Source organism: Cimex lectularius, unplaced genomic scaffold (assembly GCF_000648675.2).
Source record: "Cimex lectularius strain Harlan isolate CLEC.00 unplaced genomic scaffold, Clec_2.1 scaffold134, whole genome shotgun sequence".
Taxonomy (NCBI): Eukaryota; Metazoa; Arthropoda; class Insecta; order Hemiptera; family Cimicidae; genus Cimex; species Cimex lectularius.
Genome location: NW_019392747.1, coordinates 1,244,575 through 1,388,753, shown reverse-complemented (window position 1 = coordinate 1,388,753; position 144,179 = coordinate 1,244,575). Strand labels below are relative to the sequence as shown.

Genomic DNA, 144,179 nt, shown 5'->3' with positions numbered 1-144,179 from the left:
TATTGAAGTCCGCTTTTGCTCACACCAGAAACGATTGAATTTTTTTTTTTTTTTCAATTTTATTAGTGAAAGCTATTGGCCACAATGGCCGGTCGTTTCTCAATAGCGCTCAAGGCTGATATTCGGGAAGCACAGATCTTCGAAATTTATTGCCTATTTATTTTCATTTTATTCTAATGATACGGCGTGCTTGTGACGAATTATACGCAGAGGCTGGCTATAAAATAAAAGACACGTGGGGTGATTGCATTCGGCTGGCCGAAAGAATACAAGTCAATAAATGTTGAAAATTAAACTTTTAACAATATGTGCAATATTCAAACCTCACTTTGAACTGGGGAGATAGACTGATAAAATGTAGGCAGTTAAATAAAAATCACACTTTACTACAAGCGTTTGTTTAAGGTTTTTACTTGGGAAATGCTTATAAACTGCACTTACATTAATAATTTCCATATTAAAGCTGAGAAATTACGAGTATGCTCTAAAGCATAAGTACCCTCCTGTAAAACACTTGATTTTTGAAAAAAAAAAAAAATCACTCATGATCTTTTAGTTTCTAGCCGTTGAAACCTGTACTTGTGTAAATATTGTTTAGCAGTTCCCACATAGTCAATCAGAAAATGTATCTCCACACACTGTGTTCGCCCAAGAACTGAACTGAACTGAGAGAACCGCAGACCAGATTTTTTTTTTTTACATACTAGCAGCTATGACAATTGCCGGCTCCCTCACGTTTTACATATCTTTGTTTTATTTCCCCTATCTTTCATGTTTAACCTTTCCACTCGTGATTAAGACATTTAAAATGCACATTCATGCTATTTAAAGATTACCTAACCTAAAGTAACTTAAATTAGGCGGGTCCCAAGAATTTTCGATTATTGCTGAGACCTCACCCCTACATCTATACTAAAATTAAGTGCAGCTTAACCTATGGTTTAACGACAAGGAGATTTTTACCTTGATGCCCTACCTTCAATCACGCCAATAAAGTCATTCATACAGTAAAAATCACGTTCACAATTTTTTTCACGATATAGACTAAAATCCGACACGTGCTTGACTGACAAAAATGATCACAAAAGTTAAAGTATTAATATGTATATAAAAAATATATAAACCAGTCCTGTAATGTTATTGATGATTTTTATGAGAACTAAAAGGAGTGTCATATTTGAGAAGAATAAATGAAATGGGTTATGTTCAGTACTCCGTTATTTTCTTTAATTCTCCCAATGCTAAAAATCTTTGTTTGTACCAATGGTTTGGCTTATAAAAACCCAATGTTTCATAATTAGGTTAACAGTTTTAAAGTAGAGTTTAAAAAAAAAACGTATAAAAGATATAAAGAACGATTGGTTTACAGGTGATATTTCCGTCGTTAGTTCATTTTATTCTTTATATTTAAAAATTATGCTCCGGCCTAGTATAATGCAACGGGTGAGATTATTGCTGCCCTGAGGTCGATCTCTCCGGACCCTGGAGATGGATTTATCTCCATCCCGGCCAGCCGTCGGGATGAAGTTTTTTTTCTGTCTCGTAAATATGGGAGAAGAGTTACTCACTCCCTGTTTAGCCTTTTTCAATGGGAGCCGACTTTGGGGAGGTAGGACTAATCTACACCGTGGATAAACATCTTATGATGCACCGATTTGTAAGTATTGGATTTAAGATATTCTTCTTGTTTTCCCCCTCGGAGATATTGTTGGAGTTTAGGAATATTTGATAGGGAGGCTTAATTTCCTTTTGAGCTTGACAACCATGGAATGTCTTAACATTGCTACTTTTTTCAGTAAAATAAGATACTTAAGCAGACGGGCGTCATTTTCGTTTCTCTGTCCTTTCTCGCCACCATTTTTGCAGAATTATAACAAATTGCCACTTGGAGATGTAAGCAGTTTACTGTCTTTAAGAGGTTTCCTTCACGATACCTCTGACAAATGATTAATTATCAACAACAGAAAACGAGAAAGAAAAGAAAAGAAAGTTCATGAAAATAATCATTTCTTAACCTAGTACACTAAAACTGATAATTTAAAAATAACTTTTCCACATGAGTTTTCTAAAATAGGATGCAGATTTTAGTATTTCCACAAACGGTCTTATTCTAATCTGTGAAAAGAAAAACATCACAATACTCGTACTAGTTTAAGAAGAAAAAAATCAAAAAGTGCCTTATTAAGTAAAAGTCTATCTACATGTACAAACACCTTTCAGCTCAGTGGGGGAACACCAAACATAACATATAAATGTTTTCTTATATTTCGACCTCAAGAATTTAACTTATGATTTTTCCTCCTCGAAGGCGGGGTCATCTCAAAAAAACAACAACTAGTTTTTCTTTCAATCCACACGTTTCGGTTTTATTTTAATCCTTCCTCAGGTGAGTTAACGCAGTGGTTAAAACAGTGGTCGTCAGTCATTAATATTTAGTAACAGTTTATTTTAAAAAAGAGCCAGTGTGGTACATATTTTCAAAATACCACACTGGCTCTTTTTTTAAATAAACTGTTGCAAAATATTAATGACTGACGACCACTGTTTTAATCACTGCGTTAACCCACCTGAGGAAGGATTAAAATAAATCCGAAACGTTGTGGATTGAAAGAAAAACTGGTTTTTTTTTTTTTTTGTTAGATGTCCTATTATCCCACTTTCGAGAAGGAAAAATCTAAGATAACATATAAATTTGAGTTACAACAATTCAATAATAGAAGATATTGTCGAAATTAACAAAAGAAAATTCCCTGGTTCGGACGCAAGGGACAATCTAACTTATAAATGTATATTTACAAACTAAAAAAAGAATGTATTTGATTCAATTGTTAAGCATGGAATATATCCTGAACAGTTAAAAACGTCAGCAATTAAGCCTATTCATGCAAAAGGAGGGAAAACATGACTGCGGTAATTATAGACCAATTTCAATTCTTTCGTTAGTGGAAAAAATTATAGATAAAATCATTGCAACACACCAATAACATTGTTAATTGTGTACTTAGATAGTTACAGAATCATTAATAAACAACAATATGAATTGCAAATAGATAAAAAGTTCCGAGAAAGTACTGCTGAATTTTGAATATCTTTCAAAGTTATCTTGAAGTGAAAAGAGCATAATTAAAGTGGGGCACTCTTTCGGTGAGATGCCGTCGATAGAGTAGTGCCTCAAGGGAATGTACTTGAGCCAATTCTTTATAACATTTGTAAAAATTATTGTTACGATATGGTTGTCAGTCAAGGGCAAGTTTCATTCGCTGACGACTCAACGTTTCTACTAACCGATAAGGAAGTTGGATACGGCATTTTCAAAGCTCAGAAAACTCTTGACGATTTTTCTAAATGGGCACATAAAAAGAGAATTAATATTTAATCACAAAAAACTTTTGTGGTGGGATTCAGATTAATACGTTAATATAGTTTTCTTTTTATTAGGTTTTGTGGTCCGCTTGACTAAATAAATTCTTTTCAATTAATTACGGTTTTGGTTGAGATAAAAAAGTCAGTGTCACAAGCGGGATTCGAACCCACGACCTTCGGCTTGATACGCCGCTGCTCTACCATTTGAGCTAGTGTCATGATAGTTCAAGTGGTAGAGCAGCGGCGTATCAAGCCGAAGGTCGTGGGTTCGAATCCCGCTTGTGACACTGACTTCTTTATCTCAACCAAAACCTTAGTTAATATAGTTGTTAATAATATTATATCTACACTCTTGCGACTGCCTGATTAATAATAAAAAGGATGCATATCATTATCCAAAATTAAATCTGGTTTTGGGAATAATACTGGTTGAATGCTCATCTTGGGAACCACACTGTTTGAATTTACAAGAAAAAAAAAGAAAAACCAAGAGTGCAGACTACCATTCAAGTTACTGCCTTAATCAGGGTACTATTATAATGGTATATAAAGCCATTTTTAAACCGTTAATTCTGTGGTCATTTAAATGAAATAAATACTTTACAAAAAGGTACACTTGTGAATATTTTCATGAAAATAGCGATATAAAACCCTGAAAATATGTCAGACTCTTACTCCCGAACTATATCATGTTTCCAAAAAATTAATACTGTTTGATCTATTATATTCTGCACAAATTAGAATCAGCACTATTGTACAAATTCAAAATGCAAATTAATAAGCCGATAGATTTTTTAAATTTGGCTGGACATGTATCACTTATAAGGAATGTATTGATTGTTTAATAATAAAAAAATTAGAAAAATAAATAGTCTGACATCAAAGCATGGGCGAAGAGAGCGTTAAATTTCTTAGTAGATTTTTATGATTTTTACATATTTAAAAATGACAAGCAATTTTTAACAAGATAAAAAAAGTTTTTTAACAATCAAAAAAACAAAAATATGTGCATTTAAACTGGAGATATAGGGATTTTAAGAAAGGGACTTTAGCAGAATATAAGCTTTATATTCACTTGGGTGAAAAAGAACGAAATTACTGTTAACAATGTTTTATCAAATTTCATCTGTAATTTAACTTAAAATTTTAATTTACAATTTAAGCAAATGGTACAAAGTTCCTCTGTTTTATGATTCCAAGTTAGCTTATTTTTATTTTTGGGTAGTACAGAAATAGAGATACTTTTCCTTATTTCCTATTAAACCAAAATAGTCAAGAAAGTTTTTTTTAATTTATAGAGAAAAAAAAACATACCTGTTATATCTTCTAGCTAAAACAGTATGAAGGAAAGTAGAAATGACAGGAGTTCGCCACAGTCTTACTCAATCGTAGGTTAATGCACGTTGCTTATTTTGGATTTTGCAAAGTTACTCCATTGTACTGTACTCAGAGTGTTTTCAAAAAGGGCATCTTTACTCTTATGGTATGCTCACTTGGGCATGTACAAGAATCACAAAATATTTTACCAACTAAGTCCGAGCGAACCCAGCGGGCAGAGAGGCGGCGAAGTCGACTGCGTCACACGGCACAAGTTAGCATAAGTCAACAGAAAATTACCATAATGATCTTGAAAAAAGAATGCGTTTCCGGTAACCCTTTTACCGTCTGGACGGTTTTGCCCCATATCGTTTCTTATTTCGCCAGCTGAGCAGGGAACAAAACAACCCTAGAGGGAGAATGCGATCGAAACTGTCGGTTGAAAATGCAAATTTCGCTCAATTGCAAGCGTGTAAACTAAACAAAATAAATCCTAAGATCCGTCTCGATGGTACCGATATAAAGTCCTTGCTTAGACCGGAATTTTCGGCACTTGGCGTTTATTTGCCAGACTAATGAATTTCCCCCTCTAATGAGTAACCAAAGTTAGAAACTCAGTGATTAGACCAAACAATGTACACTTGGAAACGATATGTATTAATCTATAAACACAGGTTTATATATGCCAGTATGTTAGACATCACATTTCTTGGGAGAATATTCAGTTTTGATGGCTTTCCTGTGCCCTAGGTGACAGTCTTCCGTTTCCATTTATTGAAGTAATGTGGAGTCGGTTCATCGGTTCAGGATTATTACAACCTTCAACATGAATTAGATTTATTCCATTAATGGTGCTTAAGGAATAGGTTTCCGTTGAACTGCAACAAGTGTAAAGTTATTAAAATAACCAAATTAATAATTCCTCATGATTATGACTCCTTTACATACTAGATTGATGGGCAAGCATTAGATGAAGTTGATGCTATTTCTGGCCTTGGCTAAGTCCTTCATAACCTTGGCTTTATTAATAGGATGACGGTGGTGCTAACGTCTGCTGTGAAAATTTTGTTTTAGACATTAGTCAGAAGTCGTATTGAGTACTGTTTTGTCTCCTTTTCAAGTTGGAGAAATTCAATTCGTAGAAGGGGTTTAAAGGAAAGCTACACGAATTATAATCTAGAGGTTTGGTTGTGCTGGACTAAGTTATAAGATTAGAGGTTGGATTGGTCGAATCTGGTCTCTTTGGAATCGAGTCGCATTTGCATGGATCTTGTTCTTGATCTTGCTTGAAAGATAATGGAGTGGTGTGTGTGCTGACCTACAAAATAAAGTATCTTCTGGTGCTACAGAGGCACTTGAGGAGCCATGATTTATTTTGTGTTCAAAGAGCTAGAATTGTGAACTAAATTCTCCGATGCCTGGGGTTGTTCAATCGATTTTCGGGTGAGACAGATGTTTTTCACGACAATGTCAATACATTTAAGGTAAAAGTAATAATTCGTTTCGATTGCTCATTAACCTAAGTTGTCTTGTTATATTTGGTAAAATGATTACTTCTGATTTGGATTCAATCTGTTCAAATTATAAATAAATAACATTAAAACTTAATACTAGAAAAATTTTGTCATCGAGGAAGCCAGAGTAGCATAAAAGAAATTAAAATAGCCATTGGCTGTCGTGATTTTGATATGCTTTATTTCTTCAGGTCCAGAGGTGCTCAGGGCATCTTTTGTTGATCATTGTTTCCTTTTTATACAAAAAAGTATTTAAAAAATAACATAAAAACTTACACTTATTGAAGAAGGTGTCGCATTTTACAATTCTTGCGAGGTTTAATTTAATTGATTTATTTGATTCTAGGATAGCCAAGTACACAAAAGGTCGTGGGCGTGACTTAACTGCGTGTCGAGTTAGTACTTAATTAAAAAAGACCAAAACCTTTAAGTTACGATTACACGGTCATCCCGAGTATTCGGTAAACTTGGAAATAGTCGCCCTACACGAGCTTTATATCACCGTAATTGCATTGGATTGTGGGGGTTTTACCGTTTCGTCCTTGATTTACTCTTTTGGGCCTTATCCGAGGGATCTTTCTATCCGATTTACCAACGATCCGACACTAAAACGAACTTAAATTTCAGTTTTAGGACAGACACGTGCCGGTCACCGAGTGAATACCCTTGTCGCCGCATCTATCCCGGGCTGTGTATTAATACAAATCACCTTCCACCCCTCTTACGAAATTCACTAAGTCCCTACACCCTTTTCGATCGCACCCACGCACAGGAACATGCAAAAAGGCATCTTGCTCCGATTGGTAAATAAATTCTTGAAAAATTTGTTTGACCAGAAATCAGATATTTGTCAAAAGTAGCTCTATCCTTTCAGATTATTCCTTATACTAACAGTATGATTGCACTTCTTAAATCGAGTTTGTACTTAAACTTCCAAAGTGTATGAAGCAACCAAGTCATTGATTTACAAGAAAAGGAAAGCAACATTAAAATCAAATTTTTGCCCATTCGGGTAGCATTTTAAATTAATCGGTAAAAAATCGAAGTAACACTCGAAAGACTTTTTCAAAAATATATCTTACGTTGACCGAATCGCATACGAAATCCTTTTGCCGTGCTTCACCGGCAAGCATTCCCATTTCCGTGCTTGTTACTGTGCATTTGATTGCTTCCTCGGTAACCAAAGTTAATAAAGTGGCAGTTTCGTAATAAAAAAAAAAAGTTTACAAACTTATCTACACGTTGGATGAAAATAAAAAGCCGCCTTATTCCAGCTGCAACCGCTTTTCTTGGACAAATTAAACAAAGAAAATTCTCTCATATCGATGAGAAAACAATGAAAAAGCCATCAATGAAGATTTTTTCCCTTTTGGTCCGATTTCTGTTTGTAAAGGCCAATTTTTTTAGGATTAAAAACTCGTTCTAGTGTTATTAAATCCAAAGGTTTAGATTTAGAATTTGTAAATTGTATTTTAGCATTTTACAATTCCTCTTAATTGCCGAAAAGGGAAAGGTTTCCTCTTCTGTAATTAAGTATGTATTTATTTATTAAATATTTTTATATCTTTTTGTAAAAAACAGAAGGGACGTATTGTTAAAATACAAAAATAAGAAAAATTATGTTTAAGTTGTTTTTGTGTGAAAAATTGATGTCGTGCAGCTCGATGAATGTCGATATAATCAACATTCAAATTATCTTAATATTATAACATGCTGTATAAAGCTTCCTTAATTTTAGTCCTATTTTGATATTTTATGTTGTTAAGAAGTTTAGTTTTTAGATGTACCATTATCATTTTTTGGTTCATCATTTTTTGGCATAAAAAATCCCCTACTTCACTTTTTTTAACGAGGTCCCGCATTTTATATTTCGGGTCTCAAAACTAGACCATTTTTAAGAATTTTCAGCTGTAGAAATATCGCCCACATTTTCACTCATAAACACACACCATCAAGGTATGGTCCTGATTAAGAAAGCAAATTCAATTTCGACCTAGGGCAAAACAATGTTAAATATGTCCATTTATGTTTTTTACAGGGGAACTCAAATTTGCTTGAATACCGACTCACTCCCAACATTGCCAAGGACTGTACAGACTGTGATGACAAACAATTAGTATAAACATAACAAAACTGTTGTTTTTTGGCTGTTTTTCTCTAACCCTTAGTAGTAGTGATTGCTATTTATCTTTGTAAGCTTTTCTCAAATTGCCACAGCTCTTTAATCTCTTTGTGAAACACATTAAACGTTTAAAGACATTTACAAACTTTTTAATTGAAGTGTTAAATCGTTTGTACTAACTCCTGACTATTTTTTACATGCTGCAGTGGTACAGTCAATCTATAGCTATATTTTCTTTACTAAAAAAAAATATTAGACGTAAAACAGAAACTTGCATGACAACAACGATGTTTCTTCGATGCAAAGTTTGAATAAGTTATAATGTAAATGTTTGTTTCATATGAAAATGACAATTATTATGGCCAATAATGCCGTAACTTAACGTTAAAAGATAGTGAAAATAGATTTTTTTAATTTAAAATTTCTAGCATTGTATACATTCATTTTTTCACATCCGACATGTATTTGTAAATTTAAACAATGTTTATTAATCCCAGGCCCTGAAGATGATTTCAATAAAGATCCCAACGTTGGCACGATAAAGAAAATGTTTTTCTAAAACCTACACCGGGGGCGTCGGTGGCCGCAAGTGGTCTTTGACACGGCGCTCATCACTGTAAGGTAAAGGTCCCGGGTTCGAATCCAGCGGCCCTGCATTCGAACCTGACATACTTACAAATGGGCTTTTTTTCAAAAACACCGGCACCCTGAGTATTTATATGACCTCTGCTGTTGCGAACCCTCGTAAAAAAAGTAATAAAGAAAAACCTACACTAGAACGCATCTCACGATCTCCGAATAATTAAGTAGTGAAAATATAAAAATTAAAGGTATTTGAATTGATAATTTTAATACTGCTTACAAAAAACTTTTTATCTTGCGTGAGTAAAATAAAGTATTGGGTTGTTCAGAAAATAATGCAGGTTTATGGTTATAAAATAAAAACAATAAAATAAATGATTTTAAAGATTTTGTAATCATTAAAATACTCTCCATCACTCTCAATATACATTTCCCAATGTGATGGCAACTTCTCTGTACCCCCTGAATAGAATTTTGCGTCTTTATTATTAACAAATTCTGTAAACCCATTTTCTAACGACTTTTGATCAATAATTTTTTTTTATCTTGTAAAACGTTGGTGAGGGTCTGAAAAAAAGGGTAGTCAGTAGGCGAGAGGTCGGGAAAATAATGAGGGGTAGGCAGAACCTCAATAACCAAGATCCAACAGTTTTCGTGTTGTCACATGTGAGACAAGGGCCGAGCGTTGTCGTGTAACAAAATCAGCCTTTTCCGATTGACCAAAGATGACTTCAGTAATGCCAACTTCTGGTGCTTTGTTTCTATTTAAGATCAGAACATTTCGGTATTGATTATTTTGCCATAATTCAAGAAACTTTAGTAAACAGCCCAAATGAAGCACCAAAGAGTCACGATCATCTTTTTTTTGTATTTGAGGACTTTGGAAAATGTGATGCGCTTTATCTTTTTCGAGCCACAGTCCAGAATGTCTTCTGTTATCGTAGAGAATCCAATTTTCATCACAAGTATACAAGTTCTATCCAGAAAAGGTTTCTGCTTCGGCAAAGAAATATTGCGCAAACTTCATAATGATTTTTGTCGTTCGTTTATTCACGAGGAACCCAAGTTTCGAGCTTTTTCACCTTTCCAATTGCCTAATTGCCTTTAGGTGGACAGAATGGTCGATTTGCTAACTGAAAGATTCTCTGTAAGTTGTCGAACGATTTCGAAGTTTTGGAATCTTCGACCAAAGCTCGCAGAACATCATCATCTATTGAAGAAATCCTTCCACTACCTTCTTTGTCTTCAAGGCTAAAGTCTCCCTCTCGAAATTTTTTAAACTATCTCTGAACGGTGCTCTCGTTCACGCTGCCATCGCCCCAGAATTAATTAGTTTAGGCACGTTCCGACCGAATTTAAACTCGTAAAATGAAATTATTCGAAAATCACGTCCTTAGTAAAGACTGAATTATTGCCAAATAACGAAATGCTACTGAGGTAAGCAAACATTTTTGTTTGGAAGAGGTCTAAAAGTGTTGACATTCGTTCAAAAGAATAATTAATCAAATGCAAACAGTTTAGAGGAGTAATTAAAAGACAATAAGAAAACCTGCATTATTTTTCGGACAACCCAATATTTTTTATATTAATATTAAATTTTAATTGTAACTTAATTTCCATACTGTTTTTAAGTGCACAATTATTTTATATTTTTAAAAATCTCCAATGAAAAGCTGAATAATATTATATTTAATTGTACTTCATTTTCGATTTTAATTTCTTTCCACTAATTTCGTGGTCCGCTTGACCAATTAATACTTTACAATTAATTAAGGTTTTTAGTTGAGATGAAAAAAGTTAATGGCACGAGAGGGATTCGAACCCACGACCTTCGGCTAGATACGCCGCTGCTCTACCATCTGAGCTATCGTGACCTCGATCCACTCGGACATGGAAATGAAAAATGGCAAAAGGAGGGAAAACTCATAAGGTGGGGTTGAGATGGGGAGTTGATGTCCGAGTGGATCGAGGTCACGATAGCTCAGGTGGTAGAGCAGCGGCGTATCTAGCCGAAGGTCGTGGTTCGAATCCCTCTCGTGCCATTAACTTTTTTTCATCAAAACTAAAAACCTTAATTAATTGTTCAATTTTAATTATAATTAACTTTCATATAGATTTCTAAGAGCCAATGAGTTTATATTTTAAAAAAAAAATTACCAAATAGACAGGAATTTTACTTTAAACGTTTATATTTCATACCAAATCCTATGTTTTTCTAACTAAAGAAAGGGTTAATTTGAAATTAAAACGGGTCAATTGGAACATAAAAAAGTTAATTTCAAAATAAAAATGGTTGATTTAAAAAAAATGAATTTCAAATTTGGAAGTTAATTTGGTGAGAAAAAATGGTTAATTAGACGGAAAAAAGCGAAAAGAACTCAAGTTTTATTAAACTTTGATCAAATGAATTTAACGTACTTTTTTATATCTTATATTGTTTATTCTTTTTATAGACAGTTCCAATTTACTTAGAATTCCCATTAGAAGGCTCAGTTTCCTTGTGCTTCTGTATCTGGGATTATAGTGAAGAGTGATTTGTTTTAGATAGGAAGGGTGGCCGCCTTTAACACTTCGTTGGCGATACCATCATTTCCCGGAACCTTTTCATTTTTCATCCCGTGCACGCTGGCATGATTCCCTTTTTTCATTGTTGTGTGATTGTATCTCCCCTTTATCTTGTTTTTTATAAACTAGAACTGCCTATGGTATCGAGTTGCTGCACCAACAATAATACGGTCACTTTATTTTTAACTTTTGGATTCCAGTTACCGTCTAAAAGTAATGCTCGTTTTAATATATTTATCGCCCTTCATCAAAATTCATTAGTGTCCTTTTAAATTCGAATTGTTAGCGCTTTTGAATTGTACTTTTAAAATTCCTTGAGTTATTCTCACACGTGATATAGCTATAAAATACCTCAACTTATAATTTATTTTGTCATCACGAATAACAGTAAGTAGGTTAGCCATGTGATAAGCATTTTATTTACTAATATCTAACAAAATATTTTTCGTGATAAACAAAACGACACCGATGTCATTTTATAGCTATATCACGTGTAAAATGGAATCTTCATTGGGTTTAATCGTAATTTTTTGTTGACATGCAGCAGGCGATCGTTGTGATAGCAGTATCTTCTTCGTAGTTCGATTAAAAACAATGTGGTTTCCTAGCTTTATATATTTTCTGTTTGCAGGAAGGGTTTTTAAATTATTATTCACTTTAATTATTTTTATCGTTTCGGTATTGTTTGTATTGCTGCATATTTGTTGGTCAGTTATTTGAAATTTACTGTCCAAAGCTTCTTTTTTTCACTGGGTCTAATTTTACTTATTGAATCAAGATTCAAGAGCTAAAATGTGAGAAAGTGTCTGGCCAGATTTGTAGCGTGTTAACCCTTTTGTTAAGCTTGTACCTGAAAGCAAAAAAGCACCATTTGTAAAATAGTTCTTTATTTTTGTTTCCTCTTTCACGATTTGCTAAAAAAGAAATTTTAAATTAAACTTCCTTTTTTGTCCACTAATTTTGATTTATGATTGATTCTTTTCGTAGCTCCGATGATGCTGTAATAACTCGGAACTAGTTCACAAAAAATGTAGTTTTATCTAAAATTTCCTTTATAACGAATCGGTGGAAAGAAAAAACGATAATAAAAAAGAACTATTTTACTACATTCCACATCATCCAATGCTTCAAAGATGAATACATCACTTCTACTATTAAGTTTTTAGTAGTAATTAATTCAGTAGTAATTTAGTAATTTGTTGAAATAGTATGTGTATAGATAAGTCTCTATTAAAAATATATATTTTGATGTTTTTTTTTGTAGCCTATGCATATTAGTACAGATTACAAATGTGAACACAATATAGTTTTATGTATAACAGCACTAAGGGTTCATAAGAATACAGCCAATGCTGGCACTCAGTGGGAGGGATTAAGGGACAAGACTTATCAAAAAAATGTAGTACTAACATTTAGAAATTTACAATAATAAAAATAAATGGTTATTCGGAGATCGTGAGATGCGTTCTGGTGTGACGTAGGATTTAGAAAAACATTTTCTTTATCGTGCCAACGTTTCGATCTTTATTGATATCGTCTTCAGAGCTCAAAGTGTTTGTTTTCTGCGTAATTGTGTCATTCTTGTGTGTCGTGTTGAGAGTGCAGTACAAATAAATGTAATGACTTATAAGCTGTCTAAAGGTTTTTATCAATAACTTCCTATTGAAAGTTAGAGATTTTTCGATGTGATCTGCGGAGTGATGAACATGAAATTTGGTCCTTACCGTATATAAACTTTGTATATAAATGTGTGGTGATTAGTGACCGTTATTCGATAATTATTCAGAAATCGTGAGATGCGGTCTGGTGTGATGTAGGTTTCAGAAAAACATTTTCTTTATCGTGCCAACGTTTCGATCTTTATTGAGANTCTCATTGGATTTCTGAATAATTTGTATATAAACTGATTTTGACCATTTTCTCAAACACTTTAGACATTCTTAGGCGAAAAGTATAAATAGGCACAGCCTTGTTTTTTTAATTGCCTACGGAAAAATATAAATTTACAGAGGCGGGTTAGAAATTGCGTCCTTGACAGAAAATAGAAAAAAAATCGGTAAACTATTTGTCAATATTCCTTAGCGTTCTAAAAATCAGTTTTGTTCCGACAAAATGACTATAATCTAATAAAAACGTGTTACATTGCCTACCGATTAATGAAAGAGTGGCTCCTTAGTAACGCGATATCGCGTGATCCCGTTGACAATCATTAAAAAGAGGCCGGAGTGATGGATAAAAATGGATCATTTTGATTTTTATCCTGGCCGAAGGGGACTCAGCCCAAACTGAAACGACCCAGGCATAAATTAGATTGATGGATGTCGCCCTTTTTATTGTTTGAAAGTGTCTCCGTGCATGTGTCAACGTTGTCCAGATCACCGGATTGTCTGTTGACCGGGACGAACAATGATACCATACACGGTAGACATCTCGCATTACCATATTCGACCCACCCACACGGCCCTTGTATTATTTGTATCTTTTATTTATTTTCTTACGTTTACCTTCTTTTTTTATTTTTTTTAAGTTTTACCCCGAGGAAACAATTCATGGGGCAAATAAAAAATATTTCGAAATGTCAACATTAAATAGGAGTTAATTGTCAGAAATGTTATTTAACACTTTCTTTTCGGGGATTTTTGTCGTTTTTCACCCTTTCATTATAATGAATGCTTGTTATCTAAATGTTTTCCATTTGAATTATTCTGACTAGTGGCCAACGGGAAAGGAATTCAATGAAATCGGTTGTCCATAAATACAATATCGTCATATAATAAAGAATAGTTTTTGATGGGGCGTCGGTGGCCGCAACGGTTTAGGCGTTGACACGGCGCTCATCACTGTAAGGTAAAGGTCCCTGGTTCGAATCCATCGGGCCTGCGTTCGAATCCGACATACTTACAAATGGGCTTTTTTTTTCAAAAACACCGGCACCCCGAGGGTTGATATAACCTCTGCTGTTGCGAACCCTCGTTAAAAAAAAAGTTTTTGATCGCATGTAGCGATACAAACTTGCTGCTTAAAAGGCATTTGTAAAATCCTTATTTATGACTATTTTTCTTTTAAATTCGCTTTACTGGTATATTTTCTAAAGCCTCCGTTCAACTCATGATTTCAATGCGTGAGGCCTGTAGGTAAATCGGTTGATTTTGATTATATATTGTAAAAAAACATTATGTTCAACATACATTGAGAGGCAAAAAAGTGGTCACCCTCGAGGTAACGTTGATTTTTTCTGGTTCAGCACACTTTATAATAGATTTTTACCTTCAAAATCCCAATTACGCATGATCAATCACTGCTATGTTTGTTCCACATATAACACCCAATAATAGTATGATCCGTCATTTTAGAACCATGATTAAGTTAACTTTAACGCCTATACGAACAACCTACAACCGAACCCTATTACATGATTTTTTTTTTTAGCAGCAATAAAACATTTGTACAACAAACTACACTGAGAGGCAAAAAATAGCCACCCTCTGTTTTTTCTTTGTTTCGTTTTTTTAAGTAAATACTTGCAATCATCAAGATATTTATTTTTCTTGTTTACTGGAGATTTTTAAAGAAATATATAAGATATAGCCAATAGATATAGATATAGCCGTCGTGTGTCCGGATCAGCACACTTTACAATAAATCTTTACCTTCAAAATCCCAATTACGCAGGATCAATCACTGCTAATCAACACTCGCGATCCTCTGCAGGACCGTGGGTTTGTTCCACATTATAACACCCAATAATAGTATGATCCGTCATTTCAGAAGCATGATTAATTTAACTTTAATGCCTGTACGAAATACCTTCCTCGAAAAGGCCCCGTCATGCTAATTTAGATCGTTAACGGAATGCTCCGAACAGGCCATTTTCCAAACACATAGAAACCTGAATTCGGGATGACAAAAACCGAAAAATTAAAAACTTCACCCCTAACCTTCCAGTTTGTTGAAGCCTATTTTCTAAAATATTCGTCAATTCCTGGCATCCATTGATTCACAATTTGGATTTCGAGCATTGCATTCCTTTCCGCAACACCTCCACATGGTCATGGATACTACATTGGGGCTATGATTGACTAGAAGTTTTTTTATGGCACCATGGATTGCTCTAAAAAAAATTAAAGATAATTTACCGGACAGTTTTTATAGAATAATCTAATCTTACCTGCGTGAATATTTTCTGCCAAGTTCTAGCTGCGTCATTGTCGAGGCTCAACATATCAGAGATTCCCCAACGAAGCATCTTCGGTCCTTTTCTGTTCCTGAATTACACACATGACTTGTCAACGGCAAATAACGTCGTCATGCACGAATTGCAAATGATATTGCATTAGTGAACACAAGTCCCAACTCAAAACCTGGTCAACACACTTAACTCGTATAGTTTAGTTTAGACATAAGCGAGTTTAGACAAATGAAGAGCATCAATTTCGTGAAATTCAGCTGTAGAAAATACTTATTTTCGGAAAGTGTGACAACTCAAGTTATTAAGTTTAGCCAATCTCCAAACCTAGCAACAAAGACTGCACTATATGTTTCTAGGCCTATCGACGTCAAACTAACGTGAGCTGCGCACAAAAAATACCTGATGGGCCAGAGAATCTAAGTGCCAAAACACTAGTCTTGCCCTGCTCAAGAGACTCGTTTCTGAATAATCGCTAAAAACATTCCCCTTTTTATCAAGTAACAATTTTCTTTCAAGATGCTCTAATTACAAATTACTGTAAAGGCAGACAGCAGCAGTATAATAAAACAGGGTCCGGCGTCAACGTAAATATTTTAATTTCTTTTTGTTCTCCTCCTCCGGCGATTCGGGGGTTGGCTACGAGGGTGGCCGGGCATAATGGGGTAATAAAATATGCCTCCTTGTCTACCACAGCGATACACTCACCATCAAACAACAATATATCATTTATAATAGTACTAACACGAGGGTTTAATTGATGAGCGGTTTTTGGGCGGCACTGTCAAGGTAGGGTTTCCTGTTCCTGCCTATCCTCGCTGTTTTGGCCGATCAGACGTGGCCAGACTTCTTGCCATCTTCGGCGGCTGGTTTGCAGAACAAATGTAAAAAAAATGAGTCTTTATTGTTGAAAATATCGTTAATAAACAATCCCTTTTTTTGTTAAGTGCATAGTAATGAGACACCTATAATTTAAGGTTTAAGGAGTCGACGCTTTACGACCTTGAGAACCAATATTGGTCTATTTTGCCATCCCATTATTTTCTAGAACTCTTCGTTAACCTTAAGGCTTATTACGAGAACCTAAAGCAATATTAAAGGCTTCTTGCGTATCCTTCAGGCCATGGCTGTTCCTCTCCAAGGTGTAGGAACTTCAGCCGTACCTTCGCACCGACAGAGGACATGTTTCTGCTGACACGAGTCTACGTATGCCTCCAAAATCAGCAGTCATCCCTGTTCTAACTCGTCCTAGGCTTAGTAATTCTGCTGTTAGTTTCTTGTTGAACTCTTCCGCATGCCTCTGGCCTAAACTACAATCCCATTGAACCGAGGAGCTACTCTTAATCAATTATAATGCATCCAGCCCGATGGATCTACTTTTTCGGCACTTTGGTATGCTGTTAGTTTCTGCAATGGTCGTTTAACCAATGCATGCCTCTGAAAGCTATTTCATTAAATTTAGTCTTAGAGATCTATTTTTTTTTTTTTTTTTTCAATTAGTATGCCGGTTCTAGATCGATAGGTGATGGAATTTTCCTTGGCCAATTTCGGCATCTTAGTGCCCTTCTGCCCTGTATATCCTGGCACCCAAACAAAGGGTAATTTTGTCGTTTTCCGTATTTCTCACAGGACACCGCTGTAATTTAGCATGTAGTCTTTTATAGTTTTTCGTACTATCTATCTCTTCGTAATCTTTCCTCTTGATCTTTTGCTCCTTCGACCTACACCGACCTACCTCAGATGAATACGAAATGCTGAAACACATTTGTCTGATCGAACAAGTGAGGAAAGGCGCACCAATTCGATTAAAGCCACTGATTTGAATTAACGTCGAAAACAATGAAATAAGTCAATTGAATCGTCGTGACTATAGCATCATATTATTATACCTTTTGAAAACTTAATCCCCTGCTGGTTAGAAAACTTTTAATAGTGACAATTGTTTTCATACGATCTACTTCATTGTAAATACAAATCTTAATTGATCTTAAAAAATAAGTAGACTCCCTAGACGGTCGTAAGACCCCGATGTTAGTATTATTAAAGACTTTTTTCAGTTAATTAATCTTTATGAAAGGTTTTGGTTGAGATAAAAAAAGTCAATGTCACGAGCGGGATTCGAACTCACGATCTTCGGCTAAATACGCCGCTGCTCTACCACTTGAGCTATTATGACTTCGAAGTCGGATCGAATAAGAAAAAGTTCATTACAACTTATTAAAGATGTTAATTGCTCCAACTAGTTTATACGCCATTGATCCTCGAAAATTATTGACATTCCAAGGTTCTCAAGCCTACATTTAAAACAGTTAAAAATTGATTTTTTTCCTCTTATCTCGGTAGCTACTCATCTTAAGGAGTTATTTAACCAATTTCTTTCAAATCTGACGCAATAAAAGATATATTGTCTCATATTGTCTTGGGAATTGATAGCAGTGATTTCCGGACGAAATTTCAAATTCTGGGTGGGCTGTTTATAAGGATTTTTGTGTTTGGTTCCCAAAAAGAGAAAACTGGTGCTCAACACATCTAGTAAAATGTATCAACCAAAAAAAGGCCTACGTTTCATTTCCAGACGGCTATTAATCAAACTCTTACATATTATCGTAGGCATTAAAATTACCGCTCGTGTCGCAATCCCTACCGGTCCTCTTCTTCTCGGGCCACCCCGCCTGTCGAACTAAAAAGCTAGATCATAACAGATTCGATAAGGCTCCTCTTAATTCCATTACTTTTAATTGGATCGGATATGGTGATAAATAAGTCTGGTTTGGAAACCTTGAAAAACCCACATAAACCATTAGGTTTGACAAATTGCGTCTAGTCCTTCCTTCCAGAACAAGGGGCTGCTACACCGCGACAAGGAGGCTCCTTATCGTGAATAATTTATACGGCAGAAGTCGTCTGTGAAATAAAAGAAATCATATTTATTTCTTATCCACGCCTATAAATTTTATGAATAGTTTCAGACCTCAAAATTGAAATTATATCATGTGTTTCTTTTCCCAGAATGTCACAATGTTTGAGTGTTACTTCGATTATTATCCTTATTCTTTATTCAGTCCATCATTTTCTACATTGTTAAATTTAATTAATTTAATTACACTTAAAACAATAGGCTATTATAGAAAAAAAAATTTAATTACTTATTTATTGCTGTATGTACAAAAAATATACATTGAGTAATTAGTATATGTACATATATCTGTATATTATATATCATAAATCTGACACATATGTGTTCAGGAGAGAAGCCAGGCTGTGCTGGAACTTTCCTTGGTTTAATTAGGACTAGTAAAGGGTCATAGGAGGTCATGAGGCCATTGTCGTTTTAGACAGCATAGAACTTTGAGGAAAGAGTTCGGTCTAGTGGATTAGGAACTTAAGGTGGAGGGATTGCTTAGGATCGAAATTGTGGATTTTGATGAGATCCTTCACAGATTGGATGTCTAGGTCTTTGTGAATTGTTAGATTGGTGATGTAAAATGGAGTGTTGAAGATGCAACAGAGGAATTTTTATTAAAAAGATTCATTGGATATTGGAGGATTTGTCCAAGTTCCACAGTTTGTTTTCATAAATCCAAGTCAGTCTAATGAGAGTTTTGAAAGTGGTTAATTTGTTATGCTTAATGTAGATATCAGACAAAGCAGGCATCCGAGAGGTCCGTATATTTCTTGTCTGTTTTGTCTTGTATCTGGATTTTATGTGAAGCCGTAGTGAACTTAGTTGGATGGAGGGTTGCTCGTTGCTTATGTTCATTAGTGGGCAGGTCTGACATCTGAGCATAAACATCACATGAGTTAACACACGTCAGTAATGAGGTCCAGATATTCTTGGATTGCTTCTGTCAGGTTACAGTAGTGTCGAAGGGTGTGTTTATGTCAACAGTCATGTTCAATCATTTAGGGGGTTTGTCAGCAGTGTAGATTGTTTAGATGATTGGTCCTAGGATACTTCCTTGTGAAACTCAGCTTTGATTGTCTTGATGCATGAAAAATAAGGGCTGATTTTCACTTAAAACCAGGAGGATACTTTATAACCTGAAAAAGAGATCAGGGTACCAAACTCAGCTGAATACTTCTGAAATGTCCAAAGCAGTTATTGCTTGTCTTCTAAAAATATTGCATCTACTGTTCTAAAGCCCTCCTTGAGGGATTGGAAACCTAACTGATGGTCGGGGATTAGGTTCTGAGAGAATAATATTAGACTTTTAAGGAAGTCATTATTGAAGATTTTGGATAAAATAGGAAGGAAGTTTATTGGTCTATAAGAGGACGGTTTTTGCAATTGGGATTGTTAAAGACAGTTCCTCTGGATGGGAAAATTGATTGTGTGAATTATTGCATTATAAATAGATATAATGCACGGTATGTTTCAAAGGATTTTAAGAGTAATAGGATGGTGCCCAAATCATTTATAAAATAAATTTCTCTAATTGTCTATCCTATTGTAGAAAGAAGAAGAGCTTAAGGAGGTAAAGCTGACCTCAAGAGAAAGAAGATTTCTGAAATTCGCATCAGCAGAATATGACGGGCAGATTTACATGACACCCAGAGATTTTCTCGACTCCTTTATACACCAAGAGCCTGACTGTAAATTTAATTTATACTAAAGTACTTTCAGTGTTTTAATCGTTGTACGATTGCAGTCAGAGACAAGAGAAGAATTCTGTCGAGCAAAGATCTGGATTCGATTAAGAAAGCTACGCCTAAACTTTCAAAAGGGTCTTCCAAAATGTTCAGATCTATTAAGGATAAAGGTTAAAAAAAATATATATTTGATTTATTTTTTTTGTGTTTTATAATATGGAATTTTTTCAGGGATAATTTCATATACTGAATACCTTTTTCTTCTTTCAATTTTAACAAGTAAGCATGATAAATGTTTTGCCAATTTGTTAATTTTTCTTTTTTTTTATTTAATTTTCCACACAATGTTTAGTAATTTTTTTAGCAATAAATCTTATGTTTTAGAGCCATTGTCAGGATTCAGGATTGCCTTTAATATGTTTGATACAGATGGAAATGAAAGAATCGATAAAAATGAATTTCTTGTCGTAAGTGAGAAAATTCATCAATAGAATTTTTAGTAGAGTAATTGTAGTAATTATTTTTGATTTATTTATTATAATTTATTTTATATCATTTATTTTTAATCGAATAGTTTATATTTGCTTTTTTCAGCACAGTTTACTCATTTCTGACAACTAATTAGCCATTAAAATAACTTTTACTTCCCTCTTTGTTTCTTTGGCAGTATTTCATAAGAAGTATTTATTTGTTTTTGTTGTTTTTTTACTCAAACTGTAAATTATGGTCATTTTTATATTTAAAAAAAGACAAAACAGAATAATCAAGTTTTGATTGAATTTTTGACAGCTTAAGAAAATTTTTGCAAACCAGAAAGTAAACGACAGAGGTGATAAGAAAACAGTGAGTTGAGAATTCAGGTTATTAAAAAAATGTCTGTGGTGATCTTTAACTCAAATCTCTAATACTACTGCTGTTGTTTTTCTGCAACCTTTAACCAAAACATGAGTCATGCTCATCTGCTTGAAGAATTTATGCTTTGCTTACATTTTGTTACCTTGTATTCATCACATTTGAGCTAACTTTGTGTTTCAGTAACAGATTGGATTGGCCATGAAATCATCAAAATCATAGTTGTCACCAATTTCTAAGTTTAACATTAATCTATTTGCAACATTAGAATTTGTGTATCAATATTTTACTTCTTTTAATTCTATTTTCTTCTTTGCATTATGATATCCAGTAAATGATATTTGAATTTATTTAAACAATGCCATAAAGTATTTGACTTATGTAAAACTAATGTTTTAAAAGACTAAAAAGTATATCGTCCTTATTTCTCTCTGTACACTGGGGGGGGGGATGAACCTGAAATTTGGTTGTTACCAATCATCCCGATTTGATCTGCTTGCTGGCTTGGTCTATCAGATGTGTTTTGCATTTATCCATATTCAGCGTCTTTTTGTCGATCGGTCATTCACTTAATTTTAGTTGGCCTAAATAATTTGGTAGATCTGTAGGAAATATAAAAGGGACATGTCTGAAGAAACACACAGACCTACTAGTAAAGATGGTGAAATGCTGTCTGAAAGACCGACCCAGTGAGGATACCAAAATGATGTCTAATGACCAAATTACAAATTTAAAAATGATTCTATTAAAGGTTAAAATTTTAAAGGTCTATTAAAGTTAAAATTTTGATCAGTTAAAAACAAATTTTTGCTTCATCATTCCTTTCAAATTAATTGTGTAAATGTTTAATATTTAATTACATTTCCAGGCTACTTTTATCACTGCCATTCACGTACATGTTTACTCTTTCTCTTCTGCCGCTATTATTTGTCAGAAAAATGTTTTAATAATTAATATCTGACCCCAAAATGTCATCTATAATTTCTTATTGACATTTTTTTTTCATTTTTCATTAGTGTTGCTTTACCATTTCATGTTGCATAAGCACATTGTTTCCATTATCCTGATTTTATTGATTTTATTTTTTTTTAATTTTTTTTTTTACTATTTCAAATTTTCACAAAACTTGATGTAAACTTGCAGATGGAAAAAATATTCAGCCATGCCTGGAAGGACAAACGAGGCCTTGGAGACGAAGGTGACATGCTAACCGTGCAGGGTTCAGCAACTGAAGACTATGTTGACGATGAGCAAGGTCTTCAGAGAAGGCACAATGTCGATACTACTTTGACAATACATTTCTTTGGAGACAAAGGGAAAGACGAACTACGCTATGAGGGTTTCAGACAGTAAGGTTTTATTAAAATAACCCTAACTCTACATGTCCCTAATCCTAATTTTAACCCTTCTCCTAATATGTGGTGTTTAGTGGCCTTAGCCAATGAATGTTTGGAGATGGTGAGATGTAGTCTGGTTTGACGTAGGTTTTAAAAAATATTTTCTTTGTCGTGCCAACGTTTCGGTCTGTACTGAGATCATCTTCAGGGCTCAAAGTGTTTGTTTTCTGTGTAGATGTGTCATTCTTGTGTGTCGTGGGCACTCTCAACATGACACATCTAAACAGAAAACAACTGAATCTCAATATGATCTCAATAAAGATCGAAATGTTGGCACAATAAAGAAAATGTTTTTCTAAAACCTACATCACACCAGACCGCATCTCATGATCTCCAAATAACCTATTTCTAATCTTAATTCTACCTTACCTAACCTAATTTAACCCAATCCATGCTCACCCCCTGCAATGCAAAAATAGTCATGCAAAAAATTTCTGTTTCCAGATCAAAAACATTAATGTTCAAATGTGTAAACTGTGTAGTTATTAAAATTTAAGTTTTCTTTGTTCATAGGTTCATGGCAGACTTGCAAACAGAAGTTCTAGAGGTGGAATTTGATGAATATTCAAAAGGGAAAAATACAATAAGTGAAGTTGATTTTGCAAAAATTTTATTAAGATATACATATTTAGATGCAGAGTCGTAAGTACCTCAAGTTAAATGTGTAATAATCAATTACCATTATTTTATTTAAAAATGATAGTAAATATGAGGAAAATCAAAACTGAATAAATTTAGAAAATCCAAAAATAGTTTTATTGTACTCCAAATGTTATTTGTGTTGTAGTCATGAAATGCATTTAGAGCGATTGGTCACCCGTCTGAAATCAATGCCTGGCATATCATTTGAGGAGTTCAAAGTCTTTTTCCAGTTTCTCAACAACCTCGAGGATTTCGCCATAGCAATGAAGATGTACACACTCGCCGATCACCCTATCTCAAAAGGTGCGGACGTAGTTTATTGAATAGTGGGAAATTTTCTGAACAGATTGAATTTTCAGAGGAATTCCACAGAGCGGTGATGATCTGCACAGGAACAACCCTAAGCAAGCATTTGGTACATACTGTTTTTGCGATTTTCGACGAAGACGGTGACGGCCAACTCAGCTATCGAGAATTCATTGCTATAATGAAAGACCGACTGCACAGAGGATTTAAGGTTTTTTTTTGTTTTGTTTTTTTCATTGGACAATGTTTATTAATTGGTATTATTATTATTATTTCTTTTCAGCTTAATACAAAAAGTGAGGGATGGGATGCCTTTAAAGTTTGCTTGAAGCAAGAAATAAAAACACCTTCTTAAATAATTATTGCATTTCTTCTCTAGTCTATAAAATAAGTCCATTATTCTACCACAATATCTAATCGAGTAGCCTTAAAAGCTATAAAACCTAACTTTACAAAGAAATATAATTATACGCTTCTGAATTATCCTCCTAAAAATCCTCAGTTTGTTTAGATATGCTTACATTTCTAGGAATGTTATTATTATTATTATTATTATTATGTTTTGTATGTATGCATTTGTTGTTTATTGCATCAAATAATTACTATAATTAATTTTAATTGAATTGCTTTCTTTTTTATAAAGAAAGAATAAATGTTTGTGATATGAATTTTTACCATCTTGTCTTCGTTTTTGTTTTTTTGTTTTTTGTTTTTTTAATTATACCTGTAATAAACACATTTTCAATTTTTACCTTAATGTTCAATAAAATATAAAATCATATTATGTTTATTCCTACTTGCTTTCTTAAATGCCTTTTTACTTTGGTTAGACTTGAAAATACAAAATGCGTTTGGTAGACAAAGCCATCAAAAATTAAGTAAAAGGGCTGCTACACCGCTGATAAGTCATCAACCCTTTTGTGATATAAGGATTCATATTATCAACAAGCATCTTAGGCAAGAAGACATGTTGAACAATACAAAATCCTGGAAAGAAAGTAACAATAAAATGCACCAAATTAAAAAAGAAGAGAATTCAAATTCTAACGGGATTCTTAACAGGGCACTGCAGACTGACTGGGCACTTGTAGAGCATAGATTAACCCATACCATACATGCAGATTCTACAAAGAAGAAAATGGCACAACATCTACTAACAGTGTGAGGCTACACTTATCCACAGATGTATAACATAACTCTTAAAGAAATAAGAACTACTAAACAATAAAAACTACTAAAACTGGATCAAATGGTCATAAATTTGACCTGAGGAAGGCAAAATATATACGCCGAAAGCTTGGCAAATGTATAAAAGTTTGGGTAAACTTATGTATGTATATATATATGTGGGAAGAGAGCACTCGGACCAATCGGACCAATTACCCCCTGGGTATGACCGAAGAGAGTGCTAGTGAGGGTAAAAGGACAGTTGAGTTTTAACGGTTTTGGGGGAAAGAGTCGAGGAAGACATGTAAGTGCAAGCAGAGAAGACGAACAGTTGTGTAAGAAAATTTATTTTCGTACCAAAAATAATTTTAAAAATGGATTACAGGCTCTAACTCTCAGTTTGCGTTTGTTTTAATCTCCCGTGGAATTGGTGTCGCAAACTGCCTCCTCTTCCAAAACGGAAAAAAATCATCCTAACCCTTGTTGAAAGAATAAAAATTTTAGACATATTACATTTCTTATGCAGACCAAAGATTTTTTTTTTCAAAACAGCTCAAGGAAATTTTAACCCTGAGGGACCAACTTATTAAAAAAGCAATGTATTTCGACCCATCTTTAAATCAAAGTTTTAAGTTTAAAAGGGATGTCAAGGCTGCTTCAAATCGTTATCTGGAAATACCTAACAAAATTAACTATTCGGTGAAATAGCGAACAATTAATAGTTATCTCTTTCCTTGCACTTAAAAAAATACAAACAATTAACATGTTCAAACACAGCTGTTTTCTATTATATTTATTTTGCATGCCCCCCACCCATGCCTACAATTTACCAATGAAATCAAAAACATCAAAACAGGACAATTTTTAGATACCCTCGTAATAAAACAACCAGATGGCACAGATTGGTATCAAAAGCCAAGAACTAAGAGAAGAATATGTTATTTATACAATATTAACTGTATTGCTCAGCCTTACCAGGAAGGCTAATAAAAAGTTTAATTTTACTAATTATTTTGAATATTTATACTTTTAGATTTTTTTTCAAGTTGGAATATATAATGGCCACATTTTAAAAACAAACAAGTTTGATATTAATTGTATTTAATTAAAATTAGATATTTACCCATTATGTTTAGTGGTCTAATTGACCAAATTACCTCTTTTAATTAATTATTTTTATGTTAGTTCTTGGTTGAGATGAAATAGTTAGTGTCATGAGTGGGATTCGAACCCAACAAAGGCCTTAGGGAAATTAAATCAGAATCACAAATATATTTAATTATGTAGATGTTCAATTCATGGGTTCAAATCCTGCTCATGGCACTAACTTTTTCATCTCAACCAAGACCTTATATAAAAAGAATAATTACTTGATTAGATTAATAATTAATTACATTATACATTATTATTTTGAGTTTTGTATTACATAAATTGTAATTAGTGTTGTATTCAACTTTAAGTTTATTGCAATGCTATTGGTTGGACCACATCCCTGATCTACATCTAGAATTATCCAAGACTTCACGTGGTACTTCAATGACGTCATGGGAAGTATCACGGAGTCAGCGAGTGACATTGTTTACCTTTTGTTAACATATCAAAGGTTTTCTAGAATTAGAAATGATTAAAATTTCTTTCAAAAAGAAAATTTTTTGGTGTTTTAATTAGTTATTAGATTTATTAGTAACAGGTGTGCACCAAAGGTGTTTTCTTAGCGAAATGAGACGTCGAAGGGTAAAGGCAAAAGACGAGTTCTTTTTAAAATTAGACCAAAATAAGTTTTATTGACTTAAGTGCGTTTATAGAGGAGAAATAGAGTTAATAAACAATTGGATTAGTTGTAAAATGGTAATTTGGAATTCCTTTCACTTTCGTCTGGTGGGGACGTCGTCCAGCCGTGGAGGGGGTTTAGGATTTCTTCACGGCTCGTCTTCCCCGGCTAATGCAATCAGTTTTCATTTCACTTTCACATTTTCTCTTTCAGTTTCGTCCGTGAGGCCTTCGAGACACAAATGGCGTTCACGAGCTCTTTACTCAGTGTGGTCCGTTGGGTTTCGCCTTTTCTCGCGAGGCAGGATCGGCTCATCGTCAAATCCGCCTCGGCCCACTACTCGGCGGGCGGTCAGAGGCCGGACTGGAACCGGGCCGTCTCTGAGGCTGAGAAGATCGTCGGATACCCGACGTCCTTCCTCAGCCTCCGGTGGCTTCTCAGCGATGAGATCGCCAACGTGGCCCTACATCTGAGAAAACTCGTCGGTTCAAATCACCCACTTCTCAAAACTGCCAAGTAATTATCTCTTGAAAATTTAACTTAAAAAAAGAAAAATATATTTTTAAAAAATGTTCATAACATGGATAGAATATTTATTTACACACATTATTCCTGAGGTGCTTCGTAAAGCAAATATTTAATGAAAAACTTCAACTAAAACTCTAAAAAATTCGAAACCGTAGTTTAGAATTACAATTGTCACCTTGTCATATCATCTTCTATAATTATGTATTATTCAAGGATGATAGCAGAAGATGATCAATATATCAAATTCACATGACAAAATTAAACTACAATGTGTCCTCAAATTTGCTATTTGTATTGCAAACTTCTTTTGTTAGTACTGTTTGAATTTATAGTAATTATTTTAAAAGTTGATTGTCTTCTAAATATGTCATTTTGTATTTATCAAATGCTTTACCTATTGTTTTTTTTATTTTCTATCGACTAACTTAGTACAAATATTGTTTCGTTTCTAATTATCTGTGTGAAAGAGTTGCGTTATTTTTGTAGACAATAGGTCCCAAGGACGATATATTGGTATGTAGGTTATACGGACGCTTTCTCCTTAAATCATTCACTATCCCTCTCGCTCGATCATTCACAAGGACGAGATAAACATTTCCGTACTTACACGCACTCTCGAGCGCGCGAAAGTTACGAATGATGCCGTCAAGACGTCAATACGCTCGCTTTCTAAGTCATAGCACGCGCTCTCTCTCGCGTTTGCTCATTCACGGATTTTCGTGCGTGCATGCTCAATGCACAAACGCGTGTTTTCACCCCCTTAGCCCCAACATTCTTTCTCATTCAATAACAGACAATACACTCACAATTATACTCTGATGCACTCACTTTTCCCTGCACGCTCACTCATATAACACTCTATCACCCCACATTCTCTTTTCCTCCCTCCCTCCATTTTCGATTCATTTAAAACTAGGGACACGGGGCATGGCAATGGCAAATAGCGAAAAAATTATTTCCCTAGCCCCTGTCCTTTCTGTACAGCAACATAATCCAATGAAACTTGCCAATTTGGCAGACTTATTGCAAGCATGACAGTGTCATCAGGGTACTTTATGTAATTAACAAGAATTCCATTCACTTTCAGACTTTATTAATTTAATAATAAGTAATTTCCTCTAATAAACTAAGAAACTATAAATGTCTCTCTTATTCAAATTATTCCAAACAAAAACATGATATAATTCCAACTATGTTTTGTGTTGATAAATCTCCTTAAGAAAGGCTCTGTTCTTGCCATACCTAGACAGCATTTCCTCGACCTTATGTTTTATGCTTATTCAAACAACACATTTGAACAAAAATCTCTTTGTAGTATGTCATAATATCCAGATTAACTATTACCAATTTATTTATAAAATTGTTACTTGGTGTGGAAGATAATATGGACAAGTTTGTGTCTTGAGTTTCAAGTCTCACGTTACCCTTGACACCTAGACATATTCTTACAAGCTACTGTGACCTTGCCCTTTACCTGAACTGTTACCACATACAGTACTTCAAAATCACTCTGTGAAACCGTCTGGTACAGTTTATTTCAAAATCAAGATTAAACATCTATGTTTTTTTGTAATGAATGAAATAAAATCATAACTTGATTTTTTTTTTTATTATTATTGAAGAAACTTTATTTGTACAATGGTACATTATAGTTATTATCACAGTAGATACTACATAATATTATACATTGGATTTTCTTTATTTGTGTATCTGATGACGAGGACTATATTGAACAGCCGTACTGCCAAATCGGTCTTATTACTGTTACATAAATGAAGCGTCTGATATGCAGGGGTATATTTTGGCTGGTCAGGAGATGTTTTAAGGAGTACATCCGGTGTCTAGTTCGTGTTACAGCATTTTTAATGTGCACATCCCATACTAATTTATGATCCAGTTGGAGATAGTGAACAGATAATGCAAGTGGTACGGGTAGTCCCTGTAGCTGGATGACTTCATTTGTCACATTGCGGCGATAAGTGAATTGTACAGTCTGCAACTTGTTTGGATTACTTTTATCCTCCATTTTCTGCACCATCCGCGAAGTCCTGCAGCTCTGTACGGGCTTCCTGGCTGGTGCGGTGGGCATAACTTGTGAATAAAATTTTGGTTTTGGTCAGTTGTGTCTGTATCAGGTTTTTGGCCTATTTTGGAACGAATTGTTCCTTACAATCAATTCATACTGCCTATCCTTGCTGGGTTGACCTGTCAGACGCAACATTTTATCTTCGGTGTGTCTCTAGTTTTAAGTAATCGAGAATCTTTAATGTTGCGTTTATCCTTCCCCTATCTGTTTCTTTTTCTGCACCATTAAAATCATACAGGCCCTTCACACTCCAGCCAAATTTTTTTCATATTATATTTTCTGATTTTCTTCTTTGCGTAATTTTTAGGAGTCTAATCTACAATGGCAGAAACAATATGCAGGCATGGGGATTAATTGTTTTGCTTATTTCAAAAGCAGCGGGCCATAGGAAAGTTGAAGACATGGAAGAGGATAAAGCGGCAGGCGTCCTTTATAGGTAATTAATGTCATATATTCTAAATATAAAATGTAGATTGCTAAAGTTAAAAATGCTTAGAAATTACCTTCAAACCAATAATGTTTCATTCAAATGATGGATCTTTTAAAATGTATTTATTTTGGTAATTATTTGCCAAATGCACATTATCTTCTTCCTTCACATGATGTATTTACTGTTTTATAGTCAAAGAGCTCTTGCAGAAGTGACTGAAATGATCAGAACAAGTCATTTGGTCCATAAAGGGCTTGTGAACATTTATGAAAATGAATATTCCGAAGCTGGAGTTCTGAACGACATGACATTCGGAAATAAAATAGCCCTTCTCAGTGGGGATTATTTACTTTGTACATCCTGCGTTGAGCTCGCTGCGTTAAGAAACAACGATGTAAGTTTATAAAACGCTATTTACTTTTATTGATATTTAATCGGTTCAGAGGAAATGAAAGTAAAAATAACTTTATTTTGATTAACATAATTTTTAATTTTTTATTTATTAAATCACAGACTCTGCCCTAGTTACAGCACAATGCACTGACTACTATGTACAGTAGGGATAACACTTTCACTGCTTTTATGTGTTTATTTAACAATTGTAAATCATTATTTATTACAATGCAGCTAAAGGATGGTGATTTCTGTACAGAAAGACGGACAGACATGAGCTACGAGAGCTTTTGTTGTTACTGTAAGGTGGTGTCAAGCCTTTTGGAACTAACTAAAGACTAGTGACTCATTTATTATTTAAAAATTGAAAATTATTTTTTATATAAATATAATATTATTTACAATTAATAATTATTAGGTGGTACACTTGATGTCAAGTGCAGTACTAGATCAGGCTGTAAGTGAATTTATCGGAAGAAGGGATAAACAAAACAATCCGTTACCTGGATCGAGTGAAAGTGCTCTTTCCGATTGGACCCAGAGGAACGTCCTTTCAGCTGGAAGTCTCCTGGGAAAATCTTGTGAAGGAACTTTGAAATTAGCCGGTCATACGAAGCAGATACAAGAGCAGGGTTATAAATTCGGTAAACATCTAGCGTTGGCTTGGCAGGTAATTATTTTTAGTTAAAAATCTTAGCGGACAATTGTTAAGCCATCGTTTTTTTTTTAGGCTTGCTTAGAGTTAGAGCCCTTCATTTCTTCAAATTTCATCCCTGGATCTACTTTCAATCTGACCTCAGCCCCTGTCATGTTCCATTTGGAACACGATCCAAAACTTTATGACGAAATCGACAAAGGTTTGGACACAGTACACGCTGTAGACTATGGAAAAGTGAGTAAATTGATTAACTTTCAATGCAAAAATGTCGATCAAATTATGTTTTTAGGTGTACAGTGTAGTTTCAAAAGGACCAGGGATCGAGCTAACGAAACAACTCCAAAGGGAACATTCTCAAAAGGCGTTGGAAGTGTTGAGTGCCTTTCAAGACAGCGATGCCAGGACTGCTTTATCAAATATCATTTTTGCCATGGGCGAATTATGATCGATTGTATATATACTTTTTTAAACGATTTCATAAAAAGGTTAAAAATATTGCATAATATATTTTTGCAGTCATTTTAACTTAACAAATTTAACCATTGGATCTATTTATTCCAGTTTAATAAGGCCATCAGTATTGGAAATAAAACAATGCCATAGTCATCACACAGAGACTATAAATGTTTTCATATTTTATTTTGACTGATACTGATTGGAAAAATTGTGCACTTTGTAATTACTTTATCTTTGAGACAACAGTTACCTACTACTATACATTTTCTGTTTGAATTTTGACCAAAGAAGAAACTTTAGAATTAAACTAAACTTTTTTTTTTCATTTAACACGTTCATTACGGCACTAATTTGTAAGCACTCCCAAAACACGCTTCCCTTTTTTTTTTTTTTAAGTTTTGAAATCTTTTAGGTTTATAAATGACCCTTGATTAAAATTTTGCTTTAAAAAATCCTTTTCTAAATTTTTGGGCATGTTGTTCGGAAATGGCGTCCGTATATGGGGATTGTAAGGCAAACCAGCAATATCTATTATTTATCCTCTGAATATTTATGTATGCCCATATATTAAGAAAAAAAATTTACTGATTCTATAAATGAATAAAAAATAAATTCACATTGTATTTAGTAGAAATTGATTACTTATGAATCAAATTTATTTGTGATAATTATAAATATCTAAACACAAGTGTAAAATGATTACTTAATACATATTTATATATATAATAAAATATGTTTTTAAAGCATATAATTAAAATTGGTAAATAATTATAAAATCATATTTACAAATTCTATTTCTATATTTACTACTTATTTACAATTAATAAAAAAATATGTAAAACAATAAACTGCAAGGAGGCAAAAGGTCAAATAGATAAACAAAGAAAGTACTTTAACGTGCTGTCCTTAATTATCCCTTCAAATCATAGTATTTTTGAGAAAGAAAAAGATTTACCAACAAGAGAATTGTATTTCGCAATGGTATGATAAAAACTTACTTATCAAGGGGGAAATTTTTTTTCTTCAAAAAGCCGTTAAAAATAATGTACAAATCGTGAAATTGAACTGATACTAAAGTCGTATGAAATAGATTCAATTGGGGGGGGGGGAAACCAACGCCCTACAATAAGCTTTGAAAAACAACGGGGGTTTTCTAAAAGAAGTGCGTTTTTCTGGAACAATGTCCAAATATGGGAAAGGATATATTGCGTTATTGCATTGTTCCAAATCGACCTATGTAATGAATGTGTTAAACTACTATAATGTTATATCGTGCAATATTTTAGGTTGGATATGAAAGTTTGTATCATATGGAAAGTTAAAAACAATTTTAAGATTTATTAATTATTAGTGATTAATTAAGATTTATAAATTAAGAGGTATATTTTGTTAAAGCTGGTTGTGTTGATCTGTGCTGTGGTGTTGACAGAGCAATTATTGTATAAAATTATAGATAATTAAACGTATTATAGATACAAAACTATGAACCGTGTAGATTATTCTAGTTTAGTGGTATGTTAATTTTCAAATGTGAATTGTTTATTTTTCATATTTACTACAAAGTATTAACAATATTTTATCACAACCTGTTTAAAGTTGTGACCAAAACAATTGTATAAAATTTTAAATATTGATTTAATTGTGTATATAAAAGAAATACATTATATGTTTGTTAGAACAAAAATATTGTTTTCTCTTGTTTACCAGAACTTATAAGTAGCCTGTTGATGATAATATGATTTTTATATTGATCCAGTTTTAATGGATGAGGAATGGTCTTGGGTTTTTAGCCCAGGAGTGACTAAATATTAAATAATGAGGGCTGAGGGAGTACTCAATATTCTGCCATGAGCTCTCTCACATTGCACATTCATGCTAAAAAAATACGTTCAGTATCAGCATATACAAAGAAACATCTATAAAGTAAGATATACAGTAAAACAGGCTTGTTTCTTTTAAAAATCAAGCATAATTTTCATATCGGGTGTCATTTCTACATGCTCTCTATACAGAGTCAAGGATGGGCACCCTTCAATTTAGTGGGACACATTGATCAACATTTTACGCGTGCATTGGCAGAAAAATAAGTGTAATGTTCAAATCTGTAAAATATGACATATAAAATAAAAGAAAACTTAGACAGTCTTCAGAGATATTTGGAAGAATAAAAACCCTGAAACTAATAGAGAGAGATTTATGTTGGTACTGAGTAGAAAAACGTGATTATTCATAAGTAAAAGTAGCCAATTTATCAATCAACGTTATTATATTTGTACACAATTTTCTTCTCATAAAATAAATATAAATTTTTAAAAATTTCGATTTCGTATCGATGTTTGAAAAATGTATCGATTGTTATTTTCATCGTTGCATGTTGGAACCGCACGATCATGATCATTGCCTGATCGTTGAACGTTGAACGTTCTGATCGTGTAAACCTTTAACTTACCGTTTTTGTTATTGTTGATGGGAATTTAAGTTGCAGTATTATATGTGAAATATTTAACCGTGCGTCCTTTCAGTGGCTCCTTTGTTTGACAGTTTCTAGTTACATTTTTTTAACAAAGTCAATCGAGAGAGAAAAGCCAAGGGAGTGGAAAAGAAAACATGGGCAGTTTAATGGAATATTTGACTTCTTGCATCTGGTTCGAAGGAGGAGATAAAAGGAACGCTTTAGCTTCCTTCGTATCAGGAACATTGGTAATTACTTCACCATATTGTAAATATTTACGTGTTATGTAATTATATATTATTATGTTGTGTTGTACAGTGAAACAGTTCCACTTTTCCTGCATGAAAACAAAACATTCATGTTCAAGATTGAATGTCTTTCTCAGGAGATTTCTGTTACAATAATTAATTTAATAAGAATGTGCTTGATGAGAAAACCAAGAAGATTTTAGACATTCACTGGCTGACTTTAAGACATGATTAAACTATAACGTTTTATTTCACTAAAAGGGATTAAAGGTGTTGGCGTATAAATAAAATTAGCGTTAATGACCTTTTTTTCAATTGATTAATTATTTGCCATAAAAAGTCCATCTTTCTTTGTAAAGCGGTTACACATTTTTGTGAGATTACTTTTTGAAGACTGAATTTTGGTCAATTTCAATCATCCTGGTCAGGTTTGAAACGCATTTGACAGGCCCAAACCCAGACGATCAGAACTGGCTAAACTACATATGAAATATTGGGCTGTAAAATAAGTCCAAAGTATTTTTCAATAATTCGATTTTATCCTTCTTTTCATTATCCTTCTAGTTATTGTTTACACACTGAAAAGGGATTAGTTGAGGTGTATTTATTCGTTAGTTTCATTCGAGTTCTCCTATTTTCACATTATGTTTGGCTAATTAACCAAGTAATGAAAAAAGTTTGTGCATTTTTTCATCAACATTTCTGTTTACATAGTAGGATTAAGTGTTATCATATAATACCAAGAGGAATTCATCAGTTCGTTAAGAAAAAAATGTCTTGAACAATTCACTGTAAACTATAAAAAAAAAATTTCTCATGGCTTCAAATCCTAGAATTTATGTGCGTACTTATTGTATGAATTTAGGCTCGCTACTAGGGTGACCTGGGCAATAAAATTTGCAATGCATTGGATGATGAGACAATAAGCGCGTGCATTAGACATAAGTGGTGAAAATGAACCACTTTCTGGTAGACATTCTGTCTTGAATGACCACAAATTTAGGAAAGTTATCAAACTTGATTTGTGTTAAACGTGTCAGAAGGTTCGTGTTGAACCGGCACGTGGCCACTAGAAAGTTGTCTGTGTTTTGCTTTAGCTTACATAGACTTGGGAAGACCTATAAGCAGAGCAAATGGCTTCCCCTCATAAATTGACCATTGTTAAGCTCCAGCATCGAAACATTTGCCTTTCATTACTTTCACTGCACAAAGTATATTTCTACATAGCATACGATATACATAGAGCTAGTATAGCTGTGTAAAAGCTATTCGATAGCTCCATCAAATTGTCATCAGTCAAGACAGAAGGTCTTCCAGAAAATGGTTAATCTTCAAACCCCCCATTCCCACAAGGAAACTTGTTAAACCACTTTCGAGCAGTGGGCTCATTTATTGTTTCATCTCTGAAAACAGTGGATTTTATGAGCGGTCTTGGCCACCCTATTTTCATGCTTAAATTCACACCATAAGTAAGCATGAAATATGGATTTTTGAAGCCATGAGAAATAAAATATTTTATAATTTACAGTAAACTGCTCAAAACACTTTTTTTTATGAACCATTGCATTATCCTCTTGGTATTACATGATATAAACACCTAATCCAACTTTGTAAAAAGAAATGCTGATTAATGGTATTAAAACAATAAATGAAAAACCACACAAACTTTTGTGGTTCTGGGGGACCGCGGTAGCCGAGTGGTTAGCATGAGAGACTCTCACGCCGCGGTCGTGGGTTCGATTCCCACCGTCGCCTCTGGCCCTTTTTTCCTGATAACCCCCAATTTGAACACACAAGAATTCGTACTAAGGCTAATATGCAAGATCATAAGGCCAATTTAAAAAAAAAAAAAATTGTTACCTGGAAAACAGAGAAAAAAGGTTTAAAAATGTAATAAGGATTTTATTATTGCAAATGGAAAACAGCAGCTCAAACTTCTAAGAAAATTTGTAATGATTATGGTGATGGTGTTGTATGAGAAAGCGCTGGCCTTAAGTGATTTGCTCGATTCGGAAGATGCTTAGCGCCTTGGATTTTTCAGCAAAAGCACCTGAGGAGCTGAGAATTTCTAGTAGGAGGGAATTGCAAAATTACATGGAAGATGTAGTCATACATAGTAGAACAAAATGTTTCACATATTGTTTACAATTGCCTGAAATTTTAATTTAATTTATTGTCAAATTGTAAATTTGATTCATTAAGCTGATAAAAACTATGAAATTTGCGACTTACCATCTAATCCAAATTACACACTGAAAGGGTACCTGGATGGAAGGACCCTTCAGTACTCCTCACCATTCACCATAAGCAAGTTTTCCTCAATGGCAAACCCGTTGTACCTGTTGCACAGACTTAAGGGTTAAGAGCGATGCAACAACTTCAAAAAAATTGTCTGTGTACTTATTTAGTTGCCTGAGGTGTGTAAAGAACTCAATCATAGGCTTCCACAAGGTTGGCTGCATATTTGCTATGATTTTCCAGGTATCTGATGTCAGATTTGACTATCTTAACTGTGTGATGGCTAAATACTTTAAAAATTCTCCTGGCATAAATGAAAGATCTGTGGACTTCTGGACCTTAAGGCCAGTTGCACACTTCTAACTGGTAAGATTGTTTTATCTAGGCATCTGATGCTCAATATAATTTTATTATGTTATTATAATTAATGATGTGTGTTGATCTGCAAGTCAACATAAGTTAAACCTGCTCTGGGTCACCTACACTTATTTAGATATTACTCAAATACATATCGGCTTTGGGCCATTCTTGTCTAGGGCACTTTATTGAAGAAAATATCATCAATAAGTAGCATCAAAACCGGTGAGTGTAGATTCCTTCACCTTCCTTCTGAAGTATTTATGAATCTCAACTTGCTTCATACCTAGTGCTTTAGTTTTTCGTAAGCATTTTCCCAGCTTCAACGGTGTGCTTAGTTGTGGTTCGGGTCCCACGGGTGAAAAAGCAGCCCCTTCTTTGGCTAATTGTTCAGCCTTTTCATGTCCTATACCGTAATGGCCCAGAACCCACCTCACCATCTTACGTTCTTCTAGGGTCATTAGGCAGTCCAAAATTGAATGAAAATGTGCATTTAGTGCTTTTTATAGCTGCCTGCTTGTCCAAAAGTATGTAAATGCACGGTGCACCTTTCATTTTATTCTTTATCACTTCCTGAACATGGAGTTGGATTGCACGGATCTCAGCTTAGAATATAGTGAACCTGATGTTCAAAGGAGTTTGCCAAGGAGTAATTTGGAACATCACATGCGAGCTAGGATTTCAATTTTTCCTTTTTTTTATTTAGCTGCATCCATCCTGCAGATTGGACGTTAGCTATTGAACATGTTAACAATGTGAAATTTTTTCAGCTAAATATACCCATATTTTGTAACTTAGCTTTAAAACCCATTTGTTTTTATAGTTTTTTACAGGTTGGTGGTTAATCATTGATGCTAATGTTACTCATTCGGATGTTTTCCACGGAGCCTATCATATTTGTGGTGTTGCCGGTACAATATCATTATTCATGTAAGTAAACAGATTCACCTTTTACTTTTGGTTGAAAGTATGGATAAAACAAAACAACCCCGACTTTTTTAGGATTAACGTAGTCTCTAATTCCCAAACTCAAAATGAACTCTACTCTGGTGGATGTATGGGGCCGAGAGGCGCAAGGCTTTGGTTGTTCATCGGTTTTGTCTGCGGGTTCGCCGCTGTCATCGCATCTTGTTGGATATTTTTCAGCGATTTTGCCGGACACGTGACAAGTACTTATTTTGACAAGTGTATTAGTACCATGTATTTTATGTTGTTTTCTCTTGTTCCAGATCCCAAGTGGATAGGAGTTGCCCTTCTACTGCAAAATGTATTCATTCTCGTCGGGTCACTTATATTTAAATTTGGAAGAGTGGAAGACCCCTGGGGTTAAGCCTAACAAAAAGTCTCATTTTAATAAAACATAACATTGTACTGCACAGTCTGCTTAAAATTAATTTTACCTAAACATTTAAAAACTAATTTTTTATTTATTTAAATATTTATTTACAGTAGAGTGCATTGATTTTATTGTATTTTTTATTTTCTATGTAAATACATTTCTTCCTAAATGCCTATTGCAGCATTTTATGAACTGTCAATTATCACCAATATCAAAATGAATAACAGAAAAAGCAATACACCTATACATATTCTCCTTTATCCTGCTGGACATTTTCTGCATTGAAGTGTGACTTACAAAATCATTTTATGTGAGTTGTATCCCTATATATATTTGAAATTGTTGTAAGTTTTCTAACTTTCAGTACAATTGTTGAATGTTGGAAATAAAAAGCCCTTTAAAAAATATATAACATTAAACAATAAAAATTATAACAAAAAATAGTATATTTAAAGAAAATGGAAAATGTTTAAGTATAATTTATGAATTAACAATTGAACAAATATGCTTTTCTTCAAGTTACAAATCATTGGACTCTATTGAGCAATTACTGGAAACAAAAACTGAAAAATACTGTTTGCCAATAGGAAATTGAAAGGGTAATACATACATCATGAAGAATATATTTATATTCTTTATTAATTTTACTATTGTAAACGGGTAAATTAAGACTTGGGTGATCATTAAATAATCTTAATAATAATAATAATGAAATCCCTTTTGTTTTACAATACTTCCACAAAAATATTTTGTGGAAATAAATTAATTTTTGGTAAAAAAAAGAATACAGCAATAAATAGTTTTGAAATTTTGGATTATTCATTTAATACTGAACAATTCTGATCAAACCGGTTTAATTAAAAAAAAAAAAAAAAACTAACATCACAATACTCTTGATTCCCGTCTAAAGTAATCACAATACCCAAATATTATATACAAGACAAAGTTCAATAAATAGTTCAATAGAAAATAGACAGATGAACAACTTTAGCCACTGCATTGCACTTAAAAACAATTACACTTCTTCGGTAGCCAGTTCTTTTTTAAAAACAAACTTCTTCCTGAGAATTTAAATAAATTACATCGTAATAGTTCCTTGATAGATAGTATTCATATTAATTTGAAAGGCTATTTCTGGAATTTTTAAAATATCAGTGAGTTTAATACGCTGTTATGTTGAGAGTTTTATCGACATTTTCACAGTTCTGAATGTTTCTTCTTTTCACTTTCTACAAATAAAAACAAACAAAACAAAAAACATGATTAACTTTCAGTAGTGTAAGAATGAATCTAAAACAATCTAGGAAGGAAATAAGAACATGCAGCATGGTTAAAACAAAAGTGGTAACAAACGATAAAAAAACGACAATTGTCAGAATGCATTAGGAGCTTGGAAGAGGATGTGGATAATAGTAACAATTAAAGCTGTTGTGAACATAGATGGAACTTTAGTATCAACGTCTGAAACAACAAACAGCTGAATAAATAAATAAATTAATAACAGAACAGAGAAGCAAAACGAATATTGTGCAAATAGTTTTAGAAAACATGTAAAAAAGCGTGTTAAATAAAATTCATAGATTACCAGTTTCATCAGTCTTTTCAGTAGGCTTAGATGATTCTTCTTCGGACTTTTCTGGCTTATCGTCTAGAGGAACTTCTACAGGCTCTGGGACTACCTTCTCTGTCGTGTTCTGTGTTGTATTCGTACCCTGTGTCTCATTCACTTTTTCTACAAAACAAATATAATATATATGTACATAAATGTGAAAATATAGTATTAATTTAATTAAAATGATATTCTTACCCTTTGTTTTGTCATCAGGAAGTTTTGCTTTCCATATTTTTGCCTTATTTACGAGGTATTTTACCTGGAATTTTATTTATATATTAAATATTTATATGAAGTTTATTGCAACACATCTTACAAATGTACAACAATGTTACTGCTACAAATATCTATTTTGATTAATTTGACATCCAACAATATGATTATAATAAAATATAAAATTGAACTCATTAAAATTCATTAATTTCGTGGTCCGCTTGACAATTAATATATTACAAATAATTAAGGTTTTAAGTTGAGATAAAAAAGTCAATGGCACAAGCGGGATTCGAACCCACGATCTTCGGCTTGATACGCCGCTGCTCTACCACTTGAGCTGTCGTGACCTCGATCCACTCAGACACTAACTTCCCATCTCAACCTTTTGAATTTTTCCTCCTTTTTGCCATTTTTTTGCGGTTGAGATGGGAAGTTGGTGTCCGAGTGGATCGAGGTCATGATAGCTCAAGTGGTAGAGCAGCGGCGTATCAAGCCGAAGATCGAGGGTTCGAATCCCGCTCGTGCCATTGACTTTTTTTATCTCAACTAAAAACCTTAATTAATTGTAATAAAATTGAACTTTATTCCATAGGCTGAAGACAGTGAAAAGCTGGAAAAAAAAGTTGGGATTCCTTTGTCCTTTGATTTGTCATTGCCACGTGATTTTTTTTTTTTTTTTTTTTTGGGGGGGGGGAGGTCTTTCTCATTTTTGCCTTTGAAGACATGAGGCCTCACCACAAGCATTTGTTGGGCTCCATTTTCCACTTGGCCCTGGCAATCGTATAGTGCCCCTTTTCTCTCGAAGAAGGAATCACTCAACCCGATGACCACCAAATTTATTATCATTATAGTATTATTTATTATTAGAATCATCACCCATTGAGAAAAATAGCTAAACATACTTGACTGAAAAGACTTCTACAACTCTGAGATACTCAAAAACAAAAAACAATTATGCCCTTGTGGCTTAGGCTGACAATTACCCACGCCTTGAAAAATGAATTATCTAATTTTCAGTATAAATCGATTTACATACTTTTTCCAAGGACTAGAGATATAATGTGTGACGCCAATAACAATTTATTTGGTTTAATAAACATAATAAATACATTTAAAATTACCATTTGATCGAGTAGTGCCATCTTTTCACCAATAAGTTTGAGTGTAAGTTTTGGATGTTCAGACAGTGGCTGTGAATTTTGTTCTAGAACTGCCTTTTCCTTCCAGTCCTAGAAGATAAATGTGTCCAATATTAACCGATACAAAATTTTAAAAATATTGAGATAAATTATACAAATTAACTTACCAATGTTTCTTTTATCATTTTTTCAAGACCGTCAATTTCGACTTGTGTGAATACCGAGCCTTCCGGTGTATCTGCCTGTTGTGAAGTGACATTTTTTATCGTCATCAAGAATCCCTGACTTACATTCAGCATCGAATTCAGTGCAGTTAGCGCCTCGGGTCTTTCTTGATGCTCCTTGACACGGCTCCATATATTTTTTGTAACTTTCTTCAGCTCTGTCAATTTTGTCTCGAGCGTGTCAACATCTGCTGAGAAACCTTCTTCATCCAACCACTCGGACATCTTTAAAACATTAATTGCGATGCAATACATTGACCGATAAACTTAAAAAAACCTATTAAAGAAATAATTTTGGACAATAAAAATTATATTGGGTGTGCATACGTAGCAAAAAAAAGCGGTTTTTTTTTAAATTTCGACTTTCACCCATGTATAGGCAATCCTTTATTACCTGTTGGCCCCGTTAGCTCTAGGTTAGGAAAACCCCTATTAAAAGAGCAGGATTACACCCTCGTAAGGTCCTACTGTCTGTCTGGTGGTATATTCAAGGAATAATTAATTTAGAGGGATCTGTTACCACACAACCAGACCCTTACAATAGAGATATACTATGCCCAGCTACGGCGTCTCAGCGCAGCTTTGAAGGAAAAACATCCAGCCCCAGAGAATTGAAGCAACTTCTTGTTTCAGCCTAACACCCCACCCATCGTACATTCCAGACCTTGCCCCTTCCTATTCTTACTTGTTCTGCTCCCTAGAAAATCACTAGAAAGGTAAGGAAATGTTGAAAGTAAAGTCTAAGTCATCAGACTTTTACAAATCTGCTACCACAATATTGCTGGTATGTTTTGGAAAATGAAGGACATCATGTATTAGATTAAAGATAAAATAAATGTTTATTTTGAAAGTGACTTTTTTTGTGAAAATTGAAAAAACTTATGCACACATCCAACAGAAAGTAAAGGGATGTGACAAAATGTTAGGTACTAAATGGCAAATAAACATTCTTAAAAATAATTTTACACTTCTTACATTTATATAGTTAATTTCTATTAAAAAAATGTTTATTTTGAAAGTTTGACTTTTTTTTGTGAAAATTGAAAAAACTTATGCACACACCCAACAGAAAGTAAAGAGATGTGACATAAAATGTTAGGTACCACTAAATGGCAAATAAACATTCTTAAAAATAATTTTTCACTTCGTACATTTATATAGTTAATTTCTTTATAAAAAAAATAAAAAATAAAAATAAAAAAAACATTATTGTAAAATTTGATCAAAAACTTCCTCAATTTTATAAAACTAAAATTTACAATATGTGACTGTCTTGGTTTTATACAGAAAACTCAATAAAATAAAAATTAATTGTTTACCATTAATTAAGGCTTTCAGTTGAGATAAAAAAGTCAATGTCACGAGCGGGATTAACCCACGACCTTCGCCTAAATATGCCGCTGCTCGACCACTTGAGCTATCGTGACCTCGATCCACTTGGACACTAACCTCCCAACTCAACCACACCTTTTAAATTTTCCCTCCTTTTTGCCATGTTTCAAAAATTCAAAAGGTGTGGTTGAGATGGGAGGTTAGTGTCCGAGTGGATCAAGGTCACGATAGCTCAAGTGGTAGAGCAGCAGTGTATTAAGCCAAAGATCGTGGGTTCGAATCCCGCTCGTGCCATTGCCCCATTGACTTTTTTATCTCAACTGAATACCTTAATTAATTGTAAGATATTAATTGGTCAAGCGGACCACAAAACAAGTGAATAAAAATTAATTATATAATAATAAAATTTGTAAGTTAAGTATTAATAATATTATGTTATTTTTATCTTTTTGTTTCAAGGTTTACAAGAAACCACCGACTCAGATTTGTTCTCGAGTTCTCATCAGTTTATTGTTCGCATGAATAATCAGCAAAGAGAAGTCATTGGCAATAGTGCACAAGATCAATTTATACATACTAAGTATTACAAAATGACAAAAATAGCATAAATAAAATTATTTGTGTGAGATGTGGTCTGGTGTGACGTAGGTTTTAGAAAAACATATTCTTTGTCATGCCAACTTTTCGATCTTTATTGAGATTCAGGGCCAGTGTTGGTTTTTGATAGATGTGTCATTTTTGTGTGTCGTGTTGAGAGTGCCGCCCGAGTGAGTTCTAAACTGTTCCGTAAAAAGTTCCGAGTAATCATTGACTAACAGTCACTAAATACCACACATATATAAAAATTGTTCTGCTCATTATCTCTATTTCGTACCTTTGCTTTATAACATCAGACCGCCATCTTATACAAATACAAGTTTCAAGGTTCAAAGATCAATTGCCCTTTCTTGAAATGAGATGTACAAATGGAAAGCTTGTTAAATGAGGAAGCTTTTGTCAAACTCGACAATCTGAAGAATATGATTATTTATATATGAATTTCTTTTAGTTTCATGTGGAGGGAGGGATGTTAACAGTACTAAATATATAAACTGAATATTGGGTAAACTCGTTATTTAACTAGACTTAATATTTTAATTTTAGATACGACAAAAAATGCCAGCATATGAAGTATGTGGACTACTGAACAGTTCTAAAAATTTTAAGCGCCAAATATATTATTTTTAAACTTTGCTGTTTGTTAAATAACTTACTTTTTCACACAAATCATTAACGGCTTTGACTTCCTCAGGTGTAGACGCCTGTTGGTATTCTTCAGTTAACAACTTGTTCCGTGCTTCAAAAACAAAACTTTCAAGCGCATTCAATGCACCTTCATGCTTTCTTTTGGATTCATCTTTTTTGTTCAATTCTGCAATCCTACAAAAACAAAATTCATCTAAACAACTTAACAAGGGTTAGTCAAAAATTTACTTTTGTTTGTATAGAACTAAAACCAAAATTTTTTGAACGAATTATGCAAATAGGATATATGCGACTTACTTAGAATTTGATTGTTCTAATTGCTGTTTATCCAAGCTCGGCACAATGAGTAGTTCCTCCTTTGCTTCAATTGGTTCCCTGATGACAACCGGCTTGGGTTTAGCTTCTTCTTTTGCCTTTTTATCGTCTTTTTCAGTCTCTTCTTTGGTCTTATTGCTTTCCGGTCCCTTTTCCCCTTTTTTCTCAGTCTCGCCACTCTCTTCTTTCTCTTCAGGTTTATCTATATTCTCTTTCAAAGTTTCTTCCGGTCCAGTAAATAGTTTGCTTATTGTGCTTCCCAGTTTGGACAATGGTGACTCTTCAGGTTCTGTGCCGCCTTCGGGGATGGTTTTTTCAACGACAAGTTCAACATTCACAAGATGCAAAAGGCCACTTTCATCCATGTTCAAATGGACTTTTATGCCTTTAACATCTGTATTGGGACCAACATTCTTCTGTACAGCAGAAGCAACCCCCGATAGTGATACTTTACTCAAATGAGTCGTTCCAATTGTACTGAGCATAAAATAAAAAAAATTACTTTTAACATAACAAAAAATTGAATTTTTTTGTTGTTTTTTAATGCAATATAATAAATTAAAAGGATGTCAGTCTTTCAAATCCTATTTGGATACAATTACAAATCATCATAAACACAAAAAAATGGTAAAATACCTTATTTCTTTTTCCCCGAGATATTCAATATCACCATAGACGACATGAAACTCAAAGTCAGTCAAATTTTTGTTAAAAGTAAGTATTTTCTTTTGTGGGTAAGGATTCATTAATCCGAATAATGTTCTTTTCATTTGCTTGGGAGCTCCACTGTCCCCTTCTCTTTCAAAAGTAACCTGAACAAAATATTACCGTTTTAAAAATAGAGTATTAGTGCATAATAAAACATAACTGACCTGAACTGGAAATAATGTAGCATCTCTTGTGACAAATTTCTTAACTTTAAACCCGGCTGAAAGATCAGCGGCTTTGTACACGGCTCCAAAAACAGCAGCTTCATCCGTGTTCAGATTCTTTCCAAGCTCCATGCCGACTGATGCTGTAAGTCGTTCTTGAACAGCTGGGACTCGGGTTCCGGCTCCGACTAAGATTACTTGACTTATAACATCCATTGTAAGACCGGACGTTTTCAAAGCAGTCTCGATCGGCTGCTGAACCCGGTCAAAAAGATCTTTACAGAGGTTTTCAAACTCATCCCTTGTCACCTGTAGCTTAAAATCTACTTCGTCCAATAACCCTTCTACCTTAAAAGCAAAACAATTTTAAAATAAATAACTGAACCTTTGATACTTTACAGACTAATTAAAATTTTATAATTTGTCAGTTTACCTGGGCGAAATGTTCCATGTTGGCACTGAGTACATTTTTTAGCCTTCCGGCTTCTTTGAAAAGCTTAGCCAGAGAACGGGGATTTTTAAAGACATCATTTTTCGTCTTTTTCATTTCATTGAATTTCTTGCCCAAATAGTCTCTCAATCTCAATTGCATGTCAAGCCCACCTAATGTTCTGTCATAGCTAAAAACAAAACTCCCAAATTAATTGTTGACCACTTGGGTTTAAACCCATGTCACCTACCCGACACCGAGAATAGTAAGTTGAGGATTGCTTTCGACATATCCTTTTTCTTTTGTTTTTACGACTTGATAACCTACTACAGTAGCTGAAGTACTTGAAGAGCCCATATCGTATAGCATTATGTATTGAGTTGTTTCATTAAAATCTTTCCGTCTGAATATGCCATAATTCAAAGCCACTGGGTCAAATAATTAAGATGAGCAACTTTTATTTAAAAAAAAAAAAAAAAAAAGGACTAACAAGAAAAAATAAATTACCTGCTGTGTAATCATTAATCAGTTGTAAAACTTTAATACCGGCTAATTCTGCTGCCTGGATCATTGCACGTCTTTCAGCTTGGTTGAAAAACCCAGGCACTGTAATAACAGCTTCATTAATTACCTGTCCAGCAGAATTTTGTGCTATTTCCTGTGCTTTGCTAATCATCATTGCTACTAGTTCTTCAACACTAAATGTTGTTTCTCTACAAAACAATTTCATAATTAATAAACCAATCCCAAATCAAATGAAACAAAAACATACGAGTCATGTTGAAATACAACTGTCCCCCTATCAGGATCTGGCACTATGTCATAATAAGGAAACCTTTGCTGGAATAATTTAACTATAGGATTGTCGACTTTCTTTCCTAGAAGATCTAATAGATAAACATAGCAGTTTTTAGGAAAACGGACACAAACTCCCATTGCATCCTCGCCAAATGTTCTTTCTTCATCACGGAATGCAATTGCTATCGGTGTCTTTCGTTTAGACTCTTTATTTAAAGCTATTTCCATTGGCACGCCAGGCTGAAAAAATAAGGTAATGAGAATATTACAACTTTTGATTATTTTCTTAATAGTATTCGTACAAACTTACAGAAACTATTGCAATTTTCATCCATTCGCTGCCAAAGTCTATACTCATAACCGAAACAGCTCGAGTTTGTACTATACATTCTAATATAAAAACTATGCATAAAGCTAGATAGAAAGGTAGCCTTAAATTTCTGAAAATAAATAAAATAAAACAAATTAAAAGACAAATTCTGAAGTTTATCTGAAATTATATGTTTTGAAACTGGTGAAATTTTTGTTTCTACTCTGTACCTCCTAACAAATTATATAAAATAAATATTTAAAGTTTGTCATGAGGAATAATTTGTATCACTTTATAGAATAGATAGTTTACTAACAGAAGTTTTAGGCAGTTATCCAAATTTCACAAAAAATGCTCATCATCAGGTAGAAAAACCTGATATCTTGGGTGCCATGACACAATGGACTTTTGGGTAATGAAAAGACACTTACCAAGGGAGGATCTTCTGATCATATATAGGCCCTGAACCTATTCTTGGAGTAACAAAAAAAAAACATATTTCTTGGGTTTCTTTTCAGAAACTAGACAACCATCAAACTCATTTTCTTTTGATGGTTGTCTAGTCCCTAAAAAGAAACCTAAGAATACAAAAAGTCAACTACCAGAAAAGAAGAGTACAAAATAAAAAACCCAACATAGAATTCTCTATCACAGAATAGATCCAAAAAAGATTAAAGGAGAAGTGGATGAACTCTAGAGGTTCTATATACCTAAGCTTATCTTAAAACAATCCTCACCTAGACTAGCAAACTCACTACAGTTAGAGAGGGCTAAACTCAGAAAAGTGATAGAACTATATATCAGTCACTGAAATCTGAGAAAACATAAAATATGGTGGCACCATTTGTAGGTTATGCAATGAGGAGAAAGAAACAGTCACCCATATCTTCTTCGAATGCGAGGCAACTGCTCAATAATGAAGATTAACATGGATACGAAGAAAATCCAGGGAAAGGAACTGAAGCAATAACAGTCAAATAATTCTTAGAAGAAAGATCCGAGTCGATTGCACTGATCTAAGGAACTAGGAAAGTACAATAAGCCAGAAGTCGGAAGTGCTTGAGAAACGAAATCCCCAACTTCCTAGTATACGTATTCATCTTCAAACCAGAAGATCAAACTACAGGTCCACCTTGCAGACTTCAACGAACTATCCCAGAAGAAAGTTCACACAGTTTTGGTCAATTTTTCACAGCAAATGTTATACTTTTATGTATAGAGTTCAGTTCTGATATTCATCTATTATGCAGCTTACCAACACAACTGAATACGCATGTAATTTTGCCTTTATTTTGTTCTATATTTTGTAAGAATATTTCAGCAAATATAGTCCAAGAAGACCAGGATCAGTTATGATCAAGCTGTTTCATTACCTCACACAATTCTAGCATTTTGACCAATTAGCACAAATTAAAATGTTATGTTTATGTAACAACAAGTAAAACAGATTATTTTTTGTTTAAAGGTTTTATCTGTCGAGTTAAGCAACTGTAGAATATGTGAAAACATGGTCAGGTCATTTTAAAAAATGTACTATGCTAGAAGTGACAACATACTCAATTTATTTAACATTATTTAAATAAACTGAAATCGAAGGTTAAAACAAATGTGATGAGGTTAAAGTCTTGGAAAAAAAAATCTTTCGACCAGTACTTTCCAATTTCCATGCCTACTTTCCAACCGGGCCGATACTATCACTATCGGTGACCCAGGTTCTGTATAAAATCAGTCTTAAAAATATAAATCCAGTTTGGCGAAGAAATTCACTACGAGCGATAATCTTCAAAAATAAAATAAGATGATATTTGAAGGTGCATCTCTTGTAAATAAATGATAAAAAGTGTTTTATGGACAGCTGTCACGTCTAACCTTTTATCTAGAGTAGAGCCGTAAAAAGTTCTATATGAAAATCTCACTCACCCTCTAATCAACACCATTATTTATATAGTAATTAATCACAGTCCAGTCTCCTTGGGATTATGACGGACGAATATAAAATATCATAATCGCCGACTTATAACAAGAGGTATCTTAAATTTTAACCACGTAAATGCATGCGTGACTGTTACCAATCAGCTGCGAGCTTCTCCACCTCGACTGCTTTTGAAATGTGTGGCTCAATTTTATTGGTCCGGATCTGGGGTAAATGCCAGTTGCCACACAGAAACCTCACGTCCTCACCGGCAATGCAGCATTGCCTCCTCGCTTCTCTTTTCTATGGAGGCATGGGGCAAAACATCAATTTGTCGTTATCATCGCTATTATGTTGCTCTATTTTCATTAAAGTTAACGCGACAAAAATGTTGTAAAAAATATACACTTCCGGTTGGAGAAAAAAATAATTGGTCATTAGATATATAATTCAGGTATTCATCAATATCCGGCATTTTGATCATTAATTATTTAACCTAAGTGAATCATATTCACTACCTTAAAACAATCATCATAATCAAAACTTTTCAGCGGTGGATTTTTAGATGAAACATCAGCTTATATATAAGTATTATTATATTTACCTTTTTTTTAAAAAATAACTTTAAAATTATAGTGGGACAGTCAGAGAATGCATCCAATACCTGGGAAAACGCAACAACCTGATGACACCCAGACACCAATTCTTAGATTTGGTGTCTTCTACATGATCTTGGAAAAACTTTACCACATCCTATAAAATCTCGAGAGACTACAAAGGAAAAGAATTCTGGAGAAAAATCAGATAGAATGATATGGTAATAAAGATAGCTCTAAAACTGATCAGAGGTATTCTATACAAGCCCAAGATATAAGCGATCAAACTCATTAAGAAAGCACACCTCGGTCTTTAAATCTGAAGTAGATGGCTTGTGCCTTCAAAAATTTTAAAGTTCACACTTACAAAAAATTTTCAAAATATCAGATAGCCCAGCAACCATAAAGTTAATGTACTCAACATCTTCAAAACCTGAGGAAACAACTTGATGATATCTTGGGTACCAGGACACAAAGGAGGATTTTATGTAATGAAAAGCTAGACAAACTGACAAGAGACATACCTGCACGAATAAATATAAAGGCCCTGAACCTATTCTTGGGATAACATAAACAAACATAAAATCAAGGAATTTGTTTAAAGAAAAAAGGCTCCAGAGGAGTTACAACTTTACAAGTCTGCAAAAATCTTATAAAACAAGATTAATAAAATAATTTTTGTTTTCTTCAGCGAAGCGATCTGCCCCATTAACATGTGACCAATCAGTGGCTCAGTGGTTCCCAGTTTTATACCATTTATTACATCTTGCATTAACTGACCAATTCCTTAACAAGGAAGTGGATAAAAATCATTTATTTTATGAATACATGAAAGTACACATCCCCTGGGGGTCTGGGGCATTTTGCCCTGGGGACTACTGTGTCCCCCAGCAGGAGCAAGCCAATCCACTGACTCCCTCCGAGATGGTAGCCCCCTTATATCAGTTGTAGTAAAACTATTTGTTTTATATTTCAATCAAATCATGATTTTTTTATGTTTTGCCTGAAGTGGAATATTCGTACATTTTTATATCTGCCAAAATCAATAAAAATCTCAAGGTTGAATGGAAGGGTCAACATTTCAGTAGAATATATCTAATAAAGGAATTGCCTCCTCTCCATGTCGTACTTCAGACATTTCAAAATTATGTCCAGAGAGTCACATGTCTGGAAGTTAGGGCTTTTTTTCTTAAATAACAATTTTTAAAAACAAGTTTGTGAGTAGAAAAACCCTTGTCAACTATTGCTTAGGCAGTTTTTGAAAGGTCCGGTACTTTTGTACAAATATTGCACTTTATTTTATTATAAAGATCAAGTGCGATAGTTTTATAATTGTACTCTTGGTTTAGTAAAAGTTGATTTCTTAATTTACGTGTACATGCGGTACCACAGTTTTCTCCATTTGTGTACCACATTGATTTGAATCAGGCGCGTAGTTATCGCGATAAAAACAAACCAATTATATTAAACGATTGTTTGTTAAATTTTCTTGCTTGGTCAAAACGAGCCGATGTAAAAAAAAAAGAAAACGACCACGCAGAGTTGGGAACTTAGAACGTCAAAAGTTCTACTTCAATAAAGGTGTCGATTATCAAGATAGCCTTGTGCCTGGAATCAAATCGAAGATTGGCATCCATTGTACCTGATCGGCTGCTTTTCAGAAGGGAGTTCGTTAATTTTTGTATTTTGATGCCGACAAATATTAAAAAATAGTGACCCTCGAACGGTTTTAATTAAAGGCTCTTTTTATCGGAAACGTTATCATGGGACTGTAGTGTAAATTATTCCGAACCAGGGACTCTATACGATTCAGTTTGTGTGAAAACCGACGGCGTTTTTCTGAACGGGACATGTTTTTATTTTTATTTGTAAGTACAGCATTTCAGTTTTATTTTAATACTGTTTATTAGAAGAATTGCTAGCCTCGGTATGTTTGATTTATGAGTGATTTCTCTATTAGGCTACCAGTTTCCTAAATGTAAAGTATTATTAACTTTTTATGAGAGATTTTCACCAGTTTCTAATAGTATTATATATGTTTTAAGGGTATTACTCTATCCCTAATTATCTTGACTGTTATTAGTTTGTATTAGTTGTTTTTCGAATTAAGTTTCATATCTTTCTCTTTTGCTGTTTTTGAATGCTATTTTTGTTTATTTAGTCGATTTATTGCCGAATATTTTCATTTCAATAATTTCTTCCCAGAATTTAATAATTTATTTTGAAAGCAGGGTGAGAAATGTTTGATATTAACCCTTCACAGTTTTCATCGTTTGAAATATTGAATGAAATACTGCAAATTGTAGTAGAATATTTACACATTTTGTTTTTATACCTGTCCGTTGCATTTTACTGTCTTCAGTGGTTTGTTTGTGTTTTGTGTCTGTGTGAATGAATGAAAAAAGAACTCTATTTATAAAAATAAAGCACATTTTCCTAAGGAAGTATACCAAGTTAGAACAAAAACCGTCTACTGGAGGTGATAGCCAGATGAGTTTCACTTGAATAGAAGATATTCACCTGGATTAAATATCGCAAAAATCACTTGCAACTGTTTTGTGAAACTTTTCTTGCATTGTGGAAACCTAGCCGGGACTGCGAAACTTTTGGCACGAGGATGTTTTGGAGGAGTCGATGGCTGTTGGTTTTTTAGGTCGCATCAAATGGTTTGCTTTTATTTGTTTCCCTCTGTGTAAATACTCTTGTCTTGAATATGAGAGTGACGCAGGACGACTGCATTCAATTTATCCGAATGTATCACAGCTACTGATTTTTGAGGGATTCTAAAGATAAAACTCAAAATAACAAGAACAGGAGAGAGGATGTGAGGAAGGAAATGAGCATCAAAAAGTATCTCCATGATAGCAAATGCAGCAGTTGGTGTTATTATAATCAGCATGCTAGTCTTGTGCAAATTAATGGCGCATTCTTGTTTCACCTCTATGTTGCAAAATGTTTCACCTCGTGGAAATGGTTAAACCGAGACGGCGTGTGCAATAGAAACCCAGCTGTGATCAAAGCCCTCAAAACTCTAGTAGTTCCCAAAATGAGAACCCGAAACTCTGAAAGAATGGGACACTCACCCATAAAATGGAAGAGGTCTTCCCTCATGCAGGAGTTACAGTGAGCGGTAACATAATCTATCAGAGGGGAGTAATTAAGTAAGATAAGTTTGCATCTAAGTTTGAAGAAAACAAAAATTGATAGAAGATAAATTTAGATTATAATTGGTTAAGTAAAAAAATACCTTTGAATGATAAATTCTTTGTAGAGCATTAGCCTGAAAACAGTACAGTCTCATAAAAAGATATTAATGCCTAAAAAAATAAGTGAAGAGGGGAACCCTAGCTAACTAACTTAGGCTAGTGCACTTTTTGAGGTTTGTTAGTAAAGAAGGGAAGAACTTGTTTTTCGTTTTTCCTTGTTGGTCACTGTCAGAAGATTCATAATTATTGACATTAAGTGGTATGAGCTATTGTTTGATTTTATTCACACACTGTATGTTTGAATCTGAACATTTAAAAATCAAGAACCAAGAAGAATATACAAATATAGATGGTACCGCGCTGGCTTGGTAATTAGGGCATCTGACTCATGTTTGCTATGCTAGAGGTTCTGGGTTCAAATCTCTGCATAGAATTTTAATTAATAATAATACATATGTAAAAGGTGTAGTAAAGCAGTTTGAACCTGTTCTGTGGCACCCAATAATTAGTTGGATGTTAATCCTTCATTTATTACAGATAATTTCTTTATCTTACTACTATACAAATAAAAAAGTAATGACATTTATTGACTGCTTTAAATCTAATGCAATGTTTTATCATAAAAAGTACTGTTTTGTTAATGTAAATTTATGATAAAATATCATTCATTAACTGAATTTTTCATTCATAATTCAAGTGTTCTGTATAATGTGAGATTTCTCTGAGTGGTCTGCAGGGTGATGAACTTGTAATTTGGTCATTACTGATCATTTTGGTCTGTCTGTACTCCTGACCATTGGTAATGTTCAAATTATATTATATATTGTAAAGTACAGTATTTAACTTGTCCATTTAAATTATAGGTATACTGTGTGTACCTTATTGAAAATCTTGGCTAAAGCCTTCTATTTTTTCTTCATTCCAGTTGTAACTCCGTTTTCCTTTTCCCGGAAGAAAAATTTTGTATAAGACATGCAGCCATGGAACCAGTGGGGAGTTCAGGCCAATTCTTACTCCATGCCTGGCTATCCTTCGCCAATACAGTCTGCATTGGCCCAAGCTGGAAACGTGGGCGCTGCAGCATCGACCGTTCCTCAGTATTCTGTACCTTATCAATGGCCTAACTATACTCAGCCAGGCCCTGCCAGTGCTGTAAGTAGTTTAAATTAAGACTTAATCATTTGTTTTTTTGTTTCCCAATGGCTCTTTGTCCCTCCAAAAAACACATTTATTCAAATTATACTATAAAAATATAAAAATCAATAGGGTGTTAATGCTTGGCAGCAACAGCAGCAGCAATGGGATCAGTGGCAGCAGTGGCAACAACAATACCAACAGTGGCAGCAACAATACGGAAAAGAAGTGAGGCTAATTTCCTTAAAATTATATGAATTGAGTACAATTTCAATTTTTTCTATTTAGTACATGGCAGCAGTGCAAGCTGGACAAACAACAGGAGTACCTGCACCGCCCCCAGAACAGCCAAAAACTCCATCTACAACAGCGTAAGATTTAATTTCAAATAATATTTTTGTGATTGAAATAATTCAATTATTCTAATGTAACTGTGTATCTAGTAACTGACCATCGATGTTATAAACGCTTTTTTAGGTTTGTTAAATAAAATTATAAAAGGGAAGAATGGTTATCTGCTGCCATCATTTTTTTAAATAATAATAATAATTACAATTAATTAAGGTGTTTAGTTGAGATAAAAAAGTCAATGGCACGAGCGGGATTCGAACCCACGATCTTCTTCTAGATACGCCGCTCAACTAAAAACCTTAATTAATTGTAATATATTAATTGGTCAAGTGGACCACGAAATTAGTGAAAATAATAATAATAAAGAACTATTTTTATTATTCTTATGGGAGGGTAACACATAGACACTTTTTTGGCCAAATCTCTCGTATATCTCCGGCATGCAGAGAAAGGTTGCTCGATGTGTCCCACCTATTTGATATTCCATGGCACCATATAGAGAATGTATGGGAGAGCCACCCAATATGAGAATTGTGCTTTAGCACAGCAGCGAGTATCCCCTGTTCCGATTCATAGAGGAAAAAGGGATTGTTTTATTAGTTTCTAGTAGTGATAGTTTTGTATCTGTAGCGTGCATTGAGAGTGAATTTATTTATTAGCGTGAACACTTAGTGTGAGAGGGTCGATGGCGGAATATTGAGTACCCCATCTGGCCTCATTTGAATTAGGTATATAATATGAGAAAGAAAGTATTTAAAATTGAGATAGAATGAGAATGGATTTGGAGTTAGGAACTAATTGTGTTGGGGGTAAAAATGACTTAGCTGTTGGTGGCTGGGCGGATAAGATGAGGTTTGACTTGGACTGCCAACACCCATTGTGGGTTTCTCAAAGGCCAGCCAGTAATTTATTGTAAATTACAAAAGCTGGAATTGCCAATTTAATGCGAGAAACGATAGGCTCAACTCTGTACATGCTTGTACGCATTATAATAAATCAGTAATCAGTAATAAAAAAACATTTACTTATGACAAAGGATTTCAGGAAACAGTAGTTCACTGTGGTTTTCTTAACAAAACAAGATGACTGGCATAGGGAGAAAAAAAAATTAAACTGGCTTCAAGTTGCATGACAGCTTGATGCAACTTGTGACATAACATGACATGCTCGAACTGAGACACCAAAGCGAAATGTTGGCATCACTGTGAATGGGGAAGGGAGGTGGACTCCTGGCGCCTGAAATGCCATCTCATATACCAGGGAGTCCTTTTGAATTGGCCTCTTTAGCGCTTAGAACAACAAAATACAATAAAAAAGTATAAAATAAATAAATAGAACAATATAATTCAATAGAACATTTATGTGCCTAGTGATTAATACATGAAAAAAAATATAATACAATGCACGATTAAAAAAAAAAAAAAAAAAAAAAAAAAAAAAAAAAAAAAAAAAAATAATAATAATAATACAATAACACAACAATATTAATACTGAAAAGGACTGTAACCATAAATGAAAGGTGAAAAATGACTTATGAAGTTTGAATTCTGGTGGCTCCCACACCCACCATTTTAATTACTTATTTATCGTCCTCACATTAATAATTGATACTTTTGATAATTTTCCGAATAAATTTGATGTCAGGGTTTTCGTATAAGCCATCAAGAATGAAAATCCATGGAGTGGTTTGGCCGTAATTTTGATCAGCGTTTCGGGCATTCAAAATTATAAAGATGTTTGGTTATTTTATTGGTCTTAATAAGAAAAAATGAAAGCAAAAGTTCAGAACCAAGACTAATTTTTTAAGTGAGAATATCCACAATTGATAAGCTAACCAATGCTTTGTTTCAAAACTGAATATAAAATATTTTGCAATTTGTTCAGACATCACTTTATCCAGTTTCCAAGAGAATTTACCAGTATTTTAATGTTTGTTAACATTTTAGGCCACCACAGGTTGGTTCAAATAAGAGGCCGCCCGCAGATGTTGAAGCTAGTGCAGATAATAAAAAACAAAAAACTGATGACACTGCTTCTGCAATTCAATCTGTCAAGGTATTATAATTATTTATCTTAAACAAACCTCCATAAAAAACTAATTGTGCTTTGTGGAAAAAGAAATTATGTAGAAACCTAAATCACCTACATTGTAGGATAATTCTTTCATTTTTTTATTACACAGTTTAATTTTTTTTTTAAATTAAAAACTTATCAAGCATAGTAGTCTTGTGTCTTAGCGAATTCATATTTATTGATAATAAATTACTTGTAACAATTTTTAGTCAACATTAGAGGAAATGGCAGAAGCAGAGAAACAGTTTGATGAACAATTTAATAATTGGGAATCACAATTTAATTCCTGGAGGGAGGAAAATGCAAATCATCCTGACACGGTAAGAATACTGTAGAGAATAATTTTATTTCCTAATCCCACTGAAAGAAGTTTATTTTTAACATTTCCACATGTATTTATTTTTTTAAATGTGTTTTTAAGGAACAATACAAAGCTTATGAATCAAAATGGACTAGCTGGAGAACTCAGTTACTTCAGAGACGAGAGCAGATGAAAAAAAAGCGAGATGCTAAATTAGCAGAGCTAGAAAAAGTAATTTTAAACTATATAAAATTTGTGTTCATGACAAAAATTAATATCTATTTAATTTAAAACGATGTTCTAGCACTTGTTTAGTGTAAATCTGTATGGATGCGTTTTCTGGTATTAGTTGCAGGCTCAGCAGACTCAACATCCTGCTTCAACTGCTGGAACAGCAGCTAGCACAACTGTAACTTCATCAACTTCCACTGTACCTTCTTTGCCATCGGCCACTGTACATCCATCTGGGGCAAATCCATATCAACCGGGGCTCTATGGAAACATGTCTTTCCCTATGGGTTTTAACCAACAAGGTTATATGTTCGGGCAGGGAGGGCAGATGTTCCCACCTGTTCCACCTCCAGTAATGCCCCCTTCGGCATTACTCACTGGAGATTCAGCTGCCATTGGAATGAACATGTCTTCAATGCCACCCACTTCTGTTCCCCCTCCAACACAACATGAATCTTCAGCTTCTTTATCAGATCCTCAACAGGTACCTTCTATATTTCATTTCAGCAAGTACATGAAATATGTTTACTTTTATCCATACTTTTTAGTGTTTTCTTTACATTTACAATATTTGCATATTAAATCGTGTTAATAAGACAGGAGTTGTTATTGGTTTCTTCCTTTCAGGCGAAATCACTTCTTGGTGATGCCACAAAACTTTCAAGCGGAAGTAAAACAAACGATGGTGGAATTCCTGGGCTGGACCTTATTAATTCTGGTAATGATGGAAATGTATCTAATTACAATTTGCCACCTATGTCATTGACCAAGACAGGTCAAGAGACGATTCAAACTCCCGCTGACAGTAAACCATTTGACTTTCCACCTCCTGGAAAAATGCCTCAGGGTATGATGAATCAAAACAAACCACCTCAAATGAACATGCCGCCTCCGTCGTTCAGGAATCAGGGCAATCCTAATAAGATGTTCCACATGGGTGCAAATCTTAATCAACCTCCTCCCATGACACAAAATTCTGGATCAGACCATGGTCATATGGGGCAGTTTGATAAATTGGATACTGAAGGGTTACCCAATCTAATAGGAAGAAACATTCAAAAACCAGGATCTGGCAATATGCCGCAAGGGCAAGATTATAATTTCCACAATCCTCCACCAAATAGCTATATGAACAAAGAAGGTAAACAGGGTTTGAATTTCAACCAAGGAAATAATTACAACCAACGAGGAAATCAAACTCAAGGAGGTTTTAATCCTGATAATAAATATAGTCAGGGAAACAATTTCAGTCCGAATATACCAGGAGGGAATAACTTCAACAACCAGGGTGGAGGGAACAATTTCCCTCCTGGAGGAAATAATTACAATTCTAACAACTACGGTTCTGGAAATTTTAGTCAAGGGAACAACCAGTTCGGTATGGGGCCCAAGTATAACCAAATGAACAAGGGAGGCAACTTTGGTAATTCACAGGGAAGGCCAGATTGGGGCGGTCCGATGCAGAAACCAGCATTGCTTCCAACCCCACTTTCTAACCCATTGAATTTTAATTCAAATCAAAGAAATGACCAAAGCGGCAACTTTCCTGGCAATGATCGCTTGAGTTCACCTATGAGAGGCTCTACTTCTTTTGGAAATGATGAACCTGGGTACAATAAATATCAAAATTTCCAGGACAAACCACAAAACCAAAATGTCCAAGGTCTAAAACCGTTATTTCCACAGGTGAATACATTCTATTTTGAAATTCTACATTGATATTCTTATAACTTTCTCATTATTTTAAATTTCAGGATGGTCATAATTTCCCACCAAGTAACAGCAATCTAGGACCAAATTCTCTTACACCAGGGAAAGGTAATTTATTTTATATTTCATTGTTTACAATTTTTGTTTAAATCTTTGGTAACACGTAACGTGCCAGTGGTCCTAAACGAACCCTCACCCTCTTGCTACAGCAGTCCCTGGGAATGAATTGTGGTTGGGATCACATTCTAGCCACAGTACTGCTTTTCCCAAGCTTTCTTTTTGGACAGCTCTGGCCTAGAACAAAACCGAACTAGCCAGTGAGATTTCTCCCAAGACCATATTTTTTTATTTTAACGCTTTCAGTACTGTTTTTAGATGGTAAAATGCGTTTCTCTGCCTATATTCTCAGTCACTACGTGACTCCCAGCCTGATTAATTTTTCTCGTGCATCAAAATTCAAATTGTCTGCTTTCTCCTTTTGAGGTGCACTAATTCAATTCAAAATTTGAGGAGAAAGACTCAAAAGTGAAAAACAAACAAAGTTGAATTTAATTGAAAATTCATTTTTCACAAAAAGTATTCATTATGTAAGTTAAAATATAACAAAAAAAAATATATAAGGGCAACAAAAACAAAAATATATTCCAATAATCACTGTGAATGTAAGTGATATAAAACTAAACCTGAGAGTTTGTCAGATGCGGCAGAGGCGAAAAAACAGCATGACAATAGGGTAGGTATAGAAGGTTGGGTTGATATGGGTAGGGGGTAGATGAAAGTAGAATATTCCCAATGAGACAGAGATATTGTTGCCGAATGGTTTTCCAGAAAAACTATACTTACTTATAAAAACTAAATTATAAAAATAAATTATATTTTCTTTAAAAAAGTTTGAGAGAGAGGCCAGATTGTAAACAGAAGTATGGAAAAAAATGAAATGAGGCCCTCCATACAGGGTTGGTGCTCGGTCGACACATCATGAAAGTAATGCGACAGCAACGCAATCTCAGCACGACCTAAGTGTGAGGTATCTGTACATAGGGCGATTGTTTTTCAGTCTACTTGTCTTCTTGCCAGGATAGTTCTCATAGCATTCATGAAATGATTTTTTCTTCTCAATTTGAGTGTTTTATGGTGGTATAATGAGTAAGCAGAACACAAATGCTTACAGAGAATATTTATCCTATTATTTTGTGATTCCAATGACATCACTGCGTGTGCAATGGAACTGATTTTAAATTAGTGGCTACTCTGTAATGTGCTTTGCTAGTTGAAAAAAGAATTTTATCATGTACCTACTTATAAATTTTTTTAAATTTTTTTTTTAAATTTTATTTATTTTTTTATTTTTTGGTCGTTCAGAAGGTTCTACTATAACCAGTATTTACTTTTCAAGATATAAAAGGTTGTAATAATCCGTACAATTCATAAAAGTCAGAACGTGAAATGTTCAAATAACTTAACTGTAATTATACAGACAATTTATTAAAGGAGTTCTTACATGACATTTTAACTTTGTTGGCCACCTCAGTCCACACTTCGCCCTTTTCATTTCTGGATTAAATGAGGAGGGTGTATTGTACAGTTCAAGGTGCTTTCCAGTACCTGTACAGTTATATTCACCGCCAATTTTTGCAGTTGTATGTGCCAATAAGTTGTATCGCAAGCAAGTTGCAAATGGTGTCGACCCATGAGTGGTTGCCTGCCTGCTTGCAAAGGTAGTAGAATTGGAAATTGTGTCGACTTTGTGTCTAGCTATGTATAAAGGGCCATCATCACAAGGCCTGGAGATCATATCAGCTCGAATGACACAATTCGTCATTGGGCCTGGAGAGCCTCCATGCCAGAACGAAACAACTTGTCATGAGTCCCGAAAAGGTTAAGTCTGATTTATTTCAGTCCTATTTTGTAGTAATGCGTATTTAGCCACTAATAGGATTTCTGTATCTTGTTCATAAGACATGTGACCTACAACCATTTTGCCAGGTGGACTCCCCTTAGGTGGGACCACTTGATGCCAGGGGAAGAAACATTTAAAAATAAACCCCTCACACCATGTCGGTCCTATGACCAACTGCGTAATTGGTACATTTATAGTTGGGGAGGGGAAAAAAGATCAACGATCTTTTCATTTATACCTAAGGATTATAAAAAAATAATCTCATTTTAGCCTGAGGGTGAGGTATGCAGGAGCGCCATGGCGCTTTTAATATTTATTTCAGTTTGGAAGAATGAAAGTATGCTTTTATTTTTCAGATTTCAGATATCTCCCATCTTCATCGGACAGAGAAAGGTAAGAGATTTCTGAAAATGGATTACATTACTTAAGAAAAACTTATTAATGAAAAACAATTCAAAATTTATGAAAATGTGACTTTCAAGATAGAACGAGGCTTTTTAATATTTAAAATCCTTCATTATGAAGCCCTAATTATTTGTATTGCTTAGTATTACAATATGGTTTATCATGAAAAGTAGACCCCATTGATAACTTAACAATAAACCCTTTATGAATTGACAAATTTTTATTTATTTTATAATTACAGAGCTTTAGACAATTGTTTTGATATGGGGGGATAAAGTTTTTGAATGCAACAAAACAGTATTTTCTTGGGCTTGCAATATTTCCTTTGACAAGATCGAGTCTAGCGCTAAGTGGCAAAAAACTTGACACATCTAATATTATTATGATTAATTTGAATTATTATATAATTATTTTGACTTGCAGATATTTTGTCCTTTTTTTTAGATTCTTGTAAATGTTTATGCAAATTTTTGGGTTATCAATCCTATACAAAGTTTGTAAAAGCTATTAAATTTTATTGTAAGTAATTAAGAAGAATGAATGATGTTTTTTTAATTTAGATAATAGATAAATGAATCTTATAACATTAAAGTTATAAAAGGACTAAATTTTTCATGTAAATAATGTTATAAATAAATGATTATTTGGAGATTCTGAGGTGCAGTCTGGTGTATAAAACATTTTCTTTATTGTGCCTATGTTTCGATCTTTATTGAGATCATCTTCAGGGCCTGGGATTTATAAGCATTGTTTGAATTTTACAAATACATGTAGGATGTGGGAAAAAAAATTATGAAATTATATACTGCTAGAAAATTTAAACGAGACGTAATTTATAAAATCAATTGAAAAAACCCAAACAAAATCCTACAGGACTGGCTACCCACCATTTTGAACACCAATACAATTTCGACTTCAACAATCCAAAAATATTACACACAGAACAAAACAAACATAAACGTAACTTTTTAGAAATGGTTTACATCAATAGAGATAAACACAGCATCAATTACAGAACAGACACATGTAAACTCAGTCGCAGCAGAATATCATCAATCAAATTCAATATCGGTAACATACATGTATCGTCATCACATCACACAAAACACATATAACAATCCATTACATTCCACACATTAAAGATTTCTACATAGTCTAATTTTTCAACAATTTGGCTTTTCTTTCCCTAATTATCCCCATCTATATAATCCTGAAAGGATTATTAGAACGAACCATTACCCACGTTTTTTCTCATTGTCGGCTCCTTTCGCCTCAAAGAAGCCGACTCCTCATATAAAAATGTCTTTCTATCCTCTCTTCCTTCCCCACCCCTTCAAAATCCAACATATATATACATAAAACATCAATATCTCACTGGCACTCTCAACGCGACACACAAGAATGTCACATCTACATGGAAAACAAACATTTTGAGCCCTGAAGATGATCTCAATAAAGATCGAAACGTTGGCATGATACGAAAATGTTTTTCTAAAACCCACGTCACACCAGACTGCACCTCACGATCTCCGAATAATCATTCGCTAACGGTCACTAACACCACACGTTATAAATAAAATCCAGATTTGTATGTTTAAGCTATTTATTTAGGTATGGCTATTCAGTTAAATGGTACAGGATTTATTTTCATATATTGTTAATATTGGACTATTTCGTATAAGAAACTTGAACTTCCAATTTTAAAATACTGTGAACATAAAATTCATTTGGTACTATCGATTGACAAATTATCTGCTTTATTAGTAAAGCTTAGCGACAATTCTATGCACGAACATTTTTAATTAACAATATGCCATTAATGTTAAAATGTGGATCTTTGTTCTTATCATATGTGCGGTTCTTCACATATATGAGTGTCTTATTTATAGGGATGATTCTCTTAAAAAAGCCGACATGCCAACCCACATACCTGCTGTAATATATGATTACTACAATCAACCAGCAAATTTAGGTAAACCTACCCTTTCATACTGAATGTGTGGTTTTTATTTCTACTGTCTATGTGATTTTACAGGTGTACCTGAAATATATGAACCGTGCTCAATGATTGATTATGCTCATGCTCCCAGCACATTGCCTGATGAACATAATTTTGATGAGAAAGGTAGATAATGGCTTTTTTACTATAACACATATTTACATTTTGAAAAATAGCACCAAAAGGTTGGATGGTGGATCCGTGCAAGGAAGCGTTTAGGAAAGAATTAAGCCTAGCAGGCAAATACTCCCTGCGAGCTAGGCCGCACAACGTCTTTTCGTTTGTTCAATTCAAATCAGTCATTTTTTAATGGGTAGATATATAAAGTAACTGATTTGAATTGAACAAATGAAAAAGTCTGTATGTGCCAGAATCTCAGAGAGTAAAACCTCACTGGGCGTATCTGCCTGCGAGGCTTAGCTCTTTCTTCCATGCTTCCTTGCATCGATCTGCCGTCATATTTTATTGGCACTACTTTTCAAAACTTGAAAATACTAAATAATAATGATAGTTTGTTTCTCTTTGTAGAACATTGGAGGCATGACCGATTGGAAGGTAAAATTTATTTGAAGAGATTTTTGAAAATTAATTAATACTAGTTGGTACATTACATTTAAAATATTTCATACTAAAACTAAGCTGTTATATTAAATTTTATGTAATAAAATTTTGCAAAAAGTTTCTATATCAGCAAATTTTGTATATTTTAGAATATGGACGGCCAGGAAATTGGGCAAGGGTTTCACGCCATGACGAAAGGCCATGGGATGACAAAAAGGGTCGTGACGATTACAGGACAAGGGATAGGGATGATTTCAGAAGGGAGGAATCAAGGAGACGAGACGACCGAGGTCGTGATGATAGACGAGATGACAGAGGAAGGGCGTTAGACAGGGGAAGAGTTGATAGAGGTGATGATAAAGGACGAAGAGATGACAGAAGAAGATTAGACAGAACACCTGAGGATAAGTAAGTCATTTCAGTGTTGCTTTACTTGCATAAATCTAATCTTTTTGTTTTTAGATTTAGAGTTGACAGAAGAGATAGAGGGAGTGAAAGGGACAGGAGAATTCATAAAAGGAGTCGGTCCCGGTAATTTTGCCTCAATTGTAAAAGTTTAAAAAAAAATTTAATACATGCTTATTTTCAAGGAGTAGATCAATGGATAGATCTCAAGATCCTCACGTTAAGGTTCCTGAACCACCTACGTTGTCTTTAGAAACCTCTCATCCACCACTGTCACATTCCCAGTTAAATGTGCTAATTGATGACCTGATATCAGAGCCTGGTAGAAATTCCCGTCCTCCTAGAATTGTTATTATAATAAGGGGACCACCTGGATCAGGAAAATCATTTTTAGCTAAATTGATCAAGGTAATAATTATTCTATCCATAAGTTAATGATTATCTTAATTATATTTTATATCATGGCAGAAGTGTCTATACACTGTGAATTATATTAGGGCACATTTTATTTATTTAATCTCCGATTTCAGGGAAGAGAGGTTCAAATGGGAGGATCTGCACCTAGAATTTTATCACTTGATGATTATTTTATGGTGGAAATTGAAAAAATAGAAACTGACTCAGATGGAAGAAAATCTGCCAAGAAAGTAATACAAACACTTCAACATCAGTGAAATTGAATAAAACAATTGACTATTTTCTTTTCATCAGGTCATGGAGTATGAGTATGAAGCAGCAATGGAACCACAGTACCGCGAATCGATGGTTAAATCATTTAAAAAAACATTGAACGATGGATATTTTCCATTTGTAATAGTAGATGCTGTAAATAATAAACTTCATCATTTTGAAGAAATATCGAGTTTTGCTAAGCAAAAAGGATTTCAAGTATGTCTGTCATTAAAATGTGAATACGGATTTTTTTTTTTTTTTTCGATTGGTTAATTTTTTACCCTTTTAACAAGGTGTATATTTGTGAGACTGAACTGGACCTTCAATCTTGTCTGAAACGAAACGTGCATAAAAGATCGGAAAGTGAGATAGAAGAAATAATTAAAGGGTGGGAAAAGACACCAGCCATTGAAACATTACTGGACATCCGTTCTCTGTTACAAGATGCAAGCATAATGGAGGTAGCTTTAAAGTTCAATAATAACGTTTGCAGTAAACTCTCTATAATGATGAATGACATTCAGGTGGATATGGAAGACACAGAGGAAGTGAGCCAGGATAACAAAAACGGAGAGGCGGAAGGAGCCCAAGGTGGAACAAAAGATCAAGACGAGCCCCAGGATTCTGATCAATTAGATAAAGATATAGAAAATGAAGAATCTGACGTTCCAAAGCAGGTGAGGACGTTGAAAGTGTGGCTGACAATTTTTCTCTAAAAAATACTTGTATATATATGGTTGTATATAATAAATTTACACTGTAAAACCTTTATGGATTCACAAGGAAATAATGTTTGCTATTAAGATTTATTATTATCATATGCTGTTTATTAATTAAGAACATTAATTATAACAGTTGTATGTAAAAGGATAATCTGAAAAAAAAGAATGTGTACAGAAAATGTACCTTTGACATATTGGTTTTACATTTTTGTTTGTGTCTAATAGTTGATAATATGCTTCTTCTTTTCCAAAACAGCAATAATAACATTTCAGCCCTCACAGAAAAAATTTAAAAAAATTAACAAATTCTTCTAATTGTTTTGTTTTCTTGTTTTGAAAGCAGATTCTCTCCGAAGTTTAAATGCATTGTAATTTATTTTAAATTGTACTATCAAAAATAGTTGTTTGTTGTTTTAGATGTGTATATATTCTTTTTATTGCTATTAGCTGAGTACACAATTAAATTTAACATTTCACATTAATAAATTGACTTTGGAAATTATAAATAATCACAATAACTTTTGTTTGGTTTTTAAAGTATGCGTTATTCTTTTCCCTTTTCTCTCTCTTTTTTTTATTTATTTTTAAACCCTTAATAAATTAAAATTGCTTACTCATGCCAATGCAAATATAGAGAATGTATAGTTGTACTTCATAAGACAACAAATAAAAACAAAGTTCCATTGTATCGCGAGTTTTAATTTTTCATTTGGATAATAATTAAAAAAAAAAGATGAATTGAGGTAAATGTTTTCTAAAACATTGAACATTTTCGGGATTAATTTCTTCAAAATATATCAAAAGCACTTCTGTGCAAGATGTAGTAAAAGACTTGCTCTGAGATGTCCGAGTTGTTGCTACAGAGACTCTTGGCCACAACGCTTCAGTCTATTACCAGCAAGTGGGATGATTTGGACAGCTCTAACTACAAATTAGGTATACACAAACTTTAATTTTGCCTTATTAAATTTCAGATTATTTTTCAATTTTGTTTGCAGCACCCAATTTATTCAAAATTGCTAAAGGGTAGAGGGGATTATTTTGTTTTTGGTGTATGCCCCCACAGATTAATAATTTATTACTAATATATCAGAAGAGAAAAAAGAAACCCTTAGATTCTAGCATGCTAGATGTTAATGCATGTTCGCATTGTGTGTTTCAGATCGACTCGATGGACTTTCAAAAAACAGAAGGCCAACAGCAACAATCAAAGATTGGCTTCAGCTTCCAGAGGACTACTTCGAGGATTCCCAACAGGCCTCCCAGGTTCCGGGGGGCAAGAAGAGGGTAAATGTTATTTTAATTTAAAATCCTTTCTATCACCTTTGCAAAACAACATTTGAAAAATCGGGAAAGAAGGAATCTGAAAAAAAAGACAAGATTTTGAAATATTTGTCATGTTTGTTTATTAATACAGTCAACTCATGATAATTTGAAACCCTAAGGGACCACCAAAAATAAGTCAAATGATCAAGAGTTTGAATGAAAAAAAAAGTTCGAATTATCTAGAGAAAAAAATAATTTAGAGTTGATAGATATCGTGAGTTATTAAATATTATTTGTACTAAAATTAAAAAAAATAAATTTAAAAAACCATGAAGTGGTTGGTAATATGGCATGGCATCTGTCTAAATGATTTTCCAAAGTGACCATTGATGAGAACACATTGACAAACACTGACTACCAAGTCTATCAAACTAAAGAAAATTAGAAGAAACTTTGGGCTGCAAGGAAGTGTACAGATTCACTTGACGTTAAATATTTAACTTGCTGAATCTAAATTGTGTTCAATTGGACTAGGAAAAAGCTTAGTCACAGAATTAAAAGGAATTGAACAAAGGTTGTTTTGACAAAAATAAAACCCGGCATTGGGGCTAATCTTTGTCCTGGAGAATTTATTAAAACATACCCTTGGAAAATGGACATGCATATGCTTATTCATCGACGTGAAAATTCCTCCGGTGGGTAAATTGGCCATATCTTGTTGGGCAAGACAGTGAATTGTTACGAGTCCTTTTTTTCCCTTTGGTAGATCTTTTGGTAGGCCACTTGGCGGGCATTTGCTCTGGGACCTTGGTCAAAAAAAGTAATAAACCTTGTCCCAGCAACCGTGTTGGCCATTTGTATGTTCTATTAATCCAAAATTGGTGTTTAAAGTGTCCAAACACAAAGCCATTGGTGTGTTTTTATTAAAGATTATTTAGAGATCGTGAGATGCGGTCTGGTGTGATGTGGGTTTAAACATTTTCTTTATCGTGCCAACATTTCTATCTTTATTGAGATCATCGTCAGGACCTGGGATTTATAAGCATTGTTTAAATTATACAAATTCATGTAAGATGTGAAAATGAATTTATACAATGATGTACACAATATGGAAATTTTAGGTTTATTCAAAGTATTTGTGCTTACTTAGAAAACACACACTTTGAGTGAGTACAAATACTTTGAATAAACCTAAAATTTCCTGGGATTTATAAACATTGTTTAAATTATACAAATACATGTAGGATGTGAAAAAAGTGAATTTATACAATGCTAGAAATTTTAGACTCAATCAACGTATTTGTTTTCTGTGTAGATGTGTCATTATTGGGTGTCGTGTTGAGAGTGCCAGTGTGATATTAATGTTTTATGTTTATATATGTTGGATTTTGAAGGTGTGGAGAAGGAGGTTGAGACAGGAAACTTTTTTTTATATGAGGAGTCAGCTTCTTCTTTGAGGTAAAAGGAGCTGACAATGGAAAAGAATGGGTAATGGTTCGTTCTAATTATCCTTTCAGGATTATATAGACGGGGATAATTAGGGAAAGGAAAGCCAAATTGTTGAAAAATTAGACTATGTAGAAATGTTTGATGTGAGGAATGTAATGATTGTTTTATGTGATGTGATGATGATATATGATGTTATTGATATTGAATTTGATTAATGATATTAGCATAGCTGCGACTGAGTTTACATTTGTCTGTTCTATAATTGATGCTGTGTTTATCACTGTTATATAAACCATTTCTAAAAAGTTACGTTTATTTTTGTTTTGTTTTGTGTGTAATATTTTTGGATTGTTGAAGTCGAAATTGTGTCGGTGTTCAAAATGGTGGGTAGCTAGTGCTGTAGGATTTTTTGTTTTTTTGCAGTCATACTTGCTTTACTCTCTTATCCAGATATTAACTAAAGGTTACTAAACGCCTCACATTAATTATACTTTTTATCTAAGGTCTTGGTTGAGGTAGAAAATATGGCAAAAAGAGGGATAATTCAAAAGGGTATTGGTTGAGATGAGAAGTTGGTGTCCGAGTGGATCGAAGTCACAATAGATCAGTTGTCTAGAGCATCAGCGTATTGAGACGAAGGTCGTGGGTTTGCATCTCGCTCATGATACTAGCTTTTTCATATCAAACAAGACTTAGATAAAAATTATAATTAATTTTAATACTGATGTTATAGCTTGTACCAAAGCAGAGGAAATCTTGATGTATAAAAATAATGAAAATAAATAAAAAATAATTAATTAAAAGATCTTGGTGTCTTGGTTCTCTGGTAGGTTTTGATGGATTCCTGGCTAAATTGCTGTTTACCAAAGTGCTACTTGACTCAGATAATCGACAATTCTCACTATTTTATCATGATATTAAAATAAAACCTTTATAATTTGTATGTACATAAAAGATGATAAAATGTAACTGGAAAGATGCCCATAGAAATGTCCTGGAATAGGACCTAGTCTTAGCTAGCGATTAGTCATAGCTAGTGCCAGGTCCTGAATATTTGCTCGCTCCCACGTATTATTATTTACTCTCACGATATCTGAATAATTATTTACTTTCTTGAGTCTTTTAACAAAATCATTAAATGAAAATGCTTATTTTTTTTAAGTAAACAGAAATTTTAAATTAGTCTTAAAAATTTTTACGATTTGCGAAACTAAATTATTAAAGACCATTTGTACCAATCCTGTGGGGTTTTCTTATAGAAACTTATAGAAAAGTAAAGTTATCTATTAAAAAACCTCAACTTATCTTAAATTAATTGTTAAACAATGTCATTTGATTTTATTGTTGATTCAATTTTTTTTTTATTGTTTTAGGTTCGGTGGGCAGACTTGGAGGAGCGGCGAGAACAGGAGAAGATGAGAGCAATCGGGTTCGTGGTGGGCCAGACAGATTGGACCAGAATGATGGATCCTAACAGTGGGCAGCACAAGCTGGCTCAAACAAAATATATTTGAACAGGATCTCAATTTTTTAGAAAGTAATACTTCTAGATGTTTACCTAGCATTAATATTAATATACAAATTTTCATCCTTTACTCATTTTGCTGTTTCCCACCAAAAAGGAACAAAACCTTTCTCAAGGGATTCCATCTGTTGGCCGTTTATTTTTCATTACCAAATTATTATTTTTTAAGAATACAAAAGATATAATTTTTATCCCTTACATGTTCATTTTTTTTTTAAGTTTTAAGGAGATTCAAGATGAACCGGTCAATCAATGTATGACACATTGATTGTCAAGAAAAGATTTTCATTTATTATAAATAAATTTTCTTCGTGCAATTTTATTTTGTCTTAGAATAAAAATAAAAAATACATATATTTTGTAGACAGATCGTCTTCAGTTATCCTTGCCTGCCTATTCTTGTTGGTTTTGCCTATCAAGATTCATTTTGGCATTACAAAAATCAACCACCGAAGACTGAATTGTCAAAAGAGTAGGCAGAATAGGCTGATTAGAGATAATCAAGCTATAGGTTCATTACCTCGCAGACCACAGTTTATTAAAATGATATTTAAACAATCCAGATTCATGAAGGTTGGGTTAAGAGAAAAAGTATAATAATTATGTTTGAATTTCAAAATGATCTTCCAGAGGATGATTTAAGTTATTATTCTGCCCACTTGTCTACCAAATGATAAATTGTTCTATAACGCAATTTGTGTTTTATATTTAACACATTTAAATTTGTTTATGATTTAGAATTTTTTTGTAAATAATCTTTCTTTATAAATATCAGTCAATGTATTGTACTGTTTCATTATCTAAACACACTTATGTTTAATATGAAAATAACTTTAATCAACTGCAGTCCCTTTGAAATCAGAATTTCGCACTGATGTTTCAATAGAATCGAGTTTTATTATATTTTTCATAAACATTGCATACGTATATTTTTATTTATTTCAAAATCACATTTCCTTCAATAAAATTTTATAATAATTTTCCAATATCTAGTTTTTTTAGAATAGATTGGTGGAAAGACATTTAATAGCAGAAGAGGTAGCCTGGAAAAAGTTTTAATCTTTATTTTTATTGTTTATATTTCAGCTTGTTTCTTAAACAGTTCTGACAAATCTGTCTTTTTCATGATGATTTGACAACTTTACACTAAAAAAATTTTGGGATGTGAGTAATAAATGTCTTGTAAATTGTTAATTTTATAATATCTGTAAGAAATCTATTTATTTTAATTTGGTGGCAAGGTAACTGTTATTCCATAAATCATTTACCTCGATTTTGATTCAATTGTATATTTTTGTGTTAGGCAGTACTGCAATATACCAATATATCGCCTTACCACCTACTATTGTTTATATTTTTCTTTTTAATATAAACTTAGATTTGGTACAACTGTATTATAATTAATTTGAGGAGCAAGTTTTACCTCATAAGCTTGGTGTTTTTGTATTTTAATTTAATACAAATAATTAATTGAACTGATGGACGATTATTATATGTTTAAACAATTTACGTAGGCAAAATTTAAACAATTACTTCAGTAAAACTAATTCATAAAAAGTAATAAAACAAATGTATATTTTGAAATAATACACCTAAATATACTTTTATTTGACATACAACCCTTTAGATTCAATGATATTGATTTAATTTGTTATTGTAACATTGGAAAATATGGCATTGCAACTTAAGAAATATTTATGGCAGAGGGTAAAATCTCCAATCTAAGAAAACCAGCTTTCATATGAAATTCCTTTTACAGAAAACCCTAGTTCTTGTTAATAAATTATTTATTTAATTTATTAATGTCAGATTGTTTTGTCCATAACAGGCCACGCTCAAATATTATTTAACATGTTAACTCTATCCTATGCTTTATCATTTTGGTTGTCCATGGCAGAGCCCAATTATAAAATTTCTCTCTGGTATTTAAAAATAATGTAAATAATTTTTTTTAAGTCCTAACCAAAGTTATAAAAGAAAAGTTTCATCCTGTACAGCAGTAAATGAAGTAGGCCACCCAGAATGTTTGTTCAATTTGGGTATGAAGTTTAACAAAATCGTTTATACATTAATTTTTATTCACTAATTTCGTGGACCACTTGACCAATTAATATATTACAATTAATTAAAGTTTTTAGTTGAGATAAAAAAGTCAGTGGCACGAATGGGATTCAAACCTACGATCTTCGGCTTAATTCGCCGCTGCTCTACCACTTGAGCTATCGTGACCTCGATCCACTCGGACATCAACTTCCCATCTCAACCGCACCTTTTGAATTTTCCCTCCTTTTTGCCATTTTTCAGATGTCATGTAATCGGATTGGATTCTTGACGACATTTGATTACACGACATTTGTAAAATGGCAAAAAAGAGGGAAAATTCAAAAGGTGCGGTTGAGATGGGAGGTTGGTGTCTGAGTGGATCGAGGTCACGATAGCTCAAGTGGTAGAGCAGCGGCGTATCCAGCCAAAGATTGTGGGTTCGAATCCCGCTCGTGCCATTGACTTTTTTATCTCAACTAAAAACCTTAATTAATTGTAATTAATTTTTATTTTTATTTTTGTAATGACCATAGCTACAGACACTTTTACCCTTTCTAAGGTGGCCTTGAAATTTTGTCCGGAATTGTGTATCTCGTGAAGGGGTGGGAGAGTTGAAAAAGTACAAACAGGTGGTCACAGATTAAACACTTAGAATGACAGTTGGTATGATGTTTGTTTCATAACTGTGATTAATGCTGAGGCCACAACAATTATAGCAGCAGAAGCGTTCGTTTTCTAACTTTGATGGTTGCTCATCAAAAACAGCTACAGCAGAAGCATTTGTTTTCTAACAATGGCTGCTGAAACTACAATAGTATGTGTTGTATCTTACGCAGTCATTGTGTTAAAGTAAAAATCCCAAAGTAAAAAGGGTTAAAATCCAATAATCCATGCCTCCTCCAGATGGTCAAAAGAGTGGAAATTTTTGTCTTTGTACAATATTACTAGAGAATACTTTTTCCCATTCATTAAGAAATTAATCTTTTAAATGTCTGGTTGATCTAATGTCAACTTTTTATTTATTAAAATTTTGTTTTGGTGAAAATAAAAGTTTTTTCCTCTTGAGTATGTTTAATGAAAGGGAAATCTTTTGTTTTTGTTTTAACCAATTATCGGACTGTTTTATTCTTACTGTATTTTTTTACACTGATAAAATCCTGTGGTTTTATGCTTTACGCCTTACTTGACCATCTAATTATCTTACCTGGGATGCGGGAGGTTTAAGTTGAATTGGGTAATTTTTTCCTCCTTAAATCTTATGTAAAAGAGGATTTTTTGGCAGTGTCGTTTCTAACAAAGTTCAAATATTTTCAAATAAAAAACTTTATTTGGTGCTGTGCTAATGTTCTAATGGTACTGGTCATTATGTGATTACACAAATTAGGTTCATTGTCGAATAAAATCTAGTTTGCTCAGTTCATCGTTGCCGCTTGATAATTACGAATTTATTAAATTTATTCTGCTAAGGAACAAAGAGTACACACATTTAACCTCATGTAAATTTAATTTGAATTACAAGTGATATTCAGCAAAGATTACAAAACATTGAGAGCTTGTGACAACATTTTACAACCAAGTTTGGCCAAAATGCTTAATTTTAAGTTTTACTATATTGAACAAACAAGTTGTTTGTATACGTTTTGTCAAGCGTCCTATTTATTATAAAACTGAAATTTCTATTTTGAAAAGTTCTACTGTTTCTTGAGAAATTACAAATAATGCATTTTATATTTTTTTAAATTCTGTACTATGATATAGATATTATTGTGAAAACTTATCCGCTAGGCTAACAATTTAAGTTTTCTTGTATTTAACTTAACATATTGTATTATAATTTATCATTTACACATTCTATTTATCAATTGCCAAACTTGGTCGTGAACTATAACCAGTGTTTTTGAATTGCTTTTTATTAAGGTAAGTACATTATTGTATTTATCTCTTGATAATTTTTTATTGATATATTGCCTAACTTTCAAAGTTTCGTATTGTACAAAATAAATTCAATTAATTAAATATATTTGCATTAGGAAACAATTATTAAGTACAATATCTAGATATAGTTTTTCACTGTATTGAATTATTTTCCAGGACTTTGGTACAAATAAGACCGGCATGGCATTTTCCATCTGGCATAGATGAACCGGCACTTAACAACAATGCACAACATATTCAATTACATTTTTGTTTCGTTTTTATTGCTTCCATTGAAGCAAATTCTGTTGTTTTCTGTTTAAATTAGTTAAAGTAATTAACATCTGATTGTTCTACACTTAAACAAAAAAAAAAGTTCCATCATCAGCATGATAAAGTGCTTAATTTTTACTGTTTTTATTTTTATTTAATTTAATTGTTTTCATTATTTAATTTATTATTTATATTTTACATGCACATTTATATTTTTAAAAATTAAAAAAAAAATCTGCTTTATGTACACTTTTGTAATTAATAACCATTCTAATGCTAGGAACTTTTTTCCTGTCCTAAGCCACCTCTTCCACGTCAAAACTCAAATCCAAAGGATTGAATTGCTCGGGGATTAAGTTTTGGTGCTTGTTTCATCTTTATACCCTTGATTGCTGCTGTACTCGGATTCATTTTGGCAGGTTTTTGCAGAATCTGCTTCAAACAATTCGCAAATCATTATAACACTTTTCCTAGAAATTAAAATAAGCGTTACATTCAATTTGTATACAAAACCAATTTTTAATTTCTACATCCAAATTATAAGGTAATTACAAAAATATATTATTATAAATAATAGGTTACTATCAAAACATTAGCGAACACTTTGGATCAAGGTATGGTCTTGAAGAAGAAAGCAAATAGAGTTGTTACTGCCAAACTTTCGACCTATTTTAAGGTCATTGTCAGGGAAAACGATCTTAAATATGTCTACGGATTGACATATTTGTTTTTTTACAGGCGATCTCAAATTTCCTTTAAGACTGAATCATTCCCAATATTGCTAGGGACTTTGAGGCTATATACATTATGTGAGTGTTTTAAGCTGCAGTCATTTGAGCGTTTTGATATGGTCTCTCTGCTTTTAGATGTATATTATGTCAATATTCTCTCGTTTGTACCTCAGGTTGTTAAAATACAGAATAGAAACAAAACATAACCATACATGTATATACATCACTACAAACATAGATGTCTGGTACTCGATCCAGAGTACTTGATATTCCTCAGGGTGGGGTTGAACCCACTCCAGCCTCGCTAATAACTTACTTTTATACTTCCGATGTCACACACTTATCCCTGAGTACCTGATATTCCTCAGGGCTAAAGTAATAAATAATAGTTTTTTTTTTTTTAAGACTGGCGCTTCTGACATCTAGGTCATTTCAGCCGCCAACTAAGTCTATATACTATTTACTCTTTCAAACACTACATTCATACAAATAAATTCATTCATACACATAAATACATCCATACAGTACACTCATTCTGTTTGATCGGTGGAGTAGGGATGGTTAATGACATTATATTTCACCCTCACCCCTCGCCATTCACGCTAATAAATACATGCACTCAGACAAAACATATATACAACACTTAAGACATTATATACAATAAAAAAAACCAATTTCCCCTAAAAAGCGGAACAGGGTAACTCTGAAACTCGTTACCATGTTCAAGAACTCTTCTTAAGTCCGGCGGCATGCCTACACGCTCTGTATGGAGCCTAGGAATGACACGCCTCTATTATGTGGGACACATCGAGCAACCTTTCTCTGCATAAGGGGCACCTGTGCGAGCTTTGGCCCAAAAGCAGGTGCCCATGTGTCAACCACTCCAAAACTCAGTCGGGTGAGGACGATCCCTCGACTCCTGCTCAGGTTCTCTGAGGGCCATCTACCGGTCTTGCTCTTGACTCTGGTCTCCCTTCATAACAAATAAATCTTTCACCTTTTACTAAAGATTTCCGTGGAGGGGGACTCACTGATGAGTGTAATAATAGGTTATTAAGCACAAAACAATAGATTTTTCCTTTTGCCTTTTTTTAAACATTTTGTTTTAGAAAGATTACTATTTTTTATCCTAAAAGCTTTTGATTTATAGTATTTGTATTTAATCAAGTTAAAAACTTTGGCTAACAAATTTAATTGATTTTTTTTCTGGTGTAGGGAAAATAAAAATAAAATGAACAGGCAAATAAGACTTTTTCATGACTATTGCAGATCCGTAGTTTGGATCAACATGTAGATCTTTGGGTTTGAAAATTTATGTTTGATCCCTTTGGCTGATATCCATGAACACGGATTTTGCTAATCAATTTAGTGGAAGACAACATTGACATGGAAAATGTTCGCCGATTTATGCAATAAATATTTTTCAAATCTTTTGTCAGCGAGAGTTTTAAATAATTCATCATTCAATAAAACGATTGTTTTAAAGAGTAAAATTTTGCATTTACTTGGTGCTTATAATTCGTTTTAAGTTCAGTTTTTTGTAAATTTTATTTGTAGTTTAGCCACTTTTGTCATACTGGTTTGGTCTATCAGGTGTTTTGCCAACTTTCGTATGTGAGATTTTGCTGGTTGTGTCATAAAACGTTTGTTGTCGAAATGTATTTAAACCAGTGTGGATACATAGGTATATAGACCAGGGTAGAAATGTCAAGTACAGTAAAAAAAAAGTTAAATTTTAGATAAACTGAGAAATATTTATTTCTTAAGAAGACCATATTCAACAGTTCGTTTTCCTACACATTGGTGTACTGTTAGTCGCTAAATTGTAGATTGCATGTCTTCATAACTACAGAGTACTATGGGTCCGTGGCGGCAGAGTGGTTAGGCTGTTTGAACCATTTGCTACGCTAGTGGTTCTGGGTTTGAATCCTGACAGAGCCCATGGGGCTTTTTAATTATTATCGGTATGAACAATGTATTTATTGTAAAGTGGATTGATCTCTTGTCCATGACACACAATGCGTAGTTGGATATTAAGCCCTCCTGAATGACAGGAAGTACTTACTTTTTTAAAAATTTCCTATTGAGTACATAAAATTAGCTGTTTTACTTAATTATATTAATATACGATCATTTAATCATGAAGGCTTGTTGGGTTCTATTTGAGTTATTTTTTACTTGGTTTAGGTAGTTTAAGTTAATAAGCTGTAATTGTTAATTCTTACTCCAGTTACTTATGTAACTACGCAATGGAAAATTTGAGTGTTGAAAAATATCAAAAGAACTTTTTAATAAACTTGATTCTAGGACTTCTAGCCTTGAGAGATGGGTAATTTTTCATATTGCTTGTTTTAGATGTTTTGGTGGCAATTAGCCCTCTTATATTATCATAATTAAGGGATGAAGAATTAATCTCTAAAAATGTAAGTATTTTTTTATTGTTTAATTACTCAGTTTAAAAAAAGCAAAAATTATTGAAGTCTGAAGTATTGAAGAATATCATAAAACATTAAAAAATAAGTCCAAAGTCAAAAAATTTAATTGCGATACAATTCAAGTTTAATAAATTAATATTTATAGCTTGAGAATGATTTTTTTTTTTTTTTTTTGTGTGCAGCTTTGTTATACATATATTTCTTTTTTTAATTTGTATACTTTTATTTCAGAATAAATGAGCCAGTTACAGTACATTCCAGTTTATTGATGTAGTAATGCCTTGCCATGTGTATATATTTTTATTTGTAACTAGCAATCAGTATTGTTTGTATTTCTCTTTAAAGGCAAATAAAATGTACTCACGTTTTTTAAATTGATTTACCCAATTTATTGTTCCTTTTCTCAGGTTTTCGTACTAATTAAGTATGAAACGTGGTTTAATTAAGTGTAATTTTTCCTAAAGGTTTGGGTAGCAGGATTTTTGTTTATAGCTTATTTAGTTTTAGTTTCATTTATTAAGAATCAACAATAATTCTAGTGGTTCGTTAAAAATGTTCACTTTTGTGACTATATAATGAAAGTTGAGAGACACTTTTTTTTTAAAGCTAAAATCTATTATAAACCCGATTTACTAAATTGTTAAATATAGTAAAAGTGCATTGTTTATAAACAATGTAGTATACACAATAATCAAGAAAAATGAAAACAAGACAATAAATTTGTTTTCATAATGCTGTAACGTAAATGTATTGAATGTATTTTCATAATTATCGTTTGCCCATAAAAAAATATAAAGCTAAATGCAATGAAATAATTTACCTTAAATAGTTTTCAAAAGTTTCTTTCTTTGATTTTATATTCTTGGGTTCACAATCTTTGCAACAAACCCTGTCGTATATCCAGGCTGAAAATCTATCTGCCGAGTTGTCAAATGTGCTGTCAGTGGTCTCTTTCTGAAACAAGTTATCTAGATCATGTGTACCCATAAAGAATATTTCAAAATCTTAGTTAATTGGAAAATTCTTTCATGGGATTTCGCTTTTTATAAAAAAGAAACAAAAATTGTAAAATTACCTTAAATGTAGGCGGGTGTCCTTTGTAGTTATTTTTATCGGTTTCTCTTTTCAATCTCTGCCCTTCAGAGGTTGTTGTAGATGTAGTCGTAGTTGTCATCATTATCGTTATCGGAACTTGGTTTAGCATTTGATCTCTTAAACAGCTCTTTCAGAGTGTTCTGCGTTATTATAAAAATGTATGATATATAAGTAAAATATGTTTCTTCTTACTTGGAGTATATTGAGAAAAAACAAGAAAGCAAGCAGGGTGAGCGCAGAAAGTGCTGATTGAGTGCTGCCCTTATGGCCACCTCCTTTCCTATAAGATCAATGTTTCTAGTTAAAAGTTATATATGTGTGTGTGGGAGATAGCAAATAGGTTGTGTTATTTTATACTTATTCTTATTTCTTTAGTTCATTTAGTTTTATGGCTATGAATCAATTAAAATATTACTTTTTGAACACATTGACAATATAAAATTCATCAATCAAATTCTAAAGCTATTTTTTAAAACAAGGCTGCTGTAAATGGTCTGGGAAGAATTTAACAATGAACCTTCTTCCCCCTCTTCCCTAATACTAAGAAAATCGTTAAAGAATTAAATATTTTTGAATAACTGGGTGTATGAGTATACAAAAGAGGAAGAATATACATTAATTATGTCATCTAACATTTTATAAAAATAATTTAAACATAGTTTCTGTCTTTTCTCCGAAAACTGACGCGTAATAACTTAAATCTTTAATAACTTTAATAATTAATAAATTATTATAGAGCGAACAGACTATAAATAGTTCATCGGGTCGCAAAACAAGCGGCCATTTTCTGAAGTATCAACTTTTTCATTAATCAATCCTTGCGGTAGACGCTAGTGGAATTGAAGGTGGAATCTTTTACTACTTAACTAAGATTGACTGAATTCCAACTAATAATTTTACTATTCTATCATTAAAATGGAGAATTCGACAACAAGAAACAATAGACGCGTCAGACGGTGAAAATTTGTCGGTCATTTCTGCTACACCACGTGAATTTACTTATTATAATCCAACTTATTTTAAATACACTTACTTAACCTTGACTTAAACATAAAAATACCTAACTACAGTACATAAACCAGTACAAGAAACCGAGGGGGCGTCGGTGGCCGCAAGGTTTCGTCGTTTACACGGCGCTCATCACTATAAGGTAAAGGTCCCGGGTTCGAATCCAGCGGCTCTGTAATCGAACCCGACATATGTACTTACAAATGGGCTTTTTTTCAAAAACACCGGCACCCTGAGGTTTATATGACCTCTGCTGTTGCGAACCCTCGTAAAAAAGAAAAATCAAAACTGAGACGCGTCCGATAGGCATAACCAGCGAAGATAGAAAGGCGAAATGATCGAACTATACAAATTCATTTACCCGCAGATGTGGTTTTCAAAATAGATTTCGGCTAATTGAACAAAATTTTTTAAAAATAGTATTAAACAATAACGTCTATACTCTAACGTATATTAATTTATATGTAATTTGGACAATACCGCCTACTTATTTATTTTTTTAACGGACAGAAATACAAATCCGGGAATTGTTCAGAGTTGACTACATGTTTAGTAAGAAGCGCTTAATCCAAAACAGAGCTTACACTGATATAAAGTCACATACCAGTGAGGGTTGTACGAAATATGTTCACCTCCACGTTCATTAGTCGGGGAATGTATTGCAATATGATCGTTGTCGAAAAACGATGACAGTGTCATGATTTGTACCGAATTCGATCAAGCTCTGGTGCGGAGGAGATGTTGGACCCGAACTGGTTTGTCAACGGAAAATCACTGTCACACATCGTGGACACGTAAAAGTCTTCATCATTAAGACAGTCACCGTCCCAAAAGATTTTTTCCTTATAACGTTTTGATAACTGCTTTTCTAACTGTAATATTTAAACCGTTTTGTCGGTTCTATATGAAGATGTGGTAAGGGGGAAATAGTATTGTACGAAACAATTAACCGAAAACGGGAAACGAAAATCTGGCAAGGTAAAGATCCAAAGCTCAAACTTAGAGACTCAAAACTTAAACATGCGGAAGCAGAAATCTTTTAATAGTTTTTGACAAGACCGACTAAAGATTTAGATATAGCAGAAAAAAACCCAGAAAGAACAGGGAAAAACTTTTTACGATTTATCAGACGAGGATGCTAGGAAGAACAGAGATTAAATCGCAAGACGAAAACTGCCAGTCTGTCACTGCCATTTATGCAAATAATGTTAAATAGAGACACCGGTATTAGAAAATTGGTGAAAAAATGGTCTTTAAGGCCAATGGGCCAATACACAAAAAATACACTATAAAAAACATAAGAACTACTTTTGCAAATGTGACTATCCTCGCTGGTTTAGTCTTTAGACATCTTCAGTGGTGTATTTGCGTATGTCATCAACGTTTTTGTATATAAACGGATGGATTGTTTGTTCTTTGATACGTCGAAAAATGCATCACACATGTACGCGTATGCTGTGTTCAGTCACAATCTCAGAGAAGTCTTTTACCAAAGTTTTGTGGTGCATTTTTCGAAGTAGGTACCGTGATACAAACAAAGCACCACATGATTAAATGGAATCTGGTGAAATTTTCTAATTAAAACTAATTTCTTGGTGAACACTAAAAGAATTGATTTTATATATAATGTAAACTTAATAAATTAATTACATTAATAATTTGCAGTACAATTTATTTATAACCAACGTTTTTGGTCTGCCATCCACGCTTGGTGGTCTGGCAAGTGCGTTTCGTTATTTTCAGTGTGTCTGTGTGATTCTTTTTATAAACCAGAATAATCGGTAAAGGCTCAGTTCATCACACCTCAGTTACAGGTTCATCACCCCGCAGACCCCAAGAAAAAATCTCGCATTATTTCGGAAAAATTTAAACAAGATAACCTCGAGCGGCCAGCACCACACCAGCATTCATTATGTGATTGATTAACAACTTTGAATCTTGTGGGAATGTAAAATTTGTTCGTAGAGGAAGTTGGGAAGAGAGCATATTTGACTTTTTTCTGTGAGGCCACATTATGTTCAAAATTTACACCAACCCTTCGGCTTTCATAACACAAAACCAATTATAGCATGCTATACAAACATATGTGTGATGATATGCCAGAACACAAGATTCTGTATTCCACTGAAATGTAAGTAGACTAAAGGACAAGATGACCGTCAGCAGTTTGATCGTTTTTATGTTGGGTATGTCATAAAAACTGGGGTGAATGTAAATTCGGCCAATTTAATGTTTGCTTATGCTTTGACCTAACTTTGCTACATAAATTGGCCAACGGTGGGCTATGGGAATTGTCAATTGGGCCAACTTAACAAACAGTTAGATATAGATAGGTAGCCAGAGCTCTATTTGGCACAATTTATTAATTGTGTTAATTAATTTATTAATATTAACATCTTCCTGAATAGGGTTGGGTTAATAAGAAAAAGTATATATAAGTATAAGTGGCCGGATCAGCAGAGAAGCTCTTGCGCATCATGAGTACTGTCGATAGGTAGCCCTCGGAGACCTGACGAGATTAAGGACACACGGACACTCTTGAGCCAAAGCCCGCATATGTGCCCCACCTAATTGATTGGTGCAACTCCTTGGCTCCATGTTTAAAGCGCGTAGGAATGCCACCCAATATGAGAATCGTGCTTGAGCATGGCATCAGAGGGTCTTCCGTTCCAATGGTAGCATTGGAAGCAAAAGGAGGGAAAATTCGAAAGGTAAGTTGAGATGGGGAGTTGGTGTCCGAGTGGATCGAAGTCACGATAGCTCAAGTGGTTAGAGCAGCGGCGTATTGAGCCGAAGGTCGTGGGTTCGAATCCCGCTCGTGACACTTTTTCATTTCAACCAATACCTTACATAAATATTAATTAATTGAAATTGTTTTTAGTGTTGATAGTTTTGTGTCCCTAGCGTGTGTGGAGAGTTGGCGTAAATGTTTAGTGAGAGAGAGATGGCGGAATATTGAGTACCCCATCGATCTTCAATTAGATTAGTTATGTTATATGCATGGAGGATAATGGAGGAATATTAAAAACTTCACCATCCTAACTGAGTGAATGATGTGTAAATAGGAAAGAACGTATTAAATTTAAGAGTGAGAGGGTTTGATTTAGAGACTGATTGCTTTGGGGGCTGAAATGACCTAGCTGGTTGATAGCTCCCAGCCTTGAGCCCAACCTCGGCGGTGAGTATTTGTGTCCTCTGTTCCGACTTAGAGGAAACAGGTTTTTTTTATTGTACGTAGTACTCTTAATTTTATGTTCTTAGTGTGTGTTGAGACTGAATGTATTTATTGGAGTGAATGTAGTGTGAGAAGACCGAGATCGAATATCAAGTATTCCATTGAGTGAATAGATTGGAAATAATCTGCTTTTTGAGTGTGAGTGTGAATGACTGCATTGGGGGCTGAAATGACTTAGCTGCTGATAGCCCCTCGAGCTCAACCTCGGCGGTTGGAAGTATAAGACCAAGGTCTGACTCCAGACTGTCAACTCCCGTGGTGGGTGATTCTCGAGACCTGCCGGTAATTTATTGTAAATTACAAAAGCTGGAATTGCCGGTGGACTGCAAGAAGTGATAGGCTCAACTCTGTACACGTGTGTATGTTTGTACTTGCTGTGCAGATATGAGTTTGATAAAACAGTAATAATTAAGGTAAACCAAGTTATATTTCTTACCCATTTGGCCCAGTTTACTAGTGTGCATCTTCTGAAGGATTGGTTTAATACGAAAAAGTAAAGGATTGACTGAGTTACTATTGCACCATCTAATGAAGACAATAATTACTACACTGAGTATCTTGAATTTTTCAAAAGAAAGAATGACATCTCAGATATTAACAAATTATACATAAAGTTTTTTTGTTAACGCTTAAATTTTTAAGTAGGAATGTATTTTTTAATAAAGTTTCTTTAAAAAAAAAAAAGTTAATTTGTTTAAAAAAGCTTGATTTGTGGCTCTGAAGTATGAAGTGTCGCTGGTGCTGCTTCCTTAAACTATAACCGTATATTTCTACCAAATTCCAACGAAACGCTAACCACAAAATTTTATACCTATCCATTAACAACAACAGGAAAATTTTTTAACTTTAGCCCAACAGACAAGAAGAAAGGGCGAAATAATTCTAGTGTAAAAATTGATTCAAGGTGAAAGCTCTCGTGGCCTCCCTTCTCGTGTGTCCAGTGAGAGTGTAGCCTCCCTTCGACGTTTTTACCCGTTTTTTAACATATTGTTCGGTCAATAAACAAGGTAAATTGTTATAAATTACGCTTTTAGCTTTGTAAGTGCATCTTCGGACTTCTCAACTGGTTTGATACGAGTTGAAAAGTTTCATCACATGCATCAGATTGGCCATGATAAGTCCTCAGCATATGGAATTTTCAACTCTCGCTCAGCAGTGACTTCTAATCGGAATCAAATCGTATCAAATGATGGCATTTTATCGCTTTATCGCGGTGCATTTTAGCTCAGAATGCAATTATTTACGTTTTAGTGGCTAAAGAAAGTAAGCTATAAACATAAACAAGTGCTTTTCTCATTAAAGCCATCAGATTTCATAACCATGTAGCCTGCTGATGGGATCAGTAAAAGTTTGGTAGCTAACAAAAGACATGAGTTTAACACTTTCAGAAAAAAAACTAACCTTAAACAATTTAACCCCATTTTTTAAAAGAAAATTGTATCCCTGAAGTTGTAAAACGGGAGGGTCAGTTTTTCAATATTACCATTTTCTAGCTTACTTCACTTAGAAATCAATGTCAAAACTATTAAGTCCAAAACGTTTTATATAACCAGGAAAAGAAAATGAAGTAGTAAATAGATAGGCCTATTTCAAATAATTATATTACTTGTGTGGTGATTAGTGACAATTAGTCGATGATTATTCGGAAATCGTGAGATGCGGTCTGGTATGATGTAGGTCCCTCAGGGAACTCTCAACACAACATGCAAGAATTGCACAATTACGCAGAAAACAAACACTTTGAGTCATGAAGATGATCTCAATAAAGATAGAAACGTTGGCACGACAAAGAAAGTGTTTTTCTGATACCTACATCACACCAGATCGCATCTCATGATTATATTACTTTTGCCAGCTATTTACCTTAAACCGTGTTACACTAAAATTAAATTGTATACTGTGTAAATTCAAAGAAAACCACAGGATATGAATCTTTATCGAAGATGATTAATTTATACATTCTAAGTAGTTTTATCGATTTACTGATTACTGATTTATATAAGTCTAACGGATCACATCAATGTACATATGTGTAGAGTTTTGCCTATCACTTCTCACAGTCCGCTGGCAATTCCAACTTTTGCAATTTACAATAAATTTTGGCAGGTCTCGAGAATGTCCCATCCTAGTTGGCAGTCTATTTGTCATACCTCTGTCTTATTCCAGCCACCACCGAGGTTGGGCTTCATGGGCTATTAACAGCCAGGTCATTTCAGCCACCAAAGCAATCAGTCTCTAAATCCAAACTCTTTCACTCTTAAATGCACTTTTTTATTTACTTACCATGCATGAACACATGCTGCGAACACAAAACAAACAGGGGACCCATTTGCTGCCATGCTCAAGCACAATTCTCATATTCGATGGCGTTCTTACATGCTAACATCCTTCAATCAAGTGGAATAAGTCAAGTAACCTTTCTTTACTTGTGCAAAAACAAGTGTCGTGTAAATCTCGACATGCCCAGAAAAGGATGATACCATTTCTACCATTCAGATCCTCTGAGGACTACCTAACAACCTACTCATGATACATAGAAACTTCTCTGCCGACCTTGCCCATTGAATTTTTAAACCTAGAATCACTCCACACTCATTCATTCTTCTTATTTACGTATCATTCACTCAGTTAGAGTGGTGGAGTACTTGATTTTCCTCATCACCCTCCACGCATATAAACATAATCAAATTGGGGGTCGATGGGTACACAATATATGTTATATCGTATATATAATTATGTTTTTCTGAAACAAATGTTATAAGTTGTTAATTTTTTTTCTTTATGCTTTCAGAAAAATGCCGAGGGGTAAGGGTGGTGATGAGTCCGATAAGTTAACGAGGATAGCTATTGTAAATACTGACAAGTGCAAGCCTAAAAGATGTCATCAGGAGTGCAAAAGGTCTTGTCCTGTTGTGAGGACTGGAAAATTATGTATTGAAGTTAGCATAAATGACAAATTGGCAGCTATATCAGAGGAGCTTTGTATAGGTTGTGGTATATGTGTTAAGGTACTTATAAAAGATACAGTTTTTATTTCAATTTTACGTCATTAATTATATTATTTGAAATTTTTTTTAGAAATGTCCATTTGAAGCAATTACTATCATCAATCTTCCAAGTAATTTAGAGCGAGACACAACGCATCGTTATTCTCAGAATTCGTTTAAACTTCATAGACTTCCGATTCCTAGGCCAGGTGAAGTGCTCGGGTTAGTCGGTACTAATGGAATTGGGAAGTCGACAGCTCTTAAGATTTTGGCTGGGAAACAGAAGCCTAATTTAGGCAGATACACTTCACCTCCTGATTGGACAGAAATATTGAATCACTTTCGAGGGTCAGAATTGCAAAACTACTTCACCAAAATTTTAGAAGATGATCTTAAGGCTCTCATCAAACCGCAGTATGTTGACCAAATTCCAAAAGCTGTCAAGGGAACTGTACAACATCTCCTTGACCGAAAGGATGAAAGGAAAAATCAGAATGAAATCTGTGATTTACTCGGTATTGTCCTATTTATTGTGTTCTCCTTGATTGCAGTTCTATTTTATAATTTGTCTCATTGCCAGATTTGGACAAGATTAGAGATCGGTCCATTGAAGACTTGTCAGGAGGTGAATTGCAACGCTTTGCCTGTGCTATGGTCTGCATACAGGATGGGGATATATTCATGTTTGATGAACCTTCTAGTTATCTGGATGTAAAGCAGCGTCTAAATGCTGCCTACACGATACGACATCTTATACGACCTGACAAGTAATTTTTTTAAAGAGAAAATAATGACAGTTTACAAATTAAAACAATTTTTTGTTAGATTTATTATTGTTGTTGAGCACGATTTATCAGTTTTGGATTATCTCTCAGACTTCATCTGCTGTTTGTACGGTGTCCCTGGGGCTTATGGTGTAGTCACTATGCCATTTTCAGTTCGAGAAGGTACATTTTAATTACTTTAATCAATTCCAGTTTATTTAATTGATTATTGTCTACTATAACATTAATTTTTAATACAATAATTCATTTTAGGGATTAATATCTTTCTTGATGGGTTTGTTCCAACTGAAAACCTCCGGTTCAGAGAAGAATCTTTAATATTTAAAGTAGCCGAAAGTGCAACTGAAGAAGAAGTTAAAAGGATGCAGCATTACGAATACCCTACCATGACGAAAACTATGGGAAATTTCCAGTTGCGTATTGAGCAAGGACAGTTCACTGATTCTGAAATTGTTGTATTACTCGGAGAAAATGGGACGGGAAAGACGACTTTTATTCGAATGCTGGCTGGGAATCTCGCTCCTGATGATGGCTCAGGAGACCTGCCCCAGTTGAATATCAGCTACAAGCCTCAGAAAATTAGCCCCAAATCTACAGGAATTGTAAGGCAGTTGTTACACGATAAAATCAGAGATGCCTATATCCATCCACAGTTTGTAACGGATGTAATGAAACCGATGAAGATCGATGATATAATGGATCAGGAAATCCAAAACTTGTCAGGAGGTGAACTTCAGAGAGTAGCAATGGCTCTTTGTTTGGGAAAACCAGCTGATGTTTACCTTATTGATGAGCCATCGGCTTATTTAGATTCCGAGCAACGTCTTGTCGCTGCCAAAGTTATTAAAAGGTAAATTTTTTAAAAACAAATTACAAACCAACGTTAAAAATATTTTTCTCTTTACAGGTTTATACTTCACGCAAAGAAAACCGGTTTCGTTGTCGAGCACGATTTTATAATGGCTACATACCTGGCTGACCGTGTTATTGTATTCGAGGGAGTCCCTTCCGTCAAGACTGTGGCCAACACTCCTCAGAATCTTCTTGCAGGGATGAATCGGTTCTTGGAACTTTTGGGAATCACTTTCAGAAGGGACCCTAATAATTTCCGACCCAGAATAAACAAGAACAATTCTGTCAAAGTAAGATGGTTTATTTTTGTCATCTTAAGTTTTATTCACTCACGTGCTATTTTTGATTTCAGGATGTTGAACAGAAACGGGCTGGGCAATATTTCTTTTTGGAAGATTAATTTTTGTAAAAATATTTATATTTTTTATAGGAGATAATCTTCTTGTTTCTGTTAAAATAAAATAATGGGAATAAGATACCTTATGTATTAATATTTTCCCTCCATAATTTTTATTTTGAATAATATGTGTTGGTATCAGGAATTCCTAGTAAAGCTGGGCATAAATAGAATTAATTTTCAAAGTCAAGCTGATTGGTTAAATTAATACAACATGACTGTTTTACAGTTAAATCATTTTTGTACTGAGTAAATGTTCAAAATATAATTTATATAATAATAAATAAATGGAATCAAAATAAACTGGCCAATACTTCCAAACCAAATTATTACACGTAAGTAGATAAATTCTGTAAATATTAATCTATAATTGTAGTTTTTATATTTACTATGTACTATACACAACGATTCCAATGACAGAATTTTATATTTTATACTAAAATGTGATAAATTTTCATAAATTCTGAGTCTTACATCAGTTTGTTAATCCAATGAATTATAGATTTTTTACAATTTGACATTTCTACACATGGCTTTGAAGTCCCATTGTCAATGTGAGGAATTGATAAATCAAAATTGCAGTTTAAAAGATAAAATGAAAAGTTTTGTGCAATGATGGCCACAGTTGATATAATGTCCAAATAAGTAAACTATATTAATCCATGTATGTTCAATGGATATAATTATTGTACAGTCATGGTTCGAATCCCGCTTGTGACACTAACTTTTTCATCATTACCAAGACCTTAGATAAAAAGAATAATTAATTGAAATAACTTCATTCCACATAATATTCAAATTTTTAATTTATGATAATTTATATTAAGTTAATAGCAAATTTAGGAAATGGATCTACATTGAGTATCCTGATGGTAAATTAATTTAAAAAAATTAATCTTTCAATTTCTGATATAAAGTTTTAAAAAAAATTGCTGGTAGTTCTTACGTTTTTCTTTGACCATAAAAATTTGTAAAGCCAAAACGTGAAGGCTGTTGATCAAGAGATTAACAGAAATCATTGCAAAGGAAAATTGCTTAACAAAGAGAAATAACTGCTTGTTACTCCCACAATTTGGAAAATTGTATAGAAATTATTTTGACATTTTATTGGGTTACTGATTACTTATATATGTAAGCTCAAATCTGCACACATGTACAAAATGTTTTGAATTATTGTGGCAAGATGTGAGAATCACCTAATATGGTTTTTGGCAGACTGGGATCAGACCTTGGTATATCTGTCGCACTGCCGAAGTTAGGCTCAGGGGCAGTAAAAAGCCAGGCCGATTCAGCCCCCAATGCATGAGTTTTTAAGTCTAGATGACCCACATTCTTATTTACAAATCACTCATTCCGCTAGAGTGGTGGCTTACTCGAAATGTCTTCATCACCGTTTAGACACATTAATAACTGATGTAATGAGGGTCGATGAGAATGGGTTTCACTGGTCCTCTCACACTACACATTCATGTTAATAAATTCAATTAAACATTCTATCTTCACATATAGATAAAAATTAAATGAAAAATACGAATACTTGGTACAATCCACTTTCCTCCAAAAATATAAACAGGGCATTCAAATACTCATTGCCTTGCTCAAGTACAATTTTCATATCGAGTGGCATTTCTTCATGCTGACATCTTTCAATTAAGGTGAACATTTCAAAGACACATGCTGGACAAATAAGCGGCCTTTGGCCCAAAAATAAGTGGCCATATGTCAACATCACATGGCCAATTCTTAATCGGGTGAGGATTACCTCTTTCCTACAATTCAGATCCTCCGAGGACCACCTAGAAACTTCTCTGCTGACCTGGCTTACAAACACAATTTTTAAACTTAAATACATACTCATTCTGAAAAACATTCTTTCTTATTTACATACCATCACCCTTTATTGAATAACTAATTTAATTGAAGGTTGATGTAGTACTATTTATAGCGGAATTATTTAAGGAGGAAAAACTAAAAAGGTGGGGTTGAGATAGGAAGTTGACGTCCGAGTGGATGGAGGTCACGATAGCTCAAGTGGTAGAGCAGCGGCGTATCTAGCTGAAGATTGTGGGTTCGAATCCCGCTCGTGCCATTCACTTTTTTATCGAAACTAAAAACCTTAATTAATTGTAACTATTTATAGCATTTTTTATTGGGGGTAATATTCCAATGTGGGCCCTCACACTACACATTCACGCTAATAAATACATTCAATCTCACTATACTCAAAAGGAAATACAAAACGAGATATTTATTTGTATTGTATAGACTATAGCAGCCCTGTACTCAAAAAAATTGGAACACAAGACCCTATTTAATATATCTATTCCTTCATTTATTAATTGAAATATGTTGCGGCTGAAATAGGGAACAATGCACACCCGCAGTGCAGTTGAGTGTTGTGGGCAAAACTAAAGGATGTATTAAATTCAAAGTTGTGACCTTCCAGATAAACTTGATTACTTTTTTATTAAATATAAAATTAATTGTAATTTTTGTTTTACAGGAAAACAACAATAATAAATTGAACAATATGCTAACCTTTTTAAACAACAATAATAAATCGGTGAATGATATCTCATTTTTAAAACATTGTCAATAATGAAAGATTCTAAAATAAGTAATGTTTAAACTGATATTTAATGAATTTTGTTAACCTATGTGGGGAGAAGTTATTTAGATGTTCCTGGTTCATCTGCTTTTTTTTTTTTAATATTTCTTAAGTATTTCATATTTTACTTTTAAAAAAAAATCAATCATCTAATTTATTTTCTTGAAAAGGGAGGTGGTATTCCATGTCAGGGTGGAATACTTAATACTCCTACATTCTTCCTACACTTCCTTTACACATATTATCAAACTAATCTCATTGAGGGTCGATGGATTACTCAATATTCAACCATGACCCTCCCAATTTACACATTCACTCTTATAAATACATTCACTCTCAAACACAAAACAAAGTACTGTCAAGTACTATATACAGTAAAATAATCGTTTCCTTCAAAAATCGAACAGCGGACCCAAAATATTCACTGGTGCTCAAGCACAATTTTCATATCTGGTGGTGGTCCTTCACTCTCTTTATGAGGAACCAAGACACCCTATTTACTCCAAAATCTCCAAAACCTGGGAAAACACAACAACCTGATGATATCTTGGGTGCCAGGGCACAGGGGAAATCTGGGTAACGAAGAAGCAGACAAACTGGCCAGAGGAGGATCTGCAAGACCATACATAGGCCCCGAACATATCCTTGGGATAACAAAAACAAACATAGAATCCTCCATCGCAGAATGGATCCAAACAAAACTAAGAGAGAAGTGGATAAACTTGAGCGTGCTAGACATAGTAAACTTATGATGAAACAACCCTCACCAAAATTGGCAAAAACACTGCTACAATTGGAGAGGGCAAAACTCAGAGGAGTGGTGGGACTACTAACCGGTCACTGGTTTCTGAGAAAACGTCCACACAACATGGGTATATACAATGATGATTCCATTTGCATATTATGTAATGAGGAGGAGGAAACAGCCACTCATATTATCTTCGAATGCGAAGCAACAGCTCAATGGAGGTTTAACCTAACGTACGAAAAAGACTCAGGGAACCAAATTGCAGCAATAACAGTCAATGACCTGATACTTCTGAGAAGAAGGATTGAGTCTATTGACTAAACTAGGCAACTGGGAAGGTACAATAAGCCAGAAGGCTGCAGTGCCTTGGGAATACGAGCCCCGCTTCCCAGTATCCTTTCCACCATACCATACCAAGACACCCTTCAATTAAGTCGAACACATCAAGCAACCATAGGCCGGGCATATACGCGGGCTTTGGCTCAGTAGTAAGTGTCCTTGTGTAAACACCACATGGCCTATTCTTAATCGTGTAAGAATGATTCCTCTTCTACGAGTAAGATACTCCAACCAATCGACGAGCTTCTCTGCTGACCCAATCGACTGACGCTGCCATTTCCTTTTGATCATATTTTTTATAGCATTTTTAGCCCCGGTGAATAGTTTAGGTGGTTTGGAGCCGCTTCGTCTTCCTGTCATTACTTTTGTGTATCGGCGACCCAGACAACCGCCACCGCTTTGCGGAAACGTTCCAGTTCAGAGTATCTCTCTAACAAGAGTACAACGAGAGGTCGACGGAGGACCTGTCATGGACAACCGCGATCTTAGTGCAAATAAGACAGGCAGAGTCCAAGTCGTATACAAACCGCCGTGTAAACGCTATTTTGAGTTTTCTGAACTGCTAAGGTTGACTGAAAGAATGGCAGGCCATTTCCTCTTGGAGTAGCAGCAAGTGAAGACTGCACAGTTCGGCTCAGCATCGCCCGGATACAAAAGAACCTCATTATCTTTTAAATAAATAATTATTTGTAATTTGGTCTTTCTATGATATCCGTCTCCTGTCAGACCAAAGTGATCATAACGTCCTAATTGCAGGTACGAATAAATCTCAGAAATAAATATTTGTAAAAATACTTAGGCCAAGGAAAAACATAGAAACTAGCAGGCGCCAGCTAAACAAGCAGCAATTTGGCGATTAGAAAAAGACAATTTTTTCACTGTAAAATTTATTATATATCGTGAAGAGGAGAGACGCCAGGGGTTTGGTCCAAGCTGTTAAACCACAAGAACTCCGAGCATTTAGTTGACCTCATATATTTTCAAAGCTCCCACTTTTTTCTTCTCGGAACTATTACAAGGAGAACGACTATTTAAAAAAAATAAATTTCTTGTACAATTAATATCAGTAATTTACGTAATAAGTTTTTAAATATATGGTAATTACTGTTCACGTTTTAATGCGCGGGAGCAAAACACTGAATATTTTGCAAGAGAAGATTAATGTAACGTTTTACTCTTACATCTTACTACCTAGTTATCAAATACAGAAGACTATATATTGAAAGAACTAAAAAACATATAAATCATAAAATATGAAGTTCTTGAGCAACCGTGTGATCAAGTGTGTTTTCAGAAGTTTTTTCACCGTTCTGCTAGTTCAATAAAAATGGGTGTACTGTTCACCTCACTAAATGCAACCTATCCGATAATATAACTCTTTATGCTGAATTTATGCCAAATCATGATATTTCTTGATAAATTTGTAGTTCGGTCGTTTTTAGGACCATACTGGTTCTATCCTCTCACACTTTATTCTACATTAGTACGTATAAAAACGAAAAAAAAACACAGACCGACTAATGCAGATGGTGAAACGGTAAGGTGCCATTTGATAAACAAAGGACTGAATAAAATAAAAGTATACATAATATTTTCGGTTACAGCATCCCATGAAACACAATGTGATTTATAATCTACAAGTGTACATTTTATAAAACTCTTATCAAAATCTCAGGTTAAGAAAAAAAAGGGAAAATATGAGGGCAAAGGTCCACGACCATTATTAGAATGCTCCTTAGAACTAGGCCGAGCCCGGGGAACGGTGGACATGGTGAAATTTGTAACAAAATCCGGAGATCGCAATAAATCTGTAGGGACATTGAGACATCAGGGGAGGGCGTTGGTCAACACGTAACACAACACACCTCACTTTAATTTGATTTGTAGCCGGCCGATATTAAGTACCAGCGCTCGTTTGGGATTCGCCACCGTTCTGGGCGCAATGTAAATTGCCGAACCCTTATGCTATTGTGCTTTCTTATGTTAACCGACACATGCTGTCCAAGGGGATTCAGAAAAGTTTCAACCTGGAAGGATCACCTTAAAAAAAAAAAAATTATTTCTGAGCCGATCTTCTCGTACACTATCTTACACTATCGGGTGGGCTGAATCGTTCAGAAACAGGTTTCTTAATAAACTACAGTTTGAGGAACTCAACATAAGCGAGCTCGTTGTAGGAATTGAAGTAACACGGCTTGTTCGCAAGTTAACCGGGATAAAACTTTTTGTAAGATATCAAAGTAGATTGATTTTTTCTCAAATATATCAGCTTTTGATTAAATCTTCAGTTTATTAACCTAAGTCATCTTAAAATTGATAAAAGTATTTATTAACTAAATAAATCAAACTATCAATTTGTCACATTGAACCAATTAAAATAAACACGTATTTAATATATTTCATTACATTTGAATATATTAATTAAAGTTAGTTAAATGATTATTTGGAGATCGTGAGATGCGGTCTGATGTGACGTAGGTTTTAGAAAAACATTTTCTTTATCGTGCCAACGTTTCGATCTTTATTGAGATCAACTTCAGGGCCTGGGATTTATAAACTTGTTTAAATTGTACAATGTTTATAAAAACCAGGCCCTGAACATGATCTCAATAAAGATCGAAATGTTGGCAGGATAAAAATAATGATTATTCGGTAATCGTGAGATGCGGTCTGGCGTGACGAAGGTTTCAGAAAAACATTTTCTTTATCTTGCCAACGTTTCGATCTTTACTGAGATCATCTTCAGGGCCTGGGATTTATAAACATTGTTTAAATTATAAAATGTTTATAAATCCCAGGCCCTGAAGATGATCTTAATAAAGAACGAAATGTTGGCAGGATAAAAATAATGATTATTCGGAAATCGTGAGATGCGGTCTGGCGTGACGTAGGTTTCAGAAAAACATTTTCTTTATCTTGCCAACGTTTCGATCTTTAGTGAGATCATCTTCAGAGCTCAAAGTGTTCGACTAACGGTCAGTAATCACCACATACACGACAAAGGTAATGTTTTTTTAAACCTATGTTACATCAGAGCGCATCTCACGATCTCCAAGTGATTAATTAACGGTTACTAAACACCACACGCACGTTAGTTAAATGCTTTTTTTTAATGCATAATTAAATATGTTGATATACAATATTCTTTTTGTTAAATTTATAGCAAATCTATTTCAATTCCAATACGTACAAGGGGGTTTAAATGAAAGTTGTTTTTGTGATACTAGCTCAAAATATTATATATTATGCAGCGTGGGCGACCAAGACCCGAGGGGTTAAATACCGGGGTAGACTCGTACCCCGTCCCTAAAAGGTCCGGGACTTGGTCGGCCCATGTGTCCTGCATAAATCTCTTGGAGTTGTTCACAAACCCCAAGATTTTGAACCATTTTATCTCGGGGAGTGATTTGGTGATGTCCGCTCCTTCAAAGATTTCAAATCTAGACCTAGCATACCTATCACTCTGCGAGGTAGTGCCTTGCCGTTTCTTCTTTTATTTTGCAAAAACGGCAAAAGGGATTTGGTAGAATACCCATTACGTAGAGTTATCTTCTCAGTGGGCAGTGGCCCGTCAGAATACCTATCACTCTTCCTTCCTTGACTCAGAATATATTGTGAATATATACTCGTGACTGAGTGTTGTCAATGGGTCTTAGGTGCTAAGGAAAATATTTTAAGTAATTTAGATAATTTTTGTAAAATATTTCAAACTTATTGTAGTTGTTATAACTCAAAGACAAAAAGAACCGGTCACTTGTATTTATTTGTTTATTTTCCATGATAACTAGGTATAAAGGTTAATAGTTGACTTAAAAGCTAAGTTCAACATTAACAGCTTGTTGTTTACTTTTATAATACTAAGGCACATTGAGGAAGTTCTTCTGGTGCTGTGGTCCCATTCGCTCCATTTATTGGAGAGAGCTTGTGAGAGATAGTGCTCGACCGCATGTAGCTCCAGTTGTCACCCATAACTTGGAGGATATAGGAATTACTATAATGAATCGGCCAGCACGTTCTCCTGACACGAATCTTACAGAGCAATTATGGGATATGATAAATGATAAAAAATAGAAATCGTTGCTGAAGAATGGGATTCTATTTCACAAGACGAAATCGGATCGCTTATTTGTTCTATACCCTTAAGCCCTCCGCGAGGTCAGAGGATGATATAAGGAACTATTAAATAATAAATTATAATAAAATCAAATAAAAAATAAAGTAAATATAAAGTAAAACCATATAATAAATGGTTAGTTAAATTTTAATCTATCACTAGATGGTTTTCCGATGTTTTAGTGAATTTTCTTTCAAACCATTTTTTAAACAATGGATTCCAGGAACTGGAGGAGTTCCCTCCTGAGCACTGCAGCTGTTCAGCTTATTGTAATTTATCCCTGGCTCCATTTTTGGGGGCTCACAACATGAGTGTGAATTTGAGCCCCCGGTGTGTTGGTGTTCTTCCATCGAAGAAACTCATGTTTGAAGTGAGTTGGGACCAAAATTCAGGGTCGCTGAGATCTGATCCCGCTACTTCCATTGATGAGTGCAGTGTCAATTTATTTCAATTGCGGCCACCGGTCCCCTTAGGCGTCAGAAAAAATCCAGAGGCGACGGTGGGGATCGAACCCACGACCGCGGGATCTACTAGCCGAGAGTCTGACGCCTTAACCACTCGGCTACCGCCCCCTCTTTCAAACCAGTAAAATTAAATAGTTTTTATTAAATTTATTAAAATCGTGAATTTCTGATCTCGTTTAATTTGTTTTATATTAAAATAAGTTTGTTGTAATAAACATAACGGTAAAAGTACACATAAACAATACATACTTGTGATCTATCCTGCTAGAAAAAAGACGACGATGAAATTTATCGTGAAGTCCTGAAGAGTCGGTACGAAAAAATAACGTGAGGTGGTGGTGGTAGGCTTACAATTAAAAACCCTAAATGTTGGGTTTTACAAAAAACAAAATTACCTAATAAACCTATTTTATTCGGGCCTTAAAAGCTGCTACCTTACTGCTGGCTTTAGTTGCCTCCTTTGCTACCGTTCTTTCTTCTTTTTATTCTGGTGTCAGTCTGTTCTTCAGCTAAGAATTCGAAGGAATCCATTACAGTTCGTGGTCCGATTGACCAATTAACATTTTTCAATTAATTCGATCCGTTCGGACACTAACTTCCCATCTCAACCTCACCTCTAGAATTTTCTCTCCTTTTTGCCATTTTTCACGAAATCACGATAGTTCAAGTGGCGTATTTAGCCGTATTTAAGCAGCGGCGTATTTAGCCGAAGATCGTGGGTTCGAATCCCGCTCGTGACACTGACTTTTTTTACCAAATTTTATTTTTATTGGTCAATCGGACCAAGAACTGAAATGGATTTAATAATTAAACCGAAGTATATCTTCACGAAAGCTCTCCAATTCATTTGTCGACGAGAATCAAATAGATTACACGGCATTTGAAAAATGGCAAAAAGGAGGGAAAATTCGAGAGGTTAGGCTACGTGCTAGCACACCGTCAAAAAAGGTTAAACATAATACAATTAATTAAGGTTTTTGGTTGAGATAAAAAAGTCAATGGCTCGAGCGGGAAAATGGCAAAAAGGAGGGAAAATTCAAAAGGTGGGTTGAGATGGGAAGTTGGTGTCCGAGCGGATCGAAGTCACGATAGCTCAAGTGGTAGAGCAGCAGCGTATTTAGCCGAAGATCATGGGTTCGAATCCCGCGTTCGAATCCCGCTCGTGACACTGACTTTTTTATCAAATTTTATTTTTATTTTTATTGGTCAATCGGACCAAGAACTGAAATGGATTTAATAATTAAACCGAAGTATATCTTCACGAAAGCTCTTATAAAGTATATCTTCATTTGTCGAAGATCGTGGGTTCGAATCCCGCTCGTGACACTGACTTTTTTTATCTCGACCAATACCTTTCATAAATATTCGAAGGAATGTTTGAATTGAACCCTTTAGAATACATAATAGGGGTATTGAATCAGACAGAAAAATGAATAAAGTTGTTCGATAAGAAGGAAAACAAAGTAAGTTGACTTCTTGTTTAAATAACTATAAAATGATAATAATAAAAAATAAAGTATTAAATTATCGCTGTGTAATCTGCCAGCGCATACAGTTTTCAAATATTTCGTTTTGTGGTTTCTTCATTCTTCACCGCCCAAAAGTGCATTGCCACATTTCAACGCGAATTTACAACTGCATTCAAGCGAATTTTGCAACAGTTTTGAAATATTGTGAGATTTCTTTTGCACAAAACAGCAAAGATAGGCAGACCAAAATAATAAAATTAAAATGCAGAAAAACGAAAAGAAAAACAGTCCGCTTTTTATAAACCGTAGAAAGTAATAATATAGTAAATGAACAAGCCGTTATAAAAATCGCGACCACTTGGCTACATATTTCTCCCCATTTTGGATAGTGGGAGTACTTAATTAACGGNGTGAGAGAGAGAGAGAGAGAGAGAGAGAGAGAGAGAGAGAGAGAGTGAGAGAGTGCGGGATGATAAAGAAAAGCGAGAAAGAGAGAATTAATGAAGTAAGAGGAGAATGAAAGTGAAAGATTGTGACAAATTAACTCAATGAGCACACACTCACACATGTTGTGCGGCAATTTTTAGAATAAGTCAGAATTAGCCATTAGAATTCGGCCGGGATATTGCTTCATCGGTGGCAACTTTGTCCAAACGGGTGATAATGCTCGTTTGTGTCCAAGGCCTTTATTGGGAAATTGGGGCAGGCTTGGACTTAGCACCTATCGGTCGCGTTTTAATAATTTAGGAAAAGAAGGTGTGAAAAGTTCGGATAACTGGTTTGTCAAGGCGGTTGATTAAATTTGAACAAAACGATAGTTTCTGTCGTCTATTTCTACATTTACGATTATCTCTTTTTTTCTCCCATTTTCAATCCGGTGTCTGAACCGTTGCGTGAAACTGAAACCACTCTGGCCAGATTAAACAATTTTTCAATTAACACTTACGCAAAAATAGAATGTTTTATTTCTTTTTTGTATTTCATTTCAATGTATGATCTAACTAGCAAGTAGCTTCACAAAGGAAGAGAAGTCTGTTTTACTAATTGTTTAAATATTTTTATTAATACATTTATTTATTAAAATTGGTTAAATGATACCATATATTAATTTTACAATGACTATTTTAGTAATAAACAAATAATAAATACATATAGATTGTAATATGTGATTATAAGTCTTATTTTATTTTGTCCATTCGAGTTCGAGGTCCGATCCACCAAATAACTACTTTCAATTAATTTATCTTTATGTAAGGTATTGGTTGAGATGTACCTTATGTACCTTTTGAATTTTTGAAAAATGGCAAAAAGGAGGGAAAATTCGAGAGGTGAGGTTAAGATGGGAAGTTTGGGTCCGAGTGGATCGAGGTCACGATAGCTCAAGTGGTAGAGCAGCGGCGTATTTAGCCGAAGGTCGTGGGTTCGAATCCCGCTCGTGACACTGGCTTTTTATCTCAACCAATACCTTACATAAAGATTAATTAATTGAAAGATTTTATTTTGTATTGACGTTATTTGAAATCAGGTTTTTTTCTTTTCTTTTTGATATGTGTATTCCAATTTAATTTTTGCTTATTGTGATGATTAAATATTTCCCTGATTTTTCTGGGAAGGGACCACTTTGCCACCGAAGTTTGAGTACTAACTTTCTATTTATGAATTTATATGTATGGGTTTCAGGTCATTTATTTTGACCAACCTGATAGATACTGCTGAATGCCATTGGCAGTCGGATCGTGGATCTATGGATACATTTTTCGACTGTGAGGGAAGCGTAAGTTGCCACAGTTATTTTTCATCAGAGGTAGGTTAGTTGTACACTCGGCCTAGGATGCTACCGTGTGGTACCCCAGCCTTTATTTCAAACAACTCAGAGTATTCGTCTTGTGGTTAAACTTGGAACAATCTTTCCAAAAAATAGGAGGGCAAAAGTTATATAATATCAGTGATTCTATGTATCTGTGTAGGTTGAGTACTTGGCTCTGAATCCAAACTGGTGATTTGATATAATGTCTATTTTTTCAGGTTCTATTTAGCAAAACTTTTTTGAAAGCATTGAGATATAGGCGTAGGATGATACTTCCTGTTATTTAGTAAAGAAGCATTAAACAAATATGACACGAAGTTGGTATATCTTGATTAGACATTCAATGTATCGCGTGTAAGATTAAAATAATATATGGGTTATAAAATCCGTTTAATCTGAAATGGTTTTGTAACGAATCGAAAATGCATTGCAGCCGAGCAAGCGAACAGACTTTATTTCCATATAAAATTTTTTTGAACAGATTTTTTAAAGACATATTAACATTTTTTATAATATGCTGATACAGTATAAAACAATTCGGATCTGCAACTCCACCCGATCCTTGAACTAATTACCAAAAACAGAACTGATAATTTGATTCACGAAGCACCTACGCGACCACCCGGTAAGGCATAATTAATTTTGCTAATGTTCGCCTTCTGGATTTTCATCTGAACGACAAAAACTAGATTGATTAGATACATATCTTTTATAAATACGATTCATGGCTCAAGAAGTAAAAGGAATCTTGAAAAGTAGGTACATCAGAATGGAAGAGGTACGAAGTTGTACTTTCAATATCAATTGTTAATACAAGGCAAGGCTACGAATTGTGAAAAAAACACGAAAAACTTCAATTCAAATCAATCAATCGGGCGAGCAAATTCTAGCTCTATTGAAATAGAATAATAATAATTTTATGACTGAAGAATGTAGCAAAGTAGGCTAAAGTATTTTTTGTTCAAAAAATATAGAATAAATTTTTTTGGTAAAGGGCAAAAATGATAATATTTCTGCTCCAGTAACCTCACAAGGCGATAGTTCTAATTGCAATTATTTATAATACTGTCCTTTGTACCATCCACTTCCCTACCTTATAATAATTCTTTTCCCCATGATCCACAAATGACCTCTGCCCCTTCCACCATTGTCTCCATACTTCAATCCCATTGAGCACATGTGGGATGCGTTGGACAGAAGGCTTTTCGATCACCAACCCGCAGACTGTTGACCTGTAACAACTGAATGCAGAGTTGCAATATCTATGGAGTGAAATTCCTTATGGAATTAGTGACAACCATATTAACAATGTGTGGTGATTAGTGACCGTTAATCGATATTTATTTAGAAATCGTGAGATGCGGTCTGGTGTGATGTAGCTTTCAGAAAAACATTTTCTTTATCGTGCCAACGTTTCCAGAGTGCCCTACGACACGCAAGAATGGCACAATTACACAGAAAACAAACACTTTGAGCCCTGAAGATGATCTGAATAAAGATTGAAACGTTGGCACGATAAAGAAAATGTTTTCCTGAAACCTACATCACACCAGACCGCATCTCACGATTTCTAAATACATATTAACAATATTCCTAACAGGTGAAAAGCGATTTGATGTTTGTTGATCGACCTGCATATAATCTATGTGGAGTTTCAATCTTCATGGAGGTCATTAGACAGGTGAAGAAAGGAAAAGACTAATCGTTGGTTCACCAAGCTTTCGGCAACTTATATTGCCATCATCAGGGCTTTCCCAAGAGTGCAGAAAACGGTTACCATAAAAAACTATTGTAACAGCGTTTCGGGTTTAAGGTTAGGAAGCACATGGCCAGCATATTACATTTTACATGGTGAAAATAGACATCTCGCTAATAAAAAATCCATATGACTAAAGATCCAACAATTTTGTTCTGACTAGCAATTTCTTACAGCTAACATTTATGATCTTGATACTTGACTAGAATTAAAGCTATTTATAAAGATTATATTAACTACACAGGATTAACATTAATGAGAGAGAGAGAGAGAGAGAGAGCGACAAACACTGTCATAATATAATGCTATAATTCTAGTCAAAATACTCTGTGATCATAGATGTTACCTACAAGAAATTGCTAGACAGAACAAAATTGTTGAACCACAATCTTATGGATTTTTATTAGCGAGATGACTGGTTTTCACTATGTTTAATGTAATTTGCTGGCCATGTGTTTCATAACCTTAAACTCAGGACGTTTTTACAATAGTTTTACCATGTTAATCGTTTTCTGCACTCTTGGGAAAGCCCTGATGATGGCAATATAAGTTGCCGAAAACTTGGTGAACCCAACGATTATTCTTTTCCTTTCTTCACCTGTCTAATGACCTCCATGAAGATTGAAACTCCACATAGGTGAACAGAGGTTTTAGCTAAAGGACGACATTATACACGGTATTAACTGTTTAAAAAATTATTGTATAATTATAACTGTTTACAATTATTGTACAATTAATATACAACAAACAAAATTATGAAATTGAAACCTTTTAATAAATCATAATAATTTCTTGCAATTTATAATAAAAATAAAATAAAAATACTAGGAAAAGTAAATACTACAAAATTGGCAATATCCCTATTCATCTTTGAGCAGTTTATAATAACCTTGATATATGCGCAATAAAGGCAGAAAACCATATTTTTAATAAATTATGTAAATTACTTAAAATATATTTTTTTTCTCGGTTCCCAAGGCTCATTGGAAAAAGAGTCGACACGAGTCATATATTTTCCGAACTAGTATCGCTAAAATTTTTGAAATTAAAATCAGTGACTCCATGTNTCTCGACTAATACCTTTCATAAATATTCGAAGGAATGTTTGAATTGAACCCTTTAGAATATATAATAGGGGTATTGAATCAGACAGAAAAATGAAGAAAGTTGTTCGATAAGAAGGAAAACAAAGTAAGTTGACTTCTTGTTTAAATAACTATAAAATGATAATAATAAAAAATAAAGTATTAAATTATCGCTGTGTAATCTGCCAGAGGATACAGTTTTCAAATATTTCGTTTTGTGGTTTCTTCATTCTTCACCGCCCAAAAGTGCATTGCCACATTTCAACGCGAATTTACAACTGCATTCAAGCGAATTTTGCAACAGTTTTGAAATATTGTGAGATTTCTTTTGCACAAACCAGCAAAGATAGGCAGACCAAAATAATAAAATTAAAATGCAGAAAAACGAAAAGAAAAACAGTCCGCTTTTTATAAACCGTAGAAAGTAATAAAATAGTAAATGAACAAGCCGTTATAAAAATCGCGACCACTTGGCTACATATTTCTCCCCATTTTGGATAGTGGGAGTACTTAATTAACGGGAGAAGGTATGACGGCGCCGTTTCTGATGTCCTACAACTATATTACCGAGGCATTGAACTTGCATGCCGAGATGCAAGCCGTTTTCCTTGACTCTATATGGTTCTATATTTATCTTCAGGGGCGAGGTTTGAACGGTTTAAAATCACTGCTGTAAGTTATCTGAAAGCTTTATCCTTTTACACGAAGCAGTTGAACAAATTCAAAGCTACTATGTTAACGTATTTTTACACGATAATCTACTTCATTATTAGTACGCTTTTTTAATTTTTAGGACATTACAAAAGAAGTAACGTGGCTCATTTTGTTTTTGAGTAGAGAGTGAATGGAGGAATGAGTGAAACTCGAGAGTGTGAGAAGAGAAGAGAGGAGAGAGAGATTTTTTCATATACAGAGGATAAATCATCCTCGATAAATTGGCATAAATAATTCATTCAATAAGAATTACCACATGTTAAGACAAGTTAAGATAAAATCATAAAAAAAAGAATTGATGAAAACAATGACAACAGAAAAAACTCACTAAAGCACTATTTTATAAACAGGCAGACAGAGGCAAAGAGAGGCAATGAAAGAGAAATGCAGAGAGAGAGAGAGAGAGAGAGAGAGAGAACATTTTGAAAATCGCTATCTACATAGCAAACAACAAATTATAAATCTTTAGGAATGTGCAGTATGATTTTTTTTTTCAAATACAGAGGATAAACCATCCTCGATAAATTGGCATAAATAATTTATTCAATAAGAATTACCACATAATAAGACATGTTAAGATGAAATCATAAGAAAAATAATTGATGAAAACAGTGACAACAGAAAAAACTCACTAAAGCACTATTTTACAGACAGGCAGACAGAGGCAAAGAGAGACAATGAAAAAGAAATGCAGAGAGAGAGAGAGAGAGAGAAGTAATTAGCGAGCCAAAAATGGAAAACGAAAAAGATTTTATATTCCCCTATATCCAGATCCTGAACCGCTTTCGGCAGCTGTTCGAACTTGCACACTCTCCGAATATTATCCCTGATTTGCATATTCGCATGCCCTGCAAGCGTGAAATATACGCCTGTATAAGTGAAACTCCTCTGAGTATTATATAACGATACTTATTATTTGAAGAAAATGTGGTTCGAAGGTCGGGTTACGAGCTTCCTAGTTCGGCTTATAACAGATATGCTTATAGTAATTTGCCGATTGACCACGTTCTTCCCGTCTCCCTATATTCCTTGGAAGTGGTTGGTACTTTTACATAACGAAATATTGATAGAATTATATTCTTGATTTTATTTGGTTCAGAGTGAAAAACGTGGAAAACTTATAAGATTTTTAATTAAATCAGTTACTTTTAATATTAACCTAATAAGATCAGAAAGTTTAAGATGCCTCAACTTCTTTTTATATGGATAAGAATTGGTAAGAATGGTTTCTCGTTACTAATCAATTCAATTCAACCCAAAAACGCGTTTTATATTTACATTTTCAACAATGTTTTTGTCTTATATACCTCAATGGTAGCATACGATCCAATGTCCATACCTGTCCATATAGCCATCCAATATCACGTTACAATACTCCAATGTACTGTTCTTTTCATTTACCTACCTTACCAGTAAGAAATTAAATGTATATACTAACTAGAAGGACGTCCGACCCTAGTCATATTTTTCTTAGTTAACACAATCTTGAGCAAGTCTTGTTCACTTAAATTACAAATATTACAAAACGGTCAAAACTAACCTTGCACCGCCCCATCCTGTCTCTGCTAAGATATTCTCTGCCTTTAGAATTGAAGTCTGATACCTTATAGAATATAGAGCTTTTCTTTTTCAATGTATCTTTTCATACCATTATTTTTGCAATGTATACCTAAGGCTGGGTCCCATGTTATACAGGACAGATGATAGACTAGTCAGAGTCGAGTCCTCAGTACCACTAGTAGTACAAGCACTCTTCTGTAAAATTCGACACTACAAAACAGTATAAAACAGCAATTACCGAATAGATCATGTAATATAACGGTCATAGAATTCAGCAAAATATTTTATGATTATTCAGAAATCGTGAGATACGGTCTGGTGTGATGTAGGTTTCAGAAAAACATTTTCTTTATCGTGGCAACGTTTCGATCTTTATTGAGATCATCTTCAGGGCCTAGGATTTACAAACATTGTTTAAATTTAACAAATACATGTAGGATGGGGAAAAAAGTGAATTTATACAATGCAAAAAATATTCTTTTAATATTCAATCAAAGTATTTCTATTCATTCAAAGTGTTTGTTTTCTGCGTTTATAAATACCAGGCCCTGAAAATGATCTCAATGAAGATCGAAACGTTGGCACGATAAAGAAATTGTTGTTTTGAAACCTACATTGCACCAGACCGCATCTCACGATTTCTGAACAATCATCGACTAACGGTCACTAATCACCACACAAAATTATTTTATTAAAGAAAGTCTTGTCAGTACTTGCTTCAGACTTGTATGTTCAAAGCGGAAAAAAATTGAGGATCATTACAGGTTCAAGTTATTACTTTCAGACCGTTTCAAGTCGTTGTGTTCTTTCGCACCTCCTGCTTTGCAAGTTCCGTTGTAAATATTCAATTAGTCTTAAACTCAATTAGCTCCTGGGCCGCTGAATATGGGTTTAACCCGAATGTAGAAACGTCGTTGAACTGCCTTTTTTCCATTAACAATCACCCTATTTTTCTCTGACCCATCGTCAAGAACCTTGAGTTTGTTTTTGATCATACCTTGCACTGGTAGCCTCGTATGTTCCAGAATTCCACCCTTTATCAGTCCCTTCCAGCCATTTTCTCCCCTTTGCTATGCGTAGACTCGTAGTTTCCTCGCTTATTCTCCCCCAGATTACAGATATGTTGTATGTGGGGAGCCTCACTGGGGAGCTTGAGGTTATCTTCAATTTAAAGCTTTTATCAATGCTAAAATTGAAATTAATTGTCTTTGGCTTTCCAGGGTGGTTGATTTCTATTAGATATCCCGTTTTATGTTCCCTTTTGTATATATTAAGAGTAAACGTATTTATTAGCGTGAATATCAAGTTTGAGAGGGCCGATGGTGGAATATTGAGTATGCACATTGGGTATCATAAAGCGTAGGAAGGAATGCATTTAAGAGTGAGTGGGGTTTAGAATTAAAAAGCAATCCGTTGGGTGCTGAAATGACCTAATTGTTGACAGCTTCTAGAACCTAACTTCGCGGAACAAATTTACATTATTATTTTTGAATCTTACTACTTCCAGTCAATATATTGATATAAATAATATAATAATTATTATAATATAAATATAAAACAATAATGTAAAATCGTTTGAAATCATGTCATTATGATGCTGTATATAGTTCGAACTTTTCATTAGACGATAACGGCATCCATATGGCTAACGGATTTGATTAAGAAAAACAATTCGAGACTAAAAATGGACTCCTATCCCTATTGTACACCGTACTGCGACCGGTTTTTCTACGGCCTTATTTGGGTCGTGAATTGTAAGAACGTATCGGTGTAGTTGAAGGTGTAGTAGCAGGGATAAGATGCAAGGAATGCTAGCCGATATGAATAGAATAAAGCGGAGGTAAAAGGTGGAATTCACCCATGGCAGTGTGACCCAGATGCTGCTTGGACCCAATCCCTCGCGGGCGGCCATTAAATCCGGCAAACCCACGATATGTCACCAAAGCCGTTGACGCAGCATAAATAAAGATAATGAAGGACAGCTGCTCTCGACGGAAACCCAAACATTTCGCAATTCCCAGTTTAGTCGTCCATTTTCAACGATCTCATGAATTATCAGGGTAGACAACGCCGCCGCTAAAACTTACACTCTAACAAGACAACTTACTACTAATCAGCTAATGACGCCGCCTTGCCTAACTGACTTGTTTTACACGGCAAACGAACGATATGTTTCAATTTATTAAACCTCAATATTTACAAGATCTTTTAAAAAGCTTACAATCAAACCAACCCTCAACATTTCTAATATATACACCAGTTACCAATTAAATTACATAAATTTGTGTCAGCTTAATATCGCTGGTTTGGTTTCTTTTATTCATTAGCAAATTTAAAGTTTCAATTTGAAAAAGTCCGATGTAGGGTTTGATCAATATTGGCAATTCGCCTATTCTTTGTATAAAAAAACTGAACTAATAGAAAAACGTTTAAAGGTCTGCTGGATGATGGACGTCGTCTCCGATCATCGCGACTTGCCTAGTCTCCCTGGTTTTGTCTATTGAAAGCATTAAAAATTGTCTAAAAAAAATAGGACATAATGGCACAGTCAAATGCTAAATTATTGGATCAGAGACATTTTTACGAACTATGAATAATAAATAACTCAGTGTGTGAGCAATGTGAGGGTGCGACCAGCTTTTCCCATCATATTTAATTATGATATGTGAATTACCAAATTTACTTATTGTAACTAAACTAACTAAAGTTGCAGGTTTAAATAATAATTTAAAAAAATACATAAGAACATAGTTGTTGGACTTATTCTTTGAATCTGCAAGATGATGAAATTGCAGTGTTGTCGTTTCCGGTTATTTTGGTCTGCTTTCTTCGTGTTTTAGTGCTGGGATGGCAAAATGGCCGCCTGTCAGCCCAAACCAGGAATGTAGATCAAAATTGTCGGAAACGATACAACTATAAAAACATCTATGTACATATTCAGGGGAATTGGTATTTTACGCCCATAGAGCGCTATCTGTAGTTGCACCGGTGAGTCCCATTCGTCAAGAAATTTGATTAGGCATGGCCTTAATGACTGTATTTCTTTTACGGTTACGTTTTACGTTCCAAAGCAATTTTTCCCCAGTATCCATCTCTAAAATATGGCACTTATTATTATTAGGTACGTTGGGTTTCTTCTGCATTTTCGAAGAATCTGCATATACCGTACGGATTTTGCGAATGTTTCTCAAATGTTCATTCTGTCACTTTGCCCCGTCAAGTACCCTGTTAGGAAGTTATTTACGATCTGCGAGTGATTCACATCTCTCCCCATGTCTTATTTCATAAAGTACTCCTTGATAGGATTCTTATAGTACAGGAGTTATTCAGATATCGTGAGATGCGGTCGGGTGTGATGTAGGTTTCAGAAAAACATTTTCTTTATCGTGCCAACGTTTCGAACTTTATTGAGATCATCTTCAGGGCTCATAGTGTTTGTCTTCTGTGTATTTGTCCATTCTTGCTGGTCGTGTTGAGAGTGCAATAAAAATAAATGTAATGACTTATTTCAGGTTTCAGAAACTACTTACTGTATAGAAGCCCCTTTCCTTGCAAGGACATCAACATCTTTGTTTCCCTCTTCTCCTGCATGTCTTGGGGTTTCTGTTTTGAACGTAACCTGTTTGATTTTTCTATTCAGCGCTATGATGATGTCTGCCTTGTTATAAGACATGACCTAGTCTTTGCATGTGTAATTAAATACATCTTTCAATTGAGTAAATTTTGGCTTGAAAGATACTGGTTCCATGGGCTCTGAGTTCTTTGTTTTGGACCCTGCCCTAGATCCATAAATGTACTAGCAGATTTTCCTTGATTGAGGGGTAGAACTACTAGAAGAAGATTCGCGATCTTTTGGGAACTGCACATTTAATATGATCAAATCCTTTTCCTCACAAATTCCCAAAACTATCTGCCTATTTTGTTTGTATGTTTATCTTTAGAACAACATGATATACAGAATTTTCCCTTTAACGGAACCGCCGCTGAAAGCTGTTACATCTTAACGAAATATTGACAAAGTTTTTGATGCCTTAAAGAGAACCTCCGATAGCTCGGCCAAACTTAGAAGCTCTTTCGGCAGAAGACCAATTTAAATCTTATTCTCCAAAACGTTCACTGTGAAAATTACATGAATCTGGTATTAAGAACGTTTCCAACATTATTAAACAATTTCATAGCTCTCAAAAAATTTAAGAATGAAAAATTATGTACTTTGGCACCCAACCCGTTAATGTTTAAAAAAATGCTATTAGAAAATAAAGAAAGATGCTATTAGAAAATATTTTATCTTTAATTGGCTTACTATGTTTTAGATTGGAATAAACAAAGTGAAATTTTTTCTTTGTATTTGAGCTTTCGCGACAGACGGAATCGGATCTTACATTTTTCGCAGTCGATACAACCTTCATTTTTTCTGACAATAAGTTACTTATAAACTTTGTGACAGTTTTAAAATTTCTTTATGCTTCGGACGTCATGTTATTGTAAACCAATTTTTAAATGCATGATTCTGCAGGCTTAAGCTGTTCGCAAACATTGAAACTGGGCCGGCGGCCCTTACACGGAGAATCTCCCTTCTTATAGCTTAGTAACTTTCCTCTGACTAAACTACTCAGTCAGGAGAGCCCGGTTTTTAACAATATAACTACTCTCACAGAAAAAGTTCAAACCTGCAAGTACTGGAATAAAAAAAAGACCCCCACATTAGTTTCGGCCTTTCTACATTCAATCCCGTACATATACTCACTACATAAAAGCTTTGCTGACCCTTTATACCAGCTAGATTATAGGACTTTGACAAATAACATTGACACAGTGTTTTTAAAAGACTACTCGAAGTCCTCTCAACACTTAGTACAGAAGGAATTTATAGCAGACATGGCTGAAAACTATCCAGACCACCGGCAAATTTTTACGGATGGATCGCTCTTGGATGGCAGGGCAGGTTGCGCTATTTTCGATTACAAAAGTGAACATAAAGAACAGTATGCTCTACCAAACTCAATCATTATCTACACTGCGGAATTAACCGCCATAGCTAAAGCGCTTGAATACATAAAAAAAAGGAATGAAACTAAATTCTGCATATTAACGGACTGTCGAAGCGCTGTAGATAGTGTAAGTAATGTAACCCCAAGCTGCAAAGTTAATAATTATATCATAGCGGATGTTTACCGAAAGATCTTTGAGCTAAAAAAAGATGGAAAAACTGTGATAATATGCTGGATTAAAGGTCATGCGGGTATTCTTCATAACAAAACAGTGGATGCGTTGGCGAAGGAGGCCTCTGTATGTGGTGTACCCCATCAGTTGAAAATTCCTAATACAGACGGAAAATTTTTTTTCAACAAATTGTGTTCCAATCTATGGGATAAAGAATACAGCTCAGCAACAGCTGGCGATTACTATCGAGCTTTATTCCCAAAGCTTAAAGCATAGCCGTGGTTTTCGGAAGGAGGCAGGCAAAAGGAATTCTACTCTACTATTTTCAGAATCAAAACTAACCATGGCCTGTGGGGGAGTTATATATAGGCATAGAATTGGAATAAGCACTTCCCCTAACTGTCCAACATGCGACAGTCCATCAAATCCCAGTAATCTAATACTAGAATGCCCAGAGTACGATAACCAGAGGAAACAATTATTAGATGATCTGTATAGGGACCCCAGTATAATGGGCCCAATAAATCTTGAAACGCTGTTGGCAAGTAACAACATGAAGGTCTTGGATTTAATTTATAAATTTCTTAAATCAATCACCATTTCCTTTTAACGTCCGGGAGAAGGAAAAAAATTAAATAAATGAATAAATATTATATGGCAATATTTCCAAAGGAAAAAGCAAAAAAAAAAAAACTTTCCTCTGATTTCCTCACGCATGTCGGTTGAGATGGGAGTTGGTGTCCGAGTGGATCGAAGTCACGGTACTCAAGTGGTTAGAGCAGCGGCGTGGTTCGAATCCCGCTCGTGACACTTGCTTTTTCATGTCAACCAAGACCTTACATACAAAGAATAATTAATTGAAAGAAGTAATTTGGTCAATCAAATAAATATAATGTAATAAAATTAATATTGAACAGAACCAACCGTAATCACGGTAAATCAGTGAAACGAAAGTGTAATACATCCAATTCAGATGGGATCCTTTGTTTGAATTATTTAGGGGGTAGATACCGAGAATAGAAAAAATGTTTCCCCTGGTAAAATTATATATTAAAATTGAGTAATAACGGCTATTGACAAGGAGATAAGTATTTTAATGTTAATTGTGAAATAGCGCCTACGCCTCGGCGTTTCCTACTTACATTATCTTTCGTATATTAAATAGCAGTTTTCGGAACGACACATAATATATTAGTGATTTGAAAGGTCGTTATTTCCATGGATATTCATACCATAATTCTTCATTATTTATATGCCAGTTGAGAGGACTTCACAGCCGGGTATGAATAAGTGAACGAAGTGAAAAAATCAATTATAAATAGCGAATAAATTATATATATTTTATGATTTAATTATCATGCAAATATTTCTAGGAATGTTATCAGATGGATTGATACTTAATATGAGTTCGAATAGACGTTTTATTTGAATTACCGTCACGTTTACTTTATATTGTATTAAAAAATTGAACTTGATATCCACAATTTTCCTCAAAAAAAAAAAAAAAGATAAAAATTTAAGATACAAATTGGAGAACGAAGATCTAAAAGGCGTCTGGCACCAAATTTGGATCAAAATTTTTTCAAGTCAAACACCGGCCCCCTGAGGGTTTATATGACCTCTGCTGTTGTGAACCCTCGTTAAAAAAATAAATAAATAAAAATAAAATAAATAAGAACTTAATTCCTATAGTAAAGTGTACTGTTTCACTTGGTATAAATGAATGCAATGAACATAATAACAAGAAGTTTAAAAATCATTCAAGTAAAGCAAATCTGAAAATTTAAAATGAATAACACAAGCAATTATATTTTTCTTAGTCGACACAATTTACATATAAAAAGTTAACCTTAGTTTTCTTATATTTATTCATTTAGAAAAAAGGTATCTTACTTCCATCGCCAGAGTTAAAGATTTATACTTTTTGTATGAGTTTTATTTAATAGCTTTACAATCGTATTAGATATTAGCGTAATAGGAATTGCTTTATAAAGCAATTATATAATGATAAAAATGAAGGTTTGTTTAGGCTTTACTTTTTAGATACTACAAATTTACCGGAATCTCATATGTAGAATATCAATCGACTGTTTATAAGGACGTTATCTTTGATCCATTTTAGGCTTAAATAAGTATGTAAATAAGGTATGTAAATGTAATCTCAACCAATACCTTACATGACTTCGATCCACTCGGACAAAAAAGGAGAGAAAATTCGAAACGTGGGTCGAGATGGGAAGTTGGTGTCCGAGTGGATCGAAATCACGATAGCTCAAGTGGTAGAACAGCGGCGTATTTAGCCGAAGGTCGTGGGTTCGAATCCCGCTCGTGACTGACTTTTTTATCTCAACCAATACCTTACATAAAGATTAATTAATTGAAAGAAGTTATTTGGTCAATCGGACCACGAACTCTAATGGATTAATATATAAATAAGTTTGTCCTGTTGACACGGCGCTCACTATAAGGAAGAGGTCCCGTGTTCGAACGCAGGGCTGCTGGATTCGAACCCAGGACCTTTACCTCTAGGCTTCATATAACCTCGTAGTTGAAATACCCTCGTAAACACACGACATAAAAAATTAAGTTTGTAAGATGAATATGTCGCTTGGTGCAGTTGTGAATCATGAAACATAGAAGTAATTTATAAAACAATATTGTAATAAATAAATAATATATAAACGATTTTTAGTAATATAAACGTTTATTTTCGTTGATATTTATTGCACCTTTTGTCATTAATTAAGTGCCTACAAAATATTTCCGTAAAATAAATAAATTTTATTAGGTTTCGTGGTCCGCTTGACCTAAATAAATTCTTTTCTATTAATTAAGGTTTTGGTTGAGATAAAAAAACCGTGTCACAAGCGGGATTCGAACACAAAACCTTAATTAATTACTAATCTAATAAGTATACTTAATAGTATACTTCACTAAAGATCTCCTTGGNACCTCTAGGCTTCATATAACCTCGTAGTTGAAATACCCTCGTAAACACACGACATAAAAAATTAAGTTTGTAAGATGAATATGTCGCTTGGTGCAGTTGTGAATCATGAAACATAGAAGTAATTTATAAAACAATATTGTAATAAATAATATATAAACGATTTTTAGTAATATAAACGTTTATTTTCGTTGATATTTATTGCACCTTTTGTCATTAATTAAGTGCCTACAAAATATTTCCGTAAAATAAATAAATTTTATTAGGTTTCGTGGTCCGCTTGACCTAAATAAATTCTTTTCTATTAATTAAGGTTTTGGTTGAGATAAAAAAACCGTGTCACAAGCGGGATTCGAACACAAAACCTTAATTAATTACTAATCTAATAAGTATACTTAATAGTATACTTCACTAAAGATCTCCTTGGCCATTTCATTTGTCACTGAGAATCAAATAGATTACACGAATTTGAAAATTAGCAAAAAGGAGGGAAAATTCGAGAGGTGAGGCTAAGATGGGAAGTTAGTGTCCGAGTGGATCGAAGTCACGGTAGCTCAAGTGGCAGAGCAGCGGCGTATTTAGCCGAAGGTCGTGGGTTCGAATCCCGCTTGTGACACTGACTTTATTATCTCAACCAAAACCTTAATTAATGGAAAAAATAAATAAATTTATTCAATAGATTACATTAGAGACAACACTTTTTTTCTTTCGACGAATCCTTTCAGAACTCAATGAAACAATGTATGTAGTCGTGGATTTGCGGCCGTTTTAAAGACGGCGCATTGAGATTGTTATTATTACGAATTGTCGATGGAATGTAGTGATGGTGGAGGTGTGGCCACCCACATTCTGGCGCCACGGTCTCCCCAATAAATGATGCTTTAGCAACATCACCTAAAGCCACAATTCCGAATTCGATCTATAAATAATTACCCTCTTTTCTTCGAATGCTCACCGTATAATTAACCAGCACTATAAGTTATAGCGCTTTCAAAAAAAATATTACATGTACTTTTGGAATCGTTGTAGTATCCTTAGTAGACTTAATTACACATTAGCACAGTAATGAATAAAAGTGATTTTGCACTTTTCAATAACTTTAAGTCATGATTTCTTTGTATGCAATGTTTTTTTGCCTTTGTTCAAATTCGAAATGAATAATGTAACTATTATGCGATAATTTTTTTCAGCGTCAACATGTTACATGTTGAGATCGTTAACTAAATTCTACTAAATTAAAAAGAAGAAAAGGCTACTTAACAGTTAATTCGTCACTACATTCACCGCAGGCGGACAGATATCAAAAAATTTGAGTATAAAGGGAGAAAAAATAAGAGATTTTGCCCTTACTTCAGTACTCCTGATTAAATTATATATTAGTATATTTTGATGTGCACCATATAAACCAAATTAAATAAAATTTCCAAAAAAAATGTTATATTACAATTTAATATTTAATATCTAGCGGTATATTCACAAAAAGGAACATTCAGAAAATAAAAAACCTGCATTTATAATTTTGCCGTTACTACAAACGATTCTAGTGGAAATACCCTAATCCACATGATTTCCTAAAACCTCATAAGCTTCCATCATTCAATGCTTCCGTACAATTATTTTATCGTTTATAATGGAAAAATCAAGAAAACCTATGCTTAAGCACATTCTCTCTTTCCTTCACTTCTGACCATCAGTTTGGGACTTTTTGGGATTTTTTTTTTCTGTTCGCAACGGCAGAGGCCATATAAACCCCCGGGGTGCCGGTGCCCATTTGTAAATATGTCGGGTACGAATGCAGGGCCGCTGGATTCGAACCCGGAACCTTTACCTTACAGTGATGAGCGCCGTGTCAACGCCTAAATCGTTGCGGCCACCGACGCCCCATTCATTATTCAACAGTGTTGTAGGCATCATCACTAGAGTTTTAAGCGAAAGGTGTGCAGCTCGGGTGTTTTCATAGATATAAAAAAAAGCCTGTACATACTACTGACCTCATTAATATGTTATGCAATGAGGAGGAAAAAACTGACACCTACAGAGACGTAGCCTAAGCCACCAAGATGACAGGGACAAGAATTGAAGCAATGACAGTGCCAACGTTTCGATCTTTATTTAGATCATCTTCAGGACTCAGTGTTGGCACACAACATGACAGACAAGAATGACACATCTACACGGAAAAAACACTTTAAGCCCTGAAGATGATCTCATTCATCGAAACGTTGGCACAACAAAGAAAATGTCTTTCTAAAATCTATGTCACACCAGACCGGATCTCACCATCTCCAAATAAACTGAAGTGTGTTGATTGCGATATAAAAAACAAAGCTCATTAAAAAAATTAGACAATAAAAAAAAATTGTACGAAAAAGCGACCAACGGAATGCATATTTTCTCAGCCTTTGACCTGCTCTAGGTCTCAATTTTATAAAATTTTGCGCTGAACAAGATGCTTTTTTAAAAGGTTTTCCTAGCTTCTTTTTTTATGTTCAATCAAAGTATTTCTACTCACTCAAAGTGTTTGTTTTCTGCGTAGGCCCTGAAGATGATCTCAATAAAGATCGAAACGTTGTCACGATAAAGAAAATGTTTTCTAAAACCTATGTCACACCAGACCGCATTTCTCAATCTCCAAATAATCATAAATTGGTGTGTTTAGTAAAAAACCCCAACATTCTAAATTTAAAATATTTTTGCCACTAAAATAGTTAAAATTATTTTAAAAAATTGAATTAAAAAACATAATTTTTTTTTCGTTTATTTTTCATGTATTTCAAGGTTATTATATATAAAAAAGGTAGATTGATTAAATGAGAGTAAATACATAAAACGTTTCAGTGAGTAGTCTAACAAAATGGGTTTATTATTGTTTTTTTATTTTATTATTTTTACTATTATTTATAATTATGTTCTAGAAAAAATTGTAGGATGTGATTTCTATAGCGTTGGCCTATTCTGATTAGGCTATCTCAAATTTAATGTTTTACTTTTTCCAAGTTTACAATTTTTAATCGCCATAATAATTGATTAGCAATAATAATATTGTGCGTCAATAATGATAAGACGTGATAATTATTATTATGAAAGGAGTCTGATGTGGCTGCTGATTAATTGTCCGCCTGTCATGGTGATTCTAGCTCTTACACATCATCGGAGTTAACAACACTTATTTATCCGCCTTATCAATTTTATCCGTCTTCGAAAAAGCGCACCTTTATTTATGCCCCTGGAATTCCGCGTTGATGGGCGGAACCAATGTTTTTTTTTCACACTTTGTGCTTAACCTGTCGAACCTGCACATTATCTAACTTGCATTAAATCAAAAATGTCCTCTCCTGTTATACACACTCTCCACGTTCGGCATACTATAAATGCTGCTAAATTATGACATTTCAAATCAGAATAATTTAAAGTTTTAATGAATAATTTTATGAAAATGCTTCTGGTTGTTATGTTCTCGTCGCCAAAAGCGTTATGCACGGACTGACGTTTCTGTGGCGACTGACGACTTTGTGACGACTGACGACTATGACGATCTCCTGACTCCCTTGAGATTCGAGCGACTTCTTGATTGGAATGGCCTAAAATCTCCGTGTTTTTGTCCATAGATTCCAACATAAAAAGTATCTCCGTTGCTACCGAGAATATTATCCTTCTTGCACTGTTACCCTTCGGGCAGTTGCTCTGGGAATGTTAAGCACCTGGCCACATAAAATTGACTTCTTCCACCTTCCACCAATCCTATTATTCTAGCCAAATCTGTTTCACTTAAAACCATCACTCAAACAAATGTGTAACTTAAAAATGGTACAACTCTAAAAGACAAAACCACTGGAACGTTAGAAAGAAGGTAACGGAGGTAAAAAGAAAAACCCACGAAGAAGAGATTGACTTTTCAAAGATTTATTTACAAAATTCGATTGTAACGCTTGTTTTATTTATCTACAATATTAAATGGACCAAATATATGATAATCAATGAAGGATTGGCTACGAGATAATTAAAAATATTACGGGTGGACACTTTTTTTTGCCTCGCATTGTTGAAAACGCAGTTTTACTTCTTATCAACAATATCCAACGTTCAATTCTACAAATCTCAAACCCCCAAAAAAGGCATTTACTACGCATACAAGTTGTTCCAAACTATCCCCAAAATGTGGTAGCATAGTTACATATTCTAGCATGCATCCTTCAAACCTAATACTAACAGAACAATATTAATTAATGTGTGGTGATTAGTGACCGTTCATCGATAATTATTCAGGAATAGTGATATGCTGTCTGGTGTGATGTAGGTTTCAGAAAAACATTTTCTTTATCGTGCCAACGTTTCGATCTTTATATTGATCATCTTCAGGGCCTGGGATTTACAAACATTGTTTACATTTAACAAAAAACGTTGGCACGATAAAGAAAATGTTTTTCTGAAACCTACATCACACCAGACCGCATCTCACGATTCCTGAATAACTATTAATTTATTTTTCGTAACCTTAATTGGTTTCTTCATCATGTCTGTTATGTGACATGAATGTGTTAAATAACCTATTCTCTGTTCACTCCCCAGGACTTTTCAGTTCAAGTACAAATCCTTAATCTAGAAAAACATCCCTTCTACAGGACTCAAATTACTGAAAACTATAAGACTGCCAATGATATAGAATAAGGAGTTTTACTTCTTACCTACAATATCCGATGTTATGCAATCCTCATCTCGTTCTAAAACGCATTATTTCCGACCTACAAAAGTTCTTCTAGAATATACTTTTCCATCTTAACGACTACATACCAAGCTAGACGATGTTGACAGCAATCTCATACGACAGGGGAACTTTCAAGTTGCACGTCACTGTAAAAATTCCCTGAATCCTTTACCATTCAAGTTATCTCCATATGGTTCCCTACCTATATCATTTTATTTAAATATCATCATTATTCATCCCCCTTCTGATTATTTAATGAGTGCTGGGTCGGTCTGGAGCGACGAAGACAAGTCCAACCTTTTCCCAACCCATTTTGTAAACATCAATGAGACCGATCAAAGTTCAGTTGATTATCATGATGTGCTAATGGAGAAAAATGGTCCTTACGATTATTAAAAAATTATTAGTAGTTTGCACTTAACTGGGCAATAGTTTTTCTTGTGTCAACTTTAAACCACCGTTAACCACAAATCGGATTACAAATTACGCCCTTCCGGTTACAAAACATGCTCTTGTGAAACGCGAATACGTCAAGAATTTTCCTCTTTCCCGAGGTTGCCTTCCGGCTGGAAATAAATCCAAACATCCGCCTCCTACTAGACGATGGACTTTCCACACTTGATTCGGTCGGACTTTATCTGCAAAGACAGTTTAATTACAGGGCTAGGTTTAATTACCGATTACCGAAGACAAGGGGCATAAATTACTCATAAAATTGATCTATATAATTTATAGATACCTGTGAGATATTTATCGGCATGCCATTTTTTTTTCTGTTTTGGAGCATAACTCTCATAACACGAATGGTGTGACGGAACAAATGAATCAAAATTAATCATAAACTACGGTGCTTTTACACACCTGTAATTTTAGCCACCAATTATAAAAGAACGCAGCCTGTACGTTATTTAGTAGAATTATTATTATATTAATGGTTGTAGATAGTTCATAATTTCTTTTTATTCATAAAATCCTAATTAAATTTAATATTTCAGAGTTTAAAAATTTCGATTTGCATAATTATAATGTGCTTTTTCCGTCTTCATGGTTACGAACCAGAAAATCAAACATTTTCCTCAATTTGCATTAAAAAAAAACTTTATGTAAAAATGAAAATCTCGGTTGAGCTAAATCAACTAGAGAGATTTTTAAATTATTTTTATACGCAACAAAAGTTGGTAATATCTAACTTGCTTAACATCAAAATCACAGCAATTAAAACTTTTTCTTTTTAAATAATAATCTAGTTTAAAAAAACTTGAACTTTCCATTTATGAAAACACATATATACAATAAAACAACAAAACAATATATAATATATATGTTAAATTGTGATTCGCCTCGATGTAGTCAAAGTCTTATAACCAAGTTATGGGTTATTTATCGAAAATCCTACATATATTTTGCCAAGTTCAAGTATGATCAATAACATTCAATTAATTAAGGTTTAAGTAGAGATAAAAAAGCCAGTGTCACGAGCGGGATTCGAACCCACGACCTTCGGCTTGATACGCCGCTACTCTACCACTTATGATCAATAAATTGTTTTTTCGCGGCGATGCCAAATTTGTGATTTTCTTTTTCTTCGTTTATTGTTGCAGTAAAAATCCAAATTTTTGTTAATTGTTTAAAATTTTCTTGTTTTTTGTTTTGTTTTAATTAGACATAAATATTTATCTAATGTAGAAAAGGCTGAGACGAGAAATTATTGTCAAGAGCGGGCGACTCCGGATAGTACCGGTAATTAAATTTTCCCTCTTTTCTCCCCTACATTGATAATTTCCCCGTTAGCTAATTGATTACGTAATTGAGCAGATATATGATGCTATGTTTGAAAATTGACGTAAAAAGAGGGCACATTTAAATATTAGTACATTGAGATAAGGAGTTCTTCTAGGACGGAAGTCACGATAGATCAAGTGGTAGAAGCGTCGGGGTACTGATCCGGAGGTCGTCGGTTCGAGTCCCGCTCTGGGTACAAATTTTTCATCTTAGCATTCTCTACATTATATTAAAAACTAGTTTAAATAATAAGAATAATTATTTATATATTATAGTGAAATTTGTTGATAGTTAGACCTAAAATCAATCATCATTTCATAAAAACGGTTAAAGAATTATTATTATTTGATACACCTGCAACTTTAGTTGTCTTTAATTAAAACTAAATTTGGAATTTCATGTCATGACATGATAAAATTAAACATGATGGGAGAAGCCACCCCTTGGTGACACACCTTCACACTGCACATCACTGAAGCAAATCCCTAGGCCATTCCCTTCCTAAGAAGTGGATTTACAGGTACGGCTAGGGGGGAAAATTAAAGGACGAAGAGGTTTGGGTTAAATAAAGTGTATTTTGGAATTCGTGATAACTAATTGTTCTTTCAACGTCGTGAAAGAATGGAATATGGAGTTCAGGGCGAATGGTTTTATTGGAAACGTAGAAGGGAACAAACGATTTTTCTTAGCATTGTGGATAGACTTGATATGGGATGAATTGGAATGCTTAGTTAAGCAAAACCCTTCCACTCAAGAGGTCCATATCGGACGAATGGGAGTTTTGTAAAGGGTAAGTTAACTTTAGGTGAGATCGTTGGTCGAGTATGGTGTGGTATGGTTTGGTGAAAAAGGATACTAGGAAGCGGGGTTTGCACTCCCCAGGCACTGCAGCCTTCTGGCTTATTGTACCTTCCTAGTTCCTTAGTTCAGTGCAATAGACTCAATCCTTCTCCTTAGAAGGATCAGGTCATTGACTGTCGCTGTTGCAATTTGATTCCCTAAGTTTTTTCCGTACGTTAGGTTAAATCTCCATTGAGCTGATGCTTCGCATTCGAAGATGACCTGAGTGGCTGTTTCCTCCTCCTCATTGCATAATCTGCAAATGGGATCATCGTTGTATATACCCATGTTGTGTAGATGTTTTCTAGTGACCGGTTAGTAGTCCTACCACTTCTCTGAGTTTTGCCTTGTCCAATTGTCACATTGCTTTTGCCAGTCTTGGTGAGGGTTGTTTCATTATAAGTTTACTATGTTACACCGCTAGAGTTTATCCACTTCTCCTTTTATTTTGTTTGGATCCATTCTGCGATGGAGGATTCTATATTTGCTTTCGTTATCCCAACTGAAGGTTCGGGGCCTATGTATGCTCTTGCAGATCCTCCTCTGACCAGACTGTCTGCTTTCTCGTTACGCAAAATTTCCCTGTGCCCTGGCACCCAAGATGTCATCAGGTTGGTCGAGTAGTTTCAGCAAGACATTTTAACGGCGGTTCATGTCTAGTCGTTTCCGGAGGATTCTATGTCAATCTTTTATCAATGTACAATCCTAAGTATTGTATTATGTCAACAATGTCAACATTCAGTCGTAATTGAGGGCACGGTAACTTTCTTAGTGCGGAAGTGAGTTGAGCACATTTGCTTTCGTTCATTTTTAATCTCCATTTGGGGTACCATTCTTCTAATAGGGTTAGGTGATTTTGCAGGTAGGACCATACAACGGACGGGTGGATTCATAACCACCTCATGAAGAGAGCCGTGTCGTCGGCAAACGTGAAGATGTTTGTGTTTGGGGATGAAGGAATGTCACCATTGTAGATTGTAAAAATGATCGGGCCAAGGATATTTCTTTGGAAGACTCCAGATTTTATTGGAATATGGCAAAGGGTTGTACCTTGACAGACACGGCAATACTAGTCTGCGCGGTAGGATCGGAGGATAAGGTAAAAGGTGAAATACGTTATAACAGTGTCGAGGCATCAATAAAACATTTATGAAAGGAAAATAACATGATTATACGATTCATCGTTGCGGAATGTCCAAATTCGCAGTACAGAACGTTTCAATTTATGGTTTATTTTTCATAGTGAAAAGTCACAACGGGTGTTTTTGACGGTTTGTCCACCCGAACTGAATTTAATGAAAAATGAAGTTTGAAAGAACCAATTATAACGTCTGTTGTTGCAAATGCCAAGAGAAAGTTATGAAATGGAAAAGAATTCTGATTTCACGGCGATGTAATTCGTATGTAAAGCGTTCGCGGAAAAAAAATCATGTCCAGCAAATGTGCAAATACGATCGAGGTTAAATTACAAAATGTTTTCCTATAATTTTAATCATCTAACAGCTTACGTGGTGAAACAGCTTCATGGAGAAAGCAGGCAAATGAGTACTTTTGTGTCGGGGGCGGCCAATTGTAACGGTATTTAACCAAAGGCTAGATGAGAATGTGTAGATTTTGTCCATGGCCTCTGGTGAAGTAAGTGTGCATGACTTTACTGTCATATCGTACACGCCCACAATACGGCAAGGTCTTGAAGCAAGGCTCCAATATATAGGCCGTTATCGGGTCCTTAACATTTCCACATTATTTCAATTCGTTACCTTATATATTTTAAAAAATAAAATGTTCCTTCGATAAAGCTATATCGAGGCGGTTCGACACCCGAGGCTCAACCATTTGAATTTCTGTTTTTAAGTACAGCTCTCAACTCTCACGTTTTATTTTTTAATCTCTGCCCATTCTCACGTGGTATACGTGCAAAAATATTTAATTTTAGCAGATTGAAATTTATGGGTAAAATACTGTCATTTTTTTGTACTTGATTGTAAAAACCGATTTTCGACAACAAAACATAAAGCGCCAATAGATTTAGTAATCATAGCTAAACGCAAGTGATTTGACTTTGTAAAATACACAAATCGACCTTTGTACCTTGACAGTTATAACTATTATTTTATTTTTCAATATGAAAGGATGGCAGAACTTTGATGTTACAATAAAAAAAATCCATAATACGGAAGTTTAAAATATAAAACGATATAAGATGAGCGATAAAGTCACAATATACATTTAATTTTATTCACTGAGCAAACTTTAGAATGACTAGTTTCCTAAGGGCATTAAAACAAGAATACATAAATATTAATTAAAAAATAAATAAAACGTCAAATTTAAACAAGACAAGAAAATCTTTCAGGGAATGTCAACATGAAATCTTCATCCTAAAGAACTTTTAAGTGCAGGCCGTGTCAGATTAAAGTCCTCGTTTGAAAGTCCGGATTTGGACGGAGGTGAAACTCGGTCGTGACAAGTCGCGGTTGTAAAAAATAGGGCAATGGAAAAGCTCAAAGGTGCGTGCAAAAGCGTTTGAAAAGTTCTAATTAGACTCAGAAATTCCAATCGGGTGTTGCGTAATGGAACGTTTGCGTCCTGCCTCGTAGGATGAGAATTTGAAAAATTTAATCCTCTTTTAATTAATACCCTTCCAAGCAAGTTCTTTCAATTATTTTAAGTTAATTGGCAAAATTTCAGGTTGTTTAATATTTAAATTACTCCATCCTAACTGGTAGGGTTGGGATTTTCTGGATAGGATTTAAAAGTGTAAAATTTCGTGGCTTATCATACAATTAAATGAGAGAGAATAAGTTTAAGTGTGTGGTGATTAGTGACCGTTAGTCGATGATTATTCAGAAATCGTGANTCTGAATTATAAGTTTAACTGAAAATCGCATATTCATAACTATGGTTGAGAACATTTTTTTTTGAAGTGTGGTATTTTCTTATGACCTACGATAAACATTTTGGTGAATTTCTATTTATCATTTTAATATGGAGCCAAACGGCTTCTTTGATAAAACAGCCAAACCAAAAATTTAAAAATTACATTTCACTGTAAAGTAATTTCGATATTTAGAAAAAATATATATTTTTCAACAGTAGTAATGATTTTTATTGTAAAGTTTTGAAAACAGGGTCTTAGTTGATAAAATAAATAAAATTTGGGTTCTTAAGACCGTTGTTAATTGTGCAAGATTATTCAGCGATAGCGCTTTTTTGAACCTATCACGAAGGACCATAAATGCCCCTATGTTACCGAACTCTACCTAAATAATTCCTCACCTTAGTAAATATATATATATATATATATGCTACTTTTCATTTTTCCTAACCTTAAGCGTCCCTAACCCTAACCTTAACCCTATATCAATGTTAACCTAACCTCTAACTTAACTATAACCTACCTCTACCTAACTTTAACTTACCCCTACCCAACCTTAACTTAACCCTACCTACATAACCATTCATACCTAAAAACATATCCAAGTAAAATTATTACTAAATAATAAATTAATTTTAACTTAACTCTAATCCTTCCTACTTAACCATTGCTAGTCTTACCTAATACAAACCATGTGCTCTCCGGTATGGGGTCTCCCTTTGGTAAGGCGGAGAGGTGGATGGGTAAAAAAAAACTATATGCTCTCCCTGGAAACGCGAAATTGATGACGTGAAATGGATTCGCAAAAATAAATTTTGTAACCGGCCTAAAACATATCCAAGTAAAATTATAATTAAATAATAAATTAATTTTAAAAGTAAAAGTTATATAACAGAATATAAATGTATTTTTGGCACTCTAATAAAAATTCATTATTGGTTTTGTAGGATTTTATCGGTCTGCGAGTCGATGAACGGATATTGAACTGATCGTCACTTATCTCTGGGTCCGTCTAATCTCGCTGGAAGAAAACCATTTGCCAAGAATCATGGCTGAGAATGTAATGCCACATATATTTTGATACGAAGATATATTTTACTTGTCCTATAAGATATCGGCGGTGGTGAACAAGTATTTAAAAAAACACTCTCCACAGAAATGTAACGTCCAACGTAAAGACTTGATCAACTTGAGCTAACAACGGACAGCAACATGGATAAGCAGTTAAACCACTACAATGGTTATGAAACTTGGAGATTCTCTCCTCCTTCTTATGCTCTAGCTTCTCAACTATTTACTCTGTGTTATAACACGCAGGATTTCTTACCTCTCTTCTTTCATCAAGTTACGTTGGGACATATTAAAATTTGCGGAGCTTAATTACGTTATTTGTTTTTGAAAATCCCTTCAGGATCTTCGCAATAGTCACTCAGTTTAAGTAAGGTCTCTTCATCATGTGGCTTAAGTAAGCGTTGTTGCTATGATACCATATAATCGGATTTTTAAAATATCTATGTACCTTGAATTTATTACTCAAGTATTCACTGTAAAATAATTACTACCAAAAAAGTAATTGTTAACAAAATAAATGCTGCATTCTGTCTCTACTAAACAACGAAAATCGTACCACGACATCACATGTCATCACAAACTTTGTGGATCAAATGGCTACAGAAGATACACCATCCATCAAATATTAAGATATAAACAAGGAAATACAACAAAAGAAAACAAACACACTAACAAGAATAGAAGAACTCGGTAAAGTGATCATTGTCGATCAGTTCGGCAAGTTGCTGTTATTGCTTACCTTTATTATTTCTGTGGTTGCAGTGAAAAGTGGGTTAAGTGGAAAATCGTAACTCTCGGGAAATCGCTTACATTTAGCGGTTATGTTATTAATTCCATGTATTCTGCAACCACAGATTTTAATGTAAAATGTTGCCACAAATGCGATTGCCACACAAGGAAATTAAGTTAGTCCTACCCAAACAACTACTAGTTCTAGTTTCAGCCAGCTATCGGGATTCCTACTCAACATCGGGCAGAAGATGATACATAGTTTCCTCCTAGAGTTGAAACTCTGTAACACTGCTGTATTTCAATTGAAATTGTGTTTTTGTTTTGTTTTGACTTAGATAGTAAATTGTAATTTGAAATCAGTGTGGCAACGTCGCGGACGCACGGAAAGACGCGAGCGGACGAAGTTTTATTCGCCGAGTTATGACATTTTTGGAACATTCCTAATGGCTAGAATGGTACGAAATTACTCGAGTGAAATTTCACACATTATAACGGATTCAAATATTGATTTGTACATAACTAATCGGCTCTTGTATGTTGAGCCCCATGTAGCTCCGCTAATCGACTTAATCCGACAGTAGTTCGAGATGGCTTTTTGGCAGTTACCCTTCACGTGCTTTCCTACGGTCATATACCTCCCGAGAGTTACTCCCAAGTATTTTGCCTCTTCTTTGGACTTGATTGTTTGATTTCCTAGCTTAATTACTGGGGGACTTCTCGGGTTCAGTATTCCCTTTAGCATTAAGAGGACCGTTTTTTCTTTGGCTATCTCTAGCTTTACTGAATTACTCCAAGATTGGATGATGTTTACTATCTGTTTGCCCTTTTTATCTATTTCTGGCTTTGTGTTGGCTTCTATTAAAACCGCTAGGTCGTCTACAACCATCCCCAAACTGGGTACTACCATAGAAGGCTCGGTTCTGGACGCCCTAGGGTAACAGAACCACAGGATGACCATTGTTTGACTTTGATAATTTTGCGAAACCGGCACCTTTGTTGTTTAAGCGATTCATCAGTTCCAGGAATACGAGATGTCCAAATTTCTGGACGCATTGCTAGAAGAAGATTAAATCACTAAGGACTGATGGCTTTTCGCCACGTAAGAGGTCGAGAATTGACCAGAACACACTGAGTTGCACGGCTCGCATTTGCTCGAGAACATAGCCATTGGTCTTTGGACAATTGATCTGCTGTACTTTTTATAAAAGAGTGTACATTTGCTCTACGATCTTCAGATGGGCATGAAAGAGTATGGAGAAGGCGAAATGAGAGTTACAAAGCCTGTAATTTTTCCCAGAGCCAATCTTTTAAACGTAGCTCAGTGATGGTGTGGGCGGGATTTAAATGGAGGGTCGCACAGAGTTGGTTGTTGTTCGTGGAGGGTCTTTGACAGCCACTCGCTATATGGATGAAATTTTGGAAAATCATGCGTTGCCTATGCTCGATGAAATAAGCGACAATCGTATTCTAATGAACGATAATGACCGTCCACATGTCGTTCGCACAGTACAAACGTACCTTCAACAGCATAACATCAGGGTCTTAGTCTGGCCAGCCCGTTCTCTAGACTCGAACTCCATCGAAAATTTATGGGATAACCTCAAAAGACGAATAAGAGCACGACCATCAATCACTTCCTGATACACTCCACGATCTTGAAAGGACTCTTCATAAAGAATGGTCTAACCTCCAGCAAAGAGACATTTCCAGACTGGTAGAAAGTATTCCGTGGCGTTTTTGAGATGCAATTAAAGCAAGAGGAGGAAATACGAGATATTGAAATGCTAATTAAAAATCTTATTAAAACAAATTTTATCTGTCCGTCTTTTTTAAAATTTTATTTTGTTTATTTTTCATTTTCCTTAGAAATTTACTTTTTTTTGCTTTTTAGGCAAATACTTCATCTAATCATTAAAAAACTTGAAACTTTGATTAATATATAATAATATATACAAATCAAGTTATATTACAAGTGGGTGGAATTTTTTGCCTGTCAGTATATGTATTTCTAAGGTTTTGTAAATTTTCTCAATTCCACCAGCGATAATAGAATTTTAGTTACATTTTAAATAATGGTCAGATTGGGTGCGTGATTATCTCACGGTGTATCACGGTCATTGCGTACGAAAACAAGTCCTGGAGGAACGAGGGCCATTCGCAATGATCTCCGACGCCAGCCCGGCCGCTATTTCGCCATTTACGAATTCCTGGATCACGCCTTCTTTTCCAGTCTGTGGAAGGCGTAGTCGAGATGATCAGGAAGAACACGGACGGGGTCAGGCGATAGAACGTTTTGAAACCAAAGATTGTCCATTGTATCGGAAGGGATGTACTAATACTTATGAATCCTAATTTACACCACCCGATGCAAACACTAAGTTTGTAGCATATATTAGAACGGAATACTTGGAAGAGAAACGGTCTTTCAATTTTATCCGATAGCTTAATTCTCGATAACTGTTGCAAAAGGGCTCATAAATCATAACGTTGAACCTCCATGCGGGCTGGCCGGTGCTCCTTAACTCGAAATGTCGATCTGCGAACCTTTCCTCAAACACTTTGGGTTCGAAAGTCGAGAGCCAGATGTTAAATGAACAGTTGGCCCACCTCAATGCGAACAGACCTAAATCACAGACGCATCTTTCCTATTATGTTGTGTCAATAGGCGTTCATTTCACTAATGCCGTCGAAAGGCGCGGTTCTAAAGCGAATTCAAAGTTTGACAAAGGTCATTGTTTGCCCTTTCGGTGATATATTTTGCATTACATGGCAACCGAACACTTTTCGGATTTGACCCAATAAACAAGCGAAACAATTGGGTCGCCACTGAACTTCGGACTACTTCACAATCAACAGTATTTTATAAAACGAGAGTAAAATGTTCAAACCGAAGCCTGGTTATTATTTATTGCTTCTAATGTAGTGCTATTAATTTTAATAATAATATCCCTCAATTCGGGTGAGGAATTCAAATGCCACTGTGTGTAACACCGAAGGATTTTATTTAAATTTAAATTTATTCTCTAAATAATTGGTCTTGATTCTCCTTAATTTTCTTAATTATAATCTGGAAGGAGAGTGCTTCCTTCACACATCACACATGTGTTTTATAGTATGTACATACATTTAAGAAAATAATTAAACAGCCGTGTAATGATAAGTTAAGCATGGAATATATTGTTGTACATAATTATGAAAAATAGTACTAATTAGTTCAATTTTAGTCATAGACCACATAATAAAAAAAAAAAAAACCCTCTCCAATTTGTGTTGAACATGTAACAGTAAAGAATTTGGTAATGCATTTTATAGCAGTATGCCCCGTGATTGGTGAATTTAGAATAATGTAATTAGGAAAAAGAAAAAAACTGAGTCTTCCTCATACATTTTCTTAGCGAAAAGGAATGGCCAGTGTGTGTAATTATATATGTCAAAGTAGAAGCAAGGTGTATATTTTTGTAGTTTCAGAATTTAATTATTAAAATCATTGAATGCATACTGTACCCTTTTTCATTTATATATCTAACCATTTGCATATATGAATAGAATAGAGTACAAAATACTTTATTATTTACAAAATTTTTGTTTACGCTAGGGGATCTTATTTACATCCAAAGTATATATGACACGGTTTACAACCGTCTGTCGTCTAAGTATTTGCATGTATATATATTTTTATTTGTTCTACTTTCTGTCTTTATTTCAACAAATACCCATGAAACATATTTGTTTTTAATTTTATGTTTACTTTTGAAAAAAAAAAAAAAAAAACGGGAACACTCAAGTCAGCTAAACGGCCAAACTATGTTCCGTTATTTTATTATTTATGGTGTACTTTTTATTTACAAATAAAGCTTTTTATCTTTTTTCAAATCTTTCAACATGTTTTTTTCAACACGTCGGTCTTTTTATCAATATTCGTAGGGCTTATTGTTTTCACTTAATTGAAATAGTTTAAAATGGATTTTTTTTTATTGGATGCTTGAATATTTTTGTAAATTGATTTTACCGGAGAAAAATTAGGTTAGGCTGGGTAGTGTTGTGTTAGCTTAGGAATAGCAAAGTAGGGTTAGGTTAGGTTTAGGTTTGGTTGTTAAGGTTATGTTATGGTTGGGGCCGAGTTAGGTTTGGCTATGAATGGTTAGGTAGGGTTAGGTTGGGTTGGGGCTATTGTCATGGGAGGAAGAATTGGGTTAAGTTAGAAATATTTATGTAATTAAAGAGACTATGGTTAAAGTATTAAATTTAGTTTAGGAATGGTAGATAGGGTTATGGTTAGATAAGGAATGATTATGTAGGTAGGATAAGGTTAGAGTTAACGTTAGGGACGAATTAGATTAGGTTAGGAATTTGCTTATCGAGGTAGAGTTAGGTTAGGCTAGGAATGGTTATGTTGGTTGGTTTAGGGTTAGATTATGGTTAAAGTAAACAGTTGGAAGTTTTGAAGCTGCATACACTATATGCTGATAATTTTTACATCATTGATTTTATGTTACTGAAGAGGGTATTTAGGGTATTTGTTTCGATAATTTGACAATATTAAGGGAACGAGTTAGATTAGGTTAGGAATAGTTGTGTAGGTAGGGTTAAGAACGGGTTAGGTTATGTTATGTTTCAGTCTCTTTGTTTACGTTGATTTTGTCTGTGATAATAATTTGTAATAAGTGCCATTTATTTATTGAAAACATTGTACTTAGTATAAAATATGACAAAAAGAGTGAAAAATTCTTTACCTGTTGAAAAGAAAAAACAATTTTAACCACTGACAGAGAATCTAGCCATGAGGGAGGTGAAATAAAACAACGAAAGCTTGACGTAGTTTCAACACCAGAACATTCTTTGGACCACATCCCCGATCCTACCAAATATATTGGTGAATAACAGCTGGTCGATCACTTTTACATCATTGAAGTGGGCACGTTGTGTTAGGTTAGTAGGGGTAAGGTAGAGTAAGGCGGGTTAGGTTAGATGGAGATGAGTGTTATTATATTCATTTATTTTTTCGAGAAGCGGTGGAAATATGTGAATGCCAAGCGCGAGTTTTCTCTAGTTAAGGGATTTGGAAAAAATAAATTTATTACACCTTTGTAACATACCAATCATAGAGATGGCCCAAGTCGTTGGCAGTCGGATTCACGTTTTTACCCATACTTGTCCTGCATTCGATTTGATAATTTGACAGTAGTAAGGTGACGAGTTATATTAGGTTAGGAATGGTTATGTAGGTATGGTTAAGGACGGGTTAGGTTATATGTTTCAATATTTTTCCGTGAAGTGTCGAAAATATGCGAATGAGAATCGATTAAAAAAAAAATTATAAAGACCTTAGCGCCATACAGTCGAGGTCGTAAGCAGTCAGATTCGCGATATGTCCCGTAATTGTCCCGTGTATGATTTAATTCATAAATGAATAGTGGGTAAATTAAGAAAATTCTGAAAACTGGTATGACCCCTCGTACACAACACTTAATGGTGGACTATGTTATTTGCATGTACTTTATTCAATTAGGTCTTACTTACTTAAAAGCAATGTCATAACACTGGTTTGAAAAAAAGCTCTAAATATAGACTTTTTTACTGTTAAAAGAAATTTGTCAGTCATCGATTCTGATGACTGATGACTTGATGCAAGTCCGATAGTAGTGGTGATAGAACGGAATTTCTATTGCTTCGAAAATTTTCAAAATAATTGATTACATTGTCTCTAAAAGAAATAGAAAAATAGACGAACAGTTGAATATGGCATACGACAATGATCTATAGATTTAATAGACAGTAAGGAAATCCCAAGGCTCAAAGAACTCAGGATAACACATTGGAAGGGGGAGTGGGTGGCCAGTTGCGAAACACACCCGACACACTTTTCCTTTCCCTTTGCTTCAATTTTGGTTTTTAATTAATTAAACACCAAGCTGCAGGCGCGCAGAAAATAGTTCAGAGGTGCATTCCGTATTTGGAGTTATTCGCCGACACCTTGACTCTGTAAAATGCGAGGGTCAAGGTAGATCACGACAAGTAGGTGAGATATATCACGCACGGGTCAACGGCGAACAATACCCTGGCACATTCAAGAAGACGTCAACATTAACAATGTTTTATAAAGAAATGGGAATGAACTCATTTTATACTTCATACTTCTTAAAATAATATACTCATTTTGCTACATTGTCAAGCTGTATACTTTGTTTTTAATTAATCAGATAGTGGAAACTGGAACTACCTGTTTACTCTAAGTACAAGGTATTTAATGAAGTGTGCCGTTCTATTTTATGTTATGCAGACCAGATGTGGGGGTTCCAGCATTATGAACTGATAGAAAGAGTACAACTTTTTTTATTAGGAAGATCTTCTCATTGCCTAATTCTACTCCAAACTGTATGCTTTATACGGAGACGTCAGTGGATACAATTTTCCTTTTTACGCTTTCCTTGAATTTCTCATTTGTTTTAAGGGTACTTAAGGGCCCTGTTACCCGAATCTTCAAAATTACTGCTCTCGAGGTTATTAAATCTAATGGTTCTTGGTTTCGGCAATGGATTACATTAGTTTCTCAATATGGTTGCAGTTTTTCGTTTTTTTAGAAAACCTCTCGAGTTGGCCCAATTATACCGTGGTACTTTTCTGCAGACTACGTGATCAACATCGTGTGAGTTGTGAGCATCGAGCTCAGGTCTCAAACAGGTATCTTCTTTTTAAGGTCTTAGACCACTCTAAGGCAACCTTTAACCTAACGTTCAAGCTAGTGGTTCTATGAAACATCCGACTCTTCGATGGCTTCTTAAACTCAGATGCGAGTGTTCCTCAATTCTGTGCCAAGGAAGGAAGACGACGGAAATTTTTTGTGCGCGCTCTGTAACCTAAGAGCTAGGGAAGATATCTTTCATTTTGTTGCCCAGTGTCCCATACTGTCAGAGCTCTAGGGTATAAATCACTTTCCAGGTCTCTGCTGATTGATCTGTTAAATGTCGTGCATATTGAGAGGTCGAAAGGTCTAGCACACTATGCACGTCATGCCTGGCAATATAGGTACGATTATAATACCGAGTTATAATTGTTTAACTTGTTGTATCCACGCACGCATGAAAAAGAACAGCCAACTTCCGGCAGACGGATCAGCATCCATGCTGTAAAATGCTTTTAATATTGCATATTATGTAATGCTTCTCTTTAATGTAAATAAAGCATGTTATCTATCTATCTAGTGGAAACTGAAATTTCAACTTCAAGCGTTTAACCCTAACCCTCAAGCGCTCTCTACTTGTCATTATGTAAGAATAATTATTTTTTGTTTTTGTTTAACACCTCTGTTATTGGAAAATATATTTTAACCTGTATCAAAAGATTAAATTCCGATCTGAAAGGTTACTTACATGTTATATAAGATCCAATTGAAACACTAAAGGTTATTGCAAACCGAATCAAGTATAACAATTTCTCAAGGAATGATGAAGCAACTAAGCGTTCGTTAGCATAATATATTCTTCTCGTACGCCCTTATTCATCGCGAAACCTGGTGATGTGTCAATTCCTATCTACAAGCAGGGTCAGTAATTTCGATTAATTATAGATTAGAATAAGACAGAAACTGGTTTTGATTGAAATCCATTTCTTAAAAAGTATTCTGGAATGGATTTTCATAAGATTGTTTACTAAAATTCTATCAGGTTCAAGTGATTTAGATCCTTAAAGTCATTTTTTTTAAATATTTAAATAATCGAAATTTGTTTGTTGTATTTTAAACTAGGAGAGTTTTGTTGATTGTTTGTGTATTGTATAACTTTAGGCAATTGGTGTATTGGCAATCGCTTGTCGACAAGAGAGATAACAAAGAACCCAGTTTCAAATATAAATAAACCTATCATGTTTTGCTTCCGAACTGCATTAACTGGTAGGGAAGTCCCGTATTCATTTTTTAACAACTATCGGTATCACCACTCTACAAAAGGAAGAGTGCTTTAAGCATTGATTCGTCTCGCAAACTGTCCAAACGGAAGTAAAATTAAAAATTCTCTTTATTGACGGAAGAAGCTTTTGATGTCTCAATTACACAAACGTTTTGATGTGTTCCCACCCACTTGAGTCATGATCCTGCTCTCAAGAGAGAACTAAGCCCACGATCTTAGCCCGAGGTGGCGTCGCCCATTTACAATGGAAATTGGCACACCATTTGTTATTTTAATTCAAAAACACTTAACAACAGTTGTGGGTAATAATTTTTCAGAAGAGTGATGGAAAATAAAATTATGTAAGGATTTTCAATCATTGGCTCCTAACAGGCCGTAATGAACATTTTGTAGAGATTTTTAGTTGAGATAAAAAAGTCAGTGTCACGAGCGGGATTCGAACCCACGACCTTCGGCTAAAACGGTTGCTCTACCACCGTTGCTGAGTCACGATAGCTCAAGTGGTAGCGGCGTATCAAACCGAAGGTCGTAGGTTCGAATCCCGCTCGTGACACTGACTTTTTTTATCTCAATTAAAAACCTTAATTAATTGAATGATATTAATTGGCCAAGCGGACTCCGAAAACTAGTGAATTTTGTAGATATTTGATGAATTTTACCGATTGGAGGTTGTCAAAAAATGTTTTCTTCATTTTAAACCTGTGTATTACATCCGTTTTTTTGCGTAGATAATTTAAAAATTAAACAAAAATGTGATCATTCTATTTTACTTTAACATACCTAATTATTTACAATAAAAAACTAGATATGAATCAGTATCACTACACTTTCTGACATATTAATTTAAGCCAAACTATTTTGCAATCTTAAACACACAAAAATGACTGCAATTCCTTATTTGGCTCTCCTTTTATCGTAGGAATGGAGATTATGAACATTTTAAATTGTGAAACTGCCCTGGTTGAGGGTTCGACTGTCCAGGATCGCCTGTTTTCCCTTTTGTTTAGAGCCAGAAGCGATTTAGATCAACTCCATCGGTTTTATTCTACATTGAGAGTACTGAAAATCAAATCTAGAATCCTACATTTTTTGTTTTGCCATTTTAGCATCCGCCACGCCAATCAAAAAGGCACGTGATTTTTATTTTACTAATTCATTACACAGGAATATGTCACTTTTGTCATCCCTATAATGGCATCTGGCAGATCCAAATTGGTCCTTCTTTTTTGCACAAGATTCGTTTTTGTAGACAGTGACACCCCATGCTCGAACACCACCTCGAACAATTTCCTTCTTCCTCGTGAAGTGGCAGGACTTATTAGGAAAATGTGGTCGGCATGAGTTCCTGTTTACACGATGGCAGATGTTGTGGTAGGCAAACCGATTTGAAAAATTAGTTAATTCTCAAGCCACCAATTACTTAGATACCTAAGGATCAAGGTAATGTTACTATTCTTTTCTAAAGCCTTTGATAGAATAAAACATTCTCTTCTTTGTACACTGTTCTACTTCCTCCTTCAGTGCTCTTCGTTTCAATCCTTCCTCTCACCCTAGTATTGTGTCTTAAATTTGTATAAAATTGTTTTAATGAAGTAATTTATTATTTTAAAGATAAGATATTGTTTTGCATTGAGTGTAAGTGGGTTTAGGAAATTCTCTTTGCGGTTATTAGAATTTAACATAATTTTTAAATTTTTAATTAATTATTCTTTAAGTAAAGTATTGGTTCAGATAAAAAAGTCAGCGTCACGAGCGGGATTCGAACCCACGACCTTCGGTTAAATACGCCGCTGCTCTGCCACTTGAGCTATCGTGACTTCCATCCACTTGGACACCAACTTCCCATCTCAACTTCACCTTTTGAATTTTCCCTCCTTTTTGCGGGATCCCGCTCGTGTCGCTGACTTTTTTATCTCAACCAATACCTTACTTAAAGATTATTAATTGAAAAGAATTTATTTGGTCAATCGGACCACGAAATCGATTTAATAAGCAAAATGAAGTATACTTCATTTGTCACCGAGAATAAAATAGATTTCACGCCATTTGAAAAATGGCAAAAAGGAGAGAAAATTCGAAAGGTGGGGTTGAGATGGGAAGTTAGTGTCCGAGTGGATCGAACCCACGATAGCTCAAGTGGTAGAGCAGGGGCGTATTTAGCCGAAAGCCGTGAGTTCGAATCCCGCTCGTGACGCTGGCATTTTTATCTCAACCAGTACCTTACTTAAAGATTAATTAATTGAAAATAATTTATTTGCTCAATCGGACCATAAAACCTAATCGATTATTTTTAAAGTACGTTTTTGCAGATAATTAATTACTAAATTACTTCTTGTGTCTCCAATTTACCACCGAGGATGGTTAATTTTCTGTTGTTTTAATTTCATTACCCCTTTCTTTTTAATTTAGTATGTTTGTTTAATTTATTTTTATGCTATTCATTTAAATCTTTATTTATATATTCATTACGACACAAATTTTGTCATATTTTGTACTTTTTGATATTCAACAGGTTCCAGAATATTTTTTTCTTATTATTACTATTATTATTATTAAATATTAAGACACAGTTCAACGAATTTCATTTAAGATCAATTGAATGGACGTAGCTACTGCCCGTTTGTTTAACTCACCTATTAAACATATATTCTATTTCCTATCAGAAGTGAATATCCTCATATATATTAGCTTTGGCGTTTCCTTAGTTTTAAGGGCGATGCATTAAAAAATTTAATTTCATTCGTAAATTTTTCGAAAAAAAAAATAGGTTATTACCTGTCGGAATGTAAAATAAGAGACGAACGCTTTCCCGTGCTACTGATTGTTGAAATGAATTATATAAATAAATAACGGCGTGAGATTCTGCGATATGGCGGACTAATTGTCGTGTTGGCCATCCCACGCCCTGCCCACAATCCACACACTAACTCACTAACGTTAATTACACTATTGATTTATGATTGCCAGCTTGAACTGGCTCCTTTTCCCATTGTTTATTTCCGACGATAATAGTCTCGGACGTGGTCGACTTCGTCTTGGCGCACGAGTCGATCCGTCTAGGGACATTTGCATACTGCAAGTAGCTTCTAATTCTTCACCAGCGAATTATATTGATCTTGATTCTCGTTCTGTTATGTTTATACGTTATTTAATTACCTATTATTTAAGAGCTTGGCCTGCACAGCACATTGCTGATTATTAAGTTATCAATGACTTGCCGTTCCTGCAACGGTCGGTTGTTTTTTTAGTATTGACTGGATTTATTCTGACTTCTTTAAAATTACACCGAAACATATGGGTACTAGAACAGAATGCTATTGGGTTGTCCGGAAAATAATGCAGGATTTTGGTATTAAACAAAAAAAAAAAANTTGACATTCATACAAATGAGTAATCCTGTAAACGTAAACAGAATATTTTATATAGATTTTTTTTAATGAAAACTTAAAATCCTGCATTATTTTCCGGACAACCCGATATATCTTAGCGTTATCATCTCAGAAAAGTAATTGAGGGTTATTTTGCTTCTATAATTACCGAAATCGAAAAAAATTTTGTACTCCAAATTCAAAATTTTCACTCTCATTTTGAATTTCAGACCTTTCTGAACAAATTATCTGTGGTCAGTTTGTTGAAGCCGGCGAAACTCCAAACCATTAGACCAATTTTTATAAAATTTTCGGGGATAGATAGGATAGTGTTGGTTGGTCTCGAGATGGTCCCCTATGAATTTCATCCCTACATACAAAGATAGTAGAATGGGTACTATGTCTTTAATAGACTCTAATACTCAACTTTGGTCCTTCATGTTCCCAGGGTGATCTCCCACAAAGAGGTGAGATACCCCACAATGGTCTAATAAGTAAAAAAGTTCTTAATTGAATAAATGTTCTAGTTTAAGGAACCCAGGATTCCAAACGGTGTACGAATAGGTACTATACGTCTTTAATGGCCTCTAATACTAGCTTCGACTTTCCACCTCCACGAGGCTTATGCGGGTGTACCCTGTTAAACAGACGGAGTAAGGGGTATGGAGGAACAGAAGTTGGTCCTGTCACCTCCTAAACCGTATACCTCACACCTTACCCTTCTTTTCCTAACCCTAATCCTAATTTCACAATCCAGCCCCAATTTAAGGTGTTATGCGACGCGTGCCGATGGATAGATGGTATATTGTACTAATAACGGAGCTTCAAGGATACCAAATGACCCCTTGAGTAATTGAAATCTTACACCGGGAAGAAGGGTTTTCTGGACCTTTAGAACCCTCATACTAATAATATGATCGCATGAATACAACACTGGGGGAACCTGTAAAGGAAGTCCCCCAAAAACCAACTCATGGAGATAGAAAACGGCTTGAAACCAAGAATTGGAAGATAATCTCTCATGTCATCTTCTGCAGATGTGGGGGTCATCGCGAAGTTAGAAATATCGAACCAGAAGACGAAACGACTCAAATGGAGGTGACGGAGAAGATTAAAAAAATACATCTGAAACCCAGAAAATCTTAGGGGCACAAAGGCGTAAAAGGCGAACGAACGCGCCAAACAAAAATGGGAGCCAAGACTGAAACAAATAAGGAAAGGAAGCAAAGCCGTAAAGTTAATTTCTGAACGGTGGCACCGAGGCCGACCACTGAATGAGTTGATCCCAAAAAATAGGGTCAACGCTGACCAAAAGTGGTAAAACGAACAGTCATTGGGTAGCACCTATTCACAAAGTGGTTTCTAACACACGTCTCGAAAAAAAGGAAAATTGAGGGAAGGGATGTGGATCAAACTGTCCCGAAAAAAGCAACATTGAGGAAAGCGACGTGGAGTGAACCATCCCTCCTCCCATAGTTGGTGGAGAAAGCAATGAGACATGTCAACAAGCCCTCAAACTACTAAAATTGGCCGTGGCGTTGGATAGCTACCCGGACAAAGTACTAACAGCCGATCAGGGCAGGGCCGATCAGCTAGCCATTCTGGCTGAGGTTTGGAGATGCACAACCTCCAGGAATGTGTTGAAAAGGAGGCTCCTGATAACTTGCGTAAACTAGAGTGCCAAAGCATGGCTGTTGAAAATGATACCCAACACATGTGGGAATGGGCATACCTCAGAATATGCCCCTACAGAGAATTCATAAAAACCACTAAGGTGGCCTTGTGGGTGTCGAATCCTGACCTTCTGGACACTGATGGAATCCCATCCCGTGGATGTAGTAGATGTTGCATCTTTGGGGCTCTAAGCTTGAACTTAAAACTTCATGTTCGGTGCAACCCATCCCATGGAAGAACGAAAAGGCGTCAAAGGTAGGGGACCGTCCTCATCCCAAATCAAAACAACAATCTTTGCGCTGAACAATGGTTCTGAATTCACCAACGATTATTTATCATTTATTGAATTCGGGAATGCACTGCAGACTCAATAGCGAGACAAAACGTAAGTGCCTTGCAGCCTTTCTGTCCTGGGGATTTACTTGAAGCACCTTCAGCATCAGTCTTTACTGATTTTTTGCTGACCCTTACGGATATCATCCCAATGCCAGGTTTTAAGTTCAAGCTTAGATCCCCAAAGAATGCATCATCTTCTACGTCCAGAAGTGTTGGAACTTCACTTTCCACTATCTTTCTACGATTCGTCCAACGTTTGACGTCCTTTTCGTTTTTAACCTGGATTACCATTGTTGGTTTACTATTTGAGGGTTGATCCTGCAAATCTTTGGGGCGGGGCTTTCATTGACAGAGTTTCATCTGATGCTTTTTCACTTTGGTTGCGATAGGTAGTCTACCTTTAGACATTTAATTCTTTGTATCATCTTAAGTGTGTTTGGAAATTAAATTCTTATAGCAGGATAAAATATGCTAATTATTATCTAAGGTCGCCTGGCATCAGAGATGACGAGGTTTTCGGCATAGCACTTTTAATTTGGAGCAAATGCTGTTTATTGTCTGATATAACACTCAAAATGTTGGTAAGGGATGCTGGAGTAATATAGAGAGGAATATCAAGTGTGTTTTCATTACACAATGCCATTCTTGCAGAACAGGTTAAACATATGAGGTTGAATCGATCTGTATCTGTTGAAAAAAAAAATCTTCGTTTATAAATCGCATAAAAACACAGTTGTTAAAGGTTATTTTCAACAGATACAGAGATATAAAAATAATGCATTAATGAAAAACGTTATATAATCGATTTTAGAAACCGTTTGCTTAATATACACAAATAATATCGGTGCAAAATTAATGCAGGTTTTGAAAATTTGTTTTATTTGCAGGTGCTTGTCCTGTAAACAAAGCTAAATCCACAAATGTAATTTATGAATTACCATAAATACTATTAACTGTTATATTTTATACAAAACATTTTGGTTGATATAGAATTTTATAAGAACGAAGATCTGCGAAATTAAGTACGTACAAACAAGATTTTCGTCAAATTTATTTTTACCAATTAAAACATTAGCGAAGTGCAGCTCAACCCGCACGTAACATTAATACAGTTTGTAGGGAAGGAACATTAGCGACAGATAGAGAGCTAGATAGATAGAGATAGGTAGTGTGAGATAGCGAGAGAGAAAGAGAAAGAGAGAGAGAGAAAGAGAGGGAGTGGAAGAGAGAGAAAGAGACAGAGAGAGAGAAAAGAGAGGGAGTGGAGAGACAAACTAAGAAAGAAATTGAATAGTAAAATAAATCCTCGTAAATAAACGATCGTTATATTATTTGGTTGACCTTGTCGGATCGAAAATCACACCCTTGGAAAATGCTTGAGGGAAAAGAATACCATGTCAATAATCATATGTCGAAGACAATAGAACGAACAATTAACCATATCCGACTAAAAAGAAGGCCAAGCGACAATGCATGACAATTAAGCGGCGTAAGTATGTATACAAGAATGTGAAAAAAAAACACATTATGATTTTATATACAACACGAAAATATTTATTTCACAATTTTTTGGTCAGACAATGAATTAATATCGCTTGGCCGAATAAATTACGTCTACCCGAAAGACCACACAGTACGAAGGATAATGAAATAAGTTATGAAAGACAGCCATAAATTGAATGAAAAGAAAAGCAATTGTAATAATTCTAATAACATTTGGACTAGTAGCATGTTCTCGCTTGTTGTGAATAATTTTACATGCACAACTGTATAACCCGGCCCTCATAATTATATCGAGTACGCTGAAAGTCATTGCAAGGAACAAATTTCATGCGCTTTCCGATTTTGGATTTTCTTTTCGTACAATATTGTAAATTTGGGAGTCAAATGGGTTAATGTTAATTTAATATGTTGTGGGGGACGTATTTTAATTTGTGATTTTCATACTTCTGTCGCTTAGTTCAAAACATTCCAAGCCATAATTTAGCACGATCCGAAGCAACGCTGACAGGACGTTCTCCCTTGTCAAAACGGTTATAATTTAGGGGTCTTTCTTAACTTTTAGCTCTTGTTGTAGGCCGGTTTTCAGAGATTCTGCCTACACGTCCAGAATATAAAAAATATGGTTAAGAGATTTATACTTCTCCGAAAAGAGTTAACTATTAATCATTGAAAAATAACATAAAATAATTATATTAGAAAGCACGGAATTGAAAGAATTCATCTGATGTCCGTCATAATGAAGAACGAATAAAGTTTTTTTAATAGATAGATAGATATACTTTATTTACAAAATGAAAGAAATTTAGAGTTAAAAATAAAAAACACAGTATTATTTTGGCATGGTATTAAGACCGTCAGCCAGCGTTCGGAGTGCATTACTATTCAAAGAATATGCATAATTATGTAATTATAAGAAAAGGAGAATTTACAATATCAACTTCAGAGGTTACAATTATTTACAGGATTTTCAAATTACAAGATTGAAATGCGATAAACTTTGAAAATAATGTGTGGTGATTAGTGACCGTTAATCGATATTTATTTAGAAATCGTGAGATGCTGTCTGGTGTGATGTAGGCTTCAGAAAAACATTTTCTTTATCGTGCCAACGTTTCGATCTTTATTGAGATCATCTTCAGGGCTAAAAGTGTTTGTCTTCTCTGTAATTGTGCCATTCTTGCGTGTCATGTCGAGAGTGCCCACTCGCCCAGGGCTATATTCGTCCCTAACCTTAACACTAGATCTGCTTAGCAGAACCTAACCCATCTTTAAAACTTAAACCTTAACTTTTTACCTATACCAACATAAACTTAACCTCATTAAATTCATTAATTTCGTGTCCGCTTGACCAATTAATATATTATAATTAATTAAGGTTTTTAGTTGAGATAAAAAAGTCAATGGCCGAGCGGGATTCGAACCCACGATCTTCGGCTTGACACGCCACTGCTCTACCACTTGAGCTATCGTGACCTCGATCCACTCGGACACCAACTTCCCATCTCAATTTTGAATTGAAAAATGACAAAAAGGGAGGGAAACCCTAACTCATCCCTGGGCCAATCTCTGAAAATTTAAATTTTTTATAAAAACGACATTCCAACTGAGATTTGTTGAGCTGATCACGTGAATTAACGATAAATTGATTGTATACGAAACGGCCAGTTCGACTGTAATACAAAAAGGCTAACCATTACTTTATTTTTATTAACATAGTTGTTTGTATATACGTAAGTATATTAATACATGGATTTGCTACTTCATTCCATAATAAAAAGGTCGGAACTACCAAACAATAATTTCCAAATAGCAAGGTTGGAAAGAGATAAATAACGTTGCGCGGCTTGGTGAGTTCACGGTTCATCGACGGTACATAGCCTCGAGCTTATTACGGCCTTCTGATTTACGTTTTTACGCCAGCATAAAAGAAGTATGCTGAAGTCGGCAACTGAGACAGCCCCCTTTTTTTTTGGTTGCCAGAAAAGGGCAGACGACAATTAGGCGGATTCCGATGTTCGAAAGCAGTAACGCAAACAAAAATTTCCAATTTGACGCAATTCTTTCTTGCTCCTCAAAGATTTTAATCGCCAAACTGTTACCAATTTGTAACTGAAGAAAACAATCTATATTTATTGCTGTATTACCAAACCGGTTTGCGTAATCAGCTCGCTTACAACGTTAAAAAGAATTGTACTGCAACGATACATTTTACATAAGGTTAAAAAAAATACCCAAAAAGTAAAAAAAAATGAAAATAAAAAATAAAAAACATTTTTGTGCGGTTTTAGACCAACTTGATATTCTATGAAAACTAGCTGTGTACTGAAATTGTTATAAGATTAAGATATTCCTTTTATAAATTAATTAACCATTGAATGGTTAGTTATATCTTTTATTTTAGGACAGGGCTTCCCAAAAATTGTAGCCAGCGGACCCCTTTTCAAAACAAAATCCAGGGAGGACCACTTTTATTCAAGTATTTAACATTAGGTACTTATATAGTAAATTAAAGTTTTATAAATTAGCCAGTCCATTCCTAATTATGTGATGGAGTGGAACATCTCTATGAAAACAAAATTTTGATTGACGTTCTTGGCTTTATTTACAAAATCCAGAACACAAAAATCAAATTAGACAGAACGGAATCATTAGTTAAGTAAAACTTGAGCCCAATTCAAAATTAATAATTTGAATGTTAATGTTTAATGATTTAATGGAAAGAGTGAAGTTGTTTTAACCTGGACGATTTGGATATGTCGGGTTTAATTGTTGATAGAAGGAGATGGATGTTGGGTTGAGCGTGCAGACAGCTTTGGTATTTAGTTTTGGTGGCTGCATAGATAAAAAACCCGTATTTGCATGGATAAGTTGTGGCAAATGGAAGAAGAACACGTTTTGCTTTTTTGTTTTCCATTCGGAGTCAAAAATGGGGGTAAGTATCGAGCTTGAAAGTAGATTTCAAGGTGGAGTAGCAGTAATATCTATCAAACATTCGTATTGACTTGAAGGTAGACTGGTTGGCTTTGTAGAAACTCAAAACGTTTTGACCACCCATTCATGGTCTTGCGCATTCTGTCTCGAGTTGTTGGAAAGTCAAAGGGCATCTACAAACTCCGAAGGTGTTCACATTTTTCATCAATCAATCGCTAAATCGCAAAAAAATTGAAAAACAAAAAATCGCAAGCTCCAGTTTGTTTGCTTTAAAAAAATATTTAACACAGGAAAACCCTCAACCTCTTCCTTCTCAACAGATTAAACCCAAAATTGGATTTTTCTTTTGATGGCGCTATCTTTGTCACTCTTAAAAGAAGCTGCATTTGTTTCATAGCTAAAGCATGTCTCCGAAAAACACAATAACTGCTGGTGCAGAAAAGAAATTATTGTTTTCAGTACTCATTCTTTTTACATTCTACGACTATTTTTGTAAATATTTATTTTTCTCAAAGTTCGTCGGGACCCCCAAGTCAGGGTAGGCGGAACCCAAGGGGACCGCATTTTGGGAAGCCCTAACCATTGAGGTTTGTCTTTCGATGTTTCTCTACATTGATTTTTTTCGGCATAGATTCTTAATGTTACTTCAGCAGTGATGTTGTAATTTGATCCTTATCAATTTCTAGGTTTGCCCTCGCTGGGTTGGTATGCCAGACGCTTTTTTACAATTCGTCGTCTTCACTGTCTCCCGGTCATTCTACGATCCAGCAAGGTTTCAGAATTGTTGATACTCCTACCTCCGCTCTAGAGAACCAAGATGATTGCTTGGGTGCATACTTGGATAAATAGTCTGGCATCAAAGCATCCTCTTAACTTAACTTAACTCTTAAACTTAAACGCTTCCTACTCACTCCTTAATATGAGATATGCCTGCGTCCCACATGGTTTATTGCACACCATTTATACTGATGACTTTCTCTTTTCTTTACATAGACTAATACCATCATTACCACCTAAGGGGATGAAACCGCAATTTTGTATTCTAACCTGAATCCTATCTTAGCACATGTGCAATAACATCAAATTATCAAAGACTATTATGTATTGGAGGACAAGACTGATTGATGAAAAATTACACTGTTTACATTTTTTTTGTGGGAAAAAACAGTCTTCCCCTACATTTTACTTAAACAAGAAGGTGTTGCCGATTTCCATTCAATCAGATACTTAGGAATGTACGTAGACTTCAGAGGCAACTTAAGAAAAGACTTGGTCACTTTGGTCGTCAAAACTCAACCAACTATACATAGCACATTACTACGATCAATTTGGAATGGTAATGTGCGGTCCCGTTCATTCCATAAGCCATGCAATATTAATGCATATAGTCCTTTAATTTAAAAACCATCGGACCAATTGTCATCATTCTTAGCTCTTTACATACAGCTAGGAGCTCAACCATTATTTTGTCACACTGACATGTCGATCCAAGCATCTAGTTTTTTATACTTTTCCATGCCGAAAACCCGCCATGTTACCTTAAACGACGATTATCTCGAGACGTCCTCACCTCCTCTAAATCCTTCATACTGAGTGGCAACGTTGGGTAGTTTCTCTTAGCTTGTATCCTACGGGTGCAGCGCAACCAGGAGAAAAAACTTATTACGCACATATGTACCGGTAGAAAATAAATTATAAAAACAGAATGATTAAAAAAAGCACATGTCTTAAGCCATTTCTGCCGCCCACCACCTCCTGGGAATTGTAGCTCTTCGACGACATCCTTTTTTGTCCTCTTACGGTAAATAAACTCCTTAATCTCACCTCTCTCAAAAGGTTATAGCATCAAAGTGTATTTTCACAATATTTTAATTTTTATGTGAAATGTGTTGATATCTGCCAAGTGCCAAACGCGTTTGAGCTTTCAGTAGTTTTTCTAATGAGAAATTTCAAGTAAGAGTTCAACGAAGGTTCGCAACAGCAGAGATTTGAAAAAAAGAAACAAAAGCCCATTTGTAGGTATTTCGGGTTGGAATGCAGGGCCGGTGGATTCGAACCCGGAACCTTCACCTTACAGTGATGAGCGCCTTGTCAACGCCTAAACCGTTGCAGCCACCGACGCCCCTGGTAATCTGTTGTTGACAGATGAACAGTTGCTGAACAACCGGAACAATCATGAACCGTTCGTTCCCTTTACATATTTTTTAAATAGTTTTCGCAAAATAATTAGTAGGTTTAGGTCAGAATTCCATAACGGGAAGTGTTTATGGAGAGGTTATAAGTCATTTTAACGATATTGTACAATTTAGTTAGCAGTTTATACTGGAGTTTAAGAACAGTTAGATTTGGACGGTAAAAAGGTCCAGCCTACATAACTAGGAAAAAGTAGATAACGGATGTCATTAGAGTGGCTGATCGACGTGCAAGCGTTTCTTCTGCTCTCAAATGATAATGAGCCGCATGCATTGGCTGTAGACGTCCGAATAACTGCCAAGCCGATGTTTCCTTGCAAGGACATTTTTCGTGACATAACGCAAACTCCTGATCTCGTTTTGCCTCAAACAGTTGCGTCAGCCTCAGTCCACTCCAAATTATCCACGGACATTCCAAACACCTTTCGCCAAATAAGATACGGACTTTTCGGTTTTTGTTCTCGCCTCATTACTCGTAAATTGTCATATTTTCGTTGTATAATTGTAGATTTGTCGACTTCCTGATTACACGGTTCTACGCGCATATGTAAAGAAACGCAAAAATCAGGAGTTGCACCTTAAAGTGTATACTTTTAGGCTGTTGATGTGGTAATTGGTAACGTTCAGTGGACAATCAAAACTTTTTATGGTCCTGAGCGGAGTACGATAACGGGCGCTGTAAAATATCTACGCTTACGAACAAGATTTTTTTTTCATTTTAACCCATTCAACTCTGATCGTAAAACCATTTAACGGGGGGTCCTTGTGCACATATAAACTTATTTTTAAAGACCTTTTGCAAATAACTTTGAACCTCCATTTGCGTTTTATTCCTTGGATCGAAACATCGCCTAAGAAAACCAACACGAGTACAGATAAGAGCCGTGATTAAAACTCTCCACAAATGATTAGACTTTAAAAAAATTTCAACCACAGTTGTCGAAAAGACTGAAGAACGGTGAAATCGTAGCTGAAGAAAAGAAACGGGACTAATTTTTTGTATAGAAGACAATTCTTCATACCTATTATTTACAAATGCTAACAATGCTTTGTTAATTGTTTACAGTTATAATTTACGTAAATAATAATACAGCAATGTCTACAAAGAAAAAATGGAGATAGAAGAGAACTTCAAGACCTCTTTCTTCTTGAGCGAAAAGATGCCCCTCTACTTTTGTAAGAGCTTACTAGTCAGCGCTAATAATTTCGTAACTATGCTAGTGGTTCTTTTATGTGAGAGACTGCTTGCGGTTTTCCTCGCCTA

The 144,179-nt window shown here is 34.5% G+C and overlaps 7 protein-coding genes and 2 non-coding genes across 18 annotated transcripts; 7 read left to right on the top strand and 2 right to left on the bottom strand.

The window, feature by feature from the left end:
* Positions 1-16,140: 16,140 nt before the first annotated feature.
* Positions 16,141-24,136, top strand: LOC106670157 (calcium uptake protein 3, mitochondrial; the record flags this gene model as incomplete). The annotated part of the gene is made up of 11 exons (XM_014400238.2): positions 16,141-16,236; positions 20,104-20,242; positions 20,299-20,409; positions 20,471-20,518; positions 20,624-20,706; positions 21,029-21,082; positions 22,235-22,440; positions 23,002-23,130; positions 23,276-23,433; positions 23,490-23,647; positions 23,720-24,136. Coding segments are annotated over 11 exons (1,254 nt in total), but the record flags the coding sequence as incomplete, so codon positions are not given.
* Positions 24,137-26,197: 2,061 nt separating this feature from the next.
* On the top strand, positions 26,198-32,582 carry LOC106670200 (decaprenyl-diphosphate synthase subunit 2). 3 transcript variants are annotated; one of them, XM_014400311.2, is made up of 8 exons: positions 26,198-26,451; positions 26,588-26,890; positions 29,296-29,424; positions 29,611-29,812; positions 30,230-30,481; positions 30,542-30,703; positions 30,759-30,954; positions 31,031-32,582. In XM_014400311.2, the coding sequence occupies exons 2-7, from the start codon at positions 26,616-26,618 to the stop codon at positions 30,912-30,914; spliced, it is 1,176 nt and encodes a 391-aa protein (XP_014255797.1). In that variant the 5' UTR covers positions 26,198-26,451; positions 26,588-26,615; the 3' UTR covers positions 30,915-30,954; positions 31,031-32,582. The 3 variants fall into 3 exon arrangements, with proteins under 3 accessions (XP_014255797.1, XP_014255795.1, XP_014255796.1); XM_014400309.2 differs by having other exon boundaries at positions 30,759-32,581; XM_014400310.2 differs by lacking the exon at positions 26,198-26,451 and having other exon boundaries at positions 26,458-26,890; positions 30,759-32,582.
* A 713-nt stretch (positions 32,583-33,295) lies between these two features.
* On the top strand, positions 33,296-38,435 carry LOC106670187 (transmembrane protein 50A). The gene is made up of 4 exons (XM_014400286.2): positions 33,296-33,625; positions 37,044-37,150; positions 37,223-37,389; positions 37,450-38,435. The coding sequence occupies exons 1-4, from the start codon at positions 33,533-33,535 to the stop codon at positions 37,548-37,550; spliced, it is 468 nt and encodes a 155-aa protein (XP_014255772.1). The 5' UTR covers positions 33,296-33,532; the 3' UTR covers positions 37,551-38,435.
* On the bottom strand, positions 38,357-48,164 carry LOC106670186 (hypoxia up-regulated protein 1). Of its 2 annotated transcripts, none has more exons than XM_014400285.2 (15): positions 47,973-48,164; positions 46,053-46,182; positions 45,717-45,982; positions 45,452-45,657; positions 45,195-45,372; positions 44,948-45,134; positions 44,515-44,862; positions 44,279-44,454; positions 43,625-44,119; positions 43,336-43,501; positions 40,694-40,975; positions 40,509-40,616; positions 39,367-39,430; positions 39,145-39,291; positions 38,357-38,788 (listed from the first exon to the last, which is right to left on the bottom strand). In XM_014400285.2, exons 1-15 carry the CDS (start codon positions 47,987-47,989, stop codon positions 38,757-38,759), a joined length of 2,802 nt encoding a protein of 933 aa, XP_014255771.1. In that variant the 5' UTR covers positions 47,990-48,164; the 3' UTR covers positions 38,357-38,756. The 2 variants fall into 2 exon arrangements, with proteins under 2 accessions (XP_014255771.1, XP_024082938.1); XM_024227170.1 differs by lacking the exon at positions 38,357-38,788 and adding an exon at positions 38,834-39,020.
* Positions 48,165-50,156: 1,992 nt separating this feature from the next.
* LOC106670178 (YLP motif-containing protein 1) lies at positions 50,157-76,240 on the top strand. 6 transcript variants are annotated; one of them, XR_001341042.2, is made up of 26 exons: positions 50,157-50,428; positions 52,692-52,918; positions 53,033-53,128; positions 53,189-53,271; positions 55,198-55,306; positions 55,534-55,644; positions 55,746-55,856; positions 55,975-56,340; positions 56,484-57,542; positions 57,611-57,674; positions 59,823-59,859; positions 61,761-61,843; positions 61,907-61,996; positions 62,399-62,425; positions 62,581-62,839; positions 62,894-62,962; positions 63,022-63,244; positions 63,367-63,483; positions 63,548-63,724; positions 63,802-63,969; positions 64,033-64,185; positions 65,094-65,166; positions 65,393-65,517; positions 68,319-68,482; positions 75,787-75,854; positions 76,098-76,240. XR_001341042.2 is itself a non-coding variant. In XM_014400268.2 (25 exons), exons 2-24 carry the CDS (start codon positions 52,739-52,741, stop codon positions 68,457-68,459), a joined length of 3,921 nt encoding a protein of 1,306 aa, XP_014255754.1. In that variant the 5' UTR covers positions 50,157-50,428; positions 52,692-52,738; the 3' UTR covers positions 68,460-68,482; positions 69,557-69,618. The 6 variants fall into 6 exon arrangements, 5 of the variants coding, with proteins under 5 accessions (XP_014255754.1, XP_014255756.1, XP_014255755.1 ...); XM_014400268.2 differs by lacking the exons at positions 75,787-75,854; positions 76,098-76,240 and adding an exon at positions 69,557-69,618; XM_014400270.2 differs by lacking the exons at positions 75,787-75,854; positions 76,098-76,240 and having other exon boundaries at positions 53,051-53,128; positions 68,319-69,391.
* On the bottom strand, positions 72,605-98,925 carry LOC106670180. Its single transcript, XM_014400275.2, has 5 exons — positions 98,868-98,925; positions 77,154-77,241; positions 76,942-77,088; positions 76,687-76,820; positions 72,605-73,170 (listed from the first exon to the last, which is right to left on the bottom strand). The coding sequence occupies exons 1-5, from the start codon at positions 98,888-98,890 to the stop codon at positions 73,053-73,055; spliced, it is 510 nt and encodes a 169-aa protein (XP_014255761.1). The 5' UTR covers positions 98,891-98,925; the 3' UTR covers positions 72,605-73,052.
* On the top strand, positions 74,391-74,509 carry LOC112127003. The gene has a single exon (XR_002910345.1). It is a non-coding gene; the product is annotated as a U5 spliceosomal RNA (small nuclear RNA).
* On the top strand, positions 80,720-80,793 carry Trnan-auu. The gene has a single exon. It is a non-coding gene; the product is annotated as a tRNA-Asn (tRNA).
* Positions 81,961-86,265, top strand: LOC106670179 (ATP-binding cassette sub-family E member 1). 2 transcript variants are annotated; one of them, XM_014400273.2, is made up of 8 exons: positions 81,961-82,211; positions 83,996-84,212; positions 84,283-84,706; positions 84,772-84,958; positions 85,017-85,138; positions 85,229-85,826; positions 85,884-86,118; positions 86,181-86,265. In XM_014400273.2, exons 2-8 carry the CDS (start codon positions 84,000-84,002, stop codon positions 86,226-86,228), a joined length of 1,827 nt encoding a protein of 608 aa, XP_014255759.1. In that variant the 5' UTR covers positions 81,961-82,211; positions 83,996-83,999; the 3' UTR covers positions 86,229-86,265. The 2 variants fall into 2 exon arrangements, with proteins under 2 accessions (XP_014255759.1, XP_014255760.1); XM_014400274.2 differs by lacking the exon at positions 81,961-82,211 and adding an exon at positions 82,446-82,467.
* Positions 98,926-144,179: the final 45,254 nt, after the last annotated feature.

What these genes read in the sequence shown, in the direction of transcription:
- LOC106670186 (XM_024227170.1), bottom strand. An exon ending in TGAAAATTGCAATAGTTTCT is followed by an intron (nt 45,983 to 46,052) that starts GTAAGTTTGTAC and finishes TTATTTTTTCAG; the next exon opens with CCTGGCGTGCCAATGGAAAT. An exon ending in TTAATGATTTGTGTGAAAAA is followed by an intron (nt 40,976 to 43,335) that starts GTAAGTTATTTA and finishes AATGTTTTAAAG; the next exon opens with ATGTCCGAGTGGTTGGATGA.
- LOC106670179 (XM_014400273.2), top strand. Translation starts at nt 84,000, where the DNA reads ATGCCGAGGGGTAAGGGTGGTGATGAGTCCGATAAGTTAACGAGGATA. An exon ending in GTTGTGGTATATGTGTTAAG is followed by an intron (nt 84,213 to 84,282) that starts GTACTTATAAAA and finishes AATTTTTTTTAG; the next exon opens with AAATGTCCATTTGAAGCAAT. An exon ending in ACAAGAACAATTCTGTCAAA is followed by an intron (nt 86,119 to 86,180) that starts GTAAGATGGTTT and finishes TTTTGATTTCAG; the next exon opens with GATGTTGAACAGAAACGGGC.
- LOC106670187 (XM_014400286.2), top strand. Translation starts at nt 33,533, where the DNA reads ATGGGCAGTTTAATGGAATATTTGACTTCTTGCATCTGGTTCGAAGGA. An exon ending in GGTACAATATCATTATTCAT is followed by an intron (nt 37,151 to 37,222) that starts GTAAGTAAACAG and finishes CGACTTTTTTAG; the next exon opens with GATTAACGTAGTCTCTAATT. An exon ending in TTTTGCCGGACACGTGACAA is followed by an intron (nt 37,390 to 37,449) that starts GTACTTATTTTG and finishes CTCTTGTTCCAG; the next exon opens with ATCCCAAGTGGATAGGAGTT.
- LOC106670180 (XM_014400275.2), bottom strand. Translation starts at nt 98,890, where the DNA reads ATGGGGAAAAGAATTATTATAAG. An exon ending in TTTTTCTCAATATACTCCAA is followed by an intron (nt 77,089 to 77,153) that starts GTAAGAAGAAAC and finishes ACACTCTGAAAG; the next exon opens with AGCTGTTTAAGAGATCAAAT. An exon ending in GACACCCGCCTACATTTAAG is followed by an intron (nt 76,821 to 76,941) that starts GTAATTTTACAA and finishes AACTTGTTTCAG; the next exon opens with AAAGAGACCACTGACAGCAC.
- LOC106670200 (XM_014400311.2), top strand. Translation starts at nt 26,616, where the DNA reads ATGGCGTTCACGAGCTCTTTACTCAGTGTGGTCCGTTGGGTTTCGCCT. An exon ending in CTGCGTTAAGAAACAACGAT is followed by an intron (nt 29,813 to 30,229) that starts GTAAGTTTATAA and finishes AATAATTATTAG; the next exon opens with GTGGTACACTTGATGTCAAG. An exon ending in ATCTAGCGTTGGCTTGGCAG is followed by an intron (nt 30,482 to 30,541) that starts GTAATTATTTTT and finishes TTTTTTTTTTAG; the next exon opens with GCTTGCTTAGAGTTAGAGCC.
- LOC106670178 (XM_014400268.2), top strand. Translation starts at nt 52,739, where the DNA reads ATGCAGCCATGGAACCAGTGGGGAGTTCAGGCCAATTCTTACTCCATG. An exon ending in AGCCAGGCCCTGCCAGTGCT is followed by an intron (nt 52,919 to 53,032) that starts GTAAGTAGTTTA and finishes AAAAATCAATAG; the next exon opens with GGTGTTAATGCTTGGCAGCA. An exon ending in CTGCAATTCAATCTGTCAAG is followed by an intron (nt 55,307 to 55,533) that starts GTATTATAATTA and finishes AACAATTTTTAG; the next exon opens with TCAACATTAGAGGAAATGGC.